This window comes from Acartia tonsa, chromosome 13 (assembly GCF_053477335.1).
Source record: "Acartia tonsa isolate MP-2025a chromosome 13, ASM5347733v1, whole genome shotgun sequence".
In the NCBI taxonomy this organism is placed as follows: Eukaryota; Metazoa; Arthropoda; class Copepoda; order Calanoida; family Acartiidae; genus Acartia; species Acartia tonsa.
The window spans coordinates 22945672-23089850 of record NC_137272.1 but is presented as its reverse complement, the minus strand read 5'-3'; the positions used below and the strand labels follow the sequence as shown (position 1 = coordinate 23089850).

Genomic DNA, 144179 nt, shown 5'->3' with positions numbered 1-144179 from the left:
AGAAAATACCCGTTAGGCAAATTTTAACAATTTCTCAGTAGAGAAGCTACTCTATACCTATGATATTTCAGTTTGTCCGTACCTCCAACATGTAAAGATAATTAAGTGAGATACACATTACATGTATAAATCTAATGACTTGCTTCGCCTTTATAAAACATGTTATTTTGACACCCTTTTAGATTTTCTTAATGTTTTCCTATTATTACGGTGTAGTAATTTACTGTTTTTTTTAATAATCTACAATTATTTTTTTATGTTATTACGCCGTCACTTATGAAAATGATTATTCTTTGTTAACAAGAAAATTTTTGAATTTTTGAATATGTCAATTTTTCAGTTGTTTTATGTCAATCATAAACAATACTCTAAGTAAGCTAAAGAGTGTTCATATAATGATTTTAAAATCATTTTGAAAACTAGCTATTAAAGACCTCTAGGACATTCCCATGGAAGGGACACCTCAATCGGTCCATTCGTAAGGGGTTAAAACTTAGCAGACCGACGGATAGACATACATCCTTACATTTCTGCTGCCATTTAAGATATCTGATCGTAAGATGTAAATAATACTGTTTTGAAAAATTGCTGATTTGGAGGAGACACCATTAGGGAAAAATAGACGGGTTAAAAAAGGATCTGAAAATGATTTTTGGAAGGTGGTGATTTTCCGGATTTTTTTTGTTATTTTTGAAGAGTCCGTACAAAATTAAGTGCAGCCAGTCTACAATTAGGTTCCCACGTCCAAAAAATGTATAACCCTCTTTTATTGGCGGATTATCAAAATTAAAAAAGATATATGTTATTTATTTAATGATTATTAAAAGAATACTTTAAGTAGTTTTAAATTACATTCAAATATTTTATCTTAAGGTATGAATAGTATATCAAAGTTAAAATCCGAATTTACTTTTCTCTGGTACCAAAAATTTAAAAAGCGTTAATTGTCAGTTTTGTCTGTTGCATTTTTCGTTTTCTTGAAGGTCGTTCAAGCGAAAACATCTTCTGAAATTAAATTGAATTTAATATCAGTTATGATTGTCAAAATATTACAAAGTTATCATATCAACATTAGTAAGTAGTCAAGATGTCAATTATTACATTAATTTAGTTCAGCTATGACTACTTTTAATTAAATCCAATGTCAAAGTAAAAAAGTAGAAAGATACAAAGTAGTAAGTTTTTTTTTCTGTGGCTTATGATTTTGATAACTACTGAACCGATTGAGTTCTCCAATTAAGGAAAAAGCTTCATTAAGGTCCCACGATGATTTTAGGCTTTTTAAAGTCGTGGAATGGTTTTATTCTAAATATTTTTCTGACCGTCCGTAACCCTACGAATATAAAGCCTCTAGGTTTGATGCTAGCATCTTGCCTGAATGATTAAATATTTTTATTTGAATTAATACATTTTATATTTTATAGGTAAGTTTTAGTTGTAGATGAAAGAAAAGTTAGCTAGTTTGTGCATTTGCGTATTTTCTTGATTTCTACAGACAACCAACTCTTGATTTTATGACTCGTCCAAAATGTTTATTTGTGACTACCCCAGCAAATTCGGTACAATGTCATTGAATAATTAAATGATAATAACATTGTAGCGGTTAGCACCTTTATTTGTCATAAATCTTAGATATTGCATGTTACGTCTGAGTCTGGCATAGCAGCAGTAGGAACCATGGAACACATTTCGGGCTTAAGCTTGAACCAAAGTCTCTCCGACAACAAGCGGGCCCGTTCTGTATAAAATGGAAAGAAGTGGGAAGTCTTTTTTCAATAGATCAAAATCTGTAAATTTTTGGAAATATGAATTGCAGCCGACGCGATGTAATATCTTGAGATTGTCAAAAATTGATTTAAATATTTGTTCAGTTTGTAAAATTATTTTTCATTTAATATCAGTCGGCAAATATACACGAAATTGAAAAATATATGTATATTGTATATATGTAAAATTTATTAATTATTGAAAGAACGAGGGATAATATTGATCTCACATTAATCTACAACCATATCTTCCCCCCTAATAATTATTTTACTATTTCTTAGTTTTCTAAATTACTCAAATTTAAATTGTACAAATTTTGTAAAAACTTTTCGTAGGTGAATTTTGGTCCAAGTAGGGTAACTCCCACCGATTGTTTACATTTATACCAAGAACGGCCACATCCATGACAGAAAAGCGCATAAAAATTCATTCAAAAAGGCGCAACTCCTTTTCCTGCACAGTTAGGACTTTCTAAAGGTAATGATTTCCTAAACCAAGGAGTTTGTTGTCTGCTGGATGTTACTTAACCTTATATACACGTTTAGTTGCATTTTACGCTCAATTGAACCTGAAATCAAACGAGGACCTCGTCCCTGTATATTAGGTAAAAGGCAACCATATAGAAGCTATACTAGTAATATTATGCCAATTCGTCATAATATCAACTAGCTGCTTAAAGCTAGAAATAATCAAAATCGACTTACACTTAGCTGTTTTTATTTATATTTAATTTCCGTTTAGTTATCTTACCTTTTTTAGAGTATCTTTGCGCCCATTGATATCAAAACACTTTAGAGTCAAAGGGATCCCGGTTTTGTAACTATATGTCGGTTATATACAATAGAGTTACAGTAATTAGACTTCTCATAACTTAGGTTGGAGGGTTAAAATATTCACCCTTTAATATAGTTAAGATATTTTTTCGTTTGATACTAAGGATTGTGATAACTACTAAAGTTTTCCCTTTTATGGAAGCTCCATATAGGTCCCCAGATTTATTGAGCTGGGATAGTTTTAGCCACTTTCTGCTTTCCCGATTCCTATAAATACAAAGCATCTAGATTATGGGTTAATTTATTAGAAGTTAGTAGAATAATATAATTTTTTGACATGGATAAATGAAGTAACCTTGTTAATCTTTCTAATAACATTTCTGATGTAAAAATACAAAAAAAATATGAAAACATCCATAAGCATAAAAACTGATTAATATAATTCTTTTCTAGTGGGGCTAGGTCTTTTTTTAATCGAAGGACCTTTGATTCCATAACTCTCATCTAGAATATTGTGCATTGTAATTATTTGTGCCTGTTAACGGACCAAAGCATTCCCTCTTCACACACTCATACGCCAGACATAGCAGCAGTTGATATCTTTTTTTACGTCTCTTTCATGAAGAAGTGTGGTCAATCCTCTAGAAAATTAAATTTTAAACGTACAGACAGACGAATATTTCAAATTATAGAAAAGCTTCACTACCAAAATCACCATATATGGTATTATCTTTAAATAAAAAACATTTTCACAATCTAGTAAAAAAGGAAAATTAGCAATTTATTTATAAAATCAAAGTTTTCTTATAAACCTTTATTAATGATGTTCTAAGAATCTTAAAGGAAAAAGTTTTTTTTTAATTAAACCTTTGCAATTGTAAGCAAATATTTTGATCAAATAAAAACCTATATATTTTTAGGCTAAAATAACACTTTTGCAGTAAAACATTAAAACCATATTTAGTAGCGTGTAAAAAAATTGAATATCACCTTCTTTCGTTGCGTAGATACTCTATAACTTGAACTAATCTTTATTCCTCACTGTTACTCTGTGCCTTTGTAAGGATGATTATCCTATTATATAAAGTAGTAGAGATTTTTTGTCTGAAGCTTAAAATTTCAATAAACCAATGAAGTACTCCACTTTATGGGAGCTTCACATATGTCCTCCTACGTTTTATTTACTTTTACTGAATTATTACAGGAATCATACTAAGTTTGAAATATATTTGTCGATTCTAATATGCCTAAAATCAGAGCTATCCGTTACAGACTGGAAATACAGACTAATCCTTAATAGCTCTGTTTTTAGGTGAATTAATCTAAATCCTCGTTGGATAGCTATTTCTAGGATATAAATGGACAATGTTATCCTCGTTTTTGTGATCAATCTTTTTATGTTAAAATATTACCGTTTTCAATTGTATGGACATTAGACAGAGCCAAATCTATTAGTAAAAGTAATAGGCTATTTGCCCGTCTCTACGTCATAGTTTGCTGTTTGATATTAATATTGAATAAGTTGACACAGACTCCCTCCCCCATATATTGAAATAAATAAAAAAATAGAATAATAAAAAATGAAAAAAGGGAGGAAGGGACAGTTCGTTTTATTCTTCTTCATGCCCAATATAACATAACCACACCTGACCTTCATAAACAGCGAAAAAATCTACCTTCAAGTTCTGTCTATTTATGACAATGGGGTGGTGTGCTCAATGAAAAGATAAACCGCCATCAAAAGTGTTGTTTTGGATTGGTAAAAACATAATAGTTACGTAAAATCAAAATCAAGAAAACCTAAAATCAAAAAATAATGAATAACTTTTATATGCTTACCCATTCGTTAAGAAAAATAGTATATTATGTAATTGAACAAGAACAATTATCTAAATAATAAGAGCTACGATATATAGATTTTATAATATGTATAGTGTATAGTTATACACTTGTGAATACGCCTCTAGAGGCCTCTAGTGACACTTGAGGAGAGGGGAGTTGATTGAATAACCCAATTTCTTATTTTGGATTTTAAAAGAAAAAGTAAAAAAAGACAAACAAACACCCTTTTACTTTCTCATAAGGATAATCGTTCAATTTTTATGGTTTTGTGTATGATTGGGAAAGATAATTTTAATTTTTCTCTATGTGATTTTTTATAGAAAACAATAGTGAATCTGAAAGATAATTGTTTTAAAATTTCTTAAATTCACAACGAGAATTAAAATTTCCCTTTAAGCAATTCGAAACCTTTTTCTCACTTTGAGTGTTCTTATGTGTCAGTAGTTAAGCTATACCATTAAGCTATACCATTGATTGACAACAAGTTTTAATATATTGTCCAAATCTCAACGGTGATATTGGGACACTTAAAATTTACTGTAATTGTAATTTTATACAACGTCTAAAAACACTTTTTGTCACGCCACAAAATATTATGCAATACCTATTTTATATTGTTATCTCAATGGGGAGAGATATTCAGCAATTTAATGTTTGTGCGGAGCAATTTAAATCCATAAAAGTGAAGCTAGTCCCCAAAGTTTTATATCAACATTCTTATTAGTTGGCCTAAAACTATTAGTTGAGGACTTTCAATTGATTTGGATTGAGTGTTTCGTTATATTAAGTGACCAAACGTTTCAACCACCAATTTTAATCTACAGACGGAATTATTTTGTGTATCATCATCGGGAAAGTCAATGCATTCAATATCTAACATTTTTAAAAGTTCATCTCAAAATTAAAGGGTCTTAATATGGACATACATACATTTTAAGACTTTATCATTTAGATGTTTTGCTTATAACTCAAATCGCATTACATGCACAGTTAGGATTCTCATATAAAGGTCGTGCCATGAAATGGTTACTTTTCTGTAGATTTTTCTGTATCTCTGTCCCTCCCGAAATGAAATGTTTATAATACGTAATGGCACTCAATAAAATGCAAGAGTACTTTTAAAAAGTTTATGGAGCATTAAGAAACAAGAACTATATTGTCCATAAAGAGCGCAGCACAGTTTCAAGAAAATCTAGATACAGAAAGAACGATAAATTGTTATTATCTAATAATAAAACAAATCTTGCTGGTTGTATTGTTAAAAAATTAAAACTTCCCAGGACCTATGAGAAGCTGCGCTGTAGAGGAGAACCATATCAGTTCAGCGGTTAGCTAGATCCTTAGCTAGAACCTTACTACTTTATATTATAGGATTTAAAAAGGTTGTAATAATTTTGTCTGCGTTGGTTTATGAACGATCAGACAGACAAAATTATGGAGTATCTATGCTGAATCAAAAATAAATGTCACGTCCATGACATATAAATGTGAAAAGAAGACTATTGACTTCGCCTTTAGCGTCAATATGCTTTCCCTAGAGAGGAAGCGATAGCCACATCCATTCTTTGATTCATTAATTTGCATTAAAAAAACTCTTCCTTCATTGATATAGCCTAAAACCTATCCAAAAGATCCATAAGAGGCCTTAATCAGACACACAAACACATTCAGCTTGACGCATATGCTTCTTAAATGCCGTTGTTACGATCTTAATGGGGAGGAAGATATTTTTTTTGTATGACACGTTCCGTCTAACTATTAGTTACACTGAAGGAGGGGCGAGACCAGGTTTAACCGAATAATTAGGCTAAATTTGCACCATTTTCTATTTGACAATTTTGCCCCCCTCCCCCCCTCACTTTAATTTGACAAAATGGCATTTACTCAGGAATCTTAGGGATAAGTCAATGAACTATAATTTGATAGACATTTCCAATGATGATAAACAAAATTACTTCTTCTGTAGATTTTATTGGTTGAAATGTTTTAACATTACTAGTTTTGAAAGATTCCATAAAAGAGAAAATAATAGAATGTGGTTATAAAACTTATGACACCATAGTAATTTACTGTACAAAGTTCACTCTCTTCATTTATTTACTAAACTTTTACTTCAATGATCTTCATTTTGCTATTCTTAAAGGGAGGATTTAAAATAGCTTGCTTCAACTCCCAGAGAAATTGTAAAATTGTTATTTAACTATGGGGTGTTTCATATTTCTTTAAAAATAGGCAATTCCTATAAATATTATATTACAAGAGTGTTACAGCCCTATGAGAGGCTGGTATAGACATAAATTGTTCTGTAATAATTTATAAAAATTGGTCATAATAGTCATATTTGCCATAGGCTTGAAATGATGGTCATTTACATACACAATGTCATATCTAAGGTTTGAATTCACTTCCGCATATGCATCAAATAATAAAATCAATAGAACTGCATATTATTACAACAGCACAAACTAGTTTTTTTTTATGTCATTAGCACTATCAGCTCCCTCTAGGCCTCTAGGGACACTTAATTGAGATTAGAGGGGGAGGGGGGATTAAAAATATACTCATGAGTACGAGAAGCTGTTAAGGAGAACCATCTCGCTTTAGCTGTTAGCAAGATCCTATAGTACAAACAGTCAGAAAGACAAGGATTTTGTCTTTTTGCGAGTATGAAACATCATGCAGATATTTTAATATGCGGAAATGAATGCACATTCTCCTTTAACATCTCTAAAAATATTTTTAATATACCTTTAAATGGCTACTAAAATTTTATTTTCATAATTTTGGCAACAAAGTAGCTCTGTAATTCTGGGATGGTTTAAGGCTATTTTTATTTCAATATATTTGATTTTGTTTTTTATTTGTTATTAATTAAAATGATTTATACTCCTCCTCCAAACAGTTATAAACATATCAGTTCAGCGGTTAGCGAGATCCTTCGGTGCAGACAGACACACAGACAAACAAACCTGTTACTTTATTATAAGGATATATTGGCATTTTACGTTCAAGCCTCATATGAAACAGAAATATAACAATTAAATAGCAAAATATTAACTTTTTTTCCAAATTTTATTTTTCACAAAACAAAAGGATTAGGAGGAGGGGGGGAGGGGGTTGTGCCATAGGTGTTACCGATTGTTTTTTTCAAACTTGCGGATAGAATATTTTTTTGAGACGTCATATCACTCCCTGATGGAAGCGTGCTTGAATAGTAAAACACAGAACCAATTATGTAAATACAGGGTGTGCATTTAATTACGCACATGTATCGCATTATTAATTATCCCTTAATAACCACAAACCCTTTCTTTTGCTTCATTCTTACTTTTAAACATTTTCCAGTATGGCTTCGAGACCGATTAATACCCATTGATTAGAACTATTTCTCAGCCATAATGAAAAATACAGTAGAGCATCATATTACAAAAAAAAATTTACGAATAATAAAATTAATACCAGTTTTGCCAGCCAGGGCCTTCGGCCACTTGAAGCTAACAAAACTAGTTTTAATCTTATGATTTATAATTTTAATATCCGCGGAAAGAAAGCTGTTTAAATACGATGCGATAATATGCGGAAGTGAATTCACCCTTTGAATGTGGTGCTTGTAAAATAAAATCACTAGCTTTTAATTCTCCGGAATACTGGTATAGGACAATGGACGATAAATGTATTCTATCAAGGGCGTCCAAGCATTTTCATTTAGGGAGGGTAAAAAACAAAATTCCAAATTTTTTTGAGGGGGAATCTTTATATCATATAGACAAGGACGTCTAAGCTTTTTAATTTAACTTTAAACTCGTTTGAGGGGTAGTAATCACCCCTTTAGCCCCCTCCCTAGATATACCACACTTTTCTGGGATCTTGCTGTGTCAAGTATCAACTGTTGGGAATATCAAAGGATGACTCCATGCAAAATATGAGCCGGATCCGGCCAAAACCGGCCGTGAATTTTATGAAAAACCGATTTTTTCCGGTTTTTACGGGTATCTGTAAATCGATTCAGCTGGAGCAAAACCGGTTAGAGGTACATAAATTTTACTTCACATGAAATTTAGCCAATGCAATTGCCTACAAAATTGTACTTCATCATCAACTTGATTGGACAACTCTTTCCCCTCCTAAATGTCCATTAAAACCTCGGAAACGGCAAAAAACGCCAAAAATCACGCCTTCGGCGCCAAATAACGGCTAAACGGTCAGCCGGAGGCGAATGAAACATAAATAAAGAAATGTCTGCCTCAAAAAGTTGTTCAACATCAAAGAGATGCTTGAAGTCTCTAAAACGACTACTTCCCCTCCTTTAAGGGGAAAAACTGAAAAAACGTGATTTTCAAAAGTATGCCTACTTCGTGGGTGTGGGGGGCACTGAACCCGTCACCCCAGGGTCACCAAATATAAAGTCTAGGCGGCCCACAATGCTGAATTTTCACCAAGTGAAAGTCTTGTGTCATTATCTTTTATGAGAAAAAAGTTATTAATTAATTAAAATTTCAAATTGTGATTTTTTGATGGATTTCTTTGATGAAATGACAGGCTGGTCAATTTTTAGGCCATTTATTGCTGTTTTCGGCCTGCCACGCCCAAACGGTTTGAGATAATCTCACGGGACCTTTTGCCCGACCTAAGCCTGGTTATTTGTAAGGTCTAAGAAAAAAAAATCCCGGATTGGATGAAGCACGATGTCGCTGCGTGCCGTCAAAAATCGCTGGTCGGCTCATTTTGCCCCCTCAAACCCTCACCTCGTGCCATTTTACTGTGTAAAGATTATAATTATAATCTTTTGCGTAAGTCTGTTTTTTTTCCTAGACCTCACAAATACACTTAGGTTGGGCAAAAGGTCCCGTGAGATTATCTCAAACCGTTTGGGCGTGACGGCCCAAAAACCGCAAAAAATGGCCTAAAAATTGACCGGCCTGTCATTTCATCAAAGAAATCCATCAAAAAATCACAATTTGAAATTTTAATTAATTAATAACTTTTTTCTCATAAGAGATAATGACACAAGACTTTCAATTGGTGAAAATTCAGCATTGTGGGCCGCCTAGACTTTATATTTGGTGACCCTGGGGTGACGGGTTCAGTGCCCTCCACACCCACCAAGTGGGCATACTTTTGAAAATCACGTTTTTCCCCTTAAAGGAGGGGAAGGAGTCGTTTTAGAGACTTCAAGCATCTCTTTGATGTTGAACAACTTTTTGAGGCAGACATTTCTTTATTTATGTTTCATTCGCCTCCGGCTGACCGTTTAGCCGTTATTTGCCGCCGAAGGCGTGATTTTTGGCGATTTTTGCCGTTTCCGAGGTTTTAATGGACATTTAGGAGGGGAAAGAGTTGTCCAATCAAGTTGATGATGAAGTACATTTTTGTAGGCAATTGCATTGGCTAAATTTCATGTGAATTAAAATTTTTTGTACCTCTAACCGGTTTTGCTCCAGCTGAATCGATTTACAGATACCCCCTAAAAACCGGAAAAAACCGGTTTTTCATAAAATTCACGGCCGGTTTTGGCCGGATCCGGCTCAAATTTTGCATGGAGTCATCCTTTGATATTCCCAACAGTTGATACTTGACTCAGCAAGATCCCAGAAAAGTGTGGTATATCTACCCCTCCCCCCCCCCCCCGGAGTCCTTAAATTATCACCTATTTTTTATTGTGATAATATGCAAAGGCAATTTAATTTTAAAATGAAGGGGGGGGGTAAGATTAATGTATCATCTACTAGAGGTTGCGTCAATAGAAGCCTCTAGGGGCTCTCAAGTTTGGGGAGGAAAAGAAGAACCCCCTATTTAATTTTGGACAAAAATAGGTTGTTTTTCTAATTGCGATTTCTCTTGTGGGGGTGGTTGTATAGTTATAAACCAAGACCTATGACAAGCCTCATTGTAACGGAGAACCATATTGGTTTAGAAATTAGAAAGATATTTTGGTACCAACAGACACACAGACAGGCAAACTCACAGTTACTTTTGCGAAGGATATATATGTATCCCTAAATCCCTGGTTTTCACTTCATACACAAACAGACTTCTTCCACTTTTACAAATTACTAATTCACCTATTTAGAGCATTTTTACACAACTAAAATAATTTTTTTTCCTTACAAGAAAATGCGCCCCTAGCCTCTAGAATTTATTCAGCAAACTAGTTGTTAACAAAGAGAGAGGTGACAATGGACTGTTTATTATACTAGTTTCCTAAGTTTTACAATAACGTTTTCTTATTTGTTGGCTTAACAACTTTGGGGAGTTTAGTGACTTTTGATTGGTTGATGCATTTAGTTGAGTGTTTAAACGTTCCAAACACAAATGTTAATCTACAGAAGGAGTAATTTTGTGTATCATTATCGGGGATGTACATAAATTTATCAGCCATGGTCTTATCCCTTTAGATCCATAAGTTGTTAATCTATGACTTTATCGTAACACGTAGAGCATCCTGTCGTTGTCAGGGAGGTAATTGGTTCGAATCTTGATCTAAGCTGCATCTTGACTAAAGATGGTAAAAGTTAAATTTACTGCTGTTATGTCAGATGTGCGACATTGTTAAAAAGATTAGAGAGATATACCTTGGTCCAAAAAAAAGCCGCAAAAATGTAACAAAAAAAGACTTTGAGTGTCATTTTAATCGAACTTTTATGAAATTACCTCTTTTGAAGGCATATAAAACTGTTAAAACTCTATTTATTCAAACCTGGTTTAATAATTGTACAAAAATTTTTAAAAAGCTATTTATATAACTACATAAATTTTCAATTTTATATAGTTTAATGAAAATGATAATCGTTTTAAGTCTTTGGAAAAAAACATATTTTTTCACCAATATCTGTAGTTGAAGTATAATAAACAATATTCCAGCTACAACGTAATAATGGAAAAGAGCCCTTAGAGAGAGAGAGAGAGAGAGAGAGAGAGAGGGGGGGGGGAGGACGATGTGTTGTCTATTACACTAGACGCCAAAGTTTTATAATAACGTTTTGTTATTTGTTGGCTTAACAACCTTGGGGACATTTTAGTGAATTTTGATTGGTTGGATCATTGAGTTTCAACTACGAATTTTCGAATTTTAATGGACTTAATTGGTAATCTTGTGTATTATCATTGGGGTTGAACGTAAAGTTATCGGCCATTGTCTTATCCCTTTAGATCCATGAAAAGAACCCGCATATATGTGTGTGCTCCAGTGCAGTGTAGGATTTAAGATATTTTTCATATTTTGTGTTTAAACCTCTAGACATTTTAATTTTAATTTAAGTTTTAAAGCTCTTATCTCACTGTTACATTCAGCTACATTTTATTTATTTTGAAATTAAATTTTTGGTAATCTGATACAGACAAATATGATGTTAAAATACCATTATCATGTTATTTAAAACAAGAGTAGAATAGCCTCAAACCACCCAAATACTTCAATTTGAAGCTACCTTAAAATGGTTTAGTGGTTAGCAGATCTTTATTGACAAACAAATAAAACCTTACTACTCTATATGTTAGGATGCATGTATGTTTGTTTATCAAAGGTTATTAATCAAATTTACATTAGAATATTATGATAATGGCTGTTAAATTGAATTAGTAATTGTGCGGAATTCTTAGCCCACCTTTACGTGTTTCTTTAAATAAACCATTTCCAAAATTTTAAAAATGTACTACTAGAACATAGTGATAGGACAATGATAAATAAAATCATTTAATGTGTAGCAATGGCCTCTAGTTGTACAAGAATTGTTAAGTTCGAGTCCTAGCGCAAAAATAGTAAACGAAAACTTAACTGCAAATTAGGCAAGTAACATTCAAATAAAATTAAAAATTCAAACATGTCAAACCATGTAGGGTTTTTGGTGCTTTTCCTTCAACTTTAAAGCTAGCACGGAACATCCCCCTATTAAAAAAATATTTTATATGTTTGGGGCTTTCACCTGCGGTGCCATAACCAGTACAAAATGTAAGCTAACCTAAGGTAACAATTAAAATCAGAAATGCCCCTCTTCCCCCATTTTTTTATATTTTTTTTAAAGGGGGGGGGGGGGGGGATTTTGGGCTAGCTTTGATGGGAAAGTACCGTCTTTATGGAAATTTTTAAATATCAGGTCAAGCCATTTAAGTTGTTATATTCCTTTCATTTGTCGTATCCCTATTTTCCTTGAGATACGGAACAACAAAATATCTTTTCAATTTGTTACAAAAACAATTTTGCTCTTCCTCCCTATTTGTTCTAAAAGGACACTCACAGTTTTTTTTTCTTTGGATTTTTAGGGTATGGAATAGTCCTATTGATTTAAAACATAGAATTAAAAGACATATTTTTGCTTAGCTAGCGTAAACAGAAATAAAAAATTACATCGGCCAACAAAAAAGTATTAATTATATGATTTTTACGTTTTTATGTGTAATTTCTTTAAAAATCATACAATATATGTCTTTTTCTCGGTTATGCATTTATAAATTGTGTGCATCTTGCGTATCTTCGCCATTTTTCATATGATTTTTTTTAATATTTGCTGAAAGTATTAAAAAATATTTTCCATCTTTTCCTAGGAATAAGGTGTAACCAGCAAGCGAAATAAATCTAGAATAGTATTTGGGGGGAAGATCAAAGATCGTCAATTTTATGATGTGTCGTCCCCCCCCCCCCCAAGACAGCTGAAAACCACGTGTAGGTTTCGTGATTTTTCCACGAGTTAGTTTCGTTATTGGTATAAGCTGTTCTGTTCCATCCGGTTTATATGTCTGTTGACGAAATGACAGTAATCTTTTTTAATTTCAAGAAAACCAATATTGTTTGAAAATGCAAATAAAAAAACTGGCAGAATGTACCTTTAATAGACATTAAATTGTGTCAAAAAGATTGAAAATTAAAGGAAAAGAAAAATAAAAAGATGGCAACAATTTGATTTACAACACATCTTCCTAACTAAACACACTATGGGAATCTCACGTAATTTATGAGTTTATGACTTTTTGGGTTTCATTGGTACTCCTAAACTGACTCATTTCAGCTGTATACAAACCAGCTATAAGCCTTAAATATCCTATCAAATAAAGTAGTAAGGTTTTTTTCTGGAGCTTAAGATCTCAACAACCATTTAAGCGTTCGGGTTCTCTTTTTTGATAAGCTTCATTTAGGTACTGGGATGGTTTTAGGCTGTTTTTTAGATTCAAGTCTTTTGATGGTGTTACGCTATTTGCTAGTTGTTCTAGTTTTGTCGGTTTTAGTCCACCTGGAGCCAATAACAATAGTTATAATAACATTATGTAAATTGTCAATCTTTAGACTATAAAAACCATTAAAAAATCATAATTCACCTTCATATTTTTAGGTAAGCTTATCTATACAGCCCGTAGTTGTATTGTATGTATGTCTATTTTGAACTTACTGAAAAAAATAAGATTTTATACGTTTGCAGTAATCTCCTATTTTTACCCATAGTGACTCATTTCAGACAGTTAAATGTTACATTTAACATTATTAGGACATTGTTTCTGTAAATTATATAAAACAAGAATAATTATGTTTATTTTCACAGGTAGCGCAGCAAGAAAATTTTCTTTTATAAAAAATGGGATCATAGAAAGAAAACGCAGTAGTGGGCTTCGTCGTATTTTCACAGAAGATATTGATAGGATATTCTAGGTTGGGTCAGGTTATATAAATAAAATGGTTGCCCCGCAGGGTTAGAGCCCCCAATATGAGCTAGAAATAGAAGGAAATACGACGAAACCCGACACTTCGTTTTCTTTCCATTTTCCATAAAAAGATAACATTTAAGTGATGTAAACTTTGAATTCAAATTATTGGAATGGCAGCAATACATGTTTACTAGTGGCTGCATTTCTAGCATCCTTTACTTTTATGGATGTTGTCTTCCATGCTATTTTGAAACATAGCTACTCTATAGTTAATTTTGTCCGTCTTGCATTTAATTATTTGATTATTTTATTTTCTGAATGCAAATTTATCGGCTACAATTATATGTAAATGTATTTGATATGAAATGTCTAGCTTTTTGTTTATTGGCGAATTTAAAAGAATAAAAACACTTCTTGAAATTGAAAATATATTTACATATTTATAAGTGCCACATTTGTTGATTTTTTTGGCTGCCATACATTTAGACTACTATATTAACATTGTTTTTCTTAATAGCAGTTTTATCGGCATAAAAAATTATTTAAACTTTTTTACGGATAGGTTCAAAAGGAAAAGACAATGGGCAATAGATTGATGTACATCCCAAATTACGTTACCCCCTCTGTAGATTAAAATTAGTAATTGAAAAGTTTGGACACTTGACTCAATGAACTTAGTGGTTAGCCAACGAATAAGAAAAGAACCCAGTAAATGGGTCGGACTGATTATGACGTAAAAAAATAATTAGCCAATGAGAGGCCATTATAAATTTTACCATTGGTCAATAATGGTCTCTCATTGGCTATTTTTTTTACGTCATAGTCAGTCCGACACTATTACTGGGTTCTATTACTGCAAATTTTCTCTACTATTTTCTTTATTATTTTTTGTTTATAAATTACAAAATTTTCATGAAGGGAAAAATTAAGAAAGCAACATTTTCCTTTAGCAATATTTCATAGCTTTGGATATGTATTCTATTTACTAAAGTAGCTATGTATGTGTTAATTAAGATCCGGTGAACTGTGGTGTTTTTAAAGAAAGATTTTTGGCTATTTAGAGGATATTCTTTCTCCTCACTAACACCTCCAAAAAAAAATTTAGAATAGATCGGAAAATTTCTTTGAATCAATTGAAAATAATTGCAAAACAATTAGTTTACTAAATTATTATTGAACGTAATTGCTTTCATTTCATTTATTTATTTTACGATCAAACGTCTTTTCTATATTTTTATTACTTCCCCTGGTTTTATTAACAAAGATCTTTAATTGCACTATTTTCTAGTAGCTGCAGGGATACGGGGGGATAGGACAATGGAAGGGAAATAAATAATTATAATGTACAGGTCGAAGTCTACAGCCTTTCTTTTTCTATGACCACATCCCTATTAGATAAGGGCTCTGTATTAGAAGACGACTTAAAAATAATCTTAAACCATCCCAAGATTTAAATCTAAAAATTAAATAGTTTAGATATAACAACCTGATAAATAGAACTCAATCAGTTAGATAGTTATTGAAATCTTCAGACAAACTAAATCTTACTATTTTATATCATAGGATTATCCTTTTCTTACATTCTGAGCATCTTAAAGACAGAATATATTAATTCATGTTGGGGATTAAGTTACCTGGCATTGGCCTACCCCTATATTCCTGAGTATCAATAAATCATTAAGACGACGGCGGCGGTAAAATTTGTCTTTGGATGTTTATGCAATAAAGAGAAAAAATAGTTGGCTGCTTTAATTATAAGAAAAGCGGGTTTGGAGCAGTTTTACCGCCATGGCTGTTTTATACTTAAATTAACTATATAATTATGGGAATGATGACTAGAAGTTTCAGTCCTCTATCTTGAATAGGAGCCGAGAAAATGAATTATTTCTAAAATTATTTTTTACTGATAAACAGACGGATATTTAATATTATATAGTAGTTTCGCTGAAAATTGAGATCTTTTTTTTGCATTTTTAGGATGACACCGTTTTGGACATAGGCAACAAATTGGAGATCAATACTATGTCGTAAATGTTTTAAAACGGTTAAGAATCTTTTATAATTGATGTGTGTAAAAAATGGAGCTTGGTTGTTAATCATTGCAAAAAAAATTAGTAATGTCCACGATCACTCATTCGTTTGCATAAAAACTAGAAAGACTATTTCTTATAACCCTAAGCCTAAAGAAAATTTATCTCAATGAAAAAAAACTAATAATAAATCATTAAGTTATAGTATTGGTCATCAAAGTAATACAAAAATTTCTTAACTACCCTTTACTTCTTTTTCTTCTCTCCCATACTCTTTTTAATTTTATCTACGTAGCATCTCTATAAGAGAACTGATTTCAACCACCGCATACCTTGAATTTAAAAGCATAGCTTTAGATACTCTGTAAATTGACAACTAATTTAGCCATCAAGCAAAATTGTAAAATTGTCAATTGCTGCGCTATTTTTGGATGTAAACGTCCTTATTTGTTCATAATTTACTGCTGTTTGTCAATCCATGATTTTTTTGTGCTTCGTTAATTATTGATGTTGTCATCCTTGTTTCAAAGTAAGGCCTGTGGCCCTACAATCAACAATTGTTATTACTTCTATTTGTAAAACGAACAAGTTTGGAGAAAAACTAACAATGTTTATAAGTACGACCTAATTTTGATTAACAACATTGTAAAATGATATAGTGAGAAAGGACAAAGCATGTATTTTTTATGACATTTCGTTAAATAACTAATTTATTCTAAGGCAATTAATACTTTTTAAATAAAAGTTAACGAGTTATTGGTCCCCAAACTGATTTCGAAACAGAAAAAAGGAAGCAATTAAGTTAATCTATATATTTTATCCCCCCAAAAATTGGCAGAGTTTAAAAAATTGACAAAAGAATAAATAATTTTCAGGATATCTATCCCTGTCACAAGTCTTCAATTATTATTATTGTCGATGGATACAGGAATAGGTAAATAGAAGATAAATTGACCTTTTCCTGAACTTTAGCTACCTATCGCTAGACTAGCTACGAATTGTGTTCAATGCTGCAATGTCTGGCGCTTGATATTTTAAAGAAAAAAGAGAAATGCCTTGGCCCTTTAATAGGTCCAACTTATCACCGTTAGGATTTACACACAATGGTCGTGCAATTAAAGGGTTTGTTTATGTTTGTGTAAATTTTCATAATACCCCTAATAAAAACAAAACTTGAAATCCTGCTGAACTGATTTGGTTCTCATATATCCTGGGAAGGTTTACAACTATTTTGTGGGAGGGTATCATCAACCTACCAAGAGAAATTGCCCCTAAAAAATATTTCTTTTAAAATCTAAAATAGAAAATTTTTCTAGGGCAGTGCCCGTTAGTTTGAAATTAAAGCTTTAAAATATTGATACTTAATAAATTATCACTCATTTACATAACCCTGTATCCATGAACGTCATTTTTCACCTTGAATCTATAAAAATGCCAGAGTCTGATTTTAAGTAGAAAAGCTTCTCTATAATTCGTAATGTCTGTCCGTCCTCAGTCCGAATCTAAGCTTTTCTAACTTCAAGACTATAGAAAAAATATATTACTTTGGGGGAATTTGATTTACTCAGATTCTATTAATTATATTTTTTGTAAATACTTCAATATTCAATAAGCATCTTAACTTTATAACTAAATTCCTCAATAACACCGTGATTAAGATAATATTTTGTTTTTGAAGAATTGTATTTTTCCAGATGCTATCAAAGATAGATGTCTATAAAATGCACACCGGTTTGTCTTTCTTTGTGTATAAATACATTATTACCTTTTTATAGAGTGGCTGCTATTCAAATAAAGACTAAAATAATTCACATTTTTGCAGAAAATGCTAAAAAATGCTATAAAGATAATTATTGCTTTAGGAAAAACTAATTGTGAGATTTTTGTAAAAGAGAATAATGGCAGGAAACCATATTTTTTGTCAGGAAAGTCTTCATTTGTTGCCAAGTATTTCAAGATCCCCTGAATGGCTTTTAAAAATTTGGATTTTTAAAACATATACTACATGAAATGTTTTAAAATGTCGGGGTTTTTTCTCACACATAATTTGGAGGCAAAACAGTTACACCATATTAGATACTAGCGGCTTCGCCCCTAGCCTCTAGGGGCTTTTCCCCAAGAGGTAAATAAAGAAAAAAAATAATTACCTCTGGAGATGCCCCCACAAATTTTAAATAATTTTTTTTTAAATTGAGGGGGGATTTTTTACATTTTTGGGGGGGTTGGGGGTGTTCCACCCCCCAAGAAAATAGCCTAAAACCACCACAGGACCAGTAGGTATATTCCCTGAAGATTAGAATCCGATCGGTTCAGTGGTTACTCAGATCTTAAGGGACGGACAGACGGACAGACAGACAGACAGACAGATAGACAGACAGACAGACGGACGGACATTCTACTTTGTATTATAGATAATCGACTTTGGATTGGAATGATAAAAAAACTGTTTTATCTTTGCCATTTAAACAAGAACAATTACATCCAAATTCAGCAAAGCTTCATGAAACTTTAATCTGAAAAGAGAAAGCAAGATATAAAGAAATAGTAGAGATAAAGAGAAAATATGAACAAGAAGATAGATAGAAAAAAAAAAGATAAGCCAATAAATATATAAGTATAGATGTATCCAGACAACTATCAGGCCCAAGTGGTGTAGAGTAGATCCTTTTCGTCTGCTAGCAAATTGCTTTTAGTTATTTTGTTAGGACTTGGCTGTGTTTATATTTCCGACGCTATTAGGTGATTTCAAAGTCCCAATACAAAATTGTTACAGGGTCCCCGCCCCGTGCCCATAGTTACTTTACATAAATTTATATAAGAACAGACAGACAAAAGAACATATATCTTCATACTTTTAGAGTATTCTCGCTACTAGAAAAACTTGCTTTCTTTTTTCTAGCAATTAATAAAACAATAGGTTTTGCTACAGATAAATGTTTTTTTTATGTTCATACGTTCCTGTAAACCAGCAACATTAGTTAAAGACTTTCCAATTTAAATTTCGTGTTATATAGGCTTTCCCTAACATTTTGTGAATTTTTTTCCTAAGACCTATTAAATCTAGTTGATTTTTACAAATCGGATCATTTTTTACATTTAACACACCAAAAATGTGTATTAGCTAAAAGGTATAAACACTGTTTGACATGACAAATTACTAGCGACAGATTCAACTTAGATATCTCGGTAGGATATTTTTAATTTCTATACTTTTTTCTGTGTGGGCTTTTACGTCTGTTTGTCTGACTGTCAAAGTCTGTTAGGAAAAATTACTTAAACTGATTCGCCTTAGATAACTGTATTAGAAATTCTAATTTCTATGCTTTTTTCTGTCCCTAATTAAAAGCGCAGCTACTCTATAATTATGGTAATCAGGACGTATATCAATAATAAAAGAATGTAAGCCTACAAAGTTTCGTAACAGTAATTACTATTTTTTATTAAGCGAAGCATCTAATCAATTGTTCATTTTTGGATTGTCCCTTTTTTTGCCCTTTGTCTTTCGTCATATCGCCTTTTTCTTTTAATATCTTGCATTTCTTATTATATGTTTTTTTTTTTATTTTAGGTATGACCTCAAATAAAACAATTGAAGCATACCATGAAAAAAGTAAAAAATCTATTTTGTGTCATAATATACAAAAAATGTTTATAGTTGGTTAAGGCAAAAATCAACGAAGAAAAATGCTACCTAAAGTTGTTATCACAACATCTATTATTGTGCAATTGATAAATTTTATGAGGTAAAATGTAAGAACTAGAGAAAAAGGGATAGGTGTAAGAGGTATAATATATTTTTGTATTGTATTATAGACAGTTATATTAACTTTACACTATAACTTATTAGTTATGTTTAGAACTGGTTTTATAGCAGAAATTAATAAGATTTTTACCTTACTATAAATCACCTTTCCTTTTTAAAGAATGCAAATAATCTTCTATTAACCTATCTATCTATTCATGAAATGATATAATGCATTCTTTGGGTTTTATGTGGGAAACAGACAAAAAATAAAGAAATAGACAATTGTGTACAATTTCCCCAGAACAATTTTTTAGAATGAACAAGTACTATTACATTGCGTCAGGCCTATTCAAGCAAAGAAAAAATAGACTTAACACTAGATCATCGAGAGAAAGAATAAAGTGAAAACACATAATATGATTCATAGATATAATGAACTTAGATGGTCTATCAGAAACAATATTCAGTCAATTTGGAAAGGTATTCCTTTCAGGCGACGATTTTTTGTTTATATTTAGTCACATATAATTCAGTCCCATGAGACAAACAACAATTTTTTATGGTACGGTTGTTATATATACCAAAATTGTACACTTAAAACCAAAAATATAGTCTGATTTTCCTACCACTGTGTTCCTCCATTGGTCCAATAAAGGGATTAATTAGTGATTAACTACTCTGTATATCTCGTCTTATAAGACTAGTTGCAAGGACGTCCAAGCTTTATATATTGGGGATGGTTGGGAGGTATAATGTATTTATAATAAAAATTTGGTGGGATAATCCCCCCCCCCCCTTGGACGTCCTTCACTAGTTGAGAAGTTTAAAAGCAATTTATCTTTTTTGCTGTATGTATAACAATCATACAAACAAAATTATCCTTGTTTTTGCAACATTTATCTACATCCTAGAGTTATTATATGGGTAGAATGAATAAGAAAGGAGAAATTTAATTTTAATCTTTTCCATTCTTCTTTTTTTATAACTCAATTATTGTGTAAAATAAAGAAATTTCGGATTGCCATTTGAATTAAGAACTTAAGAAATATCATGTATCGTATCATAATATGTATATAAAAATAATATATCAGTTCTGTTTTGTTTGCCGGCCACGGTCTTTGGCCCTTCGAGCCAATAAAGCTAGAATTAATTATAATATATTTTTTTCATTATAATATCCGTGGAAAACTTTTTATAATACGATGCGATCAATATATATTCTTGTGGAAAAATTGGCAATATTTTTTTTAAAAAATATCATTATCGAGGATTTTTAAAAATAAGACTCCTTTTCAAAATTCAAACATCCGAAATCAGTTGAATTAAGTTGCTCGATGATATTTTCATTTAATTAAGCTCACACATCATACATTTAGAGAGGTTTTTATCATCTTAGACTCATTATTAAGGTATTATTCTGTGTACTTTAAGATCTCAAGGTTAGCCAAGACAAATTATTAGTCCGCATAACTCTTTTTATGGAGGGAACAGTCAAACCTCTCCCAAGAGAATTTTGCACACAAATAAAAACAGATAAATCCCTCCCCTCTTACCACCAAATAAAAAACTGTATGGGGTTATATTCATATAATTTAATCACATTGAATTGAAGTATTAGATTTCTAATATTAATCTGAATCGTTCTTATAATGTTAGCGAAAATATCAGGTAATTTTAGTCTTATAGCGGCATGTCAAGAAATCAAATTATCCTTATATACATCAAATGACCGTCAGAGCATTACTAGCAGCCCTATGGACCAAATAAATCAGATACGGCTTGCGTGCGCATCGTTCTAAGGATTCTTCTCAGAATTTTTCTGTCCTTTTCAGTCGTCTATCTAACGTTTTCTGTCAGACAGACGGGAGAAATATACAACAGCTTTGCTATTAAAAAGTTAAAGTCTATAGAAAATGTATAAAATGAATTAAAGTAAGATATGTTGAGTTAATACATTTAAGATACAAAGTCAACTCCCTCTATGTATGTTGAGTTTATGCATTTCAGATAATATTACATAATAGCAAAAAAAAACAATACTTTCTACATCCCAATTACAAGCGAGACTGCTAACAAAAACCAAGGTAAACTAGGGGAGCATTCCTTCTTTCTTGTCCAAACACCCGGGGTATCAGTTAAACCTATACCTGGTCCCACTTTAAATGATAATGAGTTGCGCCTGTTTATGAACTAGTACATTCCCCCTATTCGCATTTATTATGTCACGCGCCTGACAAAGCATCAGTGGGAACAAATTTAACGTTTACAGAATGACGTAGTGGGGTCCAGACTAGAAAATGGCACCTCCACCTCTCTAAGAGTAGCCAGGCTGCTAAAAATGTTCATTTGCAGTATTCTAAAAACACTATTCACCACTACTATCTTAACAATGATTATTTTTATTTGCAATTTTCTTTTTTTCCGCGCCAATGATTATGTGCAAAAACCCAACCCAAACATTCACCACTCAAAAGATTGCCAAATTTTTTCTTATGCTATTTTAAGTTGCACTGATATTATAAAACTACTGTATGTCCGTTTGTCCAGTATAATAACAAAAAGGGATTTACTAAGCTGGTATTTCAGATAGATGTCTGAATTTTGTTGCCCAAATTACTCCGATTGTACTACACATTTAAGCAAAAAACTGGTTTTAATCTTATAATTGTACATTCTATAACCGCAGAAAGCTGTTTATAATACGATGCGAGAAATAACTATTCTATAGTTGACCGCTGACCGCTCTTTAATAGCTTTTTAAAGTTCTCTGCCTAGATATACGGCTACATGTTTAAATCTTTGTTGGTGAGAACATTTTAAAAATTGGTCTTTAAAGATTCTGAATGCTTATTTATAACTTTTTTTGGCCCATTTAGATGTATTTTTCTTGTCTTGCAAAGCAAATAAAGAATAATTAAGTTTAATACAAAAAAAATGCTGATAAAAAGTGGTTTAAAAATAATAGAAATAGCTAAATTTATCTAGCAGCTAATAGAATCGTTTTCTTAGATTTTTTAATTGTCTTAAAATAATTTTTTTTTTATATTTTATAAAACATTTTTTCAAGTGTTACCCTGAATAATCTTTTTATTATAGAAACCTTTATCCGAAAGTCCCTGGGGGTGTAATTTTATGTTTTTATGAGAAACTCTTATGAATTGTAAGTGACTATTCAAGGCTGATACAACACGAGGTGTTTTGTTAGTAGCACAGCTACTCTACACAATCATATTTTGTCCGTTTGTCTCTCCGTGAATCCGTCCGCAAGCTTATGTGGTTGACTACTCCACATCGCTTTTATATTGCTACTATGAAAGGTTTGTTACATTAATGGTAATGAAAAGAATTTCTAATTTCTTTGAACTAAGTATTACTGTGCAATATAGTTAAGAGAACTTTTAGACAAAGAATGTGCAATGAAATGGAGGGTTGTCTGATGGGTGTTACATTGTCTTGATAAAAAAATAGGATTTTAAAAATTGATCAGAGCTGTCATTTTATTTTATTTTATTTAAAAATAGCTAATTTAATAGATTATTACGTTTTTCTAAAAATAACGCTATTCTAATTATCATAGATTGATACATATATTTTAGTGTTACATAGATATAAAAAAGAAACACATTATAATTGCCATTAATTTAATTGTCCTTGTTTTAAGCTACATTACATATTATTATGTTCTATTGTTTTATTTTTTCTGCACAATCCCTCACACTCTCGAGTTGACCACTTAAATACCACCCCCTTCACCATATTTTACTTTGATAAGTTCGTTTTTTGAAGATTTAGTTGGAAGCCCTTACACTGCACTGTGGGACTTTTCTAACATTTAGTCAACCTAACCTAAAACAAGCGTCAATAATACGGTTTTTTTATCTTGAAGAACATGTAAGGAGAAAATAAATGGGAAAATGACCTTATTCTTAATTTCTAAGTCAACTGTTTTAATCATGATATGTTGTTTTCTTGTCGTTTTATATTAAAATCAAGGGCATTATACGATACTATCGGATACACCACTAGCCTCTAGGGGCTGTGTTTTCGAAAAGATAGAGAGCAGTCTTTAGAAATTGCTTAAAGCCATCCCAGGACTTAAATCTGAAAACAGAATGGCCTAAAACAATTATTGGAGCAATCTGAAGCTTACATAAAAAAGAGAAGTCAATCGGCTAAGTAGTTATTGAGATCTTAAGCTTCAGACAATATAATAAAATGTGGATATTTAGTCTATTATATACAGAAGTTCCTTGTTTTGTCCGTAGATAAAGATCTCAAAAATTACCAGTCCTTATTAGTTTTACTTTAAAGGTAAGCTTTATAAATATCTTATTGTGGTTTTCCACAAAATAGTTTAAAACCTGCTCAGGACCAATATTAAGCTTCCCAGAAAGTTCTGGGCGGCTAGTTTATTTAAACTTTTAAAGGTTTCTTAATGGACAAGCATACATCCAGCTATTTATATTTTTTATCTAAATTGTTAAATTAAACGCATACAACATTTTTTATTATAAAAATGAATAAAATTAGTTATCCATGTTGATTTCTTTAATTGTTAATAACTCTTTGTTGAAAAAGATCATAAAATTACTTATGAATGGACAATAAATGTAACAATACGACCGACTAGACTTTTTTCACTATTATTTATTGAAGTATAATGTACTTTTGAGTTTTAATTTTTTGTAAGAAGTATACTATAATATAAATTTAATTTTTTAAAGGATTTTATCGTCGTTTGTAAGGACCTAAAGACCACTAAAAAGACAATGGCCTTTATACTGAAAAAAAACTATTCCCAGCGATTTTTTTATATTTTTTTTCTTTCTCAAATGTTCAATTTTTTTTGTGGATATACATACATATAGCTGGAAAATAGGATTTACTGTTATGTGCTAATATTTTTTGTAAAATGTGCAAACTGTACTAAACGTTGAAAACATTTTATGTGATTATTACGTTAATGTGTTTTTTAAAGCTATTTGTTTGCTTATTGCTACTAGGCAAACGAATAACCATTAATCCAATATGCTAAGTTAGTTGATTGTCTGTTTTATGCATATTAAACAAGAAAAAGTTGTTCCGTTCCTAGCACGCAGCAAAATCAGATATTATTATCTTTAAATAGAACAGTAACCTATAGGGTAGGTTCACTACCAGTAAAAAGTACACATAAAAGGAATTTGACTTGCTAATAAAGCATATTGTTTAATCAGGACAGCTTTCTATGCCATTATATAATAAGAGATATAAGTTTTCCGGAATTGTAATGTAGGGAGTAGATTTGAAATCTGCATCAAATTTTAAGGATTTTTTATAAAATTCGTTTTTTGTATAATTCTTTATCTAAAAGTGGAAATACAAATTAAGTTAATTAATTTTGGCATCTGTGATTGGTGGATTTAAAAAATCTGCGCTCTGATTGGATGTCGTACATCATTCAACCAATTAGAGCGCAGGTAGTTTAAAATCCACCTATCCTATTGGTCAAAATTAATTAACTTAAAATGTATTTTCGCTTTTAGATAAAGAATTTTACAAAAAACGAATTTTATAAAAAAAATCCTTAAAATTTGATGCAGATTTCAAATCTACTCCCTACATTAAAATTCCGGAAAACTTATATCTCTTATTATATAATGCAACGCCAACCTCTAATAGTTTATTATTTTATGTCTTTTTGAAAAATGTCATAATGATTTCACTCTTTCAACCTATATTTTTTAAATACTTTCTCGTCATTTGTATGGTCCCAAGAAGCCTTTTAACAATGGTTTCCAAAATTCGTCAAGATGGTTGTTAGTGGAATAATTTCTTTAAGTCCTTTTTTTAAAACGTTCATTAAGGTACAGTATTTTTTCCATTTTTAAAAAGGCTTAAATTACATGTGTTTTACTCTATTGGTTGCATAACAGATCTATAGTATAGATGTATATTCAGACTACTACCTCCCTTCCTTATTTCAAAGACCTCTTTCGTCTGCTTCTAAATTATTTTCTGCTACTTGGCTGTGTTAATATAAGCGATACCATTGGTTGATTTTCAAAAACCCAATAGAAAGGTTGCACAAGGCGGTTGCGATGGGGAGATACAGTTATTTAATACTTTCTCCCTCTAGTGTTTTACTCTTAATGAAAACTAATCTTGTTTTATTCTTGTTAAAGATCTGCTTATGCTGTTATGTCAGGCGAGTGAAATAAAAAATAGTACAAAATATCATTTTTAAAACAATATTCTATTTGTAAATTTCCTTATCCCTAATAACTTTTATGCTGTTATTATGTCAACAAAAGACTCATGTCATGACGTTAATATGTCACCGACGACCACTTTTATTAATGAAAATTGGTGCAAAAGATGTCTATTAATGGCTAGTAGATAATATGTCAGCTTTGACTACTTCTACCTAAATGAATGTCGACACAATACGTCCTGGTTTAACAGGGTGCGAAAGAGATTTATTCCCTTTTACATGAAAAATTATTAGAAAAATGGTTTCCGATATTTAATCTTTGTAAACATTCAATGTTACACAAATACGATTACTTTAGTGAGAGAGGGGGACAATTGGCTGTTATTACAATAACGTTTTCTTATTCGTTGGCTTAACAACTTTGTGGCTTTTCTGAATTTTGATTTGTTGGTTAATTAAGATGAGTGTTCAAACGTTTCAGCCACTATTTATAATCTACAGAAGGGGTAATTTTGTGTATTATCATTGGGGATGTGCATCAATTTATAGGCCATTGTCTTATCCCTTTATATCCATAGGATAACATCCAAACATACAAGAATGACGACATACTTAAAGCAAAGCTCACATATAAATAATCTTCACTTTAGAGAAGAAATAATCTTTTTTCCAATTACATTAAAAATAAGCCAAGCCAACGACGCAGCCCAATCTGTACCACTTTTTATTCCTGTGACGTCATGTAAATGAGGGAGATGAGAGGAGAAGTAAGAAAGAAGTAAAAATGAGGTGGAGAATAACTCATTTATTACGCCACAGGAATCAAAAGTGGTGCAAAAAGGTACAGATTGGGCTTCGTCAAGCCAAAACTTCAAAAAATCTTTATGTATCACATTCACACTTTTAATTTTTAAATGACTCTTATTTTTAGTAGCGAAGCTACTCTATAATTCACTTTGTCCGTCCGTCCGTCCGTCAGTCAGTCCGTAACGCTATGGGGGAAATGGGATTTACTCAGCTCCTATAAATGATAGAATGCTGAAATTTTTTGACAACATTCCCATCATTAAGGAGCACAATTGACTATAAAACATCATTGGCGTTCAGACCGATTTTTAGCAGGTTTTAGGCTATTTTTATATTTTTCACATTTTTCTCCATATCTTCAGTGTTTATGGTCCGATTTTCAAAATTTTTTCAGTTACAGATATTAAATTAAATTTCCGTCGTTTAAAGGAACAACCATAAAGGCCAGACTGCCTTTTTAGCAGGTTTTAGGCTATTTTTATATTTTTCACATTTTTCTCCATATCTTCAGTGTTTATGGTCCGATTTTCAAAATTTTTCAGTTATAGATATAAAAATTAAATTTCCCGTCTTTTAAAGAAAACAATCATGAAGGCCAGACTGCCTTTTTAGCAGGTTTTAGGCTGTTTTTTTATATATTTAACATTTTTCTCCATATCTTCAGTGTTTATAGTCCGATTTTCAAAATTTTTCAGTTATAGATATCAAAATTAAATTTCCCGTCTTTTAAACAAAATAACCATGACGGCCAGACTGCCTTTTTGGCAGGTTTTAGGCTATTTTTATATATTTAACACTTTCTTCCATATCTTCAGTGTATATGGTCCGATTTTCCAACTTTTTTAAGTTAGGGATTTAAAAATTAAATTTTTTGTCGTTTTAATAAAACAACCATGACGGCCAGACTGCCTTTTATCAGGTTTTTGGCTATTTTTATATGGTTTACATATTTCCCCATATCTTTGTTTATTTTGATGCAATTTTCAAACTTTTATGGGATATCAGTATCAAAATAATTTTTCCCATTGTTATGAGCATCTTAAATATAATTTACTTTGACCATCATCATCATGCAAAATAAAACAAGGTTTCATGTTTATTTTATCCAATAAATCTATTCTTGATTTTAGTAAAAACCTTTTAAATCTACCTGTACGTATTCCCATCGACGATTTTTTGTGCTTCGCTTCTTATGGATGTTGTCATCCTTGTTTCTTTAACGATGCATTATTTGGTAAAAATGAAAACTGTTTTAAACTGCTGAATAAATTTTATTTTTTCACAGTTGCCCTATCCCTGAACCTGTCATTGATATGGTATCAAGTAATAGTTTATTGTATGAGTTAGATAGTCAGGGCAATTACATCTATGCAAATAGGTAACAGGGTGTCTCAAAAGTCATCTTGTAAGTAATACAAAACATTAGTATCAAAATACAAATTTCAGTACACCCTTTAGTAGTAAACGTTTATGATTTTAATGGCATGTTTTTTAAAAATATTTCTAAAAATATTTCTATTACTTTTTAAATCTAACCTAAGATTTAGATTTTTTAGGGGGGGGGGGATATTCTGTATTTTATTGACAGAATTGGGTTTTTTATATTGCTTATGGAAACATCAATTTTAAGAGGTAATAATACTGTTGGGGCACCCTATTGTTTTATGCGGAATTGATTAATGATCGTGGATACAACTTATTTATATTTTTGTGGTTTTTGGCCAGTAATCATTTTTTTATTTTTTTATTTTGAGGGAAAGATAAATGTTGTTGAGACACACTGTTCATAGAATGAGTTTTAGATTGAAACTTACAATGAAATATATTTTGAGATTAATATTGTTGGGGCACCCTGTATGTTGTTTGCGGAATGGGTTTATGATTGTGGATTGCATATGATTGCCAATGCACACAGTTCCTTATTATCAACATATAAAAACACGGAAGGCAAATTCCATAAAGGCAAAGCTTTGAAAACAAACGACGGAACAAACAAACATTGAAGACAAACCCCAAACTGTCCCAGTTTTGAGCAAGACGATTCCAGTTACGTCATATACGTTTCGGGAAAGAAAAAGGGAAGGGGGGAAGAAAATCTCTTCAAAAGAGATGGGAGAAAAGGGAAGAGATTTTCTTCTCCCTTCCCTTTTTATATGACGTCACAGGAATCGTCTTGCTCAAAACTGGGACAGTTTGGGGTTTGTCACATTGAACACTTTTAAAGTGTCAAATTAATGAGAATATTATTACAAAATTGTATATAAACTTGCTGCAAAATTGTCTAGACTATTTAATGTTTAAAACTTTTAAATATGTGATATCTTTTAGTAAATTATACGTAAACTTTTATCACTAAACTATATTAAAACTTTTTATAATAATTGAAATTCTTATTTTCAGGTATTTTTGAATGAGCTTATGCCCAGACATCCAAATAGGATGAGACAATGGAAAACAAACTACTCTATATATCTAATGATGATAAACAAGATCAATTAAAATTATACGTGGAAATTATTGATTTAAATCAACCGATAGAGATTTAATAAAAAATACCCAGAGTTTTTATCGCTTTGACTGAGTACTTTGAGAACCAGTATTATTTTCAATCCAAAAAATACAGAAAAAAAGCCAATGAAAGATTGCCATCTATTTTAAAGTTATTAACTGAGTGGTGGAAAAGTTAGGGACAAAATAGTCGTTTCCTTATCTTGACCTTTCATTGGTAATATAAAGATGATTGGTAGAAAATTATTTAAAGAATCTTAGCCCCACAATTTCTGAAAATTACACACAGACACACACACATATGCTCATATAAATGTGCATGTACACAGACAATTGTGCACTCTTTTGCACATGCATGTGCATAGACACACACACACAAACACACACACACACACACACATACACACACCCTGCATACACAGACAATTTTATTTTCCCACAAGCTATTAGATTTAATATTATTGGATAAACCTTTTTTTTTGTAAGTTGTAAGGTTTTTTTCTTAAGTTTCAGATTTCAGTTGCTATTGATTCGATTGAAATCTCCATTTTAGGGAAGCTTTACATAGGTCTTTATACTATTTTATTTATATTAAAATCTGCAGATGGTTGTAGGCTATATTCTAGATATTCCAGTTTGTAACCAACAAATCTCATATCTTAAAAGTACCCAAAGCTTTCAACACTTTGGGTTCTAGTGTAGTTTACATTCCAATTTCCCCTCTATCCCTGCATTGAAGTAAAAATTGAAAAGGACCCAATCTATTTACCAATATAAAAATTTTAACCAGTGCATGCTAATAAAACATTTTCAGAAAAGAAGCTAAGAATGGAAAGAGTACTAAATAAAAAAAATATTTGAACATACTAGAAATACTGACACATAATTGACTAGTAAATTAGCTTCAAGGGTAAATTTATGATGCTATATCCATTTATAGAATATTGATTAAGCCCTACATAAAATAAACAGGGATGTAGAGGGCAAAGGCAAACAAATTAATCTGTATCTCTTTTTCCCATTATTTACCAGCTGAAATGAAACTATGATAATTTAGAGAAGATTATTTTCTCTCCATTGGCCTAACCCTTATTCCCTGGTGAATAATGCAATAACTCATTTGCACACCAATTTTTATTTGAGGGAGTCAAACCGCCCTGTTTTTTAAATAACTACAAATATTAAGCACACAAAAATTAACCAGACAAAGATCATTAAATTTAGGAATTCTTTGTTTCTCCTTTGCCGTTATGTTGATCAAAACAGCGAATTTAAAGAATTGGCTGTTTGCTGGATGTGGGTAGGTCGACATACCTCTTAAATTCTCTAGTATGGGTGAGTAGAGCAGCTGTCCATATATATATGTAACCTCAGGTCTAACAGCCAAGGACAACAAAGGGGACCATTGTATACTTTTTTGTTCATACCTTGGGGTAATAGGTAAAGTAACAACCGTCAACCATCCCGTTGATAGTGCAACTGTGTCTGGAAGTCATTACTTTGCCTAGTTATGAATTCCACCTGTTAATGGGCTAAAGTATTCTATCCTACTAATATTAATAAGGTAACATCATAGGGCTTACAGACAAAGATCACACAACAAATGGGTCTTTTGTCCAAAGACCTTATTCAATCTACCATATAAAAAAATTAAGATTAAAACTTTAAGACATACAGACAAACAATATGCAATTATTTGACCTATATTGCAATTGGAACAAATTCTGCTTCAATCCAATTTTTGTTTGAAAAATGTAGAAGCTCTGAAATCACGGCCAAAGGGGATTCTTGAGTTCAAGGTACTGGGTAATTTCATGGGGGGGGGGGGAGGGTATGGATGGTTCTTCACAAAAACAAGAACGATTTTATCCAATACCTTTTTGAAACGATAAGCTAAACAAAGAGGTATATCACTCAGGATAAAACAATGATCAATAATCTATATACATCCCATTGAAGATAAACAACGTTACACCTTCTGTAGATTTAAATCATTGGTGGAAGAGTTTGGACACTGTTATTTGATCCAACAAATCAAGATTTAATGAAAGTACCCGATATATTTGGGCAAACGAATGTTATTAATCTTTGGGTACCAATGAAATTTTTATTTTAACCTGCCTTCATGTATACAACTAAAGAAAATAATTTAATGATAGAGATAAAGTGAGATAGAAAGAGAAAATGATAGATAAGAAAGACAGGTGTAGAAACAACAAATAAAGAAAGAGAAAGAGAGAGAGAGAGAGAGAGAGAGAGAGAGAGAGAGAGAGAGAGAACGAAGGGTAGAGAGAGAGAGAGAACGAAGGGTAGAGAGAGAGAGAGAACAAAGGGTAGAAAAAGAGACAGAAAGAAAGTAAAGGACAGAAAGACAAATAGAGAGAGAGAGGTACAGAGAAAGATAGATAGAGAGAAAATGAGAGATATAGAGAGTGAAAGAGAGAGAAGAAGGAAAATGAAGGGTAAAGAGAGAGAGAAAGAAAGAAAAGTAATACAGGACAGAAAGACAAACAGAGTCCTTATTAGAATATCTTCGCTCGCAAATTTCCAAAGTAAACATTTATAAATGATTAATTTTTAAGCTGACACTTTTTATTTGTTACAAATGTGTTAAAATCATCACAAAAAGACTTATTGGTGTTTCTACAAAGTCAGTTAATTCGTGGTTTTAGCGTATGTTTAGAAGTGTCCGCAAGTACTTAAGGAAAATGACAATGACTGACAAAATATAGCTCTACAGTTTGCTGTATTTTAAAAGAAAACGGCTGATATATGTATTATCGAAAAAAACATCACAATATAGGATTATACTGGTAATAAATAACGTTGGGTATAGTGTCGACGTAAATAAAGGAAAAACAGCTTTTTGATTACATTTCGATAATATGCCGTTTCCTATTTTTTTTAAAGGCTATCTAGTCGACATAAACTTTTTTAATAGCATGTTAAAAAAATGCTTACCTATTATACAGATATCTATAATACAAAGTAGAACGATGTCTGTCTGTTTGTGTGTTTTTGTGTATTTGTGTGTTTGTGTGTTTGTCTGTTTGTAGCGAAGGATCTCGCTAACCGCTAAACCGATCGGGTTCTCCTTTACAGGGTAGCTTCTCATAGTTCCCGGGAAGGTTTATAACTATTTTCTTGGGGGGTGGGACACCCCTAACCCCCCCAAAAATGAAAAATACCCCCCCCCCAAAAAAAAAAAAATTATTTTAAATCTAAATTACGAAAAATTGATTTGATCAAACCTCTTGGGGCAAAGCCCCTAGAGTCTAGGGGCGAAGCCGCTAGTAACAAATAACTGAATGTCTATCTGTCTGTGTGTCTCTAGATAATATTCTTGCTCACCGCTGAATTGATATTTTCACCTTGACAGAAAAGCTTCCCATAGGTCCAGGAAAGATTTAAAATCATTTTGAGGTATGTTAATGGTATCTCTAGATGCCTCTAGGGGCGTAGCCGCTGTTATGGTTACACGCAGTAGTATATAAACTCCAACTTATTTGCTTTCTAACTCACTCTAGGAAGTATTTATTAAATGCTTCATAGGACAGTCTTACAGTTACAGTTCAATTTAAGTTTTGATAGAAAAAAATGTTAAAATATGGAAACGTCATTTTTTTGGAGGGGGGGGGGAGATTGCTCCACAAAATAGTAGTAAACCTTCCCAGAACCTATGAGAATTACACTGTAAGTGTAAAGGAGAACCATATCGGCTCAGGAGTTAACAAGATCCTTCGTTACATACAGAAGATAATCTATTACTTTTTAAAAAGGATTGTTCATTTATTGACAATAAATCAGTCTACTGCAGAAACTCATATGTGGCATTAATGTAAGTTAGAGAGGTACCCCTGAAAAGCTTAATCACTGCGCTGTGCCATTTTCTACGCCTTGTTAATTTTATCATGGTTACAGGAATAGAGATATAACACTTGTCATTAGATGATAACTTTTACAGTATGGCTTCAAAACCAATTAATATCCGTTGAATTAGAACCGGATCTGAGCCATACTGAAAAATCATGTATTGTACAATAATATAGACATTTTTTCACAAATAATAAAATAAAATATCATATTACTCATACTAATTATGCAGATCTGTCTATAATACGATAGATAAATATTCAATTACTTATAAGAAACTTCACTTCACTCATCTTGTTATATCTATACATGGATTAAAATTTACGACATTAATAAATTCGTTTTATTATAACAAATATTAACAACACATTTTGTTTGAATAATGTTTATGAATTGCCAAAAATAAGTTTATCCATTAATCCCTGCAATATTTTTAAAAATTAGCCACTATATAACTAACAATGACAATTACATCACTTAGGCATAGCCTAACTTTAATAAAGTATTTCTTAATAAATGATACAAAAATATTTATATATAGCAGGATAATACTGTCATATAAAGATTTGAATAAAAAAATAACTTAATAACAAAATCTTTGATATATTTCCATTAAATGTTTGAAATCAAAACCATGATTTTATCATGTCAAAATCAACTATAAGAGCTTAATACTAGGTTTGATGTACAGAAGTATAGACGTAGTTACCCTAATTATAGATAAGCTGCGCTAATAAAAGTATATGATAAACATCTCTAATTTAATAATTGATATAATTATGTAACATATATGATATTATCTAAATTAAAAAGCAAATCATCACACATTATATTAAAAGTAGCACTGCATCTCTATCATCATAGTATATACAGTGTGTTTTTTTTTGAGAACTTTTTTGAAAGCAATTTTACCCCACTTATAGTTATCAGAATTTAATGATTAATGGCTTTTTTTCTTCGTTTTTTAAGGCAATTAATAGAACAACAAAAACATATTTCAGTTTTTATTTAAAAAGTACAGTAAAATCTAAAATTCAAAACTTAGGTGTCAACATCTAAAAATGGTTTTAGCGCATTTTTCTTATGCTCAAATAAGTTTTGAAATATAGATTTTACTGTACTTTTTAAATAAAAACTGAAATATTTTTTTGTTGTTCTATTAATTGCCTTAAATTACAAAGAAAATAAGCCATTAATCATTAAATTCTGATAACTATAAGTTGGGTAAAATTGCTTTCAAAAAAGTTCTCATAAAAAAAAACACACTGTACATCCATACCTCTAATGATCGCAAATTTAGGCATGTTAAAATCGTCCGATCAATCTTGTGGTTCTTAGAATGTTTGATATATTTTTACATAGTTAGCTATATAATGATAGATGGATTGATATCAAGATTTATATATCTTGTGTCATATAAAGTAGTAAGCTTTTTTTTCTCAAGCGAAGGATCTTGCTAACTGCTGATATAATATGGTTCTATTTTACAATGAAGCTTCTTATTAGTCCAGGCAAGATTTATAGCTATTTGGGGGGAGGTGATCTCTCACCCTCCAAAGAGAAATCTTAAAACTTATATTGAAAATAGAAGGGGGTCGACCCCCCTTCCCGCCCCCACCATTAGTGTCCCTAGAGTCTTCTATTGGCTTAGCCGTTAGTAGATAAAATATAATTTTAATAGTTTACTTAAATAGTGCATTGTTTGAAAAGAATGAATCGACTAAAAACAGAGATAGATTTTTTATAAAAACAAAAAAAACATAATTAAGAGCTGAATATATTTTTATCTACCTTTTGAAAGGATTTATAAACAAGGATGACAACATCCATAAAAGCGAAGCACTGAAACGGTAGGACAAACGGACATTAATACTTGTATAGTGTCAGAAGAGTCAAAGTAAAATTCTAAGTAAATTTGTTAAAAAACTGATTGATACAAGATAATTTTTATGGACATACTTACAGTTTTAGGAATTGATTATAGAGTTGTTTCGCTTATAACATTATACTTTGTTGTTCCAGAAATCAATATACCAAAATTCAGATCAATAGGATGATTAGATCACATAAAAATTTGTTGTTAAAAAAGTAAAAAATCAACATGTTTAAAATGGACGTACGGACATTCTGGTTATGATTATAGAGTTGTTACGCTTTCTAAATCGTACCTAACTACTAAAGGAATCACCATGCAAAGTTTGAAATCAATAGGACAATTCTAACATGCCTAAATTAACGAAAAAAGCTATCCGTTACGGACGGACGGACCGACCCTAATTATAGAAAAGCTTTGCTTTTAAAAATGACTTTACTATGGTATAATGTACGAGGAAACGTAGGGTGGGGGTTTTCCCGGTTCCTTAAATTCATTCTTCTGATATTTATATTCTTAAGTGATTAAGGTGGATTTGAAAAACTGCCTGTGTTCCTTATTGCAATAATTTTTCAGGGGCACATCTATAAAACAAAGTAGCTTGATGTCTGTCCGTCTGACCGTCTGTCCGTCTGAAGCTTAAGGTCTCAGTAACCGCTGAACCGATTGGGCTCTACTCTTCAGGGATTATACCTACTGGTCCTGTGATGGTTTTAAGCTATTTTCCTGGGGGGTGGGACACCCCCAACCCCCCCAAAAACTAAAAAAACCACCCCCCCCAAAAATTTTTTTTTACATTTTTTCTGAAATTGAACTGCTGAACAAATTGGGCTCTACCCTTCTGGGAACATACCCCAACCCCCTAAAATAAAAAAATCCCTATTTCCAAATTTTTAATTTTTTTTTTATTTTTGTAAACAAAAACCAGTAATTGGGTTGGGGGAACCCCACTGCACCATGGGGCGAAGCCCCCATGAACCCCCCCCCCCCAAAAAAAAAAAAAAAATTTCACCAAAAAATTTTTTGGGGCTTTTTGTAACTTTTAAAAATTGACATCTTTAAAAAGTTGTTGCAATTATAGGTATTAAATAAAATTTACAGAGGAGAGTTTTCAATTTTTGTGTATATGTGGTCCAATCAGTGGGACTATCAGAGCTTGCGCCGCATACAGGGTACTCGCTTATGCTCACCCCGTACGAGAAATACGGTGAACAACCTGGGTTTAATTTTTACGAATTGAAATTTTTGTGCATACGGCGCACAACCTGGGTTTAATTTTACCAAAGAGTAATTCGGCAAAGAATAACTTTTTTGAAAATATTACTATAAAATTATTCTGGAGGGTTGACTTTCCATTACCTCATGGGGCGAAGCCCCTAGAGGCTAGGGGCGAAGCCACTAGTTTCATAATAAAGTAGTAATTTTTAAAGTAGCAAAGTTACTCTTTAAGTTGCAATGTCTGTCCTTCTATCTGTCTGTATATCCTTCTGTTATTAGCCTATAAACTGTTCTATGAGAACGATTGCGTGCACAGGGTTTCCAGGGGGTGCTCAAAGCGCATCTAAAATTTTACACCCCTTAAACCAAAAACAAAAGGGGTATGTTACTGACAACAAATTGTAAGGGGGTGTGACTCTTGGAGCTTTTTGCTGTACATAATTTCCTTAAAAACATGTCTTTTAGTTAGGTTAATATACACAAAAATCAGTATCATAGCCTGATATACTAAGAATAGTGATTTATTCAGACAGACATGCAGTTGTTGAAAATAAATAAAATCTTTTTTAATGGATTGATAATTTTTTTTCATCTTCCTTTTTTTTCTAGGGTTTGGATACACCCTCCATCTGCAAACCTCTGTCTAAGAATGTAAACTTTTTTATATCAGAGGTGGATTTAAAAAAAAAAATTGCCCCACTAAGCGATTGTTTCCGTGAAAAATCCTCCAAAAGAACATAAAAAATATACAAAAATTAAATAAAATCTTGTTAATAACCCTTCTATGATTTTGTTTAATTTTTGTAGATTTTTAATGTGATTTTGTTGGATTTTTCACGAAAACAATTTTGCCCCACTTAGCGATTAGTATGGCAAATTTTTTTTAAGAATCCACCTCAGTTTTTTCTTGATTGGAAATATTGTACATTTGCTTTATTCAATGACACGTACTTTCTACACCCGATTTTGTAAATTACATATTTTGTACAGTTTGATTTTCTCCTCGATTTAAAAAAAAAATCAGGGACCTTAAGGAAAAAGACAAAGGACACCCATTGATTAAAAAAACTCCTATAGATTAAAAATATTGTAAAGTTTAGGTATTAAAAGTTTGAAACCAACCATTCAAAAATTAATAAAAGTGTCCAAGATTTGATTCAACGAATAAGATATAACTTTGGGTACCAGTGTAATTTACAGTCCAATGTCCTTTCCCTCCTGGTAAAATTTACAAAAAAGATATTTATAAAACCTGTTGTATTCGGTTAATGTGACTTGAGTTTGTGATAACTTTCTGCGTTAGTGAAGACACACCATACTTTAATCTTAATTCCAAGGCTAATTATCATTTAATAGTTCATTATTTTACTCTACTTAAGTAGTAGGATGAATGTCTGTAAATTATATGTGTTGTATCCTTAATTTTTTATCAAGAAAGGCCAATTAATTTGATCATTTCTGTAAGAAAATATAATGATTTTTTTCGTCTAAGTTAAGGTTAAATATGTGTTCTTATGCAACAGTAAAAGATTTGAAAAAATTGATTTCATTTCCAGTATAGCTTCTAAGCTTCAAATATCCAGTGCAATCCAGTTTTCTACGAATATTAAAATGTAAAATCTGTAGTATTAAAACCAATTTTGTTTTGCATCTCGAAGCTAACAAAACTGGATATAATAATTGTTCATTTTTATATCCGCGGAAAGCTGTTTATAATACGATGATATACAAAAACTATTAGTGAGACAAAATTGACTGGAATATTATAGAACTCACGAAATATTTTTTAATGCCAAAAACCATCCTAAATTGTTAAACATACATAAACAATTGATAGTCTTTCAAAAAAAAATTCATTTAGTCATTAAATAATACAAAATTATTTTTTTTCGTTTTGACTTTAGCAACGCCATCAATTTTAACACATTGAAGAGGAGATACTAATTTTGTTCTAAAACGCACAATTTTTAGAGTTAAAACATGAGTAATACCTTAATCTCTTCCTTTAAACTTGCTTGAAAATCGAAAACCTTTAAATCAACACGTTTATTAATGTGTAGGAGTACAGCTCTTCACAAGTCATTTTTACCTGGAGGTCAATTGTGGAAAAACCCCTGCCTAATATCAAATTTTTTTTTCATAAATAGAATAGTCTATACTTGGGTAAAATATGGTATCAATTCTAGATTGGAGACGTTATTCAAACTAGTTCTATAACTGATTAATCTGTTTCCAAAAATTTAGCTTTCTTTCTTTGCACTTCTTTGTACTTTTTTTTCTTTTCAAAATGATAAAATGTTTTAACAAATAGTCTTAAATATATGAGGTAATATAGATAGAAAAGGATATCCAGGGAGTTTGGCTAAATCTTCCCTTATTACCTCTTGGCAGATGAACTATCCCTTCCTGTTAAACCTACATAAATGGGACACAAAAAAATACATTATGCATGAAAACAACTTTACAGTAGCGAAGCTACTTGAAAATTAATTTTGTTTAAACCATAGGGTGTGTTTTAGTTAATTATGAGAAAATATATCAACAGTAACGAAAAACTGCTGAGCTGCAAAATTGTTGTAATATTTATTAATAGCCACAGCCAGCGGCTGGTAGTTTGCAGCTCAACAGTTTTTTGTTACTGTTGATATATTTTCTCATAATTAACCAAAACAAACCCCCCCAAAAAAACAAGATTGCATGTTCAATTTTACAAGTTTAGCTGAATAATTGCACCAGTGGTCAGCCGCCAAACCGCCAAATTAGAAGTTTTGCAGAATATTTATAGACTGACCCATAGTATTATAATTCAGAGCTCTATCTTGTATATGGGCCTCAGAGCGCACTGTTACTGTGAAAGTGTACAACCCCCTTCCCCTTGTTTTAAAAGCACAAAATCTATTCTGAAATAGACAAACGGACAAAGTGAGTTATAGAGCTGATTATCTGTTATCACAAGAAAGAAAAGAAAGAGCAGTCTGACCGCTACGGATGTGTTCTACTTAATTATGCTCCATATTTATGTGAATAGCTACAAGAATTTTCAGCCTTCTATCTTTTACAGGAGCTGAAAAATCACGATTCCACCCCCCCACCCCCGTTTTGTCTCTAACAGACGGACTAACAGATGGACATTTCAAATTTTAGAGCAGCTCTTCTACTAAAAGAAATAATACATTGAGAAAATTAGTTGTGAAAAATATAAGCGGCTTAACAGCAGTCCGACTGCTATGGATGTTTTATACTTAATTATGCTCCATATTGATTGAATGTTTACGAGAAGTTTCAGCCTTCTATCTTTTATAGGAGCTGAGAAAATGATGTTTCCCTCTATTTGTCTCTAAAAGACGGACAGACATTGCTACTAAAAAAATAATACATTGTTAATTTTTATTTAACCCTTAACGGTTGGGGGGGGGGGGGCGTTGAACGGTATGATCCTGCAGGTCCTGATTATCCAGGTCTCCATAAATCTTTAAAAAACTCCTGTGGCCGCAATTTTTGACTTAGAGACGTCAAATTTTAAACTTAGGCTTTTCTTACATGTCTAACGTATTAAAATTTCATAAAGATCCGCCGCCGTTTCCGCCGACCACCCACTGCGGCGGCTGGCAGCTGCAAAATACAGCTGCGACCGCTAAAATTTATGTTTTGATATTTCTAATATAAAATTTTACATAAAGAAAAACATTTCCTAGAAAAAAATGTTCTTCTAGCTTCAAAAATAAGAAAATTACAGCCGTTTGAAATTTTTAAGTAAAAAAGTACCTAAAAACAAAGGTTGTTAAATAAAAGGGTGAAGGAAGCTAAAATTGACTTTGACTTATAAAAGGTCGAAAATTCATTAGCAAACAGGGGACTTGCACAACAAAAATTACCCCTCTAACTCTAATAGGAACTGAGATAATAGGGGGGGGGGGCGTTGAACGCCCCCCCCCCCCCCCCCAACCAATTAAGGTACGGCAAGGGGCACGACTGTTAAAAGTTAAAAGGATGACAATATTCATTAAAGCAAAGCTCTTAAGATCAAAAAGAAATTGATGTAAAATCATGGTTGCCGTTTAAAATTTGTAATATCATATCATGGATGCTTATATTCATCACAATCATTGGATCTTCGTTTAGGAAGGCCTAAACAGCTATTTGTTAAATCATTTTATCATTTTGACAAGAAAAAAAGTACAAAGAAGTTCAAAGAAAGGAAGCTAGATTTTTAGAAAAAGATTATTCAGTTATAGAACTAGTTAGAATAACGTCTCCAATCTAGAATTGATACCATATTTTACCCAAGTATAGACTATTCCATTTATGAAAAAAAAATTTGATATTAGGCAGGGGTTTTTCCACAATCGACCTCCAGGTAAAAATGACTTGTGAAGATCTGTACTCCTACACATTAATAAATGTGTTGATTTAAAGGTTTTCGATTGCCAAGCAAGTTTAAAGGAAAAGTTTAAGGTATGAAACTCATGTCAACTCTGGAAATTGTTGAAATGAGAACAAAAATACGGTTTTAACATTTTTGTGTTGGCAGCCATGGCTTCACCATAGACGATAAGAAAAATAAAAAAATCTCTTTCAATTGTTGGAAAAATATTTTTTTTCAACACACCATCATTTCTTAATGTATTTTTTATAATTAAGGATAGTTTTTAGGCTTTTTCCGTTCATGCGTGATTTTTTTGTATAAGGAAGTAAGAAGTGCTCTAGTATTTACCTAAAAAATTATCTCTACAGAAAAATTGGCTGTGCATTCAATTCCGCAGATTTATCACATTTTAAAATCCATCAGAATTACAAAATTTCTTGTCCCCTTAGCTTAGAAAAATCGTTAATTATACAACATATATAAAGTGTAAGTCATTGATTTTTTTGCAATTATAAAAGAGGTGCTGTTGTAGTAATGTGTGAAAGTGATGCACAATTGTTGGTATTGCATATGTACTTTGTCACCTATGTACTTATTAGTGATTTTGTCGGCTACTACTCAAGATAGTAAAAAAACCTGATACTAATAAGCTTCTACAATATAATTTGTCCGTCGGTCTGTCAGTCAAGCTACAAAAGATACATTTATTTTTTTCATATATAAAGTTTTCGTGATTTTCTAGCCTTTCTAATTTGTTTCTTAGTTATCACTTAGGCTATTTTCTATAAATAAAAATAAAAAAGTACTATTATGCGCTATCAAGAAAGGTTTTATTTGGAACTTGGAAGGTTTTAGGCTGTTTTCAATGTAGAGCTTAAATTAAACTACCAAAGAAAGATAGCCAGAAAGTTGAATTATCTTTCACAAAATATTATATATCATTTAAAAGAATAGAGTAATTTTACATATATTGGATGTGTCTACAAATCATGTGTCTATTATTTTAATATTTAATGCCACTTTTAAAGGTTATAAGGTATAAATGAATGAAATGATAGAGTACATGATCATAAGCTTAATTAGGTTTTAGAACTTCGGCTGATACAACCATATACTATTAACATAAATAAATTATGACAGTCTATTTGTTATTAAATCAATTGTCTTTTTTTTCAGAAAAAAAAAAACAATGTTAGCTTAAAAGTGACTCAAAAAGTTTTTAATTGAAAAAAAACCTCAACGGTAAAAAATGAGTGGACTCGCCGAAAGTCTAGAGAAACGTCTACAAATCGGTGAGGCGTCGTCCCTCCCGTTGTCGACAGTTTCGGCGCCGGTAACTTACCGCCGATCATCCGTGGTAGACAACAGCTGGCGCCAGAAAAATTATCGGGATTCCGGTATTGGCAGTGATTCTGGAACGGCGATTTTAACGGCGGCGTCTTTAAGTGACAGTGATTCTGCCGCCAGTCACAGGAAAAGATTATTTTTAATGCACAGAAATAAATATACATAGAGACAGGGGGGGGACAATGGAATGTTTATTACACGAGTCCCCAAAGTTTTATACTAATGTTTTCTTATCCGTTGGCTTAACATTTTTGGCGACTTTAGTGAATTTTGAATGGTTGATCCATTAAGTTGAGTGTTCAAACTTTTAACTACGAATTGTAATAATCTTCAAAGGGGTTATTTTATGTATCATGGTTAGGGATGCACATATCGGCTATGTCTTATCCCTTTAGATCGCTGTCTTCAACCCCCCTATTCCCAAGTTTTCTTTTGAGAAAAATTATGTCTATGTTAGATTTGAAATTTTTAATGTTGAGGTCATAAGCTTGTGGGAAGGGTTGAAAAATTTTGTAGGATTGCCTTCCTACTTATTTTGTTTGGGGATTTGACAATGATAGATAAATTTGAAAAAAATATTTCAGTTTTTCAAAATCTGTTTACTTTTAAACCTCGACAAAATAATTCTTGAATACTAGATCGTTATTGGCAGCTGGGAAAGTCGGTGTACTAATGGCCCGACCACCGACAGCGGACGGCTGTCGGCAGCATGACAGTGACAGCAGCTGTAGGCAGCATGACAGTGACAGCGGAGGATCTTATAGCAGTTGTGAAGTTAGATCTTCAAAAAGGTAAGGTTTTTAATTTTATCCTTATTTAAAGAAAATACTTAAAAAGCCCCATAGCCCTTTCAAAAACAGGAATTAAACCTATAATTTTTATTTTCTTATCCACTAAAAACTTAATACCATAGAGAAAAAAATAAAAGAGAGGAATCGAAGCAACTAGAAGACGAAAATAGGCAGTGGGCCTAGAGGCCTACTTGGCGCTGTTGCCGCGCTAAAATTTATTGCTATTCCACTACTTTTCAAATGGGAGGATTAAAAATTATTTTAAAAAATATTTTTTTACTTTTTACTATTTCCATATTTAGGGCAAGAATATTAGATTAGATATTTTCGTTTTAATGTTTTAATTAAAAATTACATAGAATTTTATTTTATTTAAAAAAATTTGTTCATGAAAGATGAATCCTTCTATTTCTAAAAAGGGGGAAATTTTTTTTATAATGAACATTCAGCTGATTCTGACCGCCCACGGCTGTTTGCTAAATATCGCTTTTCTTTTTATTCACATTATTATTTATGATTGACTTACAAAAAGCCCTGGGCGGTTTTTGATTTTCGTCTGCTTCTAAATTTAGGGATGGGGAAGTAGTATTTTACCATGAAAAAGGGGTGAGTATTCATCCTCTTATCCTTTTTCCTTATGCTTAATACCATACGGTAAATACGACATTAAATTATATAAATAAAAAAAGGAAAAGGTTCTGAGGTATTAGTTATTTGTAAAAAAAAAAAACGATTACCATGATAGCCCAATATTCACTATAACAAAATTATGGTGAGGATTTACTTTCGTCAAAGTGGTTTAACATTATTCCTAAAGGAAATTGAGGATATAATTTTTGTAAATGGAAAGGGGTAATAGTAATTTATGCTATAGTAAAAATTTGTTGTGACTTCCGACCCAGCTTATACCAACAACAAAATTAATTTGTAAAAAAAATCACGAATCCTATCTGTGATTTTCAGCTGTCGTTTGGGGGCAACAAATAGTAGAATTGATGACCTTTTTATCTGCCCCCAAATATAATTTTAGATTTATTTCGCTTGTTGTCTATACCTTATTCCTGCTACCGATCTTTGCCAATATGATTATTTTGTGTAAAATGATGTATAACCAAAAATACGATTTTTTTCAGTGGCAGCAGCGAAAAGCGGACTTCTGTTAGAGAATCTAAAAGGAACTTTCATCAATTTATTTTTAAAATATTTTATTTAATTGACGCTATTCTACAAGTCGAAATTTTGTGTTCTGCATATCTGATCTGCATTTCCTACTCGCGGATACACCGCTAGGAGCCTCTAGAGGTAACAAAAAAAATCTAGAGTGACAATATTTTCCAGATGCATTTGTGGTATACTTCCCCCAAAAAGTTCTAACCTTCCTAGGACCTACGAGGTGCTCCATTTTAAATGAGAGTGTCTCAACCATGACACTTTGGTTGAGTGTGACTTCCGAATTAGCGGGAAGTTCTAGAGATCTTGTTGACGTACACACAAACCCCCAATACCAGGAACCATCAAGTTTCAACAGCAGGTTTTATTATAGATTTATTGAGGCAACTATTTCAAAGTCCTGAAGTTCTTATGGTTTCAAACCCCTGGTATACTAGGGTCGTTCACGCACTATGAGACCAATGATAGGCCCAATTTTGTTCTCCGAAATCTTCACACACTCACATATCATTCAAAAGTAACGAACGTGGACGCATCAAAATATAAACAATCCATACCGCGTCTCTTTAGAAAAGGAAAGTCAAACAAGACGACATTTGCGCTTAATTTGGGATAATGATAAGGAATTAATTTCGATCTTGATAAACACAAAGCTTCCTCGAAAAGAGGTTAAGACAGAGAGCCTTATCGGTTCAGTGGTTAGCGAGATATTTAGATAGACAGACTCAAAGACATTCTGTTATTTTTATATTAGGAATTACAAATTTAGTAAAGGTACAAAAGTTGGACATTTAATATTTTTTTAAATTCAAATTTAAAAAACTAGACACGTACAAACGGACATAAAAAGATAAAACTATTCCATACAAAGCAGCGAAAAACGTTTAGATATGAAACAGAGTAAAGTGTACAAAAAAAATGACGCCATAAATACAAAAGACCAATGATAGTCCAGTATACATTGTAATTGACCAATGGTAAATTGTGTACTGTCCTATCATTGGTCATTTGTATTGTATGACGTTATTTTTCATTGGACACTAGATATCACAATATTTTTTGTTACTACATTATCATAAATCAATAGGATGATAGAGCATATTCTTAATGTTGGTCATAATATCGATGTGAAGAATAGACCATTTTCTTTGGGGATCTAAAGGGATAAGACAATTTAGAAACAAAATCAGCATGTTGATTAAAATTATGCCTTAGTTGAAAAGAATGATAGTTTGAAATATATAAGTACACTATATTTTTAAACTAGTTAATGAAGATCATCTTTGTAAATGTTGTTAACCACTCAGAATATTACACAGTCACCCAATCTGAAATAAGCTTAAGGTTTATGTATCTTATTGTACTTGTTTAAATAAAATTTCCTGGACGAAGAGAAAAATTTTGACATGAATAGAGGCTGGAAGAATATAAATTATAGTTATTCAAAGAAATTCATATTTTCTATGTTTACTTTATAAATATTTCAGTTTTAGCAATTTTACTCAAAAGAAGGTGTATTAACTTTTTGCTTTCTATTTAAGATAGCTAGCCGGTTCTTTTAGTTAGTAGTAGATGTAAAATTTTTCATAGTATTCAGATATGCAATCGGTTTTTTTGTAGACCTCTTATTTTTGAAGTAATTTAAGTTTTTTTAAAAAGTAATTAAGTCGGTTTTAAGGTACTAAAACGCAACAAAATAAAAGAAGAAAATTGCCAGTATGAACAAAAATAGTAAGATCTTTAATTTGACACCTTACTTTTAAAATTCTGTTGAGTAATTATTGAAAAAATCTATTTTTTTAACCTTGGTTTAATAAAAACTTTAAACCTAAATATTTTCTCAAACAGACAAAAACAATATGGGTTCATATATACTTTTAGAATCAGAAAATCCATTCTAAGCAAAATTGAAAAAAAGTAAAAACTTAAAAAAATAAAAATGGCCTAAAATATTATATTTTTACAGGCAACACTTAATTTTAACTATTAAACTAGCCAATCAAAAATCTCAAAAATTGACGAATCATGAAGCTTCACCTCAAAACTTAACCAATAGAATTGACAAAAAAAAAGATAATGTTCATACAATATATACAATAGATACTACAATAAAAATAGTGATAAATACATAACATGTAAAGAATGAAAAAGTATGAACAAATTTGCTTCAGTCTGTTTATAAACTTCAAAACAATGCAGTTAAAAATGCATTATTGTTTCTTGTGTTTAAAAAATATCTGTTACAGCGTATGTAAATTTGTTCAGGTTTTGTTCAAGTCAACCCTTTAAAGCCGAAAATTATGATTCTTAAAATAAACTTATATTTTTTATTATAGTTTTATAAAACTTTTTCAATTTTGCTTAGAATGGATTCGTAATATTTTTCTGATTCTAAAGGTATATATGAACCCATATTTTTTATGTCTGTTTGAGAAAATATTTAGGTTTAAAGTTTTTATTAAACCGAAGTTAAAAAAATAGATTTTATCAATAATAACTCAACAGAATTTTAAAAGTAAGGTGTCAAATTAAAGATCTTACTATTTTTGTTCATACTGGCAATTTTTTTCTTTTATTTTGTTTCGTTTTAGTACCTTAAAAACCGACTTAATTATTTTTTTTAAAAACTTAAATTACTTCAAAAATAAGAGGTCTACAAAAAAAACGATTGCATATCTGAATTCTATGAAAAATTTTACATCTACTACTTACTAAAAGAACTGGCTAGCTATCTTAACCCATTAGTGCCGAGCGCCACTTTTATGGGCCGATCGAGCTGTAAGTTTCAGGGAAGCTTTATAATGGTCAAAACGGAATTCGTATTTTTTTGTTTTGCTCTAGTGGCGTGCACAGGAAAGTTGCAAAAAAACCCGGTTCGGCTTGGCCATAAATACCAACCAGGCATTAACACCCGTTTTTGGTGCTTTCCCCCAGTTTTAAAACCCGGTTGACCTGTATAAACCCGGTTATTTTGACCAAAAATCGAAAAATGTAATTTTTGAACGCCAAAAGTGAGATGAACACTTTTTAGAACTTTGATACGATCCGTAATTGAAAACTACACAACCTCATGTAATCTAAAGAGCTACAAGTATAATACAAAGCGATTTATTTCAAATTTCGTGTTTAGCCGGCGATTTCGGGTAAAAAAACCCTGTTTTGTTGTTGTTGTCAAAAAAGATCTATTAGTGAAACCGGGTAATAAAAATTTCAGACTTAAAATGGAAATGCCGAACCGGGCCTATATAGGGCGTAAAAAAACGATAAAAAAATCATATAAAAAATAATAATTTAAATAAAACGAATTCACAAATAGATGTACTTGTCAATAAACTTTGGATTTAACGAAAAAAATCAGCGACTTTACTATAAAAACAAAAAAGTTAGATGGGGTATTTTGAATTGTCATGATTTTCAAACTTTGTTGATCTATACCGGCAAACGGAAGTAAGCAAAACTGCCTGCTCCAGGGGGAAATGAAAGCCAGGGTAGTAGAGGGGGGATTCATACTGAGAATGATGCAATTATGAAGCCGGAAACCGGTTTTTTTTACATTTTCTGGCACCGGGTTTTAAAACCCGGTTCGGCTCTAATGGGTTAAATAAAAAGCAAAAAAGTTAATACACCTTTTTGAAATATTTAGAAGTGTTGATAGGTGCCTTTTTAAAATTTGGTTTAAAGGGAAAGACTTTTATTTAATTATATTTACTAACTTTTAAAATTGGTTTATTCTCTATCCTATTATATTTAGTAGTAAGATATGTATAGGTTTTTTATCCTTTAAAATAACCAGTATTTTTTTAGTGAATTCTAGAAATGTAAGTTAGATTCTGTATATATTTCAAAAAGATAGTTTAAAATTACCTTAATCTATAAACTAGTTGTGTTTCTATCTATAGTTCTGAAAAGGCCGAAAAGCCTAATAATAAAATAGTTTAGCTGGAGATTGTTGATAGTTTTAAGCACAGGGGTCAGCTGCATATATATCTGGCTGCATCTTGCTCAAAATAAAGATAACTGGGACTGCCAAGTCCTGACGTAAGTAACTATATAAGATATTGAGCTACAGACATAGACATCATTAAATTAAATCATTTATATAATTTAAAAACATCTAGTGATAAAAGTGACCTTTAATTTCATATGAATTGATATAAACACTAATTAATACTTATCAGCAAGTTTATACATATAAGTTTCAATGCATTTGATAATTAAGTGCATATCTTAACCTAACATAAGTTTCCTACTTTGCATAAGTTTCCTACTTTGCATAAGTTAATAAAAAGAATATCCAAATCTTTGATTTATTTCAAGTTTTTATTTTTAGCTCTTCGATCATATGCAGCAAATAATATTAAAACGAGGATGACAACATCCATAAAAAGTAAATGATAACAATAATGGCATCCAGACAAAGTGAGCTATAGTGCATATGTTCAGTTCTAAAAAAAGAGAGAGTATGCCAAAAAGACGATGGAAATCACTTATAATGTAAATAAAAAAGATCTTCCATATCAAAATATGTTTACTTTCTAACCAATACTATGACTGAACTGTTCCTCCATCATTTTTCTATTTATATACAGGGTGGGGCAAATAAGACCGGAAAAATTCTAAATTCTAAACAAATAAACATAAAATCGTCAATTTTAAAGATTTTATTGAATTTTAAAAACTGGCAAGCAAAATAGGTATATGACTAGTAGATAATTCAACAAAATCGCCGCCAGCCTCAATCACCGCCTCTATCGGCCAAAATCCAGGTCAAAATGTACCTGTCAAAGCTGGCGTAGTTCTCCTTGATAGTGGCAATGAGGGAGGTCTTTGTGGTATAGGCACGTCTATTGGTGCATGCTTCAAAGTAGCCCTAGGCCCAAAAGTCCATTGAATTAAGATCGGGCTGCTGGGAGGCCACATTTCCTTAGGAACATGAGTAACCGCCAAATTGACAAAATCCATGTTTTTGCTCTCATTTGGGCTAGGATTTAGCTACAGTGGACTTTAAGTACTCAAAATGCGTGTCTCGATGAGCTTAAGACACACACAACTGTTTGGGTCAAATTTCCAACTCCTTCCCTGTCGGGCCCTACTGTTTGTGATTTCTTAAGGCTCAAAATCTTGAAAAATCGATCTCATTTCGGCTAGGATTGGGCTAAAATGGATTTAAACACGGCAAAATGTGTGTCTCAATGAGCCTAAGAAACCTACAAAATTTGGGGTCAAGATTCCAACTCCTTCCCTATCGGACCCTACATTATGTGATTTTGAGCATTAACCACCGGCGTATTTGGAATCTGCCTTGTTGAACATATGCGCGGCCAGCTCGGTGTACACGTCTATCTTCGTCCCAAATTTTTTTGTGCTAAAAGGTCATTACCTAAGCTTTTTATAGTGGGGTCAAACGTCCTAATTGGTGAAGTAGTTTTGGCGCTATGGCCGTTTAAAGTTTGTCCGGTCTTATTTGCCCCACCCTGTACATAGTATTTATTTAGATCCTTCGGACATAATACAGTAGGTACTATTTCAAACATCTCTAGTAGATCAGATAAAATTGAAATATTTTATCTTTAAAATAAACTCAATTGCAACAAGTTACAGAAAATATTATGTATTTGTAAAACTAAGACTATCCTATTAAGATGTAAGAAATAGCCTATTTAGATATTAGATAAGTTACTCTTAATGAAGTTCTATTGTTTTAAATTTAATGTGTAATACATTCACTAGGAAATATAATTCAATATCAATGCTACTTTTTTTAAAGCAAAGCTTTTCCAAAACTAATGGAACGTACGTACGTCAGTTTCTTTCTTGAAAAGCTCAAGCTGTTGAAATATACAAATTGAATTCAGGGATCATAGGGGATAAGACAATGGACGATAAATTTATGTTCACCCAGAATTATGATATACAAAACTACTTTTATAGGATAAAATTGTTGGTGGAAAAGTTTAGACACTAATAGTTTGTTCCAACCAATCAAGAGTTGATAAAAGTACCCAAAGTTTACGGTTTAAAGTCCCTTCCCTTGCTTTCTGATAAAATTAGAAAAATACACATATCCTACTACTAGAGTTGATATATCATGAGTAAGATCTGATTATCTCATAATTAGAATTGAGATGATATATTATGTGAGATAAACTTATAACTTCCCTCCAACTAAACGTGGACCATAATTTTTTTTTTATTATTGATTCTTTTTTAATACCTATATAGATTAGTTTAAGTAGGGATTAAAAGATCCCCTGCAAGGTTAGGGCCCCCTTTTTGGGCTATAGGCAAGTTTTTAAATTAAGATATGGGGAAGGTCTTTTTTGTGCTCTTTCGCGGATTTGTGGGATTATAAAGATGAACTTTATATAATGTGTCATTCTTCTTTTTAATTAATTTATTTTTTTCTTTTTCTCCCTCTCTTTGAATGTTTCTTTCTCTCTCTCTCTCACTCTCTCTTGTCTTCCTTTCTTTCTTTCCATCTATATTTACTTACTGCAAAAATTATTACATATTAGGTTAGATTATATTGGGTACTAGGTATTTCACAGGGTTAGGATACCTCAGGTATAAGCCCTGCAGGGTTAGAGCACCCCCCAAGGGTAGTCATAGAGAAAAATCTACTCCCCTTTATTATTGTGATTTTTCTCAAAGTTATTGGGTTTCAGTGCTTGATAGGCTCACTTTGGGAAAGCACCTTTAGTTACTTGTGGATAATATCGTCATTTTACGAATAATTTTCATCAGAAAAAAATGTGAAAGAACTTTTTAGCAAAATTTGGAAAGTTTCTAAAATCTAACAAAAACAGGATTAACAATTTTGCTGAAAACCTTTTTGTACTAAAATAAAGTTAAGAAGTTGGCATCTAATTTAACCAAAAAAATATGTCTTCTTATAGCCTGTTAAAAAACTTTATTTATAAAGAAAGGCGATAAAATATTATTTTGTAAAAATGTAATCCTAAAGGGACCTTTTAGAGAAGGAGGGAATAATTGGCTGTTAATTACACTGGTACCCAAAGTTCATCCTATTCGGTGGCTCAGAAACTTTGGGTATGTTACTGAATTTTGATTTTTAATTCTAAACTGGTAGTTTCCACGGTAATAATTTTCATCTACAGAAGAAATGATATTAATTTTATTAATGGGAATGTAAATCAATTCATCGTCCATTGTCTTATCCCTTATGATCCATTTTAGATACATTTTAACGTTTAGGTAATGTGCATTTTTAGAGGCAAAAAAAGACCAAGTAAATAACTCGGAAAGGTGAACTGGCGAACGGTTAGGCATATTCTAGATATGAATTGGCTGCGCTTTTGAAAAACACGAAATAAGCTGACTTATTTTAAATAGAATGTTCTAAAGCTAGAATGTTATGGCTACAGAAGTCTATAAATTCCAATTTGTTTCTTTTTCTTTCAAAATAACTAAAAAACAATGGTAAACATTTGTATAAGCATCGCAGCTATCATTTTTCTGTTAATTAAACTTTTTAGAAGCAAAGCTTGTATACAATAGCACGTTAGTTTTTCCGTTTTTACGTAACAATGTTTTCTGATCAACTTGATTGAGGACGACGTCTAAATTTTCGAAATCATTAATGACTGTTATATCTTAACAGTTATATTTAGGGGAGGGGTGAATTTTTAGTGTGGATTCTTTCTCTACCTTCCCCCTAAATAGTTATTAATCTTTGGACCTATTCATTTTAAAGGAGAAACCTATCGGTTTTCTTTGCTGCATACTAACACCCTGGTACTTTTATGTAAATATACAATTTTAAGAATCTATTACAGACTAACAGAGTAAATTAAATAAATTTGTTAAAACTTTATTCCATCTAAAGGATTAGGAGAGTGGAAAATTGAAATTACATAACAGAAACTTAACTTTCAAAATTTTGTAACTTTAGTTTTGTTTGTATTTCTTGCAGATACCTAAACACTTCTATGAATAATTAATTTAGTAGATTAAAAAGAATGTTCTTCCTCATAAATTCCTCCTCTTGTTGTTCACACAACCCCCCTTTTAGCTTATTTTTTTTATGAATGATTGATAAACAACTACTATGAAGGGGAGGGGGGTTAGGATAAGTACCCTTTTTTGGCTCAAATTCATTTTTACAACTCCCCTTCCACTTTTTGTCCATCGATCTCCCCTTTGCAACTTCTACCCATCCAAATTCGGTGACTGAAGTGGAGTTCATAGATATTTCAGTATTCTTCAAACCTGTTATACCCCCTCTCTTTTTCCTTTCCCCATGAAGGATGAAGTTTAAATCAGAGATTAGTTACAGTGGCATTATAGGAACCGGTTCTAGCCCATCCCTTATTCTCTTCCCCACTTTCCCTTTCATTACAAAATTCTTCCATCAAAACTTAATAATGCTACTCAATAATGTAGCTCACCAAATTTACAATTAAGCTGACGTTGGAATAGGAAATACATATATTTCATTATGAAAATAAATTATTTAAGTGCGTCTGTTGATAAAGAAAAAGGCAAAAACACTCATTTAGCTCTTTATTTTTGATTTTTTCAGTTTAAAAATATCATACTCTGTTATTCCGTGGCTGATTTAGGCTTTTAAGGTGTCTAACATATATCCTGGCCAAGACAAATTTAGATCTGTTGACCAATCCAAAATCGGTTCAGTCAGAAGGATACCCAAGCAGTTTTGAAACAAATTTTCTAACAATTTTGTCTGAATTTTTACATTTATATTCTGCTTATTCAGTTATGACACTCTACAAGTGTTATGGTCCGTTTCAGAGTTTTGCTTTAATGAATGTTGCAATCCTTGTTATATGTAAATTTATGAAAAATATATCCTATCCTTATTTAAAAAATTAATAATTTTACATCACATTCCTGAATTTAGCCACAATTTTTTTAAGGCAATCTTGAAGATAAGCCCACGGGTTTAATTTTCTGCTTAGTCTGACCATAAACAGCCTCAAATTGTTATTGTTGGCTTCTTTACCTTCTTCAGACAGATTTTTAAATCCAATGTTTCAATTGTTCACAATTAGTTCTGATGAATGAGCTAGGATCTTATGGATTGTTGGAGGTATTGTCATCCAAGATATTTTGATGATAATATGGTTATAAAGATCCCTGCACAAGGCATCATATTTACAACATTTTTGGTTCTACCTAAAGACATAGCAGAAAATTTGAGTTATAGTTATTCTCCCAAATATTCACAGGCATTTCTGTCTTTGACATTCTTAATATTCCTTGTAAAAATGTTCCGGGGTTTAACATTGTGAATTATTTTTCTAGCAATGTTTCCTGTTGTAAACACACCACATCAGATATGTCCCATTTAATACCTGATTCTTTTTCTATTTCTTTTCTAATCTGGTCTTTCATTACCATGTTCTTGCATCTTTTAGGGTTAAATTTAGATTCTGTCCACATATTTTGCACCCGAGGCACTAAACACTCATGTGACCTTAACATGCCATGTAGTATTTGCTGGCCTGGGCTGATTACTTTTTGATTCCTATTTGTGTTACACCCTTCTGTACAACATAGTCACTTTGATGCTTTAATCTGACCACCACCTTGAATAAGCATATTACAAATGGCTTTTGTGTCAGCAAGATCACGGTCTTTAGGCATGCCATTATTAACTCTTTCTTTATCTCTAGCCTGTTCCTTAGACAGGGAGCAAAACTCACAATAGGCACCACCTATTCCTGTGTATAAATTGATGGCCTTTCTATCCAAACAATTGCAAACTGTATTAACTTCTATTGATATAAATTGTCTGTAACAAGTCCATCTTTCTTTAACTTAGCCCTGTCTATTTCATTTACATCAAGTAAATTTCCTGTATACTCCTTTCCTAAAAAACAAAAATGTTAACATCAATATAAAGCAAAGCTCTAAATGGTAAGACAAACAATAAATAACAATTATAGAGTATCAAATAAGCAGAACACAAATGTCTAAGTCAAACAAATTTGAAGTAAACTTTTTACAAAACTGCGTAAATAAAGGATTCTGTTTAAGAACATACTTATATTTTTGGGACTTAATAAAGGAGATTATTTATATCATTGTACTGTATTATTATCCTATTATAAATGAGAAGAAAATACATGATGCAATTTGAGGGGCTCTTGGATTTTAAATTAGAGATTTATGACATCTTTTCTTGGTATTGTAAAGAAGAAACATCTGTCTATATCAATGAAATATTGTTACTTATCATCTAATCAGCTTTTTACACCAATTTATTCTAGGAAAAAGTAGGAAAAGCAATGTATGATGATTTTAATGAAAACATTCACTATTTCTTAGACCATGTTCAGCAAAATGGCTGTATTTTGCCTAATTTTTTGGTTTATCAAAAAATCTGTTGTAGGGCCACTATTGAATGGTAATGCTAGCCTTTGGGCCTGTAACTCAAAATTGAGGAAGAATTTAAGTTTACCAAAAAGTCCAGTGTGCCTCCAACCCCTCTCAAATTAAATAAAAAGGTGAATGAAGCAAAAAATAACCTTGACTCACTTATAGTTGGAAATTTTTTATGAAACAGTCGACATGCACAAAATTTAGAAGGGCGTTCAAGCCCTCCCCCTTCCCCCCCTATCAACCAATTAAGGTCTGGAAAGTGGCTTGACTGTTGGAGTTAATGACAACTTTTATCTTTTTTATGAGCAAGGACTACCCAACCCTAATTATAGAAATTCATTTGCTTCTTTCTGTACATTGTTACGTATTAAAAATAAATTAGAAACAACAATTTACAATTATAATTTGTTTAACTGTAGCAAAATTATGTAATAGCTCTTATAAGATTTTAAAGGAAGTTTCCAGAATATAGAGGGAGGGGCCAAACAGGTTGAAAAAATCCCATTTTAATGAGTTCACAATTAATATTGACCCCAAATTCCCCCCCCCCCCCCTTGTTCTCCAGTTCTTTTCTTTTAAATATCAGTTTTCCTTCTCCCTTTTTCTCTCCCACAACCTCTTCATTCTCCCCAACTGTCTTAACCTCTTTTCGAGGAAGCTTTGTGTTTATCAAGTTCGAAATTAAATTCCTTATCATTAACCAAAAACAAAGCGCAAATGTCGTCTTTTAGGGCTTTCCTTTCATAATGTGGCGCGGCATAGAGTGTTTGTTTATTTTGGATGCGCACGTTCTTTACTTTTGAATGAGATATGAGAGTGTGAAGATTTCGGAGAACAAAATTGGGCCTATCATTGGTCTCATTGTGTGTGAACGACCCTAGTATATCAGGGATTTGAAACCATAAGAGCTTCAGGTAGAATTTGTTAATTTTATTGGGAAGTATGGTGTATAGGACGATTATATGTAGTTTTAAAAAGGCTTTAGCCAGCTAAGCATGAAACTTAATTATGATTAATATATGTTTTAGTAATTTTTATGTGCCTTTATTTTTGCATTTAACAATGATTTATTAAACCAAATAATTTTCCTTTAAAGCCAAAGTTTCCAAAGATTTTTACCGTAGAGAAAAATGATTTTTAAAAAGCAAATAAGATTACGTGGTTATAAATAACTGGAATTATGAACTAATTGATATTGTAATTTCAGGTCTTTGAAATAATTTCATCAATAAATCTATATTCAAACCTGCTGTTGAAACTTGATGGTTCCTGGTATTGGGGGTTTGTATGTTCGCCAACTGATCTCGTGAACTTCCCGCTAATTCGGAAGTCAAGCTCAACCAAAGTGTCATGGTTGAGACAATTTCAAAGTATCTGATGAATAGGCGTTAGCATTCATCAAGAGATCAATAGCATCTAGATTATTGATGCAAAAAAGAAAGAGCTGCACAAGCAATTTCAAATGATTGGAGTTTGAAGGAGCTGCACAAGCGAATTTCAAAGAAGTGAAGGTTGAAGTTTAGGCATTAGCAAATTTCAAATAACCTGATGGTTGAAGGAGCTGCACAAGCAACTTCAAATGGTTCTGAAGAATAGGCATTAGCATTCTTCAAAGAATCTGAAGAATAGGTGTTAGCATTCTTCAATAAATCAATAGCATATAGTGTATTGATGCAAAAAACATTGACAATTTTTCTGTGAAATAATTACCTCACTAAAAAGCAGAAAATTGAGCGAGCTATCGCTATTGGCAATGAAAGGCTAGAGGTGTTTGACGAACAGATAAAAGTGTTTTATGAAAATCTAAAAGCCTGCCAAAGTTTTAGTTCATGTGAAAATGTGAATTTAAAATCAATTCGTGACATTTTTAGTGAGGTCAAGGACCAATCTGACCTAATAAAAAGTCTAAAATCTGCCGTGGAGACTAGTGAGATGCGCAAGTTCAAGCGTGATTTGGATGAAGCTAGTGAACAGAAAACTGTTGCAGATAAAGTTTATGCGTCGTTGGAACAGTGTACGAAAATTCTGCACTGGCTTGACAATGATTCAGACGACGTGAGGTCGAGCACTGTCGCCAGGAACCTCGACGTCGTTGAGAAGGTGAGGATGGACATGGGAGTGCTTAAAATTTCCATGGAGTTGCGCCAAGAAGTACGTGATATGTACCGAAGGCTTAGAGAGATGGAACGTCGTTCATCTAACTCGGATAAGCTTGGTGTCTGTGGCACCAATAATTACGACAGTTATCATAGTCGTATGTTGCATGAGGCTAGTGCTAGTGTGAATACAGTCTACAAATCAAGTTCTGCGCCTAGCACATGTACCTTTCTGCTGCAAATAGTTCCAGTTGTAGCACCTGGCGGCGGCGCCTGCCATGCCGCCGTCAGGTTTGATTCTGGTGCAAATCTATCACTTGTGTCTGAGAAGTTGTCCAGCAAGTTGAAGCTGAAATCTACCGGCAGATATACAAACATTTCTGTTGCTGACGGTAGTGAATCATCCTGCCGCAATGTGGTGTTCTATCTGAAGGACAGGGATGGTAACTTGAGAGAATTTGAGGCAGCTGTTATGCCTAACCTCGGAGGTGGCAACGAGTTGCGCTCGGTCCATCCGGAAACCGCCGCCGAAATATTTAAGATGCCGCCAGAAAGATTTACATATATTAGTGGAGGCTTAGATATCATCATTGGAAATACACATCCTGACGTGTTTCCATCAACCTACCAGAAAGTGGGCCAGTCTATGTTGTGGCGAACCATTTTTGGTAGTGGTTTTATCTGTACAAGTGCTGATTATGGAGCTGGTCAGCAGAAATCTGCGTATAAAGCTGCCGTAGCTGTTGATAATGAACCGGTTGGTACTGCCGTAGCTGTTGATAATGAGCCGGTTGGTACTGCCGTAGCTGTTGATAATGAACCGGTTGGTACTGCCGTAGCTGTTGATAATGAGCCGGTTGGTACTGCCGTAGCTGTTGATAATGAACCGGTTGGTACTGCCGTAGCTGTTGATAATGAGCCGGTTGGTACTGCCGTAGCTGTTGATAATGAACCGGTTGGTACTGCCGTAGCTGTTGATAATGAGCCGGTTGGTACTGCCGTAGCTGTTGATAATGAACCGGTTGGTACTGCCGTAGCTGTTGATAATGAGCCGGTTGGTACTGCCGTAGCTGTTGATAATGAACCGGTTGGTACTGCCGTAGCTGTTGATAATGAGCCGGTTGGTACTGCCGTAGCTGTTGATAATGAACCGGTTGGGTCTGCCGTAGCTGTTAATGATGAACCTGTTGGTTCTGCTTGTGATGCTGTTATTGAGAAACCTGTTATTTCTGCAGTTGACGCTGTTGTTTGTGTTGCAGTCAAATCTGATGTTAAAGATACTGCCGTAGCTGTTGATAACATTGCTACGGCAGGTGAGGCTGTAGCCGTTCACAATGATGATGCTGAAATTGGTTGTGTTGCAGCCGGTTCTGATAATGAGGTTGGTGCTGTTGTGAATCAAGAATCGACCTGGCTGCTGCCAGGCTGGCCGCCCGACACAGGGTAAAGGGCCTGCAATATGGCGGGTGTTGCCGCCAGAAAGTTATTGAAAGTCTACCAACCCACAAATCTAATTTACAACATAAGCTATTTATGTGAAAATGATCTTTAAAGAAAAAATATTACAAGTTATATATTAAGCTTGTGAAGGGAACCTAAAAGGGTTCTGTAAAGAATAAGTATTCATTATTTAACTAGTTATATTGTTCATATTTAAGCACAAAAATTCTACAAAATTGTTTAGACTTTTAAAGCAGATTTTAAAAGATTTTGTTTCTTTAAGTATGACTTCGAAAAGCAAAAGTTTGTGTGTATTAACTACCAAATGATTTTTGCAGTTTTTTTTAGATTGAGAAAAATAGATTTTTTTAAAATTATTTTTCGAGGTATTTTTTTCATGGTTCACGTTTGCTTAAAAAATGTTATTTCTCAGATTCTCATATGAGATAATGCATTAAAGTAAAGAACACAACATGTAAAATTATTATGATAATGTTTAAAATATTTCTTATTATTATTTTAAAAAGATTATCGCAAAAAATCAAGATATTTGTTTTAATTTGTAAGCAAATAAAGGTTTTTCCTTCACTCCGGAGGCAAGGATTCCTAATAATCCACGCGTAAAGATTTTTTCTTCATTCCGAGAGCAGAGATTCGTAGTAATATATGTACCTAGCGACTTTGGACAATTTTAAACCTTGAGAAGTATTTTATAGCAATTATTTTCCTAGGTACATATATTTTCGTTCATGTTTAAAAATGTAAACTCTATTTTCTATGAGATAAGCATTCATAATAATGAACACGATGTATGATATTATTAAGATATTGATTATTATTTATATGAATATCACAGAATTAATTTAAGATAAACTATGCATATTTTAAATTAACCTTTCCTTCATTTTTATCGCAGATATTAAGATAAAAGCGGTTTAAAAAAATTTTTGATCAATAATTGATTCTTATTTTATGAAAACTAAGAACATTTTTTTAGTAAAAAAGCTACATTTTCATATGCCTATTTTTATGCCTAAAATAAGAATCAAATGAAATGCGATTAAATATTCTTCTATTTCATATGCTCAAATTTAATTTTATTGAGTTTAATTTCTTTTCAAAAGTACAATTCATTTTAAAACTTACCTGAAAAGTTTGACAAAAAGGAATAAATGTGTCGAGGTTGCGTGATTCGATATTTATTCTAAGAAAAAATCAAGTATTTTTTTAGCAGATTTTTTTAAAATTATATATGAATTTCAATCAAGTAAAACATTTTTATTCAGATCTAGGAATGATTGAAAATTCATATTTAAAGTTTTTTTTTACAAAGAAAAATTGGTATTTTTTTCATAATTTCAATGAAAATTCTAACGAAGATATTATTATTTTGCTATTCTTTAAGTATTAAAAAGTTTTATTGTTGATTAAGATATTACAGTTCTTATTCATTAGGTTTGAAAAACTTTCTGCCCAAGGATTTTGAAAAATTTTTTCTTACTACTCTTTTTGATGCTTAACAAATTTAGTTTTAAGTACCTATAAATCTTAATTTTCTTGTCTAAGATTTATTTCGTTTTATTTTTACCATTATTTGTTTACATTTACATTTCAACCTGATTTCGTAGGTACTTATTGATTTATTAATAATGATTTATTACCTATTGATTATGAAATGATTATTATTTAGTATAGTTGTTATATTACAACATCATGATTAATAGGATTATCTATTTTAGGATTTGTGTATGTGATCTTGTGATTGTCATGTGCACGGAATGTTGTATGGTACAAACCAATCCCCATCCTTCTATCCTAAAATGTGAGGTATTATGAGTCCTAGTGAGGAGTGTAATATTGTGTATGCATTTCACGGGGTTTCATTTAGTTAGGAGCAAAATTGTCACGTTTTCGGGATGTGGCCATTCTCATGTGATTATGGTGAGTTGAGTTTAGTGAGAAATGTTGCTAGTGCTCAGCGCAAAAAAACCTTGAATCTCGTTAAGGAAGTTAATTTGACTTTCAAACGGGGGGTGTGTCTTAACCTCTTTTCGAGGAAGCTTTGTGTTTATCAAGTTCGAAATTAAATTCCTTATCATTAACCAAAAACAAAGCGCAAATGTCGTCTTTTAGGGCTTTCCTTTCATAATGTGGCGCGGCATAGAGTGTTTGTTTATTTTGGATGCGCACGTTCTTTACTTTTGAATGAGATATGAGAGTGTGAAGATTTCGGAGAACAAAATTGGGCCTATCATTGGTCTCATTGTGTGTGAACGACCCTAGTATATCAGGGATTTGAAACCATAAGAGCTTCAGGTAGAATTTGTTAATTTTATTGGGAAGTATGGTGTATAGGACGATTATATGTAGTTTTAAAAAGGCTTTAGCCAGCTAAGCATGAAACTTAATTATGATTAATATATGTTTTAGTAATTTTTATGTGCCTTTATTTTTGCATTTAACAATGATTTATTAAACCAAATAATTTTCCTTTAAAGCCAAAGTTTCCAAAGATTTTTACCGTAGAGAAAAATGATTTTTAAAAAGCAAATAAGATTACGTGGTTATAAATAACTGGAATTATGAACTAATTGATATTGTAATTTCAGGTCTTTGAAATAATTTCATCAATAAATCTATATTCAAACCTGCTGTTGAAACTTGATGGTTCCTGGTATTGGGGGTTTGTATGTTCGCCAACTGATCTCGTGAACTTCCCGCTAATTTCGGAAGTCAAGCTCAACCAAAGTGTCATGGTTGAGACACCAACCAACTGCAATTTTCCTGAAAAAGATTTACTTAAGGTCGAGAAGATAAAACATTATGATAACCGGTTCTACCCCATCCCTTATTCTCTTCCCTACCTTCAGGTTGGCATGGTGATGCAGATTTCAGACCTCAGATTTGGCGATTTGAAAAGAATTTATCTTCATATTATATCGAATTAGATAATCTAGCAAGCATCGCTTTTATATTATCTATATATTATAGATTGATGTCTGTCCATCTGTCTGTCTGTCTGTCCATCTGTCTGTCCGTCTGTCCATCTGAAGCTTAAGATCTCGGTAAGCGCTAAACTAATTGGGCTCTACTCTTCAGGGAATATACCTACTGGTCCTGTGATGGTTTCAAGCTATTTTTCTGGGGGATGGGACACCCCCAACGCCCCCAAAAACTCAAAGAAAGCACCCCCCCAAAAAAATTTATTTACATTTTTTGTAAAATCTAAGTAACCACTGAACCGATTGGGCTCTACTCTTCAGGGAATATACCTACTGGTCCTCTGGTGGTTTTAAGCCTTTTTCTCGGGGGGTGGGGCACCCCAACCCCCCCCCCAAAAAAAAAAAAAAAAATATCCTAACTTACAAACTTTTAATCTTTTTTTATTTTTGTAAACAAAACCCAGTAATTTGGGTGGGAGAACCCCATGAATCCCCTCCCCCCCAAAAAAATCAATTTTTTTTACAAAGAAGGTGTATCAACTATTTTTTTTTTATAGCTAGCCGGTTCTTTTAGTAAGTAGTAGATGTAAAATTTTTCATAGAATTCAGATATGCAATCGGTTTTTTTGTAGACCTCTTATTTTTTAAGTAATTTAAGTTTAAAAAAAAAAATTAAGTCGATTTTAAGGTACTAAAATGCAACAAAAAAAAGAAAGAAAATGGTCATTATGAACAAAAATAGTAAGATCTTTAATTTGACACCTTACTTTTTCAATTCTGTCAGGTAATAATTGAAAAAATCGATTTTTTAAAACCTACGAGAATAAAAACTTTGAACTTACTTTTATTATTTCACAGGTAAAAAAATATGGGTTCATATATACCTTTAGAATCAGAAAAATATTACGAATCCATTGTAAGCAAAATTGAAAAAAAAGTTTACAATATAGTATATAAACTACAATAAAAGGAATTATATGAAAATATCATATTATATTGTACAGGCAACATCTTAATTCTTGAATTGAGTATAAAAATGGGAAGTGGGTAAAGAGGGGGTAAAAAAGGGAAGACGATAGTGTTGCCTGAACAAAAAATATAATTGGCCATTTGTTTATTTTTTTATTTTTTTACTTTTTTTCAATTTTGCTTACAATAGATTTGTAATATTTTTCTGATTCTAAAGGTATATATGAACCCATGTTTTTTATGTCTGTTTGAGAAAATATTTAGGTCTAAAGTTTTTATTAAACCGAGGTTAAAAAAGTAGATTTTTTCAATAATTACTCAACAGAATTTTAAAAGTAAGGTGTCAAATTAAAGATCTTACTATTTTTGTTCTTACTGGCCATTTTCTTCTTTTATTTTGTTGCGTTTTAGTACCTTAAAACCGACTTAATTATTTTTTTTTAAAAACTTAAATTACTTAAAAAATAAGAGGTCTACAAAAAAACCGATTGCATATCTGAATTCTATGAAAAATTTTACACATACTACTTACTAAAAGAACCGGCTAGCTATAAAAAAAAAGTTGATACACCTTCTTTTAATTTTTGTGAATGCGAACAACCTGGGTTTAATTTTTACAAATTGAAATTTTTGTATATATGGCAAACAACCTGGGTTTAATTTTAACGAATTGAATTTTTGCGCATACAACGCACAACCTGGGTTTAATTTTACCACAGAGTAATTAAACAAAGAATAACCTTTTTAAATATTTCTATTTAGAAGGGTTGACTTCCCGTTACTTCATAGGGCAAAGCTCCTAGAGGCTAGGGGCGAAACCGCTAGTAGAGAAAAATAGTAAATCAAACGGCGAAAACTGAGATCTGAAATTTGCGTCACCCTTTTAATATGACGCAAGACGCATAACCGCTACGACCGTGGCATTATTTTAAACCCAATCATTTTCCTCTCCCCTCTTACCCTTTCTAAACCCCTTTTTTTCCCATCTCCACTTTTTTATCAAAATCTTTGCCACTGGTAAAAGCAATTGTCCTTGTTTAATGTTTATTGATGAAAATTATAACAGGGACGAATCCAAGCGCAAACTTCAGGAGAAACTGATCCAACTTCTGACGGAGCTTATTCAAACTGAGAGAAAATATGTAAAGGACCTAGAACAGGTAACTAAGCATTTGTTAAAAGCAGCTATGGCCGCCAAGAAGCTGTAAAATGTCAAGAGTGAGCAATGTCCGTTGGTTAAGGAAAACTTAAGACAATTTTAAGTCTGTTTTATACAAAGACGTCTAAGCTTTCTGGGGACGATGGAAACCTAAATTATGATGCTTGAAACGTAAAAAATACTATGTTCTAAAACAAAGGTTTAAAGTTAAATAAATATCTTCGCTTTCCCCTTGAAAAATATTTCACTTGAATTATAAGTAAAGATTAAATGGAACAATTTTGATGTATATTAAACCCAATCTTGGACGTCCAAGCTCTAGGTTTAGTGGGGGGGGGGGGGGGGCAAACCTAAATTATGGTGCATGTGCTATGAAAAAAATTAAACTGATTTTTAAAATATAGTGTTAAATTAAGCCAAATTTTAAGAAGGGTTAAGAGGAGTCTATAATATATTGAATTTAAGATGAGAATCGAAGTTTTACTTATTTTAAACTTAGTTTCAATCAACATCCTAAGTGTTTAATTATTTCAGACATGTTCAGTCTACATCCCAAACCACGAGTTTCAATACAGGAAAAAGAAAACAACCTCCGACCGACGGAGGAGGGGTAGTGTCAAAGATACGAGGTAAGAATACCTTGTTTCCATTTTATCAGGAGTCCTAAGGGATAAGACAATGGATGATAAATTGATTTACATACCAAATAACGATAAACAAAATTATCTCTTTAGTAGATAATAATTATTGTTAGAAAGGTTTGGTCACTACTAGTTTGGTACCCAAAGTTTTTGAAAAGACGAATAAAAAATATTGTTATAAAACTTTGTGTACCTGTATAGTTTAAAGTCCAATGTCTCCTTCCTCCCTACATTTCACGAATCCATTTGTTTATATAATATTTTTTGTTAGTTTTATACCTAGGCTTTGTTAAGTAGAGCCTAAACTTTAGGCCGGGCTCTGCAGTTATAGACCCTGCAGGAGTAAGCCAAAAAGATAAAAAAAAAATTTTAGGGGGCTTAAGGGTTTTGCTCCCTGGTCAATTAGAGGAAAAGCACGGAAAATATTTAATAAAAAAATTTATTAAGCAGTGGGTAACAAAAAAGGCAGGGAACCCATAATAAGCATCATATCTTAAGATTTTTAAAAATATTTTGTCAAGTTAGGTGACCCCTAGTTAGGTGACCCCTCTGTGATGACTGCATCCGCAAATCTAGCTAAGCTCCCCATTAAAGATATTCCTTTAAATAATTGAGTAAAAGAAGTGTTGTCAATAGTCCAAATGATTCTTTTGTTTATATATTCAAAGTTTCACCTAATTTCTATCACAATTATATTCTCCTGATCTCCTTAAAAAACTGCAAAAATCCTATTTTTAGATTTGGAGGCAGGGATGCCAACCCCGGGTTATCCGTGTACTCATGGCTGCCAAATTTATTTTGTTACTCTCCCGGCGCGGAGTTGACCCCACCCAGGATCAACAAGTAATCACCCCCGAGGGAGTGGTGTGCAACCCAAAGAAAAATTGTTTGCCTTTGACAATCGTTTTCTTCATGACTAAAACTTTCATATACTTTATACTCATATTCTACTAAGTGATAATTATATTTTAATTGAAAAAGTTTGAGGCAAAGAAGTTTTTCTTCGGGTAATATATCTCTCCTTTGGAAATTAGCAGGGACAATGGGAAATATTTTATGCCTTTTCAGTAAATAAATCAATAATATTATTATTGGTCAATTATTCTTTACTATTAATTTGTCCATTTTTACCTTATTAATCCTTATTTCATAATTATCCTCTTCATTTCATATTTTAGCAACTTCTGTCTGTCTGTACACCACAGCAAGATAAGAACATTTCTCGTATTCATTCGAATCCGGTGGATAGGAACCGGTTCTCATGAATACGAAAAAACTATGTCTAGCATCGTATTATATCCAGTTTTCTACGAATATAGAAATGTACAATCATAAGATTAAAACTAGTTTTTTTAGCCGGTGCCTTCGGCACCACGGGTCTAAAAAAACTAGTTTTAATCTTATAATTGTACATTCTATATCCGCGGAAAGCCGTTTATAATACGATACGAGAAATAACTATTCTTGTATTAATTCGGTTCTCATCCATATAAAAAAAAACTATGTCTAGCATCGTATTATATCCAGCTTTCTACGAATATAAAAATGTGCAATCATAAGATTAAAACCAGTTTTTTAACCCGTGCCTTCGGCACCTCGGGGCTAAAGAAACTGGTTTTAATCTAATAATTGTCCATTCTATATCTGCGGAAAACAGTTTATAATACGAGGATAACTATTATCGTATTTTAAACGAAAATATATCTATTCCAGTATAATTTTTACTGTAATTCATTGGAATACCAATTCTAGCACTGTCAATATTACGAAAATACGATTATAGTTATTTATATATTATAGACAGATTTCCGCAATTATTTTTATTCGTGGAAAATTTTCTATAATACAATGCTATACATGATTTTCAGTATTGCTGAGAATGGGTTATAATCCAGCGGATATTTATCAGTTTCGAAGCCATACTTGAAATTTTATCAAAATATTTCCCTTGTGAATTAAAGAAGTTTTTTTTAAATAACAATAATATTACTATTCCTATAACTATTCCTATTCAAGACTGCAGTAATATATTCATTGATTTATGGATAATACCTGCAATAATTATGTTTTTAGGTGTGAATCCAGTGCTAGCAACGCAACCAATGTTTACACGATTTGTACTGAAATATCAGCTGATATCAAATCTCCAAATTCTACTGAGTAAGAATTTTTTTATGGGGTGGAGGTTATTTTTTGCTAGGAAACAACCATGTAAATGCATGATCTTTGTCTGGAAGTCCTAACTGTGCATGCCTATTAGTAAGGCCTGTTTAATCTCCCCAAAAATAGCTATACATACACCTTCCCAGAACATACAAGAAGCTACAATATAGAGGAAAACCAAATTCACCGGTGTCCTGGATAGGAAACAGGTTTTTTTTGACATACGTCTCACAAGACCTACGTAGTCATGACCGGGAGACAATGACGGTTCAGTACATGACATTCGTTAAATCACAGCTGATCATTTTTGTGGCTTTTTTTGAAAATTACTTTTATACCCAAATTTTCATAGTTTTTCCTTCAAAAATCACAATTTTCTCACATTTGCAGCTTAGATAACTTAAATTTACACAAGAAAAGTATAATAAATACAGCTGAACTAAAAAACTGTGTTATCATTAATAACAAATCTTTAAGAATCTTGAATAATTTAAGATTTGTAGTCTAGAAATGAAAAAGAGTTATTTGAAGTAAATATTTGAATTGATGTCTATACAACTCTTGTAATTAACTTTTTAAAAAATATTTCATGTCCCTGCATGCCTCATGACATATTATATTTTTAAAACAAGTTTCCTTGAAATATTAACAAGTTATCCTGCTCAATATTGGTTCCTGGCTGATTTGATGTCTCAACATCAAAACAATATCTGCTTGGAGTATAACATATATATCCACAACCACAGTTGCCATGTTTAAAGTCCTATATTACCATATATACCAGGCTACAATTGAATATACAACCAGTCCTTGGTTCAAAAGAGCTAAGTAGAAGGTTAATATTTTTAACAAGTGAGATTATCACTTGTAAGTGTTTGACATGAACTTGGAATCCGTGTAAAGACCAGTCTATAGCTGGTCTTGATTGAGTCTCTGCCTTTTGTACACACTGCTTGTCTTTACTACTCATTAAATGTCACAGTGAGAACCATGGAAGGTTTTACATAGGTGAACCTACAGAATGATTATAGATACATATTGGATTCTAAGCTGGATGAATAATTTGCAAGATAGTGTATTCAAGATAGTGTAAGAGCAGCTAACTGACAGGAAAGCACTTGGCTCATAGCTTGAAGAAAATAATAGTAGCTTATTACTAGAGTGAATGTGAATGCTGGTTACATGATCATAACTGGATTTTATTCAAGTGTGATTTCCAATGGCGACTTTAAAAACCAATTTGAAAATAAACACAGGCAAGTTCTTTGTCCTAAGCAGATCAATACTACCCTTCCTAAAAGCTACCAGTAGTAAAGGGACCTAGGAAGGTGTTGAACAGGAAGACCAAAATGTAGGATTAGCAAAGCAAAAATAAAGGGCAGTTTGTCTATCAAGTGGTGTTAAATTTGGAATCATAGACCCACCTGACTTTCAATCAGCAGAGTAGGCGGAAACCATGGTAAATTTCTGAGTAATAGAGAATGAGAGGATATGAGCTCTTAGCTGAAGTAACTAAGGCAAGGGAGTCTTAAAGGAAGCCTGCAAGAAATACCACGCTTTAACTGCTGAAAGACTGCCACAAGTAGACCAAATACCCCAAATTTGAAGCCTTCAGCTTCTATAACAAAAAAGTTCTAGGCATTTTAAAATGACATTTTATGTACAATGGAAATTTTGAAAGAATTGCAATGCTTATGTTGAAAACTTTAAAATTAAACTACGTGGCCTAGAAACAAAATTATAAGCTTATTTTTGTCATAAATTTAGGTTTCCAGTAACTAATTATATTTTTACAATAAAAATACCCATTTTTATAGTCAAAATCATTAAAAAAAATTAAGTTTTTCTTGCGTTGTACCGAATGTACTGTAGCCAATCAGAAGGCTGAATCAGCTTAACAACCAATCACAGCTAAGCTTGTATTAGTTTACCCCTTTGTTTCCGCTATGATTTTCGTTTAAAAATGCAATTTAAATCGAATTTGTTTCATAGATTTTGACTATGAAATGTGGTGTTTTTATTGTAAAAATGTAATCAGTTACAGGCAATCTAAGTTTCTGACAAAGATAAGGTTATAATTTTATGTCTAGGCAACGTAATTTAATATTGTTTTTTCTTTTATGAGCATTGGAAATCTTTCAAAAATTCCATTGTACATAAAATGCTATTTTGAAATGCCTAGAACTTTTTTGTTATTGAAGCTGAAGGCTTATAATTTGGGGTATTGGGTCTTCTTGTGGCAGTCTTTTAGCAGTCCTTTAAAGACCATGTAGCTAGATGCATGGCAGTCTTGGCTTTCATTCGTGGAAAGATCTCTCATGACAGTAGTTAGTTCATAGGAAACCAAAGGAAGTAAAAAGTAAGAATACTTGAAAGTTTATTCTTGAGGTTATCCCTTTATATCGCAAAAGTCAAGCCACAAGTTCAATAGCAAACAAGTGCCATAAAGAAAGAGTCAAAAGTGTGTGAAATTGTTGATTAACAAACAAGGTTAGAATTCTAAACTGACTTCCATCAAGATTTATAGGCTGGGTGAAACATGTCAGCCGGCTAGAATAGAGGTCTGGCTATACCAGGGTGGAGAGAGGTACCCTGTTTAGTGGAAAGTATAATGAGGCATACTTGTTAAAGTTGAAGGACAGGGATGGTAACTTTAATGTCTTAAAACAAGAAGTTTCACATGTGGATTGATAGGAGATAATGTTTTAGTGAAAGAAATTTTAGGGCAATAACTTTATGTTGTGAAGTCAAAGGCAAAGTCAGATAGATTGAATCATGTTAAAGCCAGGTGAAAGCCTATGGAGGCAAGAAGCAGTTCTGACGTGCAAATTTATTGTTGAACATTAATTCAAAATAATTAACTCTTACTCAATTTCTAGACTACAAATCTTAATCCATTGATTCTGAAAGATCTTGTTATAAGTGATAGCACAATCTTCAGTACAGCTGTTACTTATTATACTTTTCTTGCGTAAATTTAGGCTAACTAAGCAGCAAATGTGAGAAAATTGAGATTTTTTTGGGAAAAACTATGAAATTTTGGATAAAAAAGTAATTTTCAAAAAAATCCACAAAAATGATCAGCTGTGATTTAACAAAAGTCATGTACTGAACCGTCATTGTCTCCCGGTCATGAGTATATAGGTCTTGTGAGACGTATGTCTAAAAAAACCTGTTTTCTATCCAGGACACCGGTGAATTTGTTCAGTGGTTAGCAAAATCCTTAGGACAGATAGTCAGACATCCAGTTACTCCTATCTACCTATCTTTTTAGATCAATCTAGAATTCCAGTTTCCCTGATTTCCTAATTCTTTTATAAACAAGAAATGTGGGAATTCAATTTATCGGAAATTGTTTTCCAATCTCGTAGAGTCGATTAGGGTTTTTAGTAGCAATGCTACTCTATCAGTAATCATGCCCTACCTTCCGTAGGTCTGTCTTTCTCGACATTTACCAAATTGATATCTTTTCTCTCCCTTTCTCTCTCTCTCTCTCTCTCTCTGCTTTATCCCTCTCTCTTCACTAATTCCTATCTCTCTGTCGTCTTATTATCTCTCTCTCCTTCTCTCTCTCCTTCTCTCTCTCCTTCTATCTCTCTCTCTCTCTCTCTCTCTCTCTCTCTCTCTCTCTTTTTGTATTTTTGACTTAAACAACGCAAGTATAATGTATAAAATTCCAGGGATCTAAAGGGATAAGACAATGGCCGATAAATTGATGTACATCCCCATTAATGATGCAAAAATTTACCCCTTCTGTCGATTTTAATTAGTGGTTGAAACGTTTGAACACTCAACTTAATGAAGCAACCAAATTTGTAATGCCTAAGTATAAGAAGCGTTCTTATAAAACTTTGTGGACCAGTGCCATAAACAGCCCAGTGTCCCCTCTCTTTCTGATAAAATTCCCTTATTTTAGGGTATTTTAAATTATTGTATGATTGTTTTTTTTCAGGGTTCGTCAAATGCTTGGAAATATCGACGCACTTCATGATTATCATAACAGGTTTGTATGTTATTTATTTTACTATCGGCTGCGTCCCTAGCATCTAGGGGCTCTAAATTCGAAGGAACATGAAAGTGCAGAAAAATAGCATAAAAACTTACCCATACTTATTTATAAAAATAAAATACCCTAAAACCAAGGACTTATAAGAAGCTAAACAGTAAAGGAGGACCATATAGGTTTATCGGTTAGTGAAATCCTTCGCTACAGACAAAAAAAATCTTCCTACTTTATATAATAGGATTACTAGGATAATAATATCCATATGTAGCGCAGTATATACATAGTTATTTCTTAAGGGAGCAAGGGCAAATCTTACGGCTTTAATTGTAAAGTAGCTACATTACTAATTAAATACAAGCAATCATTTATATCGCAATTAAGGTTATTGCATAAGATAAAAATAACTAACCTCCTCTCCTTCTCCTCTTATTTTCAATTCAATTCAAAGGACCTATTTTTAAAAGCGAAGCTTTTCTATAATTAGGGTCGGTCCGTCCGTCCTTCCGTCCGTCCGTCCGTACGTCCGTCCGTCCGAGATAGATAGCTTTTATTCGTTAATTTAGGCATGTTAGAATTGTCCTATCGATTTCAAACTTTGCATGATGATTCCTGTAGTAGTTGGGTACGATTTAGAAAGCGTAGCAACTCTATAATCATTACCAGAATGTCCGTACGTCCATTTTAAACATGTTGATTTTTCTACTTTTTTAACGACAAATTTTCAAGTGTTTTAATTATCCGTTTGATCTGATTTTTAGTATATTGATTACTGGGACAACAAAAAACAATATTATAAGCGAAGCAAGTCTATAATCAAGTCCAAAAATGTAAGTATGCCCATAAACATTATCCTGTTTTTAAGCAGTTTTTCAACAAATTTACCTACAATTTTGATTCGACATTTATACATTTATGTTCCGATTTTTCAGTTCAGATACTATACAAGTGTTAATGTCCGTTTGTCCTACCGTTTTAGTGCTTCGCTTTTATGGATGTTGTCATCCTTGTTTTAGATATTATTTCTATCCATCTATTTATTTATTCAATTATATAACCAATAAATTTTTCTATTTATTCATCTATAATTGAATTAGTTAATGGCACTATCTATCTATTTAGAGTTATGTTGCCCCGTTTGGAAGGAGCCGTAATGGATGGGGATTCCGGTGCCATAAGGTAAGAGAATAATATACGAACATACACTCATTATCGAACAACTTTACTTTTAGTAAAATACAGAAAACGCTGATCGCAAATAAAGTAAAGTATTAGGTTTTATAACAAATAACTTGCACATCTCTTGTTTTAAAGTACTTACTGTTCAAGCAACTGCTTATGAATAGGGCATTCCCCCTACTTTATGTCATGGAAATAAGCGCGGTTGATATACTATTTAATATCTCTAAAATGACACCTCTAGTGAGCACATTACCGGCCTTTACTCTAACACCGAAGCTTATTGAAATCAATATTCTTTTTTTTAGTAGCGAAACTACTCTATAATTCGAAGTGTCCATCCGTCTGTCTGTCTGTCCGTCTGAGACAGAATAGGGGAAACGTGATTTTCTCGGCTCCTGTTTAAGATAGAAGGCTGAAATTATTTGTCAAAATTCCCATTAATATGGAGCATAATTAAGTATAATTAAACATGGATGCCAGTCGGACCCCTTTTTAGCAGGTTTTAGGCTATTTTTATATTAAAATTTTTCTCCATATCTTTGGTGTCTATGGTCCGATTTTCAAATTTTTTTCAGTTATAGATATCATAATTAAATTTCCTGTCGTTTAAGAAAACAAACATGGCAGTCAGACTGCCTTTTAGCAGGTTTTGGGCTATTTTTATATGTTTTACAAATTTTCCCACATCTTTGGTGTTTTTGGTTCAATTTTCAAACTTTTTTGGGATATCAGTATCAAAATAATTTTTCCCATTGTTATGAGCATCTTTTATGTCGTCATTATACAAAATAAAACAAGGTTTCGTGTTTATTTTCTCCGATAAATCTATTCTTGATTTTAAAAAATACACTTTAAATCTACTTGTACACATTCCCATCCACGTTTTTGTGCTCCGCTACTTATGGATGTTGTCATCCCTGTTTTACATTTCATTTGTTTGAATTATTTAAAAGACCTTCTTTTTCCCAAATTCTTTTATTTTCTACAAAAAATCAATATAAAATCAAACTTAAATTATAGACATTGATTTAAATGTCAGTATTGAGAATACATTTTTAGAATAGACATTTTTAAAGACACTGAATTTGTTATTCTCCAACGAACCTTTGAAAAAAAGCGTAGTCACTCAATAAATTGGGTGTACGTCCATCATTTAACCATCTTAACATCTGCTAACATACTAAAGCTCTACTTCTTTTGGATGTATTCGCTCTGGCTTATAACTACTCTATACTATGTACTCATTTTATATTAAATATATAGAGAAAAACAAGAATACTTTGGTCTTGAGGTAGCGTGGCAAATAATAAATTTTTCTCAAAGTGCCTAATTAAACATAAAAATCACCACCCTTATGATTGAAAAAATTGAATATATAGGGGTCAGGGGTTGGTGGGTGTTGTGAGCCCCGCAGAGGTAAGTCATAGGAACAAAACGACTCCTCCACCCCCCCCCCTTTATTTTCATTTTCAATTTATTTAGAAAATAAGATAAGGAAAGCACCAAAATAAAATGATATCAACATAGTATATTGTTATACATATAACAATGAACTGTTGAAAAGTAATATTAAATATAAAAAATCTTCAAACATATTTAGCAAATTACATTTTTTAAAAGAATTTTCAATTAAGATTTCAAGTAGGTTTGCCTTTTCTGACTTTATGGACGGACAGACAGATTTTAAAAGTATACTATTTTAAGATTAGCTTCGCTTTAAAAAAATAGGGTTGAGAACATTGAACTTTTTAATCTGCTTCCAATCAAAAATTCACTGAAAAGTGGTCATTTAAAGAAACAGAAATTTTTTGTTAAAATTAAAAATCTTTTTGCACAATATTTATCATTCTTCCAAGACAGATTTTAACGCATCAGTATTTCTCCTGCATTGTTTTTTTTCTTGTATAGGGATTGTTAAATGGAGAAAAATTATACCTCTGTCTTATTTTCCAAAGACATGTCAGTGTACTTTTATAATTTGTTGACAGTATTAATTTATCTCCTATTCTCCTAGCCCTATTTTTTGGCTAATGCATAAAGCATCTTAATAGCTGAAATGTTAAATAACACCTGAAAACACATTTTATACTTTTGCTATTTGTGATATTGACAATATTGTTAGAACATAAATATTGATTAAATTTTCTTTTGACGGCTTAATATATTTTTTCAGTTTTGGAATCTCAAATTTTAAAGTCGCTTTTTTTGTCTGTTTTTTAATAAGTAGCGCAGATACAGTATAATGTAAGTTTGTATATACGTCTCTACATATTTACACATGCACAAACCCGTACAAGACATATAAACAAAGAAAAACGCTTAGCTTCTAAAAGCAATGCTTTCTGTAAGTGCCTTTTGATAATTTGTATTTGTTTCTTCTACAGTTTTTAGTTCTATTTTTAGCATAATTTTGGTACGCTACGTATGGACTATATTAGCCTTGTTTTAAAAATAGACTTGTCCTTGTATTATAGAGGGGTGCTTGATGAAATAATTCTTACCATAACATATAAAATTTTAACGTAAAAATTAGTAAAATATTCAGCCACCTATAATACAGGGTGTTTTTTTTATTGAGTTAAAAGTATTGCTTAATTTAACCCACTTGCCATTGACAGAAATTAATAATCTATATCTTAATTTCTTCATTGATGTGGGACATTTTGTATGAGAAAAAAATATTTGGCGATTTTCAACAAATTCTGCCTTAAAAACCGGTTTTTCCAAGTACCTATTTTTGGAAGATTTTTGGATCATGACTAATTTAAAGAGTGTGTAAAAATGGGTACATTTTTAAAAATCAAATTGCGCGGCTTGTATTAATAGTAGAAAAATGTTATGCATACCGTTAGAATTATCATAAACTCTAGTTTTTGGAAATATATGTATCATATTCATACTTTTTGTAGTATAAAAGCTACATTGGAAAATGTGAGAAATGTTAAAAAATTGAAGTAAGTTGGAACATTTTACCACATAGCGATCCTAAACTAATACGTAGCACAGGAATAGTTCTTAAAAACCTAAAAACTAGATTTTATGACGATTCTAACGATATGCATAACATTTTTCTACTATTAACACAAGCCGCGTAATTTGATTTTTTTAAATGTACCCATTTTTGCACACTCTTTAAATTAGTCATGATCCAAAAATCTTCCAAAAATAGGTACTTTGGAAAAACCGGTTTTTAAGGCAGAATTTGTTGAAAATCGCCAAATATTTTTTTCTCATACAAAATGTCCCACGTCTATGAAGAAATTAAGATATAGATTATTAATTTCTGTCAATGGCAAGTGGGTTAAATTAAGCAATACTTTTAACTCATAAAAAAACACCCTGTAGGTTATAATAGAGCATAGAAAATATTTATTTAGGTTGTCTTTCAGTTTCTGAAAAAAAATCATTTTTATTTTCGTTTTTATGATCATTATCTATAGACTTGGAATTATTTTCATTTGGAATTTGTTTGTTTTGAAAGAGTTATCACGGCTTTGAATCCGTTTAATTTCTGCTGGAATAAAACCAGAATCGAATGATTAAGAAGCTTTAGGAGTTTGATGGCAATTGCTCTAAAGAAAGTAAATTAAAATAATAGGGTTATTAATTTTTCGTACTCGCTGACAACTAGCTATATGAGATTATGCTATAGATATAATTTATCTGTCATTATCCTTTCTCTGATATTTTATGAACCGAATTTGAAGGTTGCAAAAAATATAGTAGAACAAAATAACTAGAATTGTCACATCCCTTCGAAAACAAAAAAAAATAGAAGTTAATAACATTTTATATTAGAACAGAAATAGTATTGGTAACACTAATACTCATTTGTCACAGGAATCATCATAAATAATTTTAGCCGCTAATTTTTAATATCAGAAGTTAAGTCAATTAAAGTGTTTTAATGGGCAAATGGACGTACTGACGGACATATGACATTGTAGAGGTACTTTTAAATGAAAAACAGCTGATGACACATAGATATTATAAAACATGTTTGCCAAATTACTCTATGTATATGAAACTTCAATTGCAAAAAAAGTAAAATAAAATCACAATTTGTCATATTTGTCCTTTTTATCTCTCTCATTCTCATTTCCTTTTTGTTCTCTCTCTCTCTCTCTCTCTCTCTCTCTCTCTCTCTTTCTTTTTTAATGCATTTCCTAGTTATTGATCGATTGATCGACATTTTCCGATAGATTTTTTATTCTGGATGGTACTCAACAAGGAGAGGGTTGAATTTTTACAGATTTTAATTTTGTAATGTTTTTGTATCATAAATTGTAAAAGAGATGGGGAAAACCCCCTTTTCTCCCATCTCTTTTTTTCTTCCCCCCTTCCCTTTTTCGGGAAAGAAAAATATGACGTCACTGGAATCGTGTTCCGTAAAAATTATACAAAATCGGGAAAGATTGGGTTGTGTCAAGGAAATGGCTTCTAGAAAAAAAGACCCCCCCCCCCCCTAAAACTTTTTCTAGAGTGCTTTTGACCTTATAATTATACAATTCATTAGCATGATTTTGCCCAGAGATGCACTAAATTAAGTCCTTTAGATCACATAAAATCATATACAAAGACACTAAGGGAAGGTTAAAAACTAGCAAAATTTACAAATATTACATTATTCAAATAGATTAAATTTTTGAATATCTGCCCCTGTTAGTGGTACTTGAATTTTTGATTTATCACATAAATCAAAACGCAAAGAACAAGGATGACAACTTAATTTGATAACGAAGCTGTTCCAATTAATTATAAGGAAGTAAAGATGCCCAATATTTTTTCTTGTTTTAATAATATTCTTTTTAAAATTAGGATAAACATTTATCCTTTAATGTTAGGCTACCAAAGCAAACCTCTATTTTATAAAGATTAAGTTTTAATTTGGACGGATTATTATGTCCGAATGATTTAGTTAGAACCTTTCCAGGACTTATGAGAAGCAACACTGTAAATAAGAATCATATCGGTTCAGCGGTAAACGAAATTCTTCGGTACAAACATACAGACATCCTGTTACGTTTTTATAATGCAAACCAACAAAGTCTATAGAAGATAAGCTATGAAAACAAGTCAACACTAAAAAAATGCAATAAGTTTGTGACACGAAACAAAATCAAATCTGTTGTCAATTGTTGTTTAGTTCTTGTTATAACAGCCAAGTTTTTATACATTTGGGGTGTGTCTGTTCTTACGTCCTTTACGGATAGCTCTGATTCTTATATAAACGTATTACGGCGTCTGTCTGCCTGTGTTTGTGTGTCTATCGAAGGATCTCGCTAACCGTAGAAGCGAGATTTTTCTTCTTTACAGTGAAACTTCTTAAGGTTCAGGAAAGTTCTATAAATATTTGAGGGGTGATTATCACCAATATCCCAATTGAAATCCCAACCAATTAGAATTCAATAAAAGTTCTTAAGCCAACGGATATGAAATTATGGGACTAGTGGATTTAATAGCCCAATGTCTCATCCTCACCCGAATCTAGACCGAATGAAAATTGATAGAATTAAATTGAATAAATTGTATTGTTGTTTAGAGTTGCTTCGCTTACAAAAATATGTCTAATCATCATAGTTATCAATAATTCTTGGCTTTCGATAAACAATTTAGGTTGCTTAGGGGTTGGGTGCTGTAGTTACATATTAATTTCTTTCTGTTCTTCCTTAAGCTATCTCATATATCTCCCAGGACCCATCCTTTAGAGATTATAATTTGTCTCCCATTGTGTTATTCCTTTATCCCTACGTAGACTAGTAGAGCAACAAATTAGATGGTCATGACCATTACTCCAGTGTTTCAGTAAAACAACCATTTTTTAGCATAGCTGCTCTCTACTTCACAATGACTGTCCAGTGTCCATCCATTTAAAAGCAAAGCTCTTATATAATACTGGTCTGTAAGTCTGTCAATTGTGCTATTTATGCCTGTTAGAATTGTCCTTTTGATTTCAAACTAAAGATATGGATTTTTCTAACAGTTAGGTACGATTTAGAAAGCTGAGCACTCTATTATCGTTACCAGAGAGTCCGTATGTTCAAAACATGCTGATTTTTAACTTTTTTGACAACAAATTTGCCCTTTTGCCTATTTATTTCGGAACTTCACAGTCATTGATGTTGTCACCCTTTTTAAACACAATTTTAGTTTTATCCTTATATAAAAAGGAAGGATTTTGATTTTGATGCACAAGTTGTGCAGTATTATGTGGACACCATGCCAAGTTGGTATATATTTGTACATGTACAATGTACATACATGCATGGTTAACAAATTTGTTAAGCTACATACTTTCATGGATAGGTTAGCTAAAGAAAAACAATCCACAGTCAAAATGCCTTAATATAATCTTTTTGCTATTCCCCTAACAGTGTGAATGAAAAAAATGATACAAAATATTTTGTTTGAGATTCAAACTAAACTTAGATATCAGATGGGTTAGTTTGAGCATTTTAGTTACTGTCATTTTAAAAATATTAGAGAGATTTCAGGAATTATGGGGAAAAAAAGGCTTTGATAATTTTCTTGGCGAATTACAGACATACAAACCTTCTGCTGCATAATCTACTTTACTGTCATATGTTAGGCAAAGTAGAATTAGGTACAGTTTTTACTTTTCTAGGTACTAGTTGATACGCTCCTAGAGGCCTTTACTTCAGGTGTAATTTAGAGAAGGGTAGGGGATAAACCTCTTTTTATTTTTTAAATGAATTTTCTCAAAATTTTGCGGTATTTATTTCAACATCAAGGTTAGATTTCTCTTTGGGGATTGGAGGCACCCCTTTCTAAAATAATTATATACCTTTTCTAAACCTATGAGAAGCTTGACTGTATGTAAAGGAGAACCCTATCGGATAAACTCTATGAAAAGTACAAATAGACTGACAAACATCTTAATTTGTTGTATGTGTTTAGATACACCAGATTTAGAAAGTGTATCAGCAACTAATTAATTAAAAGGGAAAGGATTTAAATAAATTTGCTAATTCATTGTGGGTTAACCGTTGTGCCATCACTTCCACAAAATATATTACATTTTCCCAGCTAATCGCATTTTTTTCACAAACTGACCCATCCCAAGAAACTAAAAGGATATGACAATGGCTGATACATTAATGTACATTCTAAATGATGATACACAAATACCCCTACTTTAGATTACAATTAGTGGTTGAAATGTTTTCACACTTAAGAATTGTTTAGGCAAAGAATAAGAAAACATTATTATAAAACTTTGGGAACTAGTATAATAAAAAGTTCCCTCCCTCCCTGGCCCTTTCCACTTAGCTTTTCTTTCTACACTGTGTGTGTGTGTGTGTGTGTAGCCATAGTTTCTTAGTGTTTGGACCTAAGTAGTCATGGAGTAGGACGAAACATTTTTGTATGCTAGCACCAGGGCCAGCTCAAGGTCCACGCTCAAGTACAAGTACTTGAACCGCTGTCTCAAGGGACCTACTCTTTATTACCTCAACCTCGCCGAGTATGGCAGGTGTCCCAAATTAAGTCACTGCAATGAATTACACTCTCCACAGATGAGCTTGGGTAAGGGTTGTACTGATATTATGTACTTGACTATTGAGTATCCGAACTACCCAATCATCACCCTTCTTACACAACTAAAGGGAAGTTGCGTGAATGAATTGCTACTTAGAACTCGAACTCTCACCCTCACCACCGTAACTCAATGCGTCACCACTGAGCTACGACGCCCCTTTCTTCCTACACTAAATTTCATCTATAAATAATTTTGTATATTTTTGCGATTATGTAACATTTTATAGATATGAGAAAACGTGGGAGTGATAGGACCCCCTAGTTGAATAAGTATACTACATACTGTGACAGTAGACGCTTCCGTTTATTGTGTAGGCTGTATCAGAACTTAAGACGTTAAAAATAGTTGGAATTGCTGTTATGCCAGACGCCAAAAGTAAGGATAAGTTAAGACATAAAGACAAGGTCCATACAATCAAAGGGTGGGTTGTCTGTATTTGAACTTATGATGTAATTGTTTCATATATCCATCTTTTGTATTAAAATAGCTTATTTTCTGTAAGTTATTGTAAAACCTCAAATATGGCTTTTTTAGCAACTTTAAGATGAATTAAAATCATCACAGGACTATACCAAACTTCTTTGACAATTTTAAAAATTCTGTCTTTTTTATGTATTATGAATTTAAGAATTTTCAAATGAAGTAAAATATCTTTTATAATAACATGTAACTTATATGCCATCAATAACCACTTTATATGAAAGCCATATTCGACTTAAACAATTCATATACTTATTGTTAACCAATTTATTTCATTCAAAGTAGAATAATCAGGTATAAAGCATGTTTATTACACTAGTCCTCAAAGTTTTATAATAACGTTTTATTATTCAATGAATACACAAATTTGGGGACTTTTAATCAATTTTGATTGGTTGGTTAATTAAGTTGAGTGTCCAAACGTTTAAACCACAAATTGTAATCTACAGAAAGTGTAATTTTGTGAAAAATCATTGGGAATGTATTCAATTCATCGGTGATTGTCTTATCCCTGTAGATCCCTGCATATAATTGGCCAGGCTACAACCCTTTCTTTTCCTTAATTTGTGATAGCTATCAAAGTCAGAATTTTCCAAAGTCCTATTCCTATTTCCCTAATTTGTGTGTGTGTGTGTGTGAAAAAACGGGAAATTATCGCGCAATGAATGTTAATCATTGTTGCATTGTTTTTTAATGAAAAAGGTTAATTCCTTTTTTAACATTAGAGGTAATGCAGTTAGATTGTATGCGTATGTTTTTGCTAAGGGGGGGGGGGGGGGTTGGTTCGAACTCATATGCGTTTCCTCTTGAAATGCTTTGTTGAGTAGAGAACCTCCGTTACTTTTAATTAATTGAAAATAAGCTAGGGGTAGTTATTTGTTTGTTTGTTTGTTTTTATTACTTTATGTCAGGTTAGGTCAGGTTATATTGGGTACAGGGTAGCAAAAATGTATACAGTGGACAGACATTTACTAATATAACTGATCAAAATATAACATAGCTCAAATTATATTATATTATTAAATACTAGCGGATTCGCCCCTAGCCTCTAGGGGCTTTGCCCCAAGAGGTTTGATCAAACCATTTTTTTTTAATTTAGATTTTTTTTTTTTAATTTCTTTGGGGGGGGGGGTTATTTTTTATGGGAGGGGGGGAGTCGACCGCATTATTTTAATTCTAGTTTTAAAAAGAAATTTTTTTTTAGAGGGGGTATTTTTAATTTTTGGGGGTGTTGGGGGTGTCCCACCCCCCAAGAAAATAGTTATAAACCTTCCCGGGACCTATGAGAAGCTACCCTGATAAGAAGAACCCGATCGGTTCAGCGGTTAGCGAGATCCATCGGTACAAACATACAAACACACATCCTGTTACTTTATTATAAGGATAAATCTGAGCAGCTAAGTATACCCAAAAGACAACATATCCTTTGATTGCGTAATCTTTGTTTGAAAACCTTTTAACTCTGCATAGAAGTCAGCTTAAGAGATGTATTGTCATAATTGTCATACTCACGTGTTTGACATAGCAGCAGAGGGCACCATTTTATTGTCTTTTTGTTTTACCTGCGTTGTTTTTTCGCTAGGAAAGTGGGGTTATAGAAGCTCTAGTCCATTAACTCTAGAATAATTTGCAACAACGAAAGTGAAATGAGATTTACAAGGAAGCATTAATCGAAAGTGTTACCTCAATACATTATAAAAATAAAAGTCTTCAAATTAGCAAAATATATATTCCACCAAGATTTATTAAAAACGGAATTTTATAAATATTTGCTTTCTGGATGATTAACCCATATTCCTTTCCTTATTGTAGGCTCGGGATGGCGGTGGTACCCTCCCAAATAGTTATAAACCTTCCCATAACATATGAGAAGCTTCCCTGTAAAGGCTAATGAACCATTTCGGTTAGGCGGTTAGCGAGATCCTTCAACACAAACAAACAAGCATACGTTACTTTAACTGTTATTGGTCATTAGGATAAAGAATAATTCTTCATATATTATCTCTTTTAGGTTGTAAAATACCTTATTAAAAATTGGTTACATCGTGTGATAGTTGAAATTTAGGAAGAGTTTAGTAAAGTAGTTATTTGGAAAAATATTCACTTAATCTCGAGTGTCTTACAGTTTACCAACTGGATTTTAATGGATAATTATCATCATAAGTAGCGTAGATAATACAACAAATTTTAGGTAGTAAAATCAATTTATCAGACTTAATTTGATAGATTTACTGACAGATGGGCAGAGAGTTGGACAGACATCAAATATTCAAACGAAGATATTGAAATCTTTACTGCTGGACGGTATGACAGAGAGACATACGTTCTTTCAAAGTTATAAATGGATAGGGATAAAAGTACTGGCATAGATTATTGGTACTGGATTAGCCTTGCTAAAAAATGTTGACTTATTGAAATTTGTCAAAACCCAACATTGAAGGTTTGAAAATAAACAAATAAAATTGACTTGTCTTGCTAAATGTGTATACCTTAATTTTAAGTCTTTATTCGCTTTGGCCAGTTGTGTTTTTGCCGTCCATCCCTTTATGTTGGACAAACGACAAGCTTCATTGGTGATGCTTGCATTTAGGATGGTACCATCTTTTTGTTGCAAAAAACTAAAATATTAATCAGTTAAATAATGTAAAAAGGAGAAAAATGTTTAAGAAAATAATGTAGCTATGTAAAGCGGATTTATGATAAGATAACAAAATTTTATTAAAAGCATTGAGTGTTTTACTTTTTTTTTTGAGGGGGAGGGAATTTTTTTTTTCTATAGGCGATTTCTCTTAGTAGAGTAGAGTTATAAACTTTCTCTGGAACTATAAGAAGCTTCATTGTAAAGGAGAATGATATCTGATCAGCAATTAGCGAGATCTTATGATACAGACAGAGACATTCATTGTTGCTTTTATATAAGGAACTTTTTACTTTAACCATTGAAAATTCCTAATTTATTTGCCACGTATATATTTTCTAATATGGAAATATGCGAAAGTGATTGCACAATAATTTTTCTATAGTAATATTTTCTATAAAACTGCTGATGATTTAGTTTAGGAACATAAATCATAAACTTAAAAGTCTGCAAAATATATATATATTTAATAGCGAAGCTACTCTTTGAGTAACTATGCCTGTATTTCTGTAACGGAGAATTCTTTTCAGTATATTACATCTCTATCTATCTCTCTGTCTCTCTTTCTCTGTCTCTCTTTCTGTCTCTCTATCTTTCTTTCTTTCTCTTTCTCTCTCTCTCTCATTCTTACTCTAATTGTATGTCGTCATGTTGAACTTTTATTTTATTTTATTTAAGAAAAATTTAAGTAATTTAAGATTATATTCATTAGAAAAAATAATACATTCATATATTTTAGTTTAATATATTAATTTGAAGATGATATTTTTCTAGGGACAATTTCTCTTATAGCTGTTGAGTTACTCTATTTTACAATATAAGGCTTCCTATAAATGGAGAATTCGTTCCTTTTATTGATAAATTTTAGTGTAAACAGACTTACATCCAACCTCTTTTAACAAAGTACAAAGTATTTGGAAATCTATCTATATCTATCTCCCCATCCTAACCATAAGATCTATTTAAAAGCTGGACAAAAATAGCTTAAAACTAGCACTTGCCACTAAATGCAGCTTACTTCATATTCCATGATTTTAAATTTTCTGTAGTCGAGGTTTCGTGATTAAATATTATATTATTTTTAGGAAATTATTTCAACACGAAGAGTCAAAATTATCAACCATGTATGGTCGCTACTGTGTCAACAAAACCAGGTACATTAAAGCTTAAATTTATTCACCAAAAAAAAATTTTATTGCTTTTTGTGGTCCTTAGGAGAGGTCTCCATAATATTTGCCAGTCACACGAAGGTGTACCTTATCTTCACTGTTTTAAACTGGGTCTTTTTCTATAAAGTTATAAGTTTTATGGCTTAAGTGTAAAAGTATAAGGATGTAATTCTTAGCAGTTTCAGCGGTTTTAATCTACTTTTTAGTTACAACGGCATGATTTGCCTGTAATTTTATGTTTTCTTCTTAATTTTCTATTTAATTTTGAATTATTTGTTTAGATCCTCTGTATTGGTTGATCAGTATATCCAGTATTTTGCGCATTTCCAACTCAAAAATCATCTTCCCCTTAGGTAAATTAAGATACCTGAGCTTGATCTTTAAATCAACACTAAAATGATTTAAAGTTCAAGCTCTGGTAGAAAATTTAAAATCTTTCAAATATATTTCCTATGTAGTTTTTAACTATTGAACTTAAAAAATAGGTTCCACGCCAAACGTAGGAGTGGAAAAAAATCGGAGTGGACAAACGCAGGAGTCCCAAACGTCGGAGTGGGACAAACGCAGGAGTTGACAAACGCAGGATTTTTGGGACAAACGTCAGAGTGGACAACAGGGGCGTCCAAGCTTTTTATTTTGGGGAGGGTAAAATTTTTTTAAGGGGGGGGTAATTCAGTTTTTGGGGGGGGTAAAATGGCGCGCGAAGCTCGCCGCAAATTTTTTTACCCCCCCCAAAATTTTTACCCCGGGGGTAAAATTTGCTTGGGGGGGGGGGGGGTAATTACCCCCCCTGAAATCTGTTGGCAGGGGTAAAATTTGTTACCCCCCCCCCAAAATTTACCCCCGGGGTAAAATTTTTGGGGGGGTAATTTAAATTTTATCAAAAATTTAGTATTAAAAATGCGCGCGAAGCGCGCAAAATTTTTTTTTGTTAGAGATTTTCTATTTTGGGGGGGGTATTTACCCCCCCAAAATTGTTTGGGGGGGGTAAATACCCCCTCCTAAATGGTTGGGGTTAATTTTAAATGGGGGGGGGGGGGGGTAAAATGAAAAAAATCGCCCCATTACCCCCCACCCCCCCTTGGACGTCTATGGTGGACAAACACAGGAGTCCCAAATTTTTTTCTTTCTTCAATTTTTAAATTTTGTTTCAATTTTGAATTTTTTTATACAACCTATCCCCCCCCCCCCCCTTCTCGGTCCCTTTATTTTTCTTAGTTAGGTTAGGTTAGAGGCCAGGGGGCCGAGCGCTGCGGCCATGGTCATTATTTTGTAGACAGGGGTATAAAAAAATTCAAATTGTCATATTATTAAAATAGCGGACACTCCTAGGTTTTACTTAAGCAATGTCCACTCCGACGTTTGGGACTCCTGCGTTTGTCCACTCCGACGTTTGGGACTCCTACGTTTGGGGTAGGACCAAAAAATATGCAGTTCTCTTAACTCAAGTTAAATGCACTTCGTGCAACTACTCCTTTCTCGAATTCAACTGCAGATTTATCAGCTACGTATCTAACTGTGGGTGTGACTGCCGACTACTTGATTCTTTATACTTCTATTTTTCAATTACAAAAAAAAATCCTACAAATTTAACAATTAATTTGATGCCATTAGGGTCATGTTTATTTTTATTCAGAGAATACAAGAAAGATTACATTCAATAAAATAATAAAATAAATAAATAACAAAAAAAATAATTACCTCTTACGTTTACTAAGATTAAGAATAAACAGATATAAAGCAAACGATGTGATTCACCTTTGGGGATGGTTAATAAATGTAAAGCTGTATTTTTAGAATATGTCCCAAGGCATAACCTTTAATTGATTGATTGATTGATTAGCCATAGTCTCTTAGGGTTTGGACCTAAGTAGTCATGGAGTAGGCTGAGACACTTTTGTATAGCCACTAGGGCTATCAAGCTCCACGTTCAAGCACATTATGACTTGACCCGCTATCTCATGAGAGCTTCTCATTATTACCTCACCCTCGCCAAGTATGGCAAATGTCCCAAATTAAGTCACCGTAATGAATGACGCTCTCCGCAGAGGAGCTTGGGATAAGGGTAGTACTGATATTATGTACGTGACTATTAAGTATACAAACTTTCTCAATAATCCCCTTCTTACACAACCAGGGGAAGTTGCGTGAATGTATTCAACTGAGAAATTCGAGTTGCCACATGGGGACTAGAACTCGAACTCTCATCACCGTAACTCAGTGCGTTACCACTGAGCTACGACGCCCCTATAACCTTTCAATTGCACCACCTTTTTATGCGAAGGCATTCCCCCTACTATTTTATTTATCTAACATAGCAGCTACGTCTTTAGTTATGACACAGTTTGTGTAGGGTCGAACCATCTACAATCTACACGACGACGAGCGATGGGCTACAAGTTTTATTATGAATGATACATGACAAACTATACATAACGCTATTTAATTAATTTCAAATTTTTGGGTCATAACCGTATGCGGTGTTTTTTTGATTTTTTCTTGTATTTTTAGAATTGATGCTGAGTTGATCAAACCTATACAAAGGATAACAAGGTAAATATTACAAAATAGTATAAGTAGCGCAGCTACTTTATCATAAAGGTGTTCCATGAAAAGATTTTTTTTTTGGACTGAGTTAAAAATAATGTTTGGAGATGGGGGAGGAAGGGGGGGGGGGTTAAATATTGTTGAATTCTAGTAAATCAAGTTATAAAGGACACTCAAACAATTTAGATATACATCAAGAATTTTAGCTTTTTAGAAAGCTCCCTTTATTTTTTGATTACACTATCTACAAAAAAAAATTGCCATTGATTTAAAAATGTTTAGGCAATTCTTTTGTCTATATTGATTGAATCGCTTTAAAAATAAAACTTCTTTTAGATACCACATGTTTTTGAGTTCTCTGGCGAAAACGTCGCGCGACTTGGGACTGAACGGAGCAGCTAAAGATTTCACGCAGGCTCTAGGTTTGTTTTCTCAGCTAATATTCAAGATAGGCGTATGATTATTTTGTGGCGATTTCTATGGACATTTAGCGTATCTTATCTTAAATCTACTTTGAACTCATTATGAACTCATTATTCTATGAGATGGAAAGCAGGTTCTACACATAAGGAAAGAATGAATTGTGAATTTACAACCTATTGTTTCTAATTTCATTTCTATAGGAAAATGTAAACTGCAAAATGAGAACCGAATGTAAAAATTCCCTTGGCCAATGCACCTCTATAATCTGTCTTGTTCAAATTAACATATTTTGTTTATTTAAGATGGAATATTGCGCGCAGTGAACCATACCAATACAATGATGTGGATAGGACAAATGGAGAGCTGTCCGCTAGAATTAGCTTCCCAGGTTTAGATAGATGGATAGTTGAATAGATAGATAGGTAGATAAATTAATTGATGGATAGATAGATAAATTGATTGATAGATAGATAGATAAATTGATTGATAGATAGATAAATGGATAGGACAAATAAAAAGCTGTCCCCTTGAATTATCTTTCCAGGTTTAGATCGATAGATATATAGATTGACAGATATGATATAATAAGAGGTGTCTCTTGAATAAGCTTCCTATGTATTGATATATAGATATATAGATGGATAGAGTAATGAACACTTAGACAGACAGACATATAGGTGAATAGATAAATAGATAGATAGATAAATGGATTGAACATATAGATAGATAGATAGATGGATCGATGGATATATAGATGGATAGAGAGGGATGTAGATAGGTAAAATAGATAGATAGATTAATCTTTAAAGAGATATTTCTTTAATATTGTTAGTTTATAGATTAATCAGTAAAGGGAGATATCAAAATATATTAATGGATAAGGAGATAGATCAGAGCACTTAAGGAATAAGGCAATGGCGATAAATTGATGTACATCCCACCATAGGCGTCCAAGGGGGGGGGGGTAATGGGCCATTTGGCACCCCCAAAATTTTGTGAACAATACCCCCCCCAAAAAAAAATTACCTACCAACGATTTTGGGGGGGGGGGTAATTACCCCCCCCAAAATAAATGTTCTTTAAAAAAAAAATTTTTGGGGGGGGTATTTACCCCCCCAAATTGAATGTTCTTAAAAAAAAATTTTACTGAAAATTTTTTTTGGGGGGGGGAGGGAGTAATCCCCGCCCCCCCCCCCTAAAAAAAGTCATAGTGTGACAACCCCAATATAGTCCAACCAGTTAAAACAGTTCTTAACCATGATAACAAAAAATTTGATAGTTTGATCATGTTTTATTTGCTTGGGCCTTTATAAGGGCTAAAACCATCCCGGGGATCTATGATGTAATTGTAAAGCACTGAAGATTCCATAAAATAGATACCTAACTAAATTAAATATTTCATTAAATAATGAAAAAGAATTTCTATAGGCGATTTCTTTTGGGAGGATGTCAGGGTGTCTCAAAACTAGTTATAAAACTTACCAGGACCTATAAGACGCTTCACTTTAAAGTATAATCATATTGGTTCATTGGTTAGTGAGTTAATTATTGTATTTTTATGTTCTAAAGAATGAGATACTACTATATATTTGAATAGTAGTGGCGCCCTTAGCATCTAAGAACTCGTGTTTTCTAAAGGGTAAAAAGGGAGGAGAAAAATAGCCTAAAACCACTCAAAGGATTGACCTATAATATTGTGTAACCATCATGGGATCTATGTGAAGCTTTCCTAAAAAGGAGAACTCAGTATTAAAAGTAATGAAATCTGAAGCTATAGTCAAATAAACCTTACTTACTACTTTATGTTATAGGATAGTACTTATTAACTTAATAGATTAGGTAGGTGCTTTTTTTACATAATTAAATTACCCCCCCCAAAAATTTTACCCCCGGGGTAAATTAGTTTGGGGGGGTAATTACCCCCCCCCCAACAGATTTGGGGGGAGTATTTACCCCCCCCAACAGACTTTAGGGGGGGTAATTACCCCCCCCAATCAAATTTTACCCCCGGGGTAAAAATTTTGGGGGGGATAAAAAAAAATTTCGGCGCGCTTCGCGCGCCATTTTACCCCCCCCAAACACGAATTACCCCCCCCCAAAAAAAAAGCTTGGACGCCCCTGCATCCCACATGGCGATAAACAATATTATACATTTTGTAATTTAAAATTATTAGGTAAAAAGTTAAGACACTTTTTGTTTGGAACCAACCAATCAAAATTCAATAAAAGTTTGTGAGCCAACGAATAATGTATCGTGGTTTAAAACCTTGGGTACCTATGTGAATTAGCCCCCAATTTGTCCCTGAGATAGATTGACAATTCTAAATACTGATAGTGGAAACATCCTATTTATTTTTTAGGGACAGCTGCTGAAAGAAGGAAGAATCACATCAAAACTTGTCAGAGAACGGAGAAGGTCTTTCCAAGGTAGAAACTTTGATTTAGTTTTACCTCAGAATTTGTCTCACAGTTCTAATTTTCTATTAGGATAGCCTAAAATTAGCTCATATATTATTAAAGATGGTGCCTTTTAAGTTTTCAATACCTTTCAATTAAAAGGGGTGCAATATGGGGGTTTAGAGGGGTGTCAACACCCTTTTCAAATTGAAATTTGGAAGGCCTACCTTAAACTTTTGAACTCATAAAGGTTTCCCCCCACCTGATGAATCGATGTGCACGCCACTGCTTTCAATGATTAGTAGGTTTGTGGAAATCTATTACAATTGTTTAACACCCAGAATTTTACTCCTGACAGACAACCATCCCTTTGGTTGCACGACTTTTGTCAAGAGAGACATAGGACAATAGCGACAAAATTTACCTACACCTCTTAATATCCCCCATTATTTACTCGTCACAAAACACATAATTACAAACACGTAGAAGATTAAATAATGGCCAATTGCCCTATCCCTGTTTCCCAGATAATCTCAAATTGTTGGGTAAATAGAATTTGATCTTCAAAGTTACATAAATTTAGAATCATGGATATGCCACTGGTAAAAAAACTGTTCTACTTACTATTTTACATACTAGCGGCTTCGCCCCTAGCCTTTAGGGGCTTCGCCCTATAAAATAATGGGAAGTCAACCCTTCTAAATAGAAATATTTTAAAAAGTTATTCTTTGTTTAATTAATCTGTGGTAAAATTAAACCCAGGTTGTGCGCTGTATGCACAAAAATTTAAATTCGTAAAAATTAAACCCAGGTTGTTTGCCGTATACACAAAAATTTAAATTCGTAAAAATTAATTGATCGCATACACAAAAATTTAAATTTGAAGAAAGAAAAAAAAAATTTTTTTTTTTGGGGGGGGATCATGGGGGCTTCGCCCCATGTTGCAGAGGGGTTCTCCCACCCCAATTACTGGTTTTTAGTTTTTGAAAGTGTTGGGGATGTTCCACCCCATAAGAAAATAAATAGCCTGAAACCACCACAGGACTAGTAGGTATATTCCCTGAAGAGTAGAATCCGATCGGTTCAGACAGGCGGACAGACATCAAGCTACTTTGTATTATAGATTGTATTATTAATTTACTCTCATTACACAGCGTTGAAAGAAGAGTGTATAAATTCTATTCCATTGTCCCTTTCCTTCCTGCTTTTAAGTACATTTAAACAAATTTTTAAAGAAAATATAACCACACAAAAAGAAATATTTGAAATACGTATAAAATTCAATTTCATAAAGTTTTGTTATAAAATTTTGGTAGTAGAAATGATAGTCTATGAGTAAATGTGTCTGTTTTTCTTTTTTTGGTAATACTGCTCCCGTTTCGAGTCTCTCTCTATTTGAAGTAGTAGGCTGTGTATGCGTGTGTGTGTATTTGGAGTAAAATATCAAAAAGTTTTTTCGGATACTTTTTGAGATACTTTTTTGAAACTGAAATTGCAAATGAACTTTTTAAATATGAAACTCTTTTGTCTGTTTATGTCTCAAAAATCTATAAATTTTCTTTCCTTTTTGAGCTGCGTTATTTCTGACTGTTGCCATCCTAGCTTAAAATATCCGTTTATTTCAAATCAAAATATGCATCTAAATAAATTTTTTGTTTTTTTTCAGAAAAAAAAGAAAAATCTATAATAAGACAGTTATATAACAGTATTTTATTAGTTTATTTAAATCTATCTTTTGAAGATAAAAGATTTAATTTTGCACTTAAATGCTAGCAAAAAAATCTTTCAAATGTGTTAATATTTATTTAAATGATACCAATAACAGCATAATGTTTTACAACAAAATTGTCAGTCCAATAGAATATTATCAGGGCTTAGTGGCCAGGAATAAGGTATAACCAACAAGCAAAATAAATCTAAAATAATATTTGGGCGGCAAATGGAGAGGTCGTCAATTTTACGATGTGTTGCCCCCCAACGACAGCTGAAAAACACGTATAGGTTTCGTGATTTTCTTTCGAATTAATTTCGTTATTGGTATGAGCTGCTTAGTGGCCTGAGCCGCAATCAGCTGCGCGGCTTACATAGTAGCAGACATCAAATTTCAATTATGCCTACGTCAGTCGTACTTAGCCTAAGCTAAATATTCAGCTGCGACAACCATAAGACAAAGCCTTTTCAGCGTGACTGAAGGCAGCTGCAGTTCCTTGTTTATTAGTATAATTTGACATGTTTAGCTTTTTTCGTCTAAAAATAGTTATAATTTTATTGCTAAGATTATGTATTTAGTAGTTTTTGGTTTGAATGTTTATGTCATTTGATATCAATTTGAGAGTTTTTAGTAAGACTATAATTTTGTTTCTTTTTCTAGATCTTCTGTCAAGAAATTCAGTTGGAACGCCAAGTTATTTGTTTCTCTTTCAACATTCTCTAATCTTGTGCAGGTGAGGCATTTGATTGTACAACCTTTGTCTGCAAGTCTTGATTCTATTTGACTACAGTATCTATACCAGGGGTGGGGGCAATGGATTGTTAATCATTCTGGTACCCAAAGTTTTATCAACAGGCTCTCTCTTATTCTTGATATAAAGAATTAGAAATATTGTTTATTATCATTGGGGATGTACAGGTATCAGGAAGATAAGATATTGAAATTAACACAAAATTCGCTGATTTTTATTTTGTTGATTTTTAACAATCGAAATCATTTGACTTTGTTATAAATAAATGGAGTAAAATTTTATGACGTAGCGATACATTTAAGGATTTTCCCGATCAAAATTTAGATTTAATAGCTATTCGAACTAAGCTAATACCTGTTTTTAGAAAGCAATATATGGATTATTATTTTCCAAGAATGTTGCTGCGCTACAAATAAACATAATTGTCCTTGTTTTGATACAATTTTCTAATAATTATATTTTTTAGAGAGTTGTCCTCATTTGAAGATAGTTGTGACCCACGTATTGTTTACGCTACCCATATCAGGTATACATTTATTAAAAACGTTTGTTCCAACATTATATCATAACTAGCGGATACAACCAAGGAGCACTTGAGGAGGGGGGAGTTGAATTCGATAACCCAATTTTTTTTAATTTAAAAAGAAAATTTTTGGGGGGATTTGTTGAGAGGGGTGGTTTGGTGTCGATCACAGCCCTCTCCCCCATTTTTAATTTTATGACCCATGAGAAGCTACCCTGTAAAGCAGAACCATATCAGACAGATATCCTGTTACTCATTATAAAGATTTTAATAGTAAAAATATATACAATCTTTAACTTCTCACACCCATATATCGATCCATCTATCCATTTATGTAGCTATATATACATCTTTCCATCATCTATCTATTTTTCTTCTATCTTCCCCATATATTGATCCTCAATTCCTCCATCCATCCATCTATCCCACATTTTATCCATCAATCCATCTCCCCGTCTATTTATTTATCCATCTATCTATCTATCTAAGAATCTATTAATTTAGTGTAAATCAACTACGTCTCCGGGATACATGTGGGGAGGATACCAACACATTTGAGCTACAGAGAGTGGAAGGAGTAAAGGGGCTCCTACACCCCCTACAGGTTTGCTTTTACTGTTTTGCTTATGTATCCATTTACACCTTCGGTGTTTTTTTGCCTCTTATTTTAGATTAATTATTTTGGCGTTATCCTCTTTTTTTCAATTTTGAAAATTTGATTTAAAAATTAGTTGTTTAGAAATATAAATCAGCATTATAAGAATGGACGTGATTGACCATAGGGAAGTAAAGACTTTAAGTGGTGAACAGGGGGAAGGCATTTTTTCCCTAATTATACTGTTATAAGGGGTGTTACCACCTCCCTTCCCCACGCCACTCGCACTAAAAAGAGAAACTAAATAATAAACGCTCCTTTGCTATAAAACTTGGGATCTACTGCAGTTCACGGTAAAATATTGCTGGTAACGAATATTGCTAAAAATTTATGAATTTTAAAGGCTGCTAGCTGCCAAACGGCTGAACGTACAGATCATACCCGCACACCATTTTAAGCGGCATAAGGAGGCCTACAAATAATCTGGAATAGCCAAGATCCAATGATGCACAGGGAAGGCTTCACTGAAGAAAAACCGCGTAAAATAGGTCTTTTTCGCGCATTTCTCTGCACTGCAAGATAATTATGCATTATTGATTAATGGCTATTCCAGATTATTTGTAGGCCTTTTTATGCCGCTTAAAACTATGTGCGGGCATGATCTGTACGTTCAGCCGTTTGGCAGCTAGCAGCCTTTAAAATTCATAATTTTTTAGCAATATTCGTTACCAGCAATATTTTACCGTGAACTGCAGTAGATCCAAAACTTGTTTATAAATGCTTTAACTATGTCTTAAGCAATATATATAGTTATATATAATTTTATCATGTCTTGGCTTCATTTTGTATAGATATCGTCATCCTTGTTCATTTTTTGTAGAGAGTTGATGGGAGCAGTCTCCACCCCCTTCACGGAAGTATGGGAGGCTCTGAACCCCAAGAAGGAGCAATAGCGAGGTGTTTATTTAATTATCTATTCATCTATCTGTCTATTTTTCTGTTATTTCTTTTTAGAAACATAGGTATATTGATAATATTGATACTGTACATTTACTTATCTTTAAAACGTATGTATACCTAAATGTTTTATTTAAAAATTCTATGGAATTAAATACTTATTTATCCTTAAATATTGTTGCCTTTTCTCGTACAACCTAAATTACAATTACATATTTGATGTAGTTTTGACTTTTTATAGCATTTTCAAGCTAAATTTTAGAAGATTTTTTTTCTTCCAATAAATTTTATTTAAATTTAGGATAATATGTGCAAATGAAAGTGAGAAGAACGCCTGGGTTTCTGCCATCAATGCTGAAATTAAAAGTATCAGGGGAGTTGGAATTAAACTTTATAATAATTTTATTTAAACAACAAGGATGACATGTTCCTTAGTAGCGCTGCAATAATAAAAAATAAAGAACCTAGAAAAAGTGTCTGACTCTGATTATGACGTAAAAAAAAATTGCTAATTAGAGGCCAGTATTCACTGTAATTGACCAATGCAATGGTAAAATTTATAGTGGCCTCTCATTGGCTAATTTTTTTTTACGTCATAATCAGAGTCAGACACTTTTACTATGTTCATAAATAACATTGTATGAAAATTAGGGAGGGGGTGTTTATTGAACTTTAATTTAATCTTAATTGGGCCAGTCGTAAAAACAAGCAGTCTCAAAATTTTTCCACCAACAATTAAATTCTATAAAAGGTGTAACTTTGTTTATCATCATTGGGGTAAATAAAATTCTGAATAATTTCAAGAATATATAGACTATTATGGTCCTAGGACAAACGCAGGAGTCCCAAACGTCTGAGTGGACAAACGTCAGAGTGGACATTTAACCTAACCTAATCTATCTTGTAGGTTTTTTAAATACCTAACCCCTGCGGGGGGCTTATTTGTACATTCATATCTTAACCTAACCTAATATGTATAGAAATACTTAATTGAATTAATATTTTAACACTCCTGCGTTTGTCCACTCCAACGTTTGGGACTCCTGTGTTTGTCCTGGAACCACTATTATTACTAAGAGAGAAGCTACACTCCAAAATAAAAAGCTCAAATAAAATTATTATAAGGGTTGATTCAACTTCCATTGAATATTTTGATAATAATAATAACAGTGAAAATGATATTTTAAATAAAACTACCGAATTTGACATCTCAATGTTAGAATATATTTGATTTAAAGATAAAGGTGTAGGTACAGTTACGTGACTTATCACACACACAGGCTTTAATTTCAAAAGTTTGTGTTCCAATTTGATTTTTAAGGAAATTCCCAATTCTATCTATACCTTTATCTTTAAGTGAAAATAGTGCAATATTGATTTTTATTTAACTTTAATCATAAACAGATTTTAAATCAATTCGAATCATGTAACGTTTGTATAAAGTCATACTTTTGTATCTTTCTCTGAAAGCTTACACCCCCCTGACAAATTCCTTTGCAAGCAGGATTGTATGAATTAATAAAATCATTACATGGATGAAATAAATTAAAATAACTGAATTTTTGTTAAAATCTTTGCAATGACCTGTAAACAACTTTTTGTAATATCATGGAAATGAACTCTTTGTAATATCATGAAAATGGACTCTTTGTAATATCATGAAAATGGACTCTTTGTAACTTCATGAAATTAAACTCTTTTTGTATTATCATGCATATGAACTCTTTGTAATATAAAGAGAATGGACTCTTTGTAATTGTATCAATTACTTTGCTATGAAATATATATTTTACAACAAATAAAACAGGTCAAACAAAAATATAACTTTATTAATAGCAAAAAGAGAGAATTGCAGCCCTGAAAAAAAATAATAGTAAGGAATTTATCATTTGTGAGACTAAATGTTGATTTTCTGCATCTTATGTTACAAATACATGCTGTAATTGTAACCAATAAAGATTTAAGCAATATTAAATAGGGTCAAATAATCTTAGCTAGAAAATCTTATTCTTTTTGCTCTGGTGCAATATCCCTCATTCTAATATCTTTACTTAATATTGTTCTGACTTTTTTGTAGAATATTTTTCTAAAATCTAAACAGAATTTTAATAATATAATATAATAAAATATTCTTATTGGTGTGCATTTACTTCTGCATATTTTCACATATGCTGTTTTTAATCATTTGCTGTTCTGATAATGTAATACAAACGCGGAAGTGAATGCACACTGCCTTATTTATTATCATTTTTACGGGTAACCTATAAATAAATTTAAAACATTTTTATAAAAAAAATTATATTAATTTAAAATAAAATGCAATATAAATCCATTAAAATAAAACTTTTAAATATTAAAACTATGTATCAATGTTTAAATGTCTATATATTAACTATGTTTTTCATTAAATGATAAAATTCGGATTTTGAAGCTTATTTCAAACTTCTAGTCTTTTATATATTTTTGTAATAAAATGACTTATTTTAAAACTGTGACAAAATTATTTTAGATCCTAAATTGTTAGAAATATTTTATCTTTTTGACCCTATAATTTTTTATATGAATATATGTAACCTTTGATTTTGTGTTGAAATAGATGTTTATTTTTCATTATTTTTTTTGGTTATAAGTGAAGCTACTCTATAACTACATTGTTTGTCAGTTACTAGTACGTTGGAAAGGTAATAGTTAGCTTTCGCATAGCGATTATTAAACTGAAAAATAATAAGATTATTTAAACCCCGTACTAACAAAACTGGAATTGATTTTATGATTTCTGAACTTCGTAAAAATTGTCTGCACAACGATTCGATACATGATTTTTCAGTAAGGACAAGAACCAGTTCTAATCAAGCAGATTTTAAATGATTTTACATGTTTTTATCCACAAGCAAATCAAATCTCCACAAAACATACAGAAGAACTTATTTTCTCGTATTCATTCGAATCCGGTGGATAGGAACCGGTTCTCATCCATACGAAAAAACTATGTCTAGCATCGTATTATATCCAGCTTTCTACGAATATAAAAATGTACAATCATAAGATAAAAACCAGTTTTTTAGCCGGTGCCTTCGGCACCTCTGGGCTAAAAAAACTAGTTTTAATCTCATAACTGTACATTCTATATCCGAGGAAAGCCGTTTATATGATGCGAAAATAACTATTAAGTTATTTAAGGTAAAGGTGGGTTTAGAAAGAGCTTTAGAGTTATATAAACCTGCTCAATATATTAGATAATTATTTGTAAAAAAAAAAATAGATAGAATTGTAGGTCATCCATTAACGATTTTTACAGTAACTTAAAGAACCTGTGTAGTGAATATTGGCACAAGGGGAACCACAAAGTTTGCAACGTCGAATTTACAAAAACCAGAAAACATCTACACAATATACAAATATATGAGATAGCCCTTCCAAAACTTACAGTACATACCTCCTGCAAAATACTTTTACACAGGAAATTTAAACTTAAAATTGAAACTATAGAATAGTTTCGATCAAATTTTTATTGTTAAAATTGTTGTGCTGGTTGGTCCTGTTTCTGCAACACTATGGGGTGAAATTCTGTGAGTTCCTTAAGAGGTATGCTAAAATTGCACCGTTCTTTGCCATTTTTATGCAAATATTACCATGTGTTGTAAGGTTTTTTCTTGCAAAACGACAGGAAAAGGTAAATGATATGACGTTTATTTGTGTATCTATTTGTTAACTATAATTATAAATCCCGCCTCGCCCTCCCTTGTTTTTATACAGATGAAAATTACCCGTTTCCCCTTATTGAAGAGTAAAGAGAGGGAGTTTCTGTGCTCGCTAGGCACTTTACAAAAAAATCATCAAATTGTCTTTACGATTTTTCTTACATTAGTTAAAGAACAGCTACGCTTACAGCCTTTGATTGTTTTAGCTGCACTTTTTACGTATCAAATTGTCCTTGTATTTGGTGTCAATTAGTCTGGGAAATTGAAATTTGAATTCAAATAAGTCTGAAAAGTTGGAAAATTGTAGAGAACTGCTCAAATTCAAGTCGGAAAATGCTGATTTAAAGGAAACATTTATATTAAAACAAGGATAATTACAACCATCCAGAGGTAGGGTTGCATTAGAAAGTATCAGGAAGACGGTTAAATAATTTAAATTTTAGAGCAGAAACGATATATTGCATTAGACTTCCAACAATTTCGTGCAGAACAGCGGTGTAGAGGTGTGTATCTTATCCATTGGCAAAATCAAGTTTGTTAAAAAATAATTTTGGAAGGGGAAGTTTTTTTTCTAGGAGCCTTATGTTATGCTCCCCCCTCTCATCATATAAGCCATATATTTTCTGAACAAGCCTTACCAAAAATTGTGTAACAATCAGTTATTAGATATGCATTGCACATAGACAGGCATACATCAGTCTACTTTACGCAGTATAGAATGAGGTTATAGTCTCGATGAAAGTTTAATCTAGTTTAGCTGATATAAACTTAGTTTATAGTTAAATCAAATCCAATTAAAAACTAGAGTAAATATGTCCATAGCTAAGCGAAGACAGTTAATTTGCCCTGTAGTAAAAATTTGCGGTTCTTATTGCGTTTGGAAATAAATATTGTACACTAGACTGGCCCAAAAAAACATGAATTTTTAAATCTTTACCATATCAATTTGCGGATACCTTGAAGTTGTTACTGACTAAAATGTAGACCTTTTAGTGAAAACTAGACCTCTCTACATTGAAAATTGATCTCGAAATTTCAATCTTAAGCTTTTTATCAAAAAATTCATATTTTCATGATTTTAACGAGAAATAATTAAAGAACTGTCAACCTAAAATAATGTAACAAGAGTTCAAATATAAGGCAATTATAAAAAGTAGGCAGAACCGCCATTCATGCCGAATAATTCCGAAAAACGTCTAAAAACACTGTTTTATTTAAATTGATAATTTGTGTAAGAAATTGAACTAAAACAGTAGCTATTAGTCTTATGAGAAGAGAAATGATGAAAAACTCTAAAAAATATACATTTTAAAGACATAAAATAGGAAAAAGTGTTATTAATAAATTTCATGGCTCAACAGACATTGTCGCCAATAAAGAGACAATTTACTTAACCCATTAGTGCCGAGCGCCACTTTTATGGGCCGATCGAGCTGTAAGTTTCAGGGAAGCTTTATAATGGTCAAAACGGAATTCGTATTTTTTTGTTTTGCTCTAGTGGCGTGCACAGGAAAGTTGCAAAAAAACCCGGTTCGGCTTGGCCATAAATACCAACCAGGCATGAACACCCGTTTTTGGTGCTTTCCCCCAGTTTTAAAACCCGGTTGACCTGTATAAACCCGGTTATTTTGACCAAAAATCGAAAAATGTAATTTTTGAACGCCAAAAGTGAGGTAAAAAAACCCTGTTTTGTTGTTGTTGTCAAAAAAGATCTATTAGTGAAACCGGGTAATAAAAATTTCAGACTCAAAATGGAAATGCCGAACCGGGCCTATATAGGGCGTAAAAAAACGATAAAAAAATCATATAAAAAATAATAATTTAAATAAAACGAATTCACAAATAGATGTACTTGTCAATAAACTTTAAATTTAACGAAAAAAATCAGCGACTTTACTATAAAAACAAAAAAGTTAGATGGGGTATTTTGAATTTTCATGATTTTCAAACTTTGTTGATCTATACCGGCAAACGGAAGTAAGCAAAACTACCTGCTCCAGGGGGAAATGAAAGCCAGGGTAGTAGAGGGGGGATTCATACTGAGAATGATGCAATTATGAAGCTGAAAACCGGTTTTTTTACATTTTCTGGCACCGGGTTTTAAAACCCGGTTCGGCACTAATGGGTTAAATAAAAAATTAAATGAAGGTAAAAAAATATGTAAGATACTTATTCTCATATTCAACTTTTAAAAAAAGCATACTAATAAAAAAATTAATATTGCAAAAAATAATTTGATTTTTTTTATTAAACCAGGAATAAAGAGTATAAGGCTTATCTTTAATTATTTTTCTTCAATCATTTTGCAGTATGAATTAGCTTTCCCAAATTATTGAAATTGTACATAAATAAATTTTTATACTTTCTTTCTTCATATGTTTATTCCTGGTGATTTTAATATTTTATTTCAATGTTTGTAAACAAACAGACAGAAAACTTGATGTTTTGCTTTATATCTGGTGTAAGGCTTTCTTAATTTGGGGAGGAAAAGGTGAAAATAAATATGCATTTGACGAGATAGCGTTAGATTTTTTCTTAAAATCAATCATAGGGCTAAAATCTACAAACAATACATAACCTATTTTTACATTGCGCACATTGAAAAGCGATTTAGACCTTCATTTGGGCCACACTATTATACACCCATGCATTCTATTGCTTCTATACTTGTACGCTTGTTTAAACAGGTTTCGTGATATTTTAAATGCAAAGCGTGTTCCACAAAGATTCCCCTCACTTTGTAGGTATAACTCAATGTAATATGGAAGGGAGGGGACATTGGATTATATATTATACTAGTCCCCAATATTTTGTACACAAGTATTCTCTTTTGTTGACTTAAAAACTCGAGGGACTTTTATTAAATCTTGATTGGTTTGTACAATTTGCAGTGGCCAAACTTTTACACCAACAATATTAATGTTTATCATGAATTGTCTTGTTCCTTTAATTATCTGCAATACATATTATCTGTTGTTTCTTGATTTATGAAAAATTATTGAAAATGTGGTTAAAGAAGGTGTATCAACTTTTTTTTTTATAGCTAGCCGGTTCTTTTAGTAAGTAGTAGATGTAAAATTTTTCATAGAATTCAGATATGCAATCGGTTTTTTTGTAGACCTCTTATTTTTTAAGTAATTTAAGTTTTTAAAAAAAAGATTAAGTCGATTTTAAGGTACTAAAACGCAACAAAAAAAAGGAAGAAAATGTCCATTATGTACAAAAATAGTAAGATCTTTAATTTGACACCTTACTTTTTGAATTTTGTCAGGTAATTATTGAAAAAATAGATTTTTTTAAACCCACGAGAATAAAAACTTTGAACTTAATTTTATCATTTCACAGGTAAAAAAATATGGGTTCATATATACCTTTAGAATCAGAAAAATATTACGAATCCATTGTAAGCAAAATTGAAAAAAAGTAAAAAAATAAAAAAAATAAACAAATGGCCAATTATACAGCATGACCCTCAAAAAAGTATTTTTAAGCATCTGCAGCCCTTATTTCTCAATGAATTATTAAAAAATGCATATGTCCTATTCTCTATAGTATTCCACGTAAGTAGATAAAAAAATATTTTTTTTACCTCCATTAACACCGGAGATTTTTAGTGCTAAAGTTTTGAAAAAGTGACTGAGGAAAAAGTAACTTTTAACATGATACGACTTTTTTAGCAAAATTAAGCTAGAAATCCTTTTATTTTTGTTACTAGCAGAAACTTTATACAAAAATGAAATAAAAAATTTAGTTTTTTAGTAAAAAGCATTTTTTTACACATATTTTTTAAGTCTTTTTAGTTTAATGATATTTTGAAAAACTTACTTATTAGGCAAAATTGTTTAAGATTAAAAAACCAAATAAATCTCTATGAATATAGCAGGAAAATTGTTTTTGTTTCACAATCCTAACTTTAATAACAAAAAAGTTATAAAGAAAATAAAAATAAAACATAATGATTTTTTAGTCTAAAAAGCTTAATTTACCCCATATTAAATAATTGAGATATCAGAAAAGTAGGCGAAGCAACTGTCATAATTAATCCTTTTCTATAAATAAGGGTTAATAAATAACCTAAAATTTGCAAATAATCAATTCATTCAGTAGTATTTTTTGCCATTAAAAATTGATATTTTTAGGTGTAATAAAAAAGAAATATTTAGTTAACTTGTTTTTCTTTATGTCTCATTATTCAATTGCCAGAAAAACATAATATAACCATCCAAAAAATAAGAGAAACAAAAAAAAATTCTTTTTCTCAGTCACTTTTTCAAAACTTTAGCTCTAAAAATCTCCGGTGTTAATGGAGGTAAAAAAAATATTTTTATATCTACTTACGTGGAATACTATGGAGAACAAGGACATATGCATTTTTTAATAATTCATTGAGAAATAAGGGCTGCAGATGCTTAAAAATACTTTTTTGAGGGTCATGCTGTATTTTTTGTTCAGGCAACACTTTCGTCTTCCCTTTTTTACCCCCTCTTTACCCCCTTCCCATTTTTATACTCAATTCAAGAATTAAGACGTTGCCTGTATAATATAATATGATATTTTCATATAATTCCTTTTATTGTAGTTTATATACTTTATTGTAAACTTTTTTTTCAATTTTGCTTACAATGGATTCGTAATATTTTTCTGATTCTAAAGGTATATATGAACCCATATTTTTTTACCTGTGAAATGATAAAATTAAGTTCAAAGTTTTTATTCTCGTGGGTTTAAAAAATCGATTTTTTCAATAATTACCTGACAGAATTGAAAAAGTAAGGTGTCAAATTAAAGATCTTACTATTTTTGTTCATAATGGCCATTTTCTTTCTTTTTTTTGTTGCATTTTAGTACCTTAAAATCGACTTAATTTTTTTTTTTTAAACTTAAATTACTTAAAAAATAAGAGGTCTACAAAAAAACCGATTGCATATCTGAATTCTATGAAAAATTTTACATCTACTACTTACTAAAAGAACCGGCTAGCTATAAAAAAAAAAGTTGATACACCTTCTTTCATAAAAATGGTAAGGCATGTGTAGTTTCAATAGAATGCCTAAATATAAAACAATTAAATAGTCTTTCTAAACTGGCGAAAAACTTCCTTGAGCAACTTGCTCCTTAAATTTGACAAATTTTATTTTCAATCATTTCAATGATATTCAAAAGTGAAATTTGAAGTTTATGACAGTAATATGGTGATAAAAAATGATATGATAGAATAAATCATCCTTTTTAGTAGCTAACCTACTCTATAGCAGACAGATTCTGTCCTTCTGTCTGTCTGGTGGTCTGTCTGTTATATGTCATTGATGAAAGATTTGGCCAATTTTAGGACTAACCCTTTCGTTCAGGGTTTTTAAATGTTTCCTGTTAACTAAACTAGCGGATGTATAATCTCTTTGTTCAATGGAGTAAAGATGATTCATAAAAATAGCGTAAAACACCCAGTACCTATGTAAAGCTTCTCTGAAAAGAAGAACTCTATCAGTTCAGAAGTTATTGAAATCTTAAGCTTCAGAGATAAAAAAAACTTACAACTATCTACAATAGAATACTAAATTGAAAGATTTGTAATCCATTTCTGTATTTTTTATCTATTTATCCATCTATCTTAAATTGTTTCTATCTTTCTATATATCTACCAATCAATCCATCAAATACTAATCCAATTCCAAAGTATTAATTTCAGGGTCAATTTGAAATTTTATCAGGTTTTTGTTTTGCCAATGACAAGATTTAGATAAGAAAATATTCTGTCTATGTGGTCCAATCAAAAATATTTACATTGATTAACTTTTCAAAGAGGATTTTTATTGATTATTTTTCATTAGATTTTACTATGACTACGCCACAAGAGATATAGGGATAAGTCAATGGAAGACAAAATAATATAAAAACATATGCATAGATTAACTTTTCAAAGAGGAGTTAAAATGATTATTTATCTTATATTTACTATTACTTAGTCTCAAAATAATATATAATACATGTGGTCCAATCGAATAACTTTTCAAAGAGAAGTTTAACAGGCCATTTCTATTTGATTTAACCATGACAAAGACTCGTTTTTGAGTAAAAGAGAGCTAGTAGATAGGGAAGAGGACAGTTCTCCTCTTTAATTGGTTCCTCTTTGTAGGCGGGCCATCTTTAGTCTCTGCAACATATATGTATAGTTCTCTATGAGTGAGAGTAAATGAGTTATTAAGTGAGGGAAGAGGATAGTTCTACTCTTTAATAGGTTTCTCTTTGTTATTCGGACCATCTGTAGTAATTGCCTGATGAATTAAAATTTGTATTCTTAATTTTTCTTTTGCGAGAACGAGGGAGTGAATAAGTGAGGGAAGAGGATAGTTCTACTCTTTGATATGTTTCTCTTTGTTATTCGGGCCATCTGTAGTCTCTGCGTGATGTTTTGACTTTATCTGGACACAATATCTTTTCATACCAATATTCAAATAACAAGGATGACATAACAAAAACAGGAGAAAATAACGTTTGAAACAAAATTGTAAATGTATACTCAAGAAGCTTAGTTACGCCAAAATTGATTATTTCTCAACCCCACACATTTGATTTGAAAACATTTTGATTGGCCAAACGTGAAGTCTGAAATCATTGGATGACAGAGTTGCTACGCTCGTAAAATAGTTGACATTCTTTAATTTTATCAGGGAGGGAATGGACAATAACGTATTAATCAATCTACATAAAGCTTTTCTAATTGTTTTCACTTAAAGCTATTTCTTGACCACCGCATACCCCAAATCTGTCATTCTAAATTTAGAGAAACTTATTTCTAGCCTCTCTGGGGGCTCAAACTACACGAACTCTGAGGACCCTACCGGATAGTGTCGCTGCGAGGCTTTTCAAACCTAACTTTCTTAAAGTTTAGAGGGAAACCGCCATAATTTTCATGTTTAATTCATATGCATAGCTACAAAGGCAGAATTATTTTGATTTGATTAATGTATACTTCATTGTCCTATCCCTGTCTCCCTGATTTACATTCATGATAAAAATGTGGACCACCTATCAAATTCTATTACGTTGATTTAGATTTTAACAAATGGACGACTAAATTCAGAATTGACCTAATTAGTTCTTAATAAAAGAATTTGGTATAGTCCCTTTCGTGGCAACGCACCTAATTAAGGGGCGATTTATCGTATTTTTCACAGTAGCTTTTCTCCTATTGCCTAACCCTGTGGGGCAAGAACCTGAACTAACCTAAAATAACCTATAGAAAAATCATTTTAAAAAAACGACGAATCGCCCCTTAAGAGGCGTTGCCACGAAAGAGACTATTCCCAAAGAATTTTTATTTTATAATAGCGAAACTACTTCATAATGTCTTCCAGTCTATATTGCTATAGGGAACATCATTGCCTTGGCTTCTATTTAAGTTAGATTGCTCGGATGTAGATTTTTTGGAGACTACAGCCCCTATTAAAGGACATTCAGTATACAAGATACTTGGTCCGTTGGTGTGTCGGTCATGGTATAAAAGACATTTAGTATTGTTATAAAGTTTTCTTAAATTTTATATTACTTAATCTTTCCTTCTGCTTTTTATGACTACTGAATACCTACTCCATAACTTAATTTGTTTATTTAATGATTTTTTGTGCTTGTTGTTACTTATGGATGTAGTCATCCTTTTTTATTGATACTCTTTAGATTTATCTTAACATTGGTGTTTTATTTTACTTTTTAAATATACTTGCTAATATTTTAAGAGATCAAGATTGTACAAATTATTTTTCTACATAAAGAAAAAATAAGAAATATTAACTCAAATAGGTAGTTATGTGTCTGTAGGTATTCTCCATATGATCTCTTAAATGGTTGGAATAATAATTCAATATTTTTTGGGAGCTTAATATTTGTACTAGGCATTTTTAGGCAGGTAGTTTGGTCAACCAACTATGTGTAAAAAAAATACCTTCCACCCCCCCCCCCTTTTTTATTCGTTATGTGTGTTTTACTCAGAAGGGATAAAAAGTGACATAAAACATAAACCAATTAAATTTTGTAATTTCAGTATTGACCATATTGTTTTTACATAAAATTGATAAAGTTTGAATAACAATCTTTTTTATTGTTTTTTTTGTGAATATTTTTGTTTTTTAATTTATCTACATTAAACATACAAGACTTTTTGTTCAGCATTTTTTTTTCGTTTTGACAATAAACATATGGAAAACTAGATACATGATAACATTTGACGATAACTTGTTTAATTTTTTACAAATATTTTTTACGATACTAGTGTCTAGGACCAATGTATTCAAAGAAAGCGGAAGGGGGCATAGAAACATACCAAGAATTTCTAAAGAACGTGTCCTAACTTTTGTGATTGTGTTGTATTTTAACTCATTCGTGATGAGCTTCCAAAGTTCAATGTTTTGATTCACCGTGCTTCAACAAAATATATTTTTTTACTAAATATTTCATAATTAGGTAGGTACTTTTTACATTATTAAATTACCCCCCCCCCCCCAAAAAAAAAAAAAAAAAAAAAATTACACCAGAGGGTAAAAAAAATGTATCCCTGCCAACAGATTTCAAGAGGGGTAATTAATTTTGGGGGGGGGGGTGGTAAAAAAAAATGTAACCATGCCAACAGATTTCAACAGGGGTAATTAACCCCCCCCCCCCCAAGCAAATTTTACCCCCGGGGTAAAAATTTTGGGGGGGTAAAAAAAATTTGCGGCGTGCTTCACGCGACATTTTACCCCACCAAAACCAAATTACCCCCCCCCCCTCAAATATAAAAGCTTGGACGCCCCTGGACATTCTATCGAATAGAACCATATTACCCATATTATAAATAGACTTTTATTTGAAAGGATATAAACTTCACCAAAGTTGAAAAAATTGTTTTGTAAAAAAGATAATGATAATAGTTTATAGTACTTGATAAAGTTATAGTACTTGATATCCCTGAACTATGATGGAGCCTAATCTTTTTTGTTTGATATTTGCCAATCTACCCCCAGGGTTATATCAGAGAGGGTAAGGATAATTGTGGTTAATTTAATTCTATACCCATTTTTTTCTATCGTAGTGTTTTTTTTACATTCTTTACAATATTTATGTCAAATTATACAGGGATCATAATGGATGGACGATGTACAAACCAAATAACGATAAACAAAATAACCATATATGTAGCTTTGAATTATTTGTGGAATAGTTTGGGCATTGCTAGTTTGCACAATCCAAACAAATTTCATCAAAAGTCTGTAAATGTTAAACCAAAACAAATGAGAGATTGACTCTTTATGAAAAATAAAAAAAAGTGTCCATTGCTGACATTTTACCGTCATAAAGATATTCTTCTGGTATTATGACGTTATGTAAGGAAAAATTATACATAAAAGAATAATGGTGGATTTGTTTTTTTTTTCATTGTCCTATCCCTGATCCATGAGGCCTACTCATTAGAAAGAGAAAACATTCAATCAATTATTTCAAAACTCCAGGGGTATTACCAGGGAGGAGGGAGGGAGGGGTAATTGGATTTTTATCACACTAGTTTCCAAAATTTTATAATAACGTTTCCCTATTCATTGCCTTTGCAACTTTGGGTACTTTTATTAATTTTGATTGGTTGGTTCATAATATTGAGTGCCCAAACGTTTCATCCACTAACCTATAGTTGGGGTAATTTTGTCTATCATCGTTGGGGATGTACATCAATTAATCGGCTTTTGTCTTATTTCTTTAAATTTCTTGGTTATAAAAACCCAGAAAGGGAGGGAACAATTATAATTTAATTAATTTACAAACCTTTCTTTTATCTCAAATATTATCAAAGGCAAAAATTTCAAACATTACATTTTTGTAAAGGTATGATTTATCGCTTAATGTCCTATTGCTAAATCCCTGTGTAAAAGAAATTCATATTATTAGGTCCAGAAAAGAGACTCAGTCCTTTCAACAAAAGTATGTTTATGTTCGTCTTGTACACAGTATTTTAAGAGACGTAATTTATTAACGAATGCGCGCTAAACATGTGCGACCTAAGGTTAAAAATGTTGCAAAAAGATTCTACGTTTGATTCTAAAGATATGTGGACTTATAAATGAGTTAAAAGATTTACTGAACAAATACATAAGGTAAATCATTTATATGTTACGATAAACTGATCCACCAAAAAGGGGAAGAAATTGTTGTAAAAAATATAATAATAAAATATTGACATTTAAGCTTGACATATTTTTGGTATCTATTGACTTTACTAATTTTTCTGTGTCTTAATTTCAATTTGTTGACAAAAAGTATTTCGTTTAGAATTTTATGGATTTAAAAAGGGATAAGACAATGGAAGAAAACTTTATGCACACTCTCTGTGAGAGGCAAAATTACTCCTCCTGAAGTTTGAAATTATCTTTTTCTACATACATACTAATTTTTTCTGTAAAATGTAATGAAAACAAAGATAACGACATCTATTATAAGGGCAAAGCAAGTTCATGGATGGAAAAAGCTTTAGAGCACATCATGAAAAGAGCGAGAAAAGAGAAAGTAAGAACACGTAATGATAGAAATTTAAAATTTAAAAAACTTTACAAAGATTTTGTATTTGTAGAGTGAAGGACCAAGAAAACTTCATGCTGGATGCTTATTGGTTTAGCGAAACTTCATAATGAACCTTAGCCGCCTTGTTTGATAAGAGCCAACAAAAATGTGAGAAATCCCGATGATGTTTACAGCATATAATACATAAACACACTCTATGTTTGCAAGGACTAAAGATAACTTTTTAAAACAGATATTGTTTATTTGTTTTAAAAATTGAGATAAGGCAGTGCAAAACAAATTTTTGTCTGGTGAAACTTTTCATTAAGTATCCCACTCATTATATGTATGATTATTTATTGGAATTAACCAGAGTAATTGGACAGTTCCATTCATATCAGGGACAGAAGGTACATTAAACTAGAAATTACACTGGTACCCAAAGTATTACATTAACTTTATCCTTATTCGTTGGCTTACTATCTTTGGGTACTTTTATAGTGTTTTATATTCGTTGGATGCAAACTTGTACTGTTTAAACATTTTAACCAATAATTCTAATCTACAAAGGAGGTATATTTTTTTATTTAACCGTAGGTGAATATATCAGTTTATCGCCAACTGTCTTATCCCCTATGATCTAGAATGATTTTGAGTTGAGCCTGTTTATTTGCCTGGGTAACCTCTGAAATGCGGTTTACGCCACCACGTTTCTTTAACATCCAACCTAAAGCCCTAACTGTGTAACTATTCAAAAGGCTTCGAATCTATTAATAATCATCATTATTGTTTTTTTTGTATTTTTTAATCTCAAAGTTTTTATCTTTCAAATAATAATAATAAATTAAAATTAGTCTTGTTTCAACTTCCAATTAAAATGAGGTAAAATTGAATATTTTTTTTTTAATAAAATTTTGATATTCATATAAAAGGATGACAGCATTCATAAAAGCGAGGCTAATAAACCATACAAACTATCTGACAAACAAACGATATCATATCATCTCAGTGAAATGTAAATTTCAACATTTAAAAAACTGACTTACTGGTAAAAGCTATAGAAACTATAAGCCTTTACGATTAGACCTTATAGTTACAGTAATGATATTCTTGCAAATTTTGATATTGGTATGAAAAACAGTTTAACTTCAACTGTTTTCAACAAAATATTGGTCCAAATTCTATAAAATTACTTAGGCAAGCATAGAAGTTAGATTTACCCAAGTCTTTCATATTTATTTATATCTATAAGGCTACAGGGAAGTCCTAACTTCTAGGCTAGCCAAGAAATTCATTGGAGCTGTGCGATTTTCTTTTGGTTTAAATATAAAGAGGTTCTGTGATTGTTTAAATAAAAATTTTACATCTACAAAATATATTAATATTTTATAAAACTTTAAATTGTTTTTGAATGAATTAATAAAATATCTATGTTGAAGGTTAAAATGATAATGACAATTATTTGAATCCCATACCCCAACTTTTTTCTTTTTCAAATTTCGTTTGTATTTATAGTTAGTTGTCAAGGTTTCGTGATTATCATTTCAAAATCTTAACCTTAGATATTTTATACTAATCTAATCATACAGCTATGTTTTTTTTTATATTATAGCTTATAAAATAAGCAGTTTTAACCACAATTGGTTTCTTTAATTGATTCTAAATCTTTATTTATTGATATATATATTCCTATGTAAGATTACTTTTACATATAACTTATATATGCAAACCCTAATTAGTCGATATAAAATTTTAGTTTGTTTCCGCACTACCCACCCCCAAAATTTCAAAATCCTAAACGTCCTAAAACAGCTCATGAACCTGTAATAATTGATGATCTTTCCCTTCATCATTTAATTTACTTAAAAAAGTACTCCCCCCCCCCCCCTCCACACACACACGCACAAAAACACCTTAAATACCTTTAAAAAACACCCTTTTTCTCTTGAATTAATTCAGTTGCTCGTTATACCTTTCCTTGAAATAATAATTTTCCAGACTGTTATTTGTGTGCCTGCTGGCGGTCACTGGCGTCCTGGCCTCTCCATCCATGGACAAGGCTGAGATCTTCGGGGATTTTGTTACAAAATTCGGCAAGACCTATCCATCTTACAAGGAGTCTGAATTCAGAAGGTAATTAAAAAAAAATTTGGCCTTTCCCTAAAGATTCTAGCAAGCAGAAAATTCCACAAAACAAAACATCTAACTTACACAGGAAAAAATAATTTTATGAGCTTTTAGATATCTGGCATTTTTCATCCAAAATAACAAATCCCATCTTTTCTCTCCCCAAAAATATCTTTTAATAAACTGAACTTATTAACACTTTTAATTTGAATTAATTTGAATTATTAGTTTTTTTATTTAGATCTGTTTTTCTGATCAACTATGAGAAAATGGAAGAACACAACCAGCTGTAAGAAATTTTCCAGTATTGCTCCGAATCAGATTAAAACCGGTTCTCAGCCATTAATCTTGTATCATACAATTCTCATTACTTCTGATGTAGGAACTTTACTTGTAAATTAAAATATTTTCTATTTTAAAAACTATGGAACTTTCCATAGGCTTTACAAATTTTACATTTTCCTCAAAGAGTCAAACTTCGAAAAACGATAAAAAATTTGAAATTGGCAGGTACGCGGAAGGCAAGGAATCCTACTGGATGAAGGTACACCCCGACATGGATCTTACCATCCAGGAATGGGAAGAGAAGAGACTAGGTAAACTATTTTTAAATTGTGTTAGCATAACTCATACTAATCAGAGTTTCGGATCTGGATCCGGATCCGCAAGGATCCGAAAAAATGCGGGAAAAATGGAAAAATCTACCTAAATTTATATAAAATCTTAGACATTCTCTTGATGAGAGCCAATCTTTAAGGTTTAGGTTCAGACTTGAAAATTAAAAGTATTTTTTACTTCGAATAAAAGAATAAATTTTTTTTGAAAAATTCGGTGATTTTATTTTTATTGTCAAGGATCCGGATCCGCAGTGACCAAATTTTGAAGATCCGGATCCGGATCCGCATACAATCAATGCGGATCCGAAACTCTGATACTAATGACATTAACCTAAAGGAAGCCTGCAGCAAATTCCCGTTTTTACAAAAGAATACCACCAGTAAAAGTTAAAGTATAAGCTTCCTTGAACAGATGTTAACACACCCCTTAAAATTGAAATTGGGATGTCCTGCCCTCCACTTTTTGTCACCAAAAGAAACACACCTTCCTGACGAATACCTCTTCAGCCACTGATTTAAATTACATAAAGTAGTTGAAATTTTGTATGTCTATCATGATCTCAGTAAAAACTGATTTAGTTCTTTAATTATTGGTTGGGAGGCTTTGTTTATTTCACAGTTCAAGGACTTGAAATTTACAGAAAAAAATCTTATATAAGATATCTTAATTAGTAGAAACAAAAAAAAAATATTTATCTTTAAGGTGGTATCCCTGCTATGAGTGCTGACATCAAGGCCAAGGATACTCTCAACCCTGAGATTATGGAGAAACTGGCTAATCAGGAGAATAATCATTTGTAATTTCCATAAACAATTGCGGTGCTTTCTCTCAAGTGCCTACAGAGCACAGAATCAATTTTGAATCAATTTAAAACAAGGAGTGCAATTGTTTTTTTCCTATCCCTGCGGATCCTAATCCAAGGTAAAACTCTTACATGCTAAAAACTAACCCACTGCCATATTTTCAATTTACTTTAAAATAAGGGAAATGGTATGCTCGCTAGACCCTTTAAGGGAAACACCAAATTAACTGATAAATGAGAAGATTAAGATTCTATAGAATAAAAAATGATTTTTGATTTAATACAGGGACCTACTCCTAAAGAGTTTGAATGGGTTTCTGCTGGAAAGGTTTCCCCTGTCAAAATCAGGTAAAGCTCTCTTTTAGAAAATTTGCAGCTAAATTTGCATATGAAAATTTTTTTATCCTACTGTTGTCTTTATTTAGGCTGCTTGTGGTAGCTGTGCCTGCTTCTCTGCTGTTGCCAGTATTGAATCCTGTTTCATGATCCAGGTAAGCTTCTATAGGTCCAGGGATGTTGTATAGCTTTATGGGGAGAAGGTATTTCAACCCTTCCAAGAGTAATCACTCGTTTACAAATATTCCACCCTAAAAATATTTGTCATTTTAAAAATCTAAGATTAAAAGTGGAGGGTCGTTTTAATCCTCCCTTTCCCTCAAGTGCCCCTAGAGGCCTCTAGGAACGTAGCTACCAATGAAATCCAGTTTTATGTAAATACAAATAACCCTAGGCTGAGGATGCCGCAGCTGGTGACCTCTCTGAACAACATCTCCTTGACTGCGCCTACCATCACCAAGTTACTGATGATATGTAAGTCAACTTTTACAATCTAATTCAACTAATTTATAAATTGTAAAAGCTACTCTTTTCTTAAATAGTTTTCATATCTATAAGAAAACATACATTTATTGGTAATTTTTCTGAATAACCATCTGACCAATAAGAATTTAATTTTTTAACTCATCTTATCTACCTGTTCTCTATATTGTGAGATTCAGCATACTTATTCTTTTGAACTTAACCTAGGCTATATTATTTGTAAAACAAATTGTTTGGCCTATCTCCTTCAGAGGTTGATAGAGGTAATGTAAGACCAATTCGGACTAGCAAATTTTGTGATCTTTAGTTTCAGACAACAAAAACGCTAATAAAAATTTATTTTTAGGGGAACCTGGGAGGCTTTCGGATGCCAGGGTGCCTGGGCCAATGTGTATGTTGACTTCATCCAGGGTAACATGAACCAGGAAGAGGCTGGATACAAGTACACTTCTGGGGACTCTGGCAAGGTTGGAGAGTGCATGTAAATATATTTGGTTTATTCAAAAGAACAGTCATGTTGCTGGGTTTAGTGCCCTAGGAAATGGGGATAAATGTCACCGCTCTGGCATACCTATTCTATTGACGTCATAGTAGAGAGAAAGAGAAAGAAACCCACTAGAAACTAGATTGGGTATAGGGTACTTCCTGACGTCAATAGAATAGGTAGGCTAAAAGCAGTGATATCTATTCCCATTTTGCTAGGGCACTATATACAGCTACAACAGGCATCATTAAGTAAGAGTCAATTTGGGTTATAGGGCGGTTGTTTCATTTTAGGGAATATGAATCAGAATATTTGCAAATATTTGATTCCTAAGAGAATTGATGAAATCTAAAAGATATCAATGGTCAAAATTTCTATTCAAATTAAGATAATACTTAAATGTTTTTTTAAAAAGAGTTTACATTACCTCTAACTAAAAACATAAAAAGATAACAATATTTTGTAAAAACAAATTTTTTCAATATGCAAATAATAAAAAAATTTAATCACGTTTTATGTAATCTTCATTTATATCATGTAAGAAACATATCTTCTGATATAAATTTATCCATAATCCTATTATATAAAGTAATAAGCTTATTTGTTTGTAGGGAAGGATCTCGCTAACCGCTGAACCGATGTGGTTCTCCTTTATATAAAAACTTTTTATAGGCCTCAGGATGGTTTTAGACTATTACATTTCTATAAAGTGTAGGGGTATGGTTTTAGGCTATTTTTTTTGCCCTCCATATTCCTTCAAATCTAGAGCCCCTAGACGCTATGGGCGGAGCCGCTAATGATAATATAATGTATAAAAATATTAATATATTTTGTTTAAGGCCTACAGATGGAAATATCCATAGCCAAGCTATGGTTACCGGATTCCAGAACATGTGGGGAGCTGATGAAGCTACCATGGAGTCTCTTCTCATGATTGGTCCTGTTGCTACTTCTGTAAAGGTAGAAATATAAAGGGAGTGTGAATGTAAAATCTTGGATATAGTAAAAATCAGCGGAAAAAGCCGTTTTTAAGGAAACGAGAGCCCGTTTTGCCCTATCTTTGAGATTATATGAATGAGATGATATTAAGGTTTGATAATCTGATGAGATATTTTTTCGTTCACAGTCCCTTTAAGAGGACTACAAAATTGGATTTAGAATAGAATAGGGATGAACTCGTAGAAAGAGGGGACAATGGGCAATGCAGTGTATTATACTAGTCCCTAAAGTTTAATGATAACATTTTCTTATTCGTTGGCTTATCTACTTAGGGGACTTTAGTAAATTTTAATCAGTTGGTTAATTAAGTTAAGTGTTCAAATGTTTCAACCACTAATTCTAATCTACAGAAGGGTAATTTTGTGTAACATCATTGGGGATGGACATCAATTCATCGGCCATTGACTTATCCCTTTTGATCCCTGGGATAAACTGCACTGGACATGACTTGGAAAACCTCAACGTGATTGGAGCACTTCAAATTATAATTTTGTCCTTGCTTGCTCTTACATTTAATGGCAAGAACTAGCTTATGTCATGTAATTCTTATACTTATGCTGTTTACTGATTGTTTTAGGCTACTCACAACTGGAGTGCATATGGTGGTGGAGTTCTGATTGATCATGCTTGCTGTAACTCTGTTGACCATGACCATTGCAGGTATATTCATATTCAAGTAGTCTATGCTTTAGTTAAAGCTACATATACACATATGTATTTTTTAAAAATTAGGATTCCAATTACCTGTTTTTAGATGACTACATATGAATATAATATAACAACGTTTATTAATTTAATATGTACCTGAAGTACTACGTTTGATCCTGATTGCTGTTATGTTATAATTTTCAATATTTTGTTACTGCACATTTCTTAGTATATAGCTAAGCTAAATCAAAACATAAAAAGCTAATATAATTCATTATTGTAGTTGGCAAACCAACCACTCTGTTCTGGTTGTTGGTTATGGAACTGAGGGAGGTCAAGACTACTGGCTCATCAAGAACTCATGGGGATCTGAGTAAGTATTGAAATAGTTGTTTAGTGTATCATATTACAGACAGCTCTCCATGAATAGTAAAATTTTTAATTCAGATTTGTTAGCCCCGAGGGACTGAAGATCCTTGATAACAAACATATTTAAATTTCATAATCTTAATAATATTGTTATGTGTGGAAAATTGTCTACCTACATGACAAAACCATACTTGATTTTTACAGTATAATGGCTATGAATCAGTTCTAATCCAGCGGATATAAACCGTTTTCAAAGCCATACTGGAAATATAATCATTACTTAAATATGCATAAATTGTTTTGAATTTTGAGAGGATGTCCAAACGGTTTGAAATTTTAACACCCCACTGATGATCTTTTATTACATTAATGGGTCCTTTTGGGATTAGAAGTAAGAACCGATATTATTTTAGATTACTGCATAAATACCCACCTTGACATTTTTCTAGGGAGGCTTTTCCACTCTTTTTTTTTACCTGCGTTTTATATTTCCTATCTTATCCTAACCACTGATAACAATAACTCTTAGTGAAAATTTACTATTTTTATTATTTTAGCTGGGGAGAGGAAGGTTACATCAAGCTGAAGAAGGGCACAGGACACTGTGGAGTTGCCTACTCTCAACAGACCATCCCTACCTGCTCCGCTGCTTAATTTCAATACGACATTTATGAAAATGAAGACGACTTTCTTTAATGATTGTATAGACCTTTGATTTATATTATGAAATAAATATTTTAAGAATTTAAAATCTGTTTTTATACATATAGTAGATATCAAGTGGTAGAGGGAGAAGCAAACAAGTAGATTAGTTGTTTTGTGAGTTAAGTTTCTTTAACGACTGAACCAATTGAGTTCTCCATTTTAAGCAAGCTTCTTACTGGTCCTGGAATTGGAATAGGGCATTTGACTTTTGGCTTTGGATATTTTAAAACTATTTTCTGCCTCCACCCTTATCTTTAATTAACATATTACAGATCCATCACGTGCTATGGACGCAGTTGTTATCTGTTAAGAAAGGAAAAGAATATATTCACATTTGTATAGGCGACAGGAAATATGTTTTTTTTAATTGACAGAATCTATTCCATGAAATGAATAAATATCAGAGAAGTGGAGACATTGAAATTTGGAAATTGGCAACTTCAAAATTTTTTATTGCTTGGTTCCAAAGTAGTAGTGTCCAAACCTTTTAACCAATTAGATGTAATCTATAAAGGGGTTATTTTGTTTATCATAATTTGGAATTTATAAAAAAATTTCGTCCTTTATTGTCTAATCCCTAATTATTCCCTGCAATTTTATTTTTTTTCTCAAAAAATCACCAAACCTTCTCATAAAAATTTCAAAAAAAGTAAAACATTTATTTTATGTATTGTATGTATGTAGTCGCAATTTCTAACGAACCGCAGAAGCCAGCCGCCTTTTCAACCTTGCACAGCCAAGTGCACTACAACTAGACTATCAATAAACTCACACATCTATTGCTTACAGTTCTAATAGCATGCCCTATTAGCTAACAATAAGAAAATTTTGAATATTAGGACTTCCAGTATAAAATAATTTTCTTGTATATAAGCAATTAAGAACAACTAATAATTGATTTTTGCTCAGATTACCTGGATTTAGTATAAGTATCAAAAGTGCTGCAAACCTAAAACTGCTAATGTTTGTTTGTCCGACTTTATTGATTTACTGAGCCTCGCTTTATTGATGTTGTCATTCTTGTTTTTAAAAAGTTTGGCCATTTGCAAAGACACTTTACTTAGTACATTTTCTGTAATTTTATATAGTTTTAGACTAAAGGGATTCCCCCATGGATTTACACGTTTATTTTTGATGAACAAAAGTTGGAGCTAATAGTTTGCAAAGTACTAGATCCTCCAACAATAGCCTTCAAACAACATCCCCCTTAATTTCACAAGAAACTCCATACAAAAGAGCGTCTAGTATACGACTTAGATGGTATGTCAGTCTGTCGCTCATACTACAAAAGAAATATATACTTTCGTATTATGTAATTTACAAACAATTACTTGCCAGCATGGTTCCCTTCCCTAAAGTATTCAGTTATAATCAAGCTAAACATGTTTTACTTGCCCAAGGCGAACACATGCAACATAACCCAGTTTTAAGAATGACGCAAGACCAATAGCAAGACCACTGATACAGGGATATGACAATAACGATTAATTCGAGTACATCCCCAACGATGAGAAACAAAATAACAGCTTCTGTAGATTAAAATTATTGGTTGAAAAGTTCGGTACTGCTAGTTTGAACAAACCAATTAAGATTTACAAAGTTCCCTAAACCAACGTATAAGATAACAAGGTTAAAATAAAAGTTTTGGTACCAAATTACATTCTCCCTGCTAATAATAAGACAAAAACCATATGAATATTTAAAGCCTATAATTCTATATAAATGTCGTACTGACACAAATTACAGAAAGCTTAGTTGCATTTAAAATATGCTAAAAATTTTGACTATTATGAGATAAGTTTAAAGTAGTAATTGAATATACTAATTTAATATTTAAGAGAAACTCTTGTTTTTAAACTAGTCTTTTTTACAAGAGTCTCTTTATCAATCTGTCTATCGGTCTATCTGTTTATATCAGTTATTCTATAGAGGTCTGATAGTTTGTCTGTTTGTCTACTGTCAGTATGTCTGTTGATCTGTCTATTAGTCTGTTTATTTGTCTGTCTATTCGTCTGTCTATTTTTATGTCTATTTGTCTGTCTATTTGTCTGTCTATTTGTCTGTCTATTTGTCTGTCTATTAGTCTGTTTATTTGTCAGTCTGTCTATTTGTCTGTCTATTTGTCTGTCTATGTGTCTGTGTATTTGTCTGTCTGTAAGTAAGCTATTTGTGTGTCTATTGTTCTGTCTATAATTAGTCTATTCTTTTTTTCTGCTTATCTGCCTTTTTGTCTGTTTTTCAGCCTGTCTATCTTCTGTCCATTTGTCTGTCTGTAAGTCTACTATTTGTTAGTCTATTGTTTTGTCTATAGTTTGTTAGTTTGAATGTTTTTTGTCTATCTATTTGTTTGCCCATTTGTCAGTCTACATACTTGTCTGTCTATTTCTCTGTCTATTGCTTTGTCTATTGGTCTGTCTATCTCTCTCTTATTATCAGTCTGGTTGTCAGTCTGCTATTTATTAGTCTATTTATAATTTGTCTATTTTCTGTCTATATGTTAGTCATTTTTTCAATGTATGTGGCTTTATTTTGTCTATGTTTCTGTCTATTTGTCTGTCTAATAGTCTTTTTGTCTATCGGTCTATTTGTCAGCTTTTTTCTGTCGACTAGTGTGTGTATGTGTCACGTGTGTAAAAAAAAATCTTTAAAATAAACTCAAAGACGGTCCCTTGGATAGAATTAAAAATCGTTGAAATCCACGTGCTCTTGACTTGACCATAGTGGGCGGGTTCTAGAGTTGTCTTTATTTAATAGTAGAATAGTTATTTCTCGCATCGTATTATAAACGGCTTTCCGTGGATATAGAATGTACAATTATGAGATTAAAACTAGTTTTTTTAGCCCCGGGTGCCGAAGGCACCGGCTAAAAAACTGGTTTTAATCTTATGATTGTACATTTTTATATTCGTAGAAAGGTATCTAAATACTTCGGGTTTGTTCAAACTATGACCGACAAATTGATATAAGTAGTAATGTTCCTAATGTTGATAAACAAAATTAGTCCTTCTGAAGAATACAATTGTTGGTTGGACAATATTTGTTCGAAACCAAAAATTAAAATTCAAACAAATGTAAAACTTCGGGTACAAGTGTTATTTATAGTTCAATTTACCTTTGATCTCTGGTTAATGACTAAAAATCAAATAGTAATTTCTCCTATTTTACATGTCGTAAAGAACTAGTATGCAATGTGAGCACTTTAAGTAAAGATTTACTAATACAAAGGTTTGTCTGATTTGTGTTACTTTACCCAATTCCTTTGCAATGTAGCTTCTCTTAGATCCAGGAATGGGTTGAGGCTATGATTCTGCCCCCTTCTAACCCATTCGAAGACAGGGCGCAGCCACTAGTAAACTAATATAATGTGTCAAAACTTTTTAAAACTCCTCGATTCCAAGCGGGATCATTTTTTAGGAGTTTTCTAAAACTAAATGGTCTAATGTCAAACTACTTTGATAAAAATCTTAAAAGTGCAACTTGTCTTAACCGTAGGCCTAACTTTATCAGCCATTTACAAAGTATTCTGTAGATTGGACATTTCTCTTGTTTTTTGTTATTTGTATAGAACTAAAGTAACTTACACTCTGGTATATTTACAACTAGCGGATTCGCCATTAGCCTTTAGGGGCTTTACACCAAGAGGTAATTATAAAAGAAAATTGAGATGCAACCACTTATTTCAAACATATTAAAAAAAATATAAAAAAATGAAGGTGCACCCACTATTTTCGAACATAATTTTTAAAAATTTTGGGGGATTTTTTTGGGGGGTTGGGGGGGGGGGGGTTGCCCAAAAATAGCTTATGATTATTCAATGTCTATGTTACAGACTCTTACATTCTGGTATATTTACAATATATTTCCAATGTATTATTATTGAAAATCTATGATACAGAAACTTACACTACTATGTACTATGGTATATTTACAATATATATCCAATCTATGATTATTCAAAATATATGTTACAGAAACTTACACTCTGGTATATTTACAATATATTTCCAATCTATGATTATTCAAAGTCTATGTTATAGAAATTTACACTATCGTATATATACAATATATTGCCCATATATGATTATTCTGTTCTATGGTACAGAAACTTACACCTTGGTATATTTACAACGTATTGCCAATCTATGACTATTTTGTGTCTTGGTACAGAAACTTACACTTTGGTATATTTACAATATATTGCCAATCTATGATTATTCAAAATCTTTGGTACAGAAACTTACACTCCGGTTTATTTACAAAATATTTCTAGCTTTAAGAATAGAAGCCTGAATCATAGAAACATTGATAAGTATTATACAAAAAAATTAATATTTTGATAAATATGCCATAACAGAACATGGGCCTTCCTAGGGCCTTTAAAAACTAAACTGTACAGGAGAACTATATCTGTTTAGCGAGATCCTTCGCTTCACAAACACACAGCATCCTGCTACTTTCTTATTAGTAATTTTTTTACCCAAATACTACATTATTAAAGTTTAATTAAAATCTTAGAATATAAGTTCTTATCGATGTTTAAATAACACTACGTTTTTGTTCTTTAAATCGATCAATCTTTTTTATAAGCAAATCTATACAACATTTGGTTGTGTCGGTCCATCCATAATGGATAGTTCTGGCATGTTCTATTCTCATAATTGTATAGTGATTACTGTAACATTAAGGTATAATCTGGTAAAAGTAAAACACTATGATATTTGTAGAAATTTCATTAATTCGTTATATAATTTTAGTTTTGAACTATTTTGATTATAAGTTTTAACTTAATTTTGTAATAAAATTCCCAGGAAAATTAAGTAGAATTTTAGAAGCTTAAAATCTCCATTCAATATACTTGTATGCTGTCATCCTTGTTTGACCTTTTACAATCGTTTTATATTGCATATTGATTTTAGGTAATTTTACTCGAGTAATACAGGAATAGGAAAATTAAAGAAAAAAATGATTTCATCCTAGTCATATTAACTTAAGTGGAGGAACAATAACATGATGATAAGAAAAGTCAAATGTAGGATAGTCTATAAATACTTTTTCTCGTATTCATTCGAATCCGGTGGATAGGAACCGGTTCTCATCCATACGAAAAAACTATGTCTAGCATCGTATTATATCCAGTTTTCTACGAATATAGAAATGTACAATCATAAGATTAAAACCAGTTTTTTTAGCCAGTGCCTTCGGCACCTCGGGGCTAAAAAAAACTAGTTATAATCTTATAATTGTACATTCTATATCCGCGGAAAGCCGTTTATAATACGATACGAGAAATAACTATTAATGTATTTTCTGTAGTAGCTACAGCCTTACTTTTTTGGGATAGATATGTTCAAGTTTAAAATTGGTCTTTTTTTCTTTTTAAAGATATATCTACATATTTATATATGTAGTGTAATAAAGTTTTTACATACACTTAATGTTTTTAATTTTGGGCTGTTAAAAGAAGGTAAAAAAAAAGATTAATCTAAAAATCAACGCTGTTTCCAATAATAGCGAAGCTTTTAGGACAAGGTTGCCAACATTCAGAATTACTAATTAGCCAAGGACAAAAAATCATGGATAGAAAAAACGGACAAAGTGAGTTAAGGATTAAATATTCTGCAGTCAAAAAATAAAAGAGATAAAAATCACGAAACCTTTATAAATAAATCTATTTGTACTAAGACTGACAGACCGACGAACCAATGAAGTAGTATATTGAATGCTATTTGGTGAGGGGTATCTTCACCAATAAATCAGTAATCTATCTTACATGGAAGCCGAGAAAAGCATATTTACCCCTTATCGTTACGGACAGACTTAAAAACAAAGTAAATTATAGATTAGCTTTGCAACTAAAAAGTATAGCTATACTAAAATACACGTTATAAAGATTAAAAATTAAATCAACGAGAACTTTTAATTTCTTTTTGATTCATTTCTAGAGATTAAAATTTTCTTTTGAATTAATTTTCTAATTATAAGAGATTTTACAACTATTGAAAGTTGGTGATTATTACCCTTCCCTCCTTTAGTTTTATTTAACCCTTACAGATCGGGGGGGAGGGCTCTAAGAGCCCCCCTACTAGTTTTTATAATGTCATTTTTTTGTAAGTAAGATTGAGAGCTGTGAATTCATGATTTTTTAAGTTTAGTAATTATACGTCGGCAAGAGATGATTTTAAAAGGATATATTAATTGGCGCCGCCAACCGCCGTTTTACTGCCGTAACAACCGAAAATGGCGGTTTCCGTTATTTGCCGTTTTTCGGAGATGATCAGTAATTTTATAATATAAAAAATAAAAGTTCATCCTAAAAATTGGTTATCCTAGCTTTGAAATTGGCCGCTCTAAAGCTATTATAATATTTAGCGGCTGGCTGCTAAAAAGCGGCTAAGGAGCGGTCTGACCGCTATAACTAGAAAAAGTAATTTTCTCTAAAAATACACCAGAAAAAAATTTTACGTCTCTATCTGTAACAGGAGCTGAGATATAGGGGGGCTCTTAGAGCCCTCCCCCTCCCTCCCCGATCTATTAAGGTGGGAATTAGGGCCCGATCTGTAAGGGTTAAATAAAATTCTTTGAATATAGGGAATAGATTAGATATATGAAAAATGTCTTAGACACCATATCATAGTTTTGCTAAAAAGGATACGAAATAAAAGCACCTTAATATTCTAAAATTACCTATAGCAGCTGCGCCCCTTGCATCTAGGGACTCTGTCTTCAAAGGGGTAAGATGGGGCAGAAAAAACAGCATAAAATTATTCTTAGACTTAAATCTAAAAAAACATCTTTCAAGCTTCAAAAGCAATAACAATAATTTTTAATTTCACGAATTGAACTAAATTCCCACACTAAACTGGACCAAACAAAAAACAATAATTTTTCACTGTATGTCTGTCTGAATTTCTTGACGTTTTTTACAATACATTTGTCTTTTCTTATTTTTTCCATCACTTTTGCTTTATTTTTTTTCTATCTTTCCATCAATTATATTTTTCTTTCTGTTTATCTCTCTCTTTTCCTCTTTCTTTCTCTACTTTCTCTCTTTCTCTGGCTCTCTTCTCTATCTCTTCTCTCTCTTCCTCTCTCTCTCTCTCTCTCTCTCTCTCCCTCTCTCTCTCTTTCTCTCTCTTTCCTTCTCTCGTTCTCTCTTCTTTTCTCTCTCTTTCTCTTCCTTTTTCTCTCTCTTTCCTTCTATCGCCCTCTCTTCCTATCTCTCTATTTCTCTCCCCTTGTTCTCTTGGCCTATCTCTCTCTTTTTTTCATTTATCTCTCTCTCTCTCTCTCTCTTTCTTTCTCATTTTCTCTCTCTATCTCTCTCCCTCTCCCTTCAATCATTCTATACATCACTTTTATCTAAAATTCATTACTATGTACATTTTCTTTTTTTCTCTGGTTTTAAAAAATTTCTATGACATCAGAAAAAAACTTGAAAAATTTTCAGAAATTTTGTTAGTCATACAATTATGACCATTGCTTAATTTTTATGTACATATCATTTTCTTGGGTTTTCTTGTTTTTGCATCATGTGAAAAGGATAACAACGTCCACATGAGCAAAGCTCAAAATGTATACCACAAGATAATAAGATGATATCACAGAAAAAAAATTGCTTTCAAAAAGCTAAAAAATATCATAAAATTGATTTTCGTACTTTTTAAATCGTACCTAAATGTATCAGAAATCATCAGGGTAAGTTTCAAATCGATAGAACAACTCTAACATGCCTAGATTTGCAATAAGAGCTGTCCGTTATGATCTGATGGACGGTTGTTCGGACGTACGGACCGCCCTAAGTATAGAAAAGCTTTGCTTAACAAAAATAAAAATCTGTATGTATAATTTTATCTTTATATTTTTTACTATATTTTGAACTATCTGTATAATGATTTTACTACCATCAGGGATTTTAAGGGATAAGACAAGATAAATTCATGTACATCACCAATGATGATACACAAAATTAAATAAACGAAAAAGTTATATTAATAAAACTTTGGTGACTAGTGTATTAAACAGTCTAATGTCCACCTCCCTGACTATCATTCTCTTATCTTTGGTCAAAATTAAATCCATTGACAAAAATATAAATATATTTTCAACCAATTTTGTTATAAACTTACACTAGACATAGATTTTTATTATTTTTGCTTAGTTTAATATTTTGATTTTTTTATTATATCATTTTTATAATTTTCTCTCGAAAAGTTTTTTATCTACAACAAAAATAGTCTATGTTTTATTATTTGGAAAGCCGGCAAATTCATAAAAGGGTCACTTTTAAGTGTTGCTTAGCGGGGTACTTTTGGAAAGACTAGGAAAAGGGAATGGGAATTAAGGAAGTGGGGGTGCCAAGTAAAATGGGAAGGATAGAACAAGGGGAGAAAAAGACGTCGACGCGACGCTTATAAGAAATTGGTGTAGATAGGTCCCTAACAAAATAGACTACAAGAAAACATCAAATTGCAATTGATTTTAAAAGTAGGGTAAACGTATAACTATTTTGCCAGTAACTTTTCAGTCAATATTTGATGAAATAATAGTATTTTTTATTGTGCTTTTAGGAAGCATTATACTTTTCTTGAGGTGTTTATAGCCTTTTTCTTTCAGTATTCTAAAACTAAGAAATATAAATTCTAGAGGCTAGAGTCGAAGCCACAACTACTTATATGCATGTATTAGATATTGTTTATCTTATTATAGACAACTTTCCGCCGATAGTTTTATGAAAGATTTTAATTATTTAATGGAATTAATTAATGATGTTCATATCACTATTTGTAAAAATTTTCTATAATGCAATATCATACATGATTTTTCAGTATGGCTAAGAACAAATTCTAATCCATCGCTTTAGAAGCCAACCTGGAAAAAAATATCCGCTATTTATTATGTGTTTATGTTAGGGCTCGCAACTCTGTTGTTGGTACTTACTACAACTTCATCGGAGAGCTGTGGCGGTCTCTGCAACAACTGTTGGGGAAGGGGGGGGGAAGAAGGGGAGCATGTTGGTGGTGGGAACTAGTAGTTGGACAAATGCTGTTGATTAGTTTACTTTAATTTCTTTAAGTTTCTGTTACAATCAACAAGTGAATTTTTAAAATGTTTTTTTTTATTTAGAAATTTAGTTTTTTAGTGATATACATTTAATATAATTTGTATGTTTTTTTTTAATTCTTTTTATAAAGGTCAAGATAGTATGTCCTTAAAACTACGTATTTATATATAGTGATAAGAAACTTGTTGGCAAAGAAAGCGTTTTTATAGTTCAAGTTTTTTAATGCATCTTTAGATAGCACGTTATAAATGTTAATATTGACGTCGCCCCGAGACTTAATAGAAGGTTTTTGGCAGCTATATTTAAATCAAAATATAATTTTACTGGCCATATATTTAAGGATGATTGACTTCCTTCAACCGTAAAGCAAATAGCCTAAATCCTTAGTATAACCATTGACCAGGTATAAGAGCTTCATCCGGGCAAACAGACGGAGGAAGGCCGTTCTACTTCGTACTATACTAGTGTTTTCGCTACTAACCTGCGCCCTAAGAAGGAAGAATACATAACCTTGTTTTTTGCAAAAAATAAAATGCAGGAGGGGGTATTTTTTTGTTAGGGGGTATCCTAACCCTCAAGACAAATTTCTTTAAACCAACTCAGAAACAGTAGCCAAATTCCCTAAAAAGTGTAGTGCAATCAATTCAACAGTTACCAAAATCTTAAGTTTCAGACAGACAGACAAACATCATTCATTGGAGTTTGAATTATGATAATGCCTTTAACGATGAAAAGAAAGCCATCGCTTAAAAAAATATATTATTAATGAGAAGTTTAGCTTATATCAATTTTAAAGTTTTTGATAAGTTACATGAGTATTTAATGAATAAGATAACTAAAAGGAATAGTGGTATGATTGAAACTTACATTTATTAGACATACCTTTATTTTTCAATCCAATATTCAAGCTTTCATTTTTTATCTAAACAAGGATGACAACATCCATGAAAGCAAAATAAAGTTTGAAATCGATAGGACAAGTCTAAAAAATTATAAACTAACGAAAGCAGCTAACCACTACACGAAAAGTTAACCGTTACGGACAGACCTTAATTACAGAAAAGCTTCTATTTATAAAATATGTTATTTTTTATTACTCCGCTACTAATTTGCAAAATTATACTAAGTTATTTATTTATGTCTGGTTATAGAAATAAGACAATACAAGTGCGCCTCTGGTTAAATAATAGACATAGTATATCTAGATAGTTCAGCTGACCCCACTTCTCGTCAAAATTAAAAAGGTAATTTTTGCAGACAGATACAGTTATATACGAGGTACGGGCGACGAAATTTTAGATGAATTTATTATACGATATTATTTTTAGAAAGCGAAATGTATTAAAAGAATTTCAAAACTAAATTATTATATGTATGATTTGTCATATTCTTCACATTATACGAGGGAAGAACTTTTTACACGAAGTAATTTACCCAGGATAAGCTTAATCCAAAGATATGCGACTATTTATATCTGACTCATAATAAAAATATGCCCTTACGTACCAAGATCTGTAAAATATTTCAACCAATGAGATCTCTTGAATGTTCCGTCAGTGTACTCCTATTGGCCTATTTGGAAAATATTTCTCTTGAGTAACTCTATTAGTTTAACAAATAAAAGCTCGGTCCAATTTTGCACTTCAAATTAATTATAATTATCAAGGACTAGAAAAAACATTTGACAATATCCTTTAAATTGTATAGTGAACCACAATTAAACTATCCCCCACCCCCAAAACCTCGAGATATTTTTTTAGTTTTCATATGAAGGGGGGGGGAGGTGGGACAAGTGACTGTAAATACTGATAACCAAAGTTATCATGTTATTTAATACGTTAGTTTAAAATTATAATTGAATCATGATTGGCTGGTTCAAACTATATATACACTGCGTATAACCAATAGTGTGGCCCAAATGAAGGTCTAAATCGCTTTTCAATGTGCGGAATGTAAAAATAGGTTATGTATTGTTTGTAGATTTTAACCATATAATTGATTTTAAGAAAAAATCTATTGCTATCTCGTCAAATGCATATTTATTTTCACCTTTACTTCCCCAAATTAAGAATGCCTTACACCAGATATAAAGCAAAACATTAAATTTTCTGTCTGTTTGTTTACAAACATTGAAATAAAATATTAAAATCACCAGGAATAAACATAAAAAGAAAGAAAGTATAAAAATTTATTTTTGTACAATTACAATAATTTGGGAAAGCTAATTCATACTGCAAAATCATTGAGGAAAAATAATTAAAGATAAGCCTTACTCTTTATTCCTGGTTTAATAAAAAACAATCAAATTAGTTTTTGCAATATTAATTTTTTTATTAGTATGCTTTTTTTAAAGTTGAATATGAGAATAAGTATATTACATATTTTTTTACCTTCATTTAATTTTTTATTTTAGTAAATTGTCTCTTTATTGGCGATAATGTCTGTTGAGCCATGAAATTTATTAAAAACACATTTTCCTATTTTATGTCTTTAAAATGTATATTTTTTAGAGTTTTTAGTCATTTCTCTTCTCATAAGACTAATAGCTACTGTTTTAGTTCAATTTCTTACACAAATTATCAATTTCAATAAAACAATGTTGGACGTTTTTTCGGAATTATTCGGCAGGAATGGCGGTTCTGCCTACTTTTTATAATTGCTTCATATTTGAACTCTTGTTACATTATTTTAGGTTGGCAGTTCTTTAATTATTTCTTGTCAAAATCATGAAAATATGAAGTTTTTGATAAAAAGCTTAAGATTGAAATTTCGAGATCAATTTTCATTGCAGAGAGGTCTTATTTTCACTAAAAGGTCTACATTTGAGCCGGTAACAACTTCAAGGTAACCGCAAATTAATATGGTAAAGATTTAAAAATTCATATTTTTTTGGGCCAGTCTAATAACCAATAATTATAATCTATAGAAGAGTTAGGTTTTGTTATCATCATAGCCCATAAATTTATTATAGTGTTACCGACTTACGGATGAATAAAGTAAGGTTTATAGTAGATGCTCATCGACCATGAGAGTCTTTATATAAAAATTATACATCTGAATTTTATGGTAGCACAAAAAAATCCATTTTTTCAAATGTGAATTTTTATAGACATTTCGAATAGTAAAGTAGATTCATTTACTTTTAAAATATGTTTTATCTTAAATCTAAAAGGCGAAGCATTTATGTAGCTTAATACATTCTTTTTTTTAAAATCAACATTTTAAATAGAATTTTGACAATTATAGAAGAATCTCTATGCAAAGTTTGAAATCGATAGGACATTTAATATAAATAAATGAACGTTCACATGAATCTGTAACGAACGTACAGGCACATCTTTACTTTTAAAACTTATTCATTAAATTGAAATCACACATATATAACTACATAATCATAATAGGGCAAAATTTATTGATTATTTATTGTTTCTGCACGAATTTTAGAGTAACATGATAACCAGGGTGGGAGGGGACATTGGACTGTAAATTATACACTACAGAGGTACCCAAAGTTATATGATTACATTCCTTTATTGTTTGATTTAAAAAGTATAAATTCTGATTAGTTGGTTCAAACTAGCAGTGACCAAACTTTTGCACAAATAATTTTAAACTCTAAGGTAAAATTTTGTTTATCATGATTAGGAATGTGCACAGGGAGGGAGGGTGAAATGGACTTTAAATAAAACGGTTACCCTATTATTCAGAACTCGTTCTCCTATTCGTTGGCTAAAAACGTTGACACTTTTATTAGAAATTGATCGTTTGGTGCAAACTTTTCCACTAACTATTTTTATCTATATTAATATTTTCTATTAAAATTGAGAATGTACATCATATCATCGTCCATTGACATATCCCTTAAGATCTCTAGCGATAATCAAAAGGTAAAGTTTCAAATTGACAGGAAGATACTTTTACGAAATTTTTTTTACAAATCTAAGACAAATTTGCTTACCTTAAAAAATGCTGAAACCTTGAAAAACAATGGATAATTAATAATCATTTGCTTGTAATTTCTGACTACTTTTTCATATATCCACCAATTTCAACAAGTGTTATAATATCCATAGCTTAATATTACTTCTAATCGTTTTTTATTACATTTGAATATATTATACAATGATGAAGCTAATCGGTTCTTTCACAAAAAGTACCCTCTTCAGCACTGATAGACCCCTCCTCTCTTATTTTTAAAATAAATTAAAAATAAGAGGAGGAGTTTTTGATTGTTTGTTTATTACTTTAGGTAAGCTTAGGATTGGTTATACTGCGTACTGAGCAGCCCCGCTGGGATATTAAATAATAAGGGTTGGAGTTACTAGCGCTCAACAGATACACTGAGTGAAAGCAACAGATTAAAAAACCTAATATTTCCTATCTAAGATAAACTTTTGGATTTAGATGGGAATTATATTATACTTCAGTCTGCCATTAATTTTAAAATCTAGTATCAAATCTTGCTTCTCTTTTTCTCCTACACTTTCTTTAATCATGGGAGTAAAGGGATTTCTATTGCTGCTATATTAGATAGAAGTCTAAAATTTCATGTTAAGATTTCTCAGACCATTGAGCTTCTACACTAATAAATATTTTTTGAGAAGATTTCACTTGTTAATCCATATTTTTCCCCTGTCAAAATTGTCAATGTTGTAATATTATCTACATGCTATTTGACTATCCCCGCATCCATGATTTCAATAAAATTTCAGCAAAACATTCATAGAGAAAAATTTGAGACAATGGAATATTTTTAATCGGAATCATGGTTCAATAGTAATTAGTTCACACGTCTTAGGTCTTATATCTATCTATCTATCCATTGGCGTCCACAGGAGGTGCCATGGAGGTGTGCGAAGCCCCATTTATGATTTTTGACATCCCCTTAAAACCAAAATGGAAGGGTGTGGAGGTGTGTGTATTGCTGACAATAAGAGGGGTGTACTTGTATTGTCTGAGGGGTGTAATCTTTCATGGATATTAATTGCAGAAATCCATGAAAGATTACATGCATATTGCATGTTTTAGTTAGGGGAAAATACACAAAAGTGTAAAACATAGCCGAACATCATAAAATCTACTTAAATATAGTAATTTATTCAGACATATCTCTATCTAGCTGATTTTTCATTTAGAATTTCAAGTAGTTCTATAGATTTTCTTTGTTTTCATGAAAAAGCAATACATTTTTTTTTCAAAAGGCTGAACTCTTCTGTAAATCTAATTTTGATTACTTTGAATGTTTTCATCCTAGTTTGAATGGAATGTCTGACTTTACAATGGATATATTATTACTTGGATCCTACACCAGTTTTTTATGTTCTCTAATAAAGTGAAACTCGCAGCGGGTTAAAATAACGATTCCAACCTACCCCTCCCCTCCCCTCCAACTGGTCGAACGAACTAAAAAATAAATGAGATCCATGTTATTGACGACAGTTTTTCCCCTGTTATAATATCCACGTATGTTCTATATCCATTATCTTTACTGTCTGTAGTATTTTGATAATTATTCAGTGGGAATTTATTCATTTAATTAGCAAAATTATCAACAATTAGAGATAGGTTTAGGGAAGATAATTCAATCTTTTCTCCAATATAATTAAACTACATAAGACAGAATTTGATACATTCACAAAACTGGAATAAATCTTAAATTTAATTATTTTACTATCCTAGGAAACCTGTCTGTAATGCGATAAAATATATATGTTACGCATATGTTAATTATTCGTCAGAGTTAAAAGGATAGGACAATCTATAATACAAAGTAGAACGAGGTCTGTCTGTTTGTTTGTCTGTTTGTAGCGAAGGATCTCGCTAACCGCTGAACCGATCGGGTTCTCCTTAACAGGGTAGATTCTCATAGGTCCCGGAAGGTTTACAACTATTTTTGGGGAGGGTACCACCACCCTCCAAAGAGAAATCACAAAAAAATCTAAAAATAATTTACGTTTTACGATTTAACAAAGAGATTTCAACGAAACATAAGCGTCAAACGCAACATAGACATATTTAAATATAAAAAAAAACATTTAAAGTGCCACTAGAGGCCTCTAGGGGGCTTATCCGCTAGTAAACAATAAATTCATGTTTTTTTTTTTGTAAAATTCTGTCTTATGCAGCTTGTTGATATAAGAGGAACAAAGGGTAGTAGATTTATTTATCAATTTATGTTCCAAAAACCAATTTGCATCAGTTTGTCATCCATTTTCTTCATAAGGATTGGGTTTAAAATAATGCCACGGTCGTAGCGGTCATGCGTTTTGCGTCATATTGTATGGGTGACACAAATTTCAGATCTCAGTTTTCGCCGTTTGATTTACTATTTTTCTCTATAAGAAAAAAGTGATGCTTGCTAGATTATCTAATTCGCTATAATATAAAGATAAATTTTCCTCAAATCGCCAAATCTGGGGTCTGAAATTTGCGTCACTCTTTCAATCTGAAGGTGGGAAAGAGAATAAGGGATGGGGTAGAACCGGTTATCATAATGTTTTATCTTGTCGACTTTAAGTTAAACTCTATCCCCTTAAGACCCCTGATTGTTACTGATAATTGTAAAACCGGAATGGTATAGTAATCATAAATAGTTCAACTTTGGGTGGCAGAGGGAAAGATAAAATCAGCATGGATCTGAAGGGATGAGACAATGGCCGATAAATTAATATATATCCCCTATAATTATACACAAAATTACCCCTTCTGTAAATTAAAATTAGCTCTAACGTTTGAATACTCAACTTAATGGACCAACCAATCACTAAAGTCTAACAAATAAGAAAACGTTATTATAAAACATTGGAGACCAATGAAATAAACAACCCATTGTCCCCTCTCTTTGCATGATCAGCCCTGTCAATCTTTATGGCTGATATTAGATCAACATAAACACTTTGTCAATATTGTTTGACATTCTTTTATAAATCAGACAGAGATCCTAAATGATAAGACAATTGCAGATAAATTGATACACATCCACAATGATGATAAACAAAGTTACCCCTTCTGTAAATTACAGTTATTGGTTTAATGTTTGGAACCAAAAATTCAAAATTTAATAGAGAACCCAAAGTTTTTAAGCTACAGAATAGAATAATCTTAAAAATATAAAATTTTGGGTACCTGTGTGATTTGAAGTCCATATCCCCATCCACCCACTCCTTTAAAATTGCAAGCACAATTAAGACAAATTAGATTATATTTGTCAGTTCTTGACACTTTTAGGCCACATATTTCACTAAACAAACGTCTAAAATGTCTCTCCATTGACTGAGTCAGGCATTTACAAGATCTTACAAGACATACAAACACAAATATACGCACATCTTGCTACTTTAGTATTCATATACAATGGATAGAAGTTTAGTATTTAGGCTTTTAAGTAAAATATGTGAAATATTTTAGTTTAATGGACGCTATCTTTATTAAAATAAAAGGGAATTATAGATGATTATGTATCAATAGGAGATAGGGATGGTTAATGAAATATAATTTTATTTTCTCATTGTCGCTATTTCTTTATGAGGACTTTATTATAACAGACATTTTCAAAGAAGGTGTCTTAACTTTTTTGCTTTTTATTTAGAATAGCTAGTCGGTGTTTTTAGTAAGTAATAGATGTAAAATGGTCCATAGAATTCAAATATGCAATCGGTTTTTTTGTAGACCTCTTATTTTGAATTTAAAAAGTAAGGTGTCAAATGAAAGATCTTACTATTTTGTTCATACTGGCAATTTTATTCTTTTATTTTGTTGCGTTTTAGTACCTTAAAACCGACTTAATTATTTTTTAAAAAACTAAAATTACTTCAAAAATAAGAGGTGTACAAAAAACCGATTGCATATCTGAATTCTATGAAAAATTTTACATCTACTACTTACTAAAAGAACCGGCTAGCTATAAAAAAAGTTGATACACCTTCTTTATAAATAGTTTGTCAGGGGGAAGAGAACATTGGACTGTAAATTACGATGGTACTAAATTTTGCTATAAACATGTTTTCTCTTTGGTTGACCTCAAAACCTTTGGTATTTTTATTAAAACTTGATCGGTTGGTTCGAACAAGCAGTGTCCAAACTTCTCCACCAATAATTTTAATTAGCAAAAAGGGTTATTTTGTTCACCCAAATCCGAGATGTACATCAAATAATTGTTCATTGTCATATCTCTTAAGATACCGGATAACTGGTGGTGAAAAAAGTTCCAGGTTTTTGAGTCAATGAATGGGCATGTTTATAAATCTATAGGTACCACTATGATTTACGGTCCAATATTCCATTCAGAACAGATGGACATACATACATGCAATAGCTTAATAGTTATAGAGCAACTTTGCTACTATAACCTAACTGCAGGGGGCTGACCAACAACCCTGGTTGGTAGAGTAAACAATAAAAGTTCTAAAAAAACATAGGCAATTTATTATTATATAGCATTGTTTTAAATAATAAACATTCTCATTCTACCTCTAATAAAAGTAGTAATATGTATGTCCCAAAAGATCTCGTGATCGGCTTTACAATTGTTTCACAGATGTTAAAAAATTTTGATTGATCCAGGGAAGGTTTTATGCCATTCCAAGGGGAGGGGGTTGAAAAGAATCCCCTCCCTCTCATAAATTAATACTTCCTAAAATAAATTCATCTTTTATTTGATATACAAATAAAGATGGTTAAACTTAAACCAAAACAATATATTTTTAGGGATGTAGGAGGGTACCAATGGAAAAACCCTGTAAACGCGCCTAAATGGTTTGCTTTTAATATTGTTATAATTCTGGACAATACTGACTAAAGGTGTGCAATCACTTTTGCATATTTAAAATATTCGCAAATTGTTTCATTTTCGCCAAAAAAAGACATGACAGCAAAATTAATTAAATTGAAGCAAATTATATGGGATAATTTGTGCTGTAATAATAACTTAGTATGATTATTTATTACATTTGTGGAAGTGATAGATCACCTCTTATTAACTAGTGGCTAACTAACCACCCCTAGGCTAATATCCTTGGTTTCATTTATAATACAGGGGTGCCAAACAAAACTGCAAACAATATTAATTGACCCATTATTAATTGGAAATTGGGAAGGCCTGTCTTCCCCTTATATCGCCCTTTAATGGTAACACACGCACCCCTGGTTAATTGCTGTGCACAACATTGAATTCTAATGTTAAGAGATCGTTCTAGCAGTTTACAAGTTTCACTGAATCCTACACTTTAATTAGTTTTGCTAAATTTATATTTGCTACATTTTGAAAACACTTAATGCAATAAACATATAAGTAGTTTTGACTTATACATTGTACACAAATCAGATACAAACAAAGATCATAAAAATGTAAACTTTAGACTCACAACTTTTATATCAATAAGGCAAGACTGTATGCCATTCCATTATTAAAATTAAAAGTGTCTCTACTTGGTTATTTAGGACATTGACCCCCCTAAAATAAGGGTAAAGATGAGATTTGTAAAATTGAAGTTTACACTTTTAACTTATAACCATAAACCCTAAAATGTGGATAAAATTCTACTTTTTTATTGGGTCTAAATTCCATTATGATCGTTTACATCAAATAAATATAACAACCTTAGGTTATATTCATAACGAGGTATCTCAAGGAATAGACAATAGATAATGTAAGTACATCCCAAAAGGATGACAAAATACATTACTACACATGTTAATTGGTTGAAAAGTTTGATCACTTAAAGTTTAAACCAATCAATAAATAAGATAACCTGCTTATAAAACTTTGGGTACCAGGGTTGTTTACAGTCAAATGTCCCCTACCTCTCTGACTTATAATGTAGTTACAGTAGTTACAAAATAAATAATTATACCAAGTCTTATCAAGAAGGTAATAAATATATTGACACTATATTGAAAATAATTGATTAAGATTGGAAAATAAAAAATTAATGATAGACCAAATAATTCATTGTTTGGACTTTCACAGGCTTTTATTAAATATAACTATAAAACAGCAAAAAATTAAGATCCTTAATATAACAGAGTAATTTACAAAAGCATAAGAAATTTTATATTTTGGTGATGGCATTGGTTTGAGATTTGTCACAAATAAAGACTTTAAAATGGTGTTTTTATAATAGCTAGATTTATTAACAATTTTATAGAATGCTATCAAATAAACATTATTATTACAATAATTTAAATTTTATAATAGATATTATTTATTATCTTATCATAATGTAAAAATACACAGTGAGAATGATAATAGAATATTGTAAGAGTTCCTCGCATTCTCTGACAAAATATTTATCCCAGCTGGTTAATATAATAATGAACTCATCATATCCCCTGACCAGAAGGACTATATTAGCACCCTAAATTCACGATAATAATTCCTCTGCTACCAAAGACCAAGTTTTTTACTTATATATGTATGGGGAATACCATTTATCATCCATTATTCTATCCCTTAATTCCTGATAAATACATGATTTGAAACAATTACAATATAAAAAGCGATTAGAAACTATTTATCTTACACAACTTGTTGTAGAACCCCTTATTTTGACTACATAACCAACCCCTCCCAATTGTGGAGTACACGTATGGGTTGTTAGGTAGGAAATGAGTTCGAATCTCGGCCCAACACCGTGTCATGGCACATACTTTTTCAGGTTCGCAACATGAATGGTTAGGTAATATCGTAAAATCAAAACCAGTTTTGTTAGACCCTTAGCATGTAAGGGTCGGATAGGGCAATTTTGTTTATCATAATTTGGGAAAAACACCATGTTCCTTGTCTTATCCCATAAGATCTGCGCATTAGCGGAGGGGGGGGGGATTATAGTCCCACATTGGCGATTGAAGGAGTTATGTCAAAACTATTTATCTTAAATTATGTCATTAAAAGGTATCATTAGATATTGTATTTTAAATTGATAATTAATAATTTGATAATTGCAATTTGAAAATTAAGAAATAAAATACAGAATTAAAAGAGACAGAGAGAGAAATTATAGACAGCTTTCCGCGGATATTAAAATAAAAATTATAATATTAAAACCAGTTTTGTTTACAACGAGGGTCCAAACTGGTATTAATTTTATGATTCTTATTTCAACATTTGTGGAAATATGTTTGTAATACGATGTTATACATGATTTTTAGTATGACTGAGAACAGGTTATAATCCAGAGGATATTAATGTTTCGAAGAGAAAAGAATAAGATCAAGTTGATAATACTTGATTTAGTCCTACAGACCAATATAGCAACAGACAAAAACTAACAGACATGCATTTGCAATTTGAGATTTCTAGATAAGTATACAGACAAAGGGATGGACATTGGACATTTGTACAGATGGACAACCAGATAACAGGACAGACAAACAAAGAAAAGCAGTCATTAAGATAATATGGTATCAGATATTTATACAGAGAGGCATATAGATAAACAGATTGATAGATAAATTGATATACATTTAAAAAGATTGATTTATAGTTTGATCGAATTATTTAAAGATAATAGTAACTGAAGATTGTTTCAATACATGAAAAAAAACATGATGTTTTAAGCTTTTATATTAGTTATATGTGACTATAGTTTGATAGACAGATAGGTAGACAGATAGATAAACAGATATATAGACAGATAGATAGACAGATAGATAGACAGACATAGAGATAAACAGATAGATAAATTAATAAATAGACAGATTATGTTTACAACATGTTAACAAAGGCTTACTTTTAATTATAAAAATTGAGTTAGAAATTGATATTTTCTCCATTGTACTATCCCTGTATCCCTTACTTCAAGAAGACAACTATTTTATTTATTTATTTGATAAATATCTAAACAAGTATATAAAATAAAAGTTCATCCATTAAATTTTGTCAAGGACACATGTTTTTAGAAGAAGCGCAGCAATAACAAGCTACCAAACATCTTTGCTATTAATAACATTTTTAATTTTGTGTCAATAGATGGGGGAAAGGGGATATATCTTTTTGTAGGGTCGTTTTCTCATTGGAGGCTAGGGGTTCACTCCCCCAAAATAGTTAAAATAGGGGAGACCATCTTTCAGTTGATGCATTTCTCTTAGCATGACGATGGTACCCTCCCCCTCAAAAGTTTAAACATTCCAAGGACCTATCGAAAGCTTCCCTAAGAAGGAGAACCAAATCGGTTCAGCTGTTAGCTAGGTCCTTCGGTACACACAGACAGACTGTTACTTAAAATAAGTATAATATGCGGACAAATCCTAATTATAGAATAGCAACACTGAGAATAAAATGTTAATGGTAAATAAACTCCTCTTCAAGTTATGAAATTAAGATTTCTATCTCTTTGTATTCTTTGCAAACTTGATTATTGCTATAGCAATGCAGGGATCTAAAGGGATAAGACAATGAACAATAAATTGATGCACATTCCCAATGATGATACACAAAGTTACTTTTTCTCTTGGTTAAAATTACTGTATGAAACGAATAGACACTTTACTTAAATAACTAACCAAAAAAATCAATACAAAGTTGTTAAGCCAACGAATAATTAAACGTTATTATACAACTTTGGGGACTGGTGTATTAAACAGCCAAATGCCACACTCCCTTCCTTATAGCAATATGCTTGGTTTAGGTGCTTGTAAAAAATATTTTAAGGGGATTCTAAATAAAGTAATATCCTTATATAAAAGTAACAGGATCTGTGTCTTTCCCTCTTTACCTAACAATCTCGCTAAACCCTAAAACGATATGGTTCTCTTTTACAGTGTAGCTTCTCATAGGTCCTTGTAGAACACAGTAATAGTGTCTGACTGATTATTACGTAACAAAAAAAATTAGCCAATGAGAGGCCACTATAAATTTTACCATTGGTCAATAACGGCCTGTCATTGGCTATTTTTTTTTTGTTACGTCATAATCAGTCAGACACTATTACTGTGTTCAAAATATTTACCAGCAACTAGCCCCTGTGGGGAGCCCAATTCTGCGTTGGAACAACCTAGCTAATGATACCTATATAACTCTACTTATTGTTTGTAAATCTGTAAGGGTTCAATTTTATTTTAATTATCCAAAAAATAGTAGATGTCTATATAAATATTTTTTTAAATTAAACACTTGGAGACCGCTTCCCCTAAAAATATTTTCTTATTTGAAAAACGTTAATTTTTTATCAAAGGCTATATTGGTTCTTATGAACTAACAGTGTCCAAACTTTTCCACCAATAAATTTAATATATAGAAAGCTTAAATTTTTGTACATGATTTGGGTTACCTCATGAGATACTTGATTATGCAAATATTTAAAGTTTGACAAGAATTATCAAAATGTTTCCCTTGTCCTCTGAGATGAAATCATCATTGCATTTTTAGCAATGTAAGCTCATTCATTTCATAATGTAATGCATAATGTTATTCACATAACTAGCAACATGCAGGAATCTCAAGGGATTAGACAATGGTCGATAAATAAATATATGTACATTAATAATGATGCACAAAATTATCCCTTCTGTAGATTTAAAGTCGTGGATGAAACGTTTGGACAATCAACTTAATGAACCAAATAAGCAAAATTCAAGTTTAGATAACAAAAAAGAAAACGCGATTATAAATTTTGTGGACAAGTGTAATAAACAACCCAATGTCTCCTCCTTCTCTGATAAACATAACAATATCCATAACAACAGAGAAAATGCATAAAATGAAATCATTAATGATTACAGCCAATGAGCAAAATTACAATTAGGACTTCTAGAAAAGGTCGTGCAATCAAAGAGTTGATTGTCTGTTTGGTGTTATGGACTGCAGCCTCGCCCGTACGAGGTTATTGAAAGACCGATTATTGGCCAAAAGCCAAGAGGATCACCTAAATCATTAGCAATTAAAAGGCACTCTTTTAAATTGTGTTTTTACTTATGAACCGCCTAAAAAATACATTATGAAGCCTTGCTAATTTTAATATTTTTTCTTTTAATTTTTGTTCCTCTATAAAGCTTTTTCCTGAAAAATATCATAGAGTTGCTTTAATGCGATAAAAAGGTTATTTTTTTGTAATAAATTGAAATGGAATAAATAGTTTATAAAGAACTTGAATTTATAAGAAAACAGGGATAAATATGTTAATATATTATATTCAGTCATATAATTTTATTAGTATTCTAGTTTTACATCTGGGAATATTGTATCTAGGGGCTCTTGATGAAAGGAGGGGAGGGAGATAACAAATTTTTGTGGAGGTTATTTTTTTTGAGGGGGGGGGGAGGGTTGAATTATCTTGTTCACGGAAGGTGAACCATATAGACAGTTAAACTCGCAGACATCTTGTTACTTTTTTATAAGGATATACTAGTTTTAAACCTATCAACCGTCTATTCATTTATTATGCAGATTTTCATAAATCTGTAGGACAATTGAGAATGAACTTATTATCTCTTCACTTTATTAAAACAGGGATCTTAAGGGAAAAGACACTGGACGATGAATTGATAAATGTCCCAAATAATGATAAACTAGATTACCACTTCTGTAAATTTGATTTATTGTTTGAAAAGCTTGGACTCTACTAGTCTAAAGCTAACCTTTACTAAATTCAATAAAAGTAACCCAAATGGTTTTAAAACCTTGGATACCAGTGTAATTTACATTCAAATGCCCAATGTCTTACTTGTTGTTCCCAAAGTTTTATAACCACGTTATCTCATTCATTGGCTCAAAACTTTGGGTATTTTTATTCAATTTGGTCTGGTTGGTTCCAAACTGGAAGTGTACAGACTTTTTAACCAATAATCTCATCTAAAGATAGTGTATTTAGTTTATCAATTCACCATCCATTGTCTATCCCTACAGATCCATGTAAATATTTGAGTGGCAAGTTTTTAAAGATTTTAATGTGATCTATTGGAGTAATGGATATAGAATATGTGGATATATTGACAGCGAAAAATTTGTCGTCAATTTAGGTTTCTAATATGGATCTCATTTATTGATGAGTTATTTCATCCAGTAGGAGGAGAGGGGGAAAAGGGATTGGATGGGTGTATCGTTATTATAGCCAGCTAGGCGCATCACTTTATGTGCGCACTTGAAAATGTTGTGCAACATCCAAATAATTATAAATCGATTATTGAAGTGTATGCAAATGTGCATGTGTGCAATCACTTCCGCCAATTATAACAAATCATCAGACTTGCCACAGTGCGTTCGAAGGTGCTTTGACTTTTGTGTCAAAACCTAAATTGGGACATAGTGCATTTCATTACCCAAGGTTAGGTAACTTCAAATCACTTTTCAATAAAATCTATAATGCAGCCGTTTTTGAGAAAATTAAAAAGACAGGGGCTAGAAAACTAGCTTAAAACCATCCCAAGACTTAATCTCAAAAAAGAAGAGCCTAAAACTATTTAAAAAGCTAAAGCCTAGTTCACAAAAGACATAGGTCGACCTCTGAAAATTTTAGGTCGACCTAAAGAAGATTTACGTTGACCGATTTTATAAAGGCATTTGTTAGTTTTACTTGTTTAGGTTGACCTACGGAATAAATCGTTCGACCTCTAAAAGTTGTTTGTGAACTGGACATAAGTGAATCTTACCTAAAAAAATAAAACTCAATCGTTTCAGTAGACATTGAGATCTTAAGCTACAGACAAAAAAACTGTGTTAATTAGTGAATAATAATCACTTTGTAAATATAGAAATGTACGAAAGTGAACACACAGCTCAAAATGGATGACCTTTATTTATGTTTATCTAATTCTTTATCTATTACTTTGTTTCTCACCACTAGGAGTATATTATATATTAGACCTGTTTATTTCACTAGTGGCAGCGCCCTTAGCATCTGTATCGAAGGAGTAGAATAATATCAGAAATATAGCTCAAAACCATCCCAATACTTATGTATTCTGTGAAGCTTACCTAAAATGCAGAACGCAATCGAATATGTGGTTAAGAACCAATTAGACAAATAAACAAAAAATCTTACACCTTTATAAAAAAAGGATATGGCATTTGAAAGCTTCTATACAATTAAAAGTGTTTTAGTTTAAAACTCATTTTTAAGAGCAGCCGGACGCACGGACAAGGCATGTCTGTAGAATAGCTTATGCATGCCTACTAGTACCAAATCATTAATTTTAAATTGCCTACTGATCAATCTATAATGTAGATAAAACCAACACACGTTCCTCGTATTTCCTTAAACGTGGAATCTGGAAGGAGGTCTTTACGTTCTAACAATTAAGCGGGGAACAAACATTTTTTAGCTATATTCAATATTCATAAATACCTTTATACTACTTTATCAGTGCAACTATTCATACGTACGTTCAATCGTACAAAAAGTGTTACACAACTAGCGATTATGAACAATTTTTTTTCAAGTAAATTACTAAAATTTTTAATTGCTATTGCTACGCCACTAATAAAAAAAATATTAACAGGGGCAAACGGTTACCCTAGATATAAGGTAGCAGCGCCGAAAAATTCGGCCATTGTTTAAATATTTGGTGTTTTACTGGAACATATAATTTATTTGGCTTGAAAACTAAGCAAATTAGGACAAATACAAGTTTTTCATTTCTCCGTTTTTCACGGATGTTTTACTTAGAAGTTAAAAAATTGGTCTCATAAAGACCTCAGTTTTTTAAAATTAATCAATCCCCCCCCCCCGCAAAAAATAAGGAGATTTGTAATTCTGATCTTTTGACTTTATGGGAAGAAGTTAAATGGGTGGTTTCACTCAAAGTGCCCAGCAGAGCACAAAAACCCCATCCGCCCCGTATTTTCAACTTAAAGAAATCAAGATAGAGTTTTTCATGTGTTATACTGTAATTCAGATTAGGTTAGGTTATATAGAGTACGTGGTTGCCCCGCAGAGTTTAAGCATGAAATAATAAACTAACTCCCCCACCTTATTTTTATTTTATTTCAAAAAAGGGGGGAGGGGTTCTTTGCTCGCTAGGCGCTGTTAGGGAAAGTACAGTTCAAAGTAAAACATCTCAATATTAACAACTAATATAGAAAATTACTTGTGTTTGCATATTTGCAACATCAAAACATGCACAATCTTACTTTGTTTCTGATATTTTAAGTTTCGCTATTGTAGATATTGACATCCTTGTTTTCCAGAGATTTAAAGGGATAAGACAATGGCTAATAAAGTAATGTACATCCCCTAAGATGATACACAAAATAGAACTTCTGGAGATTAAAATTAGTGGTTGAAACGTTTGAACATTCAACTCAATGAGCCAACCAATCAAAATTCACTAGTGTCTTTAAAGTTGTCAATCCAACGAATAAGAAAACGTTATTAAAAACTTTGGGAACTAGTGTAATAAACAGCCTATTGTCCCCTCTCTCTCTCTGTTAGTTTTCCTATTTGTTTTACTAGCGGATTTTCTTACTCCTTGACATTTTAAACCCACTCAAAATTCCAATATCATTAATTCTCAAAAATCAGGGAGGGAGAATACAATGAAAAATACATTATGTGTCCACTTTAAAATTATAGACATATTGACAGACCAATTATGTTACAGAGTAGATGCTCAAGAGAATTTTCACTCGAAAAAAAATCAGCCTTCTCTATAATAGCAGTAATGTAGGTTAAGGTGGGGAAAATTAAATTAAAATATAATGAACAGGGTAAAGTAGCACCAAAAAAATGACGTCATGTAATAAAGTTGACCAATGAGAGGCCAGTATACACTATAATTGACCAATGATAAAATTTATATTGGCCTCTCATTGGTTATTTATCGTATGGCGTTATTTTTTTGGTGCCACTTTACGCTGTCTCAAAAATAATTTTAAGTTTAAACCATATCTAAACAGTTTTTGCTAATATTTATATAATTAGAAGTTAAGTGGGTTGAAATTGAACATTTATGTTAACTTTTTGCCACATTTTTTATTTCCCAATCTAGTTTTGCATAACTTCTTAATACGATTAGTGGGGCACAAACTTCTCCCCAAACCACTTCTTATTTGAAAAAAAAAGCTCCTGCCTTGTGCTAACATCTATAACATTCTAACATATTAACGTACCAAAAAATTATAACTCATAAAATTACTGATTAAATAAATTTAAGTTTGTGTGTTATCCACTTTCGGTTAAATAGAAATTACCCTACTTTTTATTCTAACAAATGCCTACGGTTTTACATTTTTAGGGGCAAAGCTACACTATAAGTTTTATAAATTGGTTTGGAGTAAAAAATTATAAATCTTAACATTTTCAATTACAATCTTAATATATGTTCGGGTGTCTGTATGTATGTCTGCACTGAAGGATCTCACTAACTACCAATATACTTCTTCCTTTATGGTAAAGCTTCTCATGGGTTTTGGGGAATGTACCTCCTCCCTCCCACGAGAAATCGACCATAAAATTCTACTACAATTTTTTCTCTCTCATCGTCTAAAACATGATATTGAAATGGAAGGTTGGCTTCTCTAGTGCCTCTAAGAGCCATAGCCTCTATTATTAAAACCCTATTTTGTTGAATAGATAACAGCACAACAGTTTTACAGTAAATTAATTTAGACATAACAATTTTTACTGGATAAAAATTCGTTACTTGCCAATACTTTGAAAATTAAATATTCCTTGACATTAATTAAGATTGCGTGAAAATTTATCTTGCAAAATTAAAGCATTAAAATGATGTTATTTTTATGTAAACAAGGATGAAAATTCTTTGCAAGCGAAGCTGGGAAAATTAGACAAGTAAATATATATTTAAAGATTCAAAGCACAGCTGGGACGTTTGAAAGGGGTTAGATTGGAAGAAATAGAATATTTAATATAACTACAATCCCCAGTGGAGTAAAGAGACCCTAAATTCTTAAATGTCTTTAGCTACTTTACAAGTATCTAGTAGATCTGTATTGAAAAGCAGAAAAATAGCATAAAACCACTGAAATACTAAAAATTTAATAGCCTTCCCGGGACCTAGTTGAAGCTTCTATAAAATAGAGAACTCCATCGCTTCGAAACCTTAAGCTACAGAAGAAGAAAAACTGCACTACTTTATATATTAGGATTAAACGAGAGATTAACCCATTTTTTATTTAAAAATCTATGTGTTAATTAGTAAATAGTAAAAAAGCTGTAAAGAAACTACGCTTCTAAAAATGTAGATTAAATCTAATCTAATAAATTTCAATTTACATTAACTGTTAAAACTTAAATCTACATTTTTCCCCTCTTCTTAATCTTAATTTGTTAATTAAGTCAAGTTGCATAATAAAATAGAGAGAAAAGGATTAAGAATATTTATTTATCGCAGTGTATTTTAGACAGCTTTCCACGGATAGTAAAAGTTAAAATTATAAGATTAATTCCAGTACTGTTAACCCCGACGGGCCGAAGGCATGGGCTAAAAAAATAGAATCCATTTTACGATTTTTATTTGATTATTCGTAGAAAGTTGTCAAAAACAACGTTGCTATACATGATTTTTCATTATGGCCGAGAACCGGTTCAAAACCGGATATTAATCGGTTTCAAAGCCATATTGGAAAATTTTAACATATTGAATACTTGCAGCTGCGCCCCTAGCATCTAGGAGCTCTGTATACGAAGGGAATTAAGATAGAAATAGCCTAAAAACATACAAAAAAAATCGGGTACAGTCCCTTTCGTGACAACGCCTCTTAAGGGGCGTTTCTTCGTATTTTCACAGTAGATTTTCTCCTATGTCTAGCCCCTGCGGGGCAATCATCTAACCGATAACATAACCAAACCTAACCTAAAATTAACTACTAAATAAAGCTACTGCTAAAATACGACTAAACGCTCCTTAAGAGGTGTTGTCGCGAAAAGGAACTATAACCGAAAATCCAATGTAGCTTAGCCTAAAAAAAAGTCGAGGCTCTTTTCATTTTCATAATTGTTTATCGTTATACTTATCCTCTAAAATCATTAGCAGTTAATTACAACATAGCATGCAAACTTGCAATGTTCAATACTTTTATCCAGGGAGGGAGGCGACATTAAGCTGTTTAGAACATTAGGCCCAAAAGATTTATATTCACGTTTTCTTATTAGTTGGCTCAAAAACTTTGTTGAACTTTAATTGAATTTTGATTGGTTGGTTCATTAGGTTGAATGTCTTATGTCTGTCCAACCCGTTCAATCACCAATTGTAAACTACAGAGTTCATAATTTTGTGTGTACTGTACGTACATCAATTTATCGGCAATTGCCTTATCCCTTTATATCCCTTACTTTTATCACAGGTTGACTAAAAATTCATTTTTTAATACATTAAACATTTTATGTGAAAGATTTATTTTTTTAGTAATGGAAACATAAACATTTTTCACAGACTAAAAAGTTTTGGCGATTGTCTTGAATATTGAGTTTTACTGTTTTAAATATTTTTCAGAAAATCTTCAAACAAAATGAAAAAAATCTTCGAATTTATTTTAATGTCTACATAAAAAAATCATCTGATGAAACATCCATAATACTAAAGCATGCTAAAAGTTTTGTTTAATTTTTACCAGCAAAATAATATCTTTTATTATTTAAAATTTTCTGTAAAACACTGATAATGTATGTCTAGATTATAGAATTTTTTACTTAAAAGCATGGAATATTGCGAGGTTTTGTTTGAAACAATATTGCTATTTATCATAGTAAACTCTCAAAACCCCAAACTAAAAAATTAACTTGAA

General features: G+C 31.8%; 3 protein-coding genes across 3 annotated transcripts; all 3 read left to right on the top strand.

Annotated features, from left to right (window-relative positions):
* Positions 1–41802: 41802 nt before the first annotated feature.
* On the top strand, positions 41803–95249 carry LOC145304592 (uncharacterized). The gene is made up of 22 exons (XM_080146512.1): positions 41803–42101; positions 42614–42766; positions 43900–43942; positions 62816–62908; positions 63442–63536; positions 64287–64391; positions 65622–65708; positions 69664–69714; positions 70837–70893; positions 82658–82726; positions 83023–83094; positions 85253–85294; positions 85625–85710; positions 86014–86099; positions 88072–88138; positions 90480–90552; positions 91037–91096; positions 91598–91697; positions 92569–92645; positions 92947–93018; positions 93816–93889; positions 94003–95249. The coding sequence occupies exons 1-21, from the start codon at positions 41878–41880 to the stop codon at positions 93874–93876; spliced, it is 1773 nt and encodes a 590-aa protein (XP_080002638.1). The 5' UTR covers positions 41803–41877; the 3' UTR covers positions 93877–93889; positions 94003–95249.
* Positions 95250–107688: 12439 nt separating this feature from the next.
* Positions 107689–110766, top strand: LOC145335208 (crustapain-like). Its single transcript, XM_080180942.1, has 6 exons — positions 107689–107749; positions 108866–109000; positions 109236–109283; positions 109505–109590; positions 110315–110395; positions 110702–110766. The coding sequence occupies exons 1-6, from the start codon at positions 107745–107747 to the stop codon at positions 110764–110766; spliced, it is 420 nt and encodes a 139-aa protein (XP_080037068.1). The 5' UTR covers positions 107689–107744.
* A 6-nt stretch (positions 110767–110772) lies between these two features.
* Positions 110773–114484, top strand: LOC145304591 (uncharacterized). Its single transcript, XM_080146511.1, has 7 exons — positions 110773–110905; positions 111145–111224; positions 111580–111714; positions 112557–112677; positions 113294–113376; positions 113648–113737; positions 114291–114484. Exons 1-7 carry the CDS (start codon positions 110897–110899, stop codon positions 114385–114387), a joined length of 615 nt encoding a protein of 204 aa, XP_080002637.1. The 5' UTR covers positions 110773–110896; the 3' UTR covers positions 114388–114484.
* The last annotated feature ends 29695 nt before the right edge of the window (positions 114485–144179 follow it).

Bases quoted from the DNA above. Each gene is read 5' to 3' on its own strand.
- LOC145304592 (XM_080146512.1), top strand. From the start codon at position 41,878: ATGAGTGGACTCGCCGAAAGTCTAGAGAAACGTCTACAAATCGGTGAG. The intron at 62,909-63,441 runs GTAACTAAGCAT...TAATTATTTCAG, and splicing joins ATGTAAAGGACCTAGAACAG to ACATGTTCAGTCTACATCCC. The intron at 93,019-93,815 runs GGGAGTTGGAAT...TAATAATAACAG, and splicing joins GCTGAAATTAAAAGTATCAG to TGAAAATGATATTTTAAATA.
- LOC145335208 (XM_080180942.1), top strand. The intron at 109,001-109,235 runs GTAATTAAAAAA...TTTTTTATTTAG, and splicing joins AAGGAGTCTGAATTCAGAAG to ATCTGTTTTTCTGATCAACT. The intron at 110,396-110,701 runs AGAATAATCATT...ATTTAATACAGG, and splicing joins GGAGAAACTGGCTAATCAGG to GACCTACTCCTAAAGAGTTT.
- LOC145304591 (XM_080146511.1), top strand. The intron at 111,715-112,556 runs GTAAATATATTT...ATTTTGTTTAAG, and splicing joins GGCAAGGTTGGAGAGTGCAT to GCCTACAGATGGAAATATCC. The intron at 113,377-113,647 runs GTATATTCATAT...TCATTATTGTAG, and splicing joins GTTGACCATGACCATTGCAG to TTGGCAAACCAACCACTCTG.